This window comes from Peromyscus leucopus, chromosome 6 (assembly GCF_004664715.2).
Source record: "Peromyscus leucopus breed LL Stock chromosome 6, UCI_PerLeu_2.1, whole genome shotgun sequence".
Taxonomy (NCBI): Eukaryota; Metazoa; Chordata; class Mammalia; order Rodentia; family Cricetidae; genus Peromyscus; species Peromyscus leucopus.
This window is the reverse complement of record NC_051068.1, coordinates 73,373,012-73,517,190: the sequence shown is the minus strand read 5'-3', so window position 1 is coordinate 73,517,190 and position 144,179 is coordinate 73,373,012. Positions and strand designations below refer to the sequence as shown.

The 144,179-nt window shown below is 42.5% G+C and overlaps 2 protein-coding genes across 5 annotated transcripts in view; both read right to left on the bottom strand.

Moving 5' to 3' along the window:
- Positions 1–14,555, bottom strand: part of Tbx15 (T-box transcription factor 15) — a 120,714-nt gene extending 106,159 nt beyond the window's left edge. Inside the window, exon 1 of one of the 2 annotated variants that reach the window (XM_037206930.1) lies at positions 14,477–14,555. Coding sequence is in view for 1 of the 2 variants with exons in the window: in XM_028877281.2 (XP_028733114.1) it covers positions 1,435–1,639 (205 nt within the window). In the remaining variant the exon portion in view is untranslated. Of the gene's footprint in view, positions 1–1,434; positions 2,469–14,476 lie in introns of those variants that run through there. The other variant, XM_028877281.2, reaches the window with a different exon arrangement.
- A 25,371-nt stretch (positions 14,556–39,926) lies between these two features.
- On the bottom strand, positions 39,927–121,936 carry Wars2 (tryptophanyl tRNA synthetase 2, mitochondrial). 3 transcript variants are annotated; one of them, XM_037206929.1, is made up of 6 exons: positions 121,796–121,933; positions 68,461–68,718; positions 54,001–54,081; positions 51,335–51,420; positions 42,128–42,246; positions 39,927–40,613 (listed from the first exon to the last, which is right to left on the bottom strand). In XM_037206929.1, exons 1-6 carry the CDS (start codon positions 121,883–121,885, stop codon positions 40,165–40,167), a joined length of 1,083 nt encoding a protein of 360 aa, XP_037062824.1. In that variant the 5' UTR covers positions 121,886–121,933; the 3' UTR covers positions 39,927–40,164. The 3 variants fall into 3 exon arrangements, with proteins under 3 accessions (XP_037062824.1, XP_028733113.2, XP_028733111.1); XM_028877280.2 differs by lacking the exon at positions 54,001–54,081 and having other exon boundaries at positions 121,796–121,936; XM_028877278.2 differs by lacking the exon at positions 68,461–68,718 and having other exon boundaries at positions 121,796–121,936.
- Between the last annotated feature and the right edge of the window lie 22,243 nt (positions 121,937–144,179).

Sequence of the window (144,179 nt, the reverse complement as noted above, 5' to 3'; positions counted from 1 at the left end):
AAGTTGTCAGAAGGCCGGCAAGACGTTTCACTAACTAACTATGCGCTGCCTTAGCGAAATTCTCACAACAGACACATTCAGAGAGGAGCCGGGCTCTCTCAAAAGCAGAGATGCACATTAGCCATGCGTTGCATCCTGGGTTGGCCACGCAGCAGTCCGAGTGGACCTGCCCTCTCTCCCAAACAGAGAAAGTCGTGGATGGACGAAATAAATCTCCTTTTAATTTTCTTTTCATCGACTAATAAAAATAATTCCCCAGCACTAAACCGAAATTCCGTAACGGGCCGCAAGAACACGGAGAATTCATAAAACGCTGTCTCCGCGGGTCTCTGGCTAATCGCGTTATTATTAGCCTCGGGAGCGTGGAAACTGAACTGTCAGTGCCGAAAGAGAAAATGTAAGCGACAGCTGTCTCTCTTCGGGCTTTGGCCAGCTTTTAGGCCAGGATCCCCAAGCTCTTGAGCCTTCTGGCTGCTCCTATCCCGGTGTGGGCGACTGCCGACTCTCCTCCCTCTCCCAAGTCGTAGGACGTGGGGTCTGCTCCTGGATCCTAGCTGGTACGCAGGGACACCTCCTGCACGGCTTTACAATTCTGGACTGAAAATGCTATTTGCTGAAAATACTCTCAAGCGGCTGAACCAAGTTGTGTTTGTGTGCGCGCTTACAGGCTTCTGACAACAGCTGTTCCCCCGGGCTGCTTCGCACTGTTGAAATCTTGGCACTTAATACAAATGTGAGGCTGTTTTCCCCCTCCCAGAGTTCTGTTAAAATACACACATCGACATCCGCCTTGAGTTTTAAGTATTATGTGCCCATTATATGTGTGTAATATGGGTAGAAGCTCCAAGACAAATTAATTGAAACACCCACCCACCCAAATACAGTGATGTGAGCACTGAATAAAGACCTAAGTCTCAGGATACAGTGTCTAATATGTCTTCAGTGGGGGCAGAAATACAGTTACACTCCACCAACTAAGCTTAGATGGGACAGAAACTAAGTGAGAAAAAAACGGAGCATTTCCCATGGCAGCAGCATGGGCTTCACCAGTCAACGTTCAGGAGCTCTCAGATGCAAGTCTCAAATCTACTGGGCTCTTTCCCCAGGGTCTTGACTGCGTTCTTCCGAACCCAGGGGCCCCGCAGCCCTGCAGAGTGGGCGCCTCGAAATGCTGCTTGCTCTCTGCTACAAGAGAACGGAATGAACGCAAGTAGGCCTGCTTGAAATTGGCGATTAAAATGCAAGGCTCGGGCCAGCCCCCCAAATTGGTTCCGGCGAATTTAGGGAGGCTCAAGGCATATTTATGCCAAGAAAAAGAAACCCACGTCGGAGCGAGGCAGGGAGTCAGCGGGCAGGGCCTCTCTCCACACGCGGGGATATCATTTGGTGTTTCCTCGTCCACCCGCCTCCCGTGGTCCGACCCCACACACTCACCCGGGTGGGGCTCCAGGCCGTGTGTCGCCGGGTCGTCTGTGTCTCCGAGTGGGCCTGCGGGACTCAGCGCCTCCATGGACAGGTCCAGCCCCTTCTCCTCCCAGTCTCGCAGCTTCCGCTTTTTATTTGAGCCGATCAAGGCTTCAACGGAGAAGGCATGTGCTCGGGAGCTCAGGGCGACTGCAGATCTTCTCCTTTCACTCATTTTTAGCCGCCCGCACCCGGGTCCCCCTCTCGCCCGCGCTCTACTGAGCTGGCAGCCCCGCGGCCGCACGCTCGGAGCGCCTGCCCGGCCGGGCCCTGAAGAGGCGGCGGCGCGGCAGCCGAAGCTGGGGCGGAGGCTCCGCGGGTGATCTGCGCCCTCCCTCGGTGTCCTCCCCCGCCCTCGACTGCCGGATCAGACCGGTGCCCCCAGCTACCCTAGCCTCTAGGAACGAGCGCCCGGAACGCCGCCCGCTCGCTGCATGGGCGCTGAGTCCAGTTTCCCACCCACCCGGGCAGGCGCTCACAAGCCCTGCAGACAGGACTTCATCTTTCTTTCTTTTTTCCTTTTCTCTCTTTCTTTCTTTCTTTTTTTTATTCTCCCCCTCTCTCTCCTTTCGCTTCCTTTTTCACCTCCCTCTCCCCCCCTTCCCCTCTCGGTCTTCCCGTCCTTCCCCTGATCCAAACTTCTGGGAAACTTTTTCCCCCCTGAATTCCTCCCTTCCCGAGGAACAGGGGGTAGGCAGTGAGCTCCTGTCCGAGGGGTGAGGGAGAAGGGAGGGGGAGGAAGAAAAAGACGGAGAGGAGGGAAAGCCAGCCCCCAACCAATGGCAAGTAGGGAACAAGAGAAACCTCGAGAGCTCCCGCCAATGAGGAGGAGGGAGAGACTGAGGCTAGGGCCAAGGCTCTGCGCTGGCTATCCCGGGGATGCTTCCCTGCCAACTTTAACCCCTGGCTTCCCGGTGCCGGACCGGTTTCTCTGGGGGGAGGAGGGCAGTCGGAACAGCTGAAAGTCAAGCTCTGACCTTTGCCTTTATCGACTCGACTAAACCACAAATCCAGATTACAAATCTGTACGTTTTCCTTCCAAATTCTCTGCGTTCCCTCCCGTAGACCTGGCTACTCGTAGTCAATTTAGATGCAAATCTGGAAACTTGGTGCTGTGACAAAATGCCAACCTGACCCCCTCCCCAACAAAAAGGCAGAGTAGGTTTCTGATCACGACACCATTGCCCCCCCCCACCAGGAGTTTCGAGATCTGCCCAAGTTTGTCAACACAGGTCCCTACTCTGTTCCAGATCAATATTTTCTGAGCGGTTCTAGTTCCGGCAAAACGAAACAAACAAAAAAGTCTTGTTGCCATCCTGAGTCTTATAAGCGAACATTTCAAGACTTGACCCTCCTTCCTGCTCTACCTGATGAAGGGAGGAGAAGGGCCGCTGGGGCGTAAGAGACCAGCTTGGTGCGCTGAGTTGACCGCGGGTTCTGCAAGCTTACACTGCAGGACTGACTGGGCCCGCACCACACAAATAGTAACTTTCCTAGCGCAGCGCACTCGGAGCTGTGCTTCGCCTATTCCGGGCTCTTATTCCAGAGAACTCATAGCGGGTACCGGAAGAGAGCAGCTAAGAATTTTGATGGCTGAGAAAGAAGCCTGATCAAAAGTCTCCTCAGCTCCAGAACTTGGCTCTCGTCGCTTACTGTGTACCTTCGCGCATCCCTCCCCCAACCTTAAATCTTTCAGGACAGTTCATTCACCACAGATAGCTAAGGAGCTTAAAATCCAACGTTCCCCACCCCTCTTACTGTCCACTGCTTCACAGGTTATTATGAATGGCATAGCCCCACACTACCCCCTCCTGCAACACAGACTTACAACGAGAAAGCTCGGGAGTCCTGCCAGGCAAATAAATAAACAAACAAACAAATAAATAAATGTCTCATATTTCGGGGGCAGAGGCCTAAAAGCCTCATTTTCCCATTCCAAAGTACTGGTCAAAACAATTCAATCCTGGGGCTATGGCTGCGGGAAAGGCTGAAAGCTTAGCACTCACTGGGAGGCCCAGCAAGAAGAGTCTAGCCAGGCACTGAGAAAGGTCTGAGGAGTTAAGTTTAGGTGAAGGGGTTGCAGGGCATGTGAGTAGCTCCGAAGAACCACTTCCTGAGGTAAGAAGTGAAGGAAGGCTGTGTCCCTTCTGAAAGGCCACACTCTCCAGCCTGCCACAAGGACCAAGGAAATTTAGTTCTTTCTGTTATCATGGAGAGCCCGCTGCTGCTGCTGCTGCTGCTGCTGCTGCTGCTGCTGCCGCCGCTGCTGCTGCCGCTGCTGCTGGAAGCCACAAGCACGTGGTGAATGTGCATTGGCCTTTTGAGAGGTAAGCTTAAAGTTCACTTTTTGAATTTCCCTCGAATTGCGTTCCAGCCTAGACAAGTGCACAGCACATACAGAGGGGCTGCTGGGTGTGTTCCCACCAGCCCTGTGCTCCAGGACCTCCCTGGAGTCTTCCTCTCTGGCTTCGAAGTTCCGCAGGCAGCAAGGAGAAGAATTTACCATGTCTGGGAAGCCAGGTCCTCCTGTGGTTGTCCCTGCAGATTCCGAGAAGCGAGGGTCAAGGTGCCCTTACCAACCAGCATTTCTTGCAGGAACTGTGGCTGAAAGTGACCAGAGCTAAGGCAAACCAGGAGTCCTGTAAATCCCTTACCCAGCAGCCTATACCTTGCTCTAGGCTTCTGGTCTCCTAGGGCCTCTCAGAACCCCTCATGGTGCCTCTGAGAACCCTATGGCTAGGAGCCAGCCTAGATCAGGCTTAGTGTGAAAGCCATGTGTCATCTTGTGGGCTTTCCCAGCTCTTTCCTCCACTCCATTGTCCCCCATCTCTCTTTGAAAGCCTCTTTCTATTCTTTGAAAGGAAGGCCTGGCTTGGACTGAGAAATGGTTCCACCATACAGGGCAGAGACCCTCTGTGAACTCTCATTAGTGCTGCCATGGCCCCCCTCCCACTACCTTGGGCCAAAAAAAGGGGCCTTGGAGTGATGAGCTGACTCAGTCATTAGGGTGCTGGCCATCATCAGGCCCAACAACCTGTGTTTGATCCCTGTGGCCTACAGGGCGAAAGGAGAGTGCCAACGTCTGCAAAGTTGTCCTCTGACCTCCCTGTGTGCACCATGGCATGTGCATGTGTGAGTACACATGTGTGTGCACACTCACAGAGCCCGCAGAAATGCAATTTTTAAAAATGTAAAGAGGCCTTTTAATCATTCATCAGTCCAAATGTAGGTCCAACAGCATGAGCCCACCCATATGGCAAGCCACAGGGGGAAAAAATGTCCCAGAAACAAAGAAGTAGCAGCAGTTGCCTCCAAGGTATGAATCTACATCCCAGTCCACAGCTTATGCTCAGCAGTCACTGCGCCTCCTCTTCAAGCCACAACAACCCTATCCCATATTCACTCACACTCTAGAGTCACAACTTAAGCCACAAAAACCAATCCCATAAAAGTGAAGACAAGCTGATTTGGAACCAATGAGAAAACTGACGTTTCCCCCAAAGTAACTGGGAGAGTCTGTAACATTCTGTGTTCCCATTGGATTTAATCTAATCTACCCCCTTAGGTGTGCACTCCTTGGTGTAAAAATCAGGTTGATGAGGGGCGTGGGGGGGATTAAACAAGGTGGTTTGATATGCTTGGCTTGGGTACACACTGAAGAGTCAACACACAGGAGAGGAGAGGGAGATGTGGGCTTAACTAATCTGGACATGGGCTGCTGCGTGGTTTTCTCCTATTGATTGTTCAAAGGGCTTCGAAAACCTTCCTTTGTGGCCTTAGTTTCTTTCTCTTTTAACCTTTAGGGATAAGAAGGGGCCCCCAGTTTTGAGGCTCATATCTAGGCATTTTCCAGGCATCCCAGCTGCAGGCTCCACCTTGTGACCTGAGCAGATTCAACAGGCTGTAATTCCAGCTCAGGTCTATTTCAGGCCCAAAACCAAGCCAGAGGGACTAGCCCAGCTCCTGCTTGAGTGCAAGAAAGAAGAAGAAAGGGTGTTAAACCCTGAAAAGCCAGAGGCGCTTCCCTAGGAGTCACTGGACAGCAGAAGGGACAAACGTGGAAATGAGCTCTCTCGGCCTAGCCTTGACAAGGGACACCCCGGGAAGGAAAGGGCACCACAGAGACTGCTCTCCTCAAACTGACCCAGCCCAGTCACCAGAATTTCAGAGGTAAAACCAGAGTTCAGCAGCAACAGGACAAGAATCATAAAGAAAAAACGGGCATCCCCAGAAATGGAGCTCCCACCCCCACCCCACGCACATTCTCCCAGCACATTTCTCTTCTTGTCACAGCACACTAAATACCACCTTAAATCGCTCTCCTCTCTTCCTCCTGTTACAGCACACTAAATACCACCTTAAACGGCTCTCTACTAACGCTTCGGTGCTGAGGTGACCCACCAGCCGGCTTTGATTTCGGGGAACTTTGAGCGAGTAATTGAAAACAAAGTTAAGAACAACTGGCCAGCAGGACAAGTTAGGCTTCCCCTAAACACGTGGGAAGGACATTCTGGGCGGGCAAGGGGATTGTAATGAACTTGGCCATCAGGGGAGGTGTAAAATATTATGAGGCGACTATGGGGTGGGAAAAAATCATGGAGACTCTAAGGTGAGGTATGCCTGGTGATTGGGACCACTTCAACCCCAAACTGTGTGACCTTAGGCAAGTCGATTAACAGGCTAGGACCTCAGTTTCCCTTCTCCAGAGTGCAGAGGTCTAAATGATTTGCAGCTGAGAATATATACTAAGGGGGCAGAAGCCCAGAAAACCTATTCTGGCTGAGATCAAATCTTCTGGAAATCTGCAGCCCATGTTTACCTCTTTTCACTTCTGCTTTCAAACTGGCACCCCAAAGCAATAGGAAAGCACAGAATGGGACAGAATAAGTGCCCCGGAGCCCTAAAGTGCAGCAGGAAGGAGAAGAGTACATTGTGAGAAGCCAAGCTCAAGGCGGCCTGGGCTTTCTCCTGTAGCGAGCACCTCCAATCGCCTGGGCTGGCTTTGGTCCACAGCTAAGACACTGCCTTGAGTCCTTGGCTATCCTGAGATTCTCCCCCCCGCATCCCCCACAACACACAGAGTTTTTAAAAATAAAAGTCCATGGGGGCAAAAGGTCTTTAATGATGTTTTTTTGTTTTCGCGAAATAAAAATCGTCTATTTTTATTTTAACCCAGCAGCGTGCCCACCTCTCGGTCCTTCCAGATGTTTGCAATAAAATCGCAGGTTTTGCCTTTGGGACTTGAAATAAAATTTAACGGCCTTCACCCCGTAATTATTCTCTTAGCTCGCCCTTCATAAATTTATCTGCTTTCTATCGGCGTTGGGGCAAGAGGCGAGCTAAAGGGGGGAAAGCCCCGATTTTATATTTGTGACTATAAAAAAGCGCCACCCGGTTTCCTCGCCTTCGGCCGCCGCAGTGTGGCCCGGCAGGCTGGGCAGGAGGGCCGCAACATTGCTCTATTGTTCCCGGGACTTGGGTCTGCTCAGGAGCTAAGTCCCTCCACAAAGGGGGCCTTGTGTGGCCCTGCCCGCTGTGGCCGCGCCCAAGAGGCGAGGAAATCCTGTTCCCTCAGGCTCAGCTCCTCTATCCCTCCACGGTTGGAGCTACCCGGCAGCCGGGTTTGCGCCTTCCTTGGGCTTCGCAGGAAGCGGAACTTCCATTCGGTGCAAAGCTCTTGACTGAGAGGGAGGAAACTGCCTGAGGATTCCCAGGCAGGCTAGGTAGGGTTGCTTGTCTACAGGAGAACACAGACAAAGCCAAAGTGGAGGGGACCACTGAGGCCCCAAATTGGGGCAGTGTGCACCCCAAATTAAATGTGTACACACAGGAGCTACCATATACTGGCATGTGAAGCTGTCTCGCCACACAAACCCTTGTTTACACCATATACATCTCTGTATCCACTCACATGCCTTTCTAGACTTAAACATAGGCACACGGATAGCGCTTTGGTAGAGTACATAACATCACGCGCACACATATTGGGAAGCGTCCTGACCTCACACTCCTTTGCTTCTAGAGTCTAGAGGCCAATCTGCCTTTGGCATCTCTTTACCCAAACCTCAACCACAAGATCTCCCTGATCTAAAGGTTAATCCATGCGTTGTCTTTTAACCCCTCTTCTCCTTCACCTATGTGAGACACCTTCATGTTCAAATGGTCAGAGCCGGCTGACAAAAGGAAGAAGTGAGCTGTGCATTCTGCCTCCAGGGCTCACTCCTTACAGAAGTCACCAGTTGCCTAGGGAAGACTCTAGCTTTTGGCAAAGCTCCAAGAACCCCACCAAGGACTGGGAAGCAGAAGGAGGAGAAGCTGGAGCTCCAGCTGAGCGCAGCAAAGCTTTCCTTGCTTTCAATCACATGCCATGGGATTCTGGTTTGAGCCAGCAGGCCTGAAGCCAGGAAAGCCAAATCCAGGAGCCACACACTGATGCAGAAAGTTCTTTGGGTGTTCTTTCTGGTCCCAGGACTCCCCGGCTCTCCTAGGTTTACCTCCTAAATGTCACTTCACCTTCTTCCTGGTAGTTTTGCAGGTGCTTGGTCAAACAGCTCCCTTTATGTTTTTGTTGTTGTTTTTGTTTTCTTGTTTGTTCCTTTATATGAAGAGGGTGAACCATCTGAAAGCTTATTGGATGAACAGGTAAAGAAATACCAGGTTTGGCAGCCTAACTCTATAGCAAATTTGAGATATAAAGATGGTGTTCCAGGTTTTTTGGGTGAGGGTGAGATGGTCAGAATGAAGCAAACCAGAGGCACAGCTAATTCATTTAGTATTAAAACCTGTTGGAGCTCAAAGGTCAGCAGCTAAATGTAAACAAACACTTGGAGGTATTAGCATGATGAGCATTGATGCACCCCTCCACCTCACCAAAAGTGGTTGGATTTCATTTGCCATCAATAAAATAGTCAACCAGGAGCAAAATGTCCTCCATGGAACTGTGGGAGTCTACTCCTAGAGATCATCACCCATAGAGGCTGGCTGGTGGATTCTTAACGCCCTTGAGAACTTTTCCCCTTCCCCTGCCAGTGGAGAACGAGCTATCTATCATTCAGGAGTGGACAAAAATTCTCCATAGTGGACAACTGTACTGCTGGATGGTTAGATCATCTTGCCTGTCAAGGTCAGTGAGGCCAGCACCACTGGACTTCCACTTATATTGCTTTTGGAGTCAGGTGGAGTTGCAGGAGCTACTTAAGGTGTGAACTAAGTCACGGGTGAGCTTTGATTTTTTTTTTTTTTTTGTCTCAAATCCATGGACTACTTTGTGGCCTCGAGATCATATTAAAGAAGGTGGGAAGGAACCCAACACTCTAGTATGATATGTATAACATCCTTGGCAATGCAGAAAGTGAATAGATTACTAGCACCAGAAGTCTGGTTGTCCACCTAGAAAAAAAAATGAGCCTTCAAAATGGTTGATATTTTCTTTTACAGCCTGGACAGCCTTTCAGAGCAGAAACACAGATGTAGGTATATATGGAGAGGCATCATTGCCATTGCAGGCCTGCTGCTGGGAAAAGGAAAAACCATTCCATCACTGATGGCATCCCATGAGGCTTTGCTCTCTGGCCCAAAGCATCAGGAGTGAGGAAGGTAGTCTATCTCTAACCAGGTACTTAACACTTAATTCACATTCTTCCCAACTGATCCAGACAGACGAAGGCCTTCTCCAAGTGGAACATGAATGAATTCATATTCCTATTTCTCAACGGTGTCTGCCATGCCAAGTGATAAGGGAGACTGATGACTCTTTGAAGCAAGGATTGGTGGCACTCGTGGGGGCCAGAACCATATCCGCAGTCTATCATCAGTATTCCTGGCTTCTTCACTATTGGAAAGCTCTGACACACCCAGAAAACAAGAAAAAGCAAGGTTATGTATAGACCACAGCTTCAAGGATAGCCATCGAAAGGAAGAAGTGCATCTCCACAGCCTTTCTCTCTCACTACCCACTCTCATCTCTATCTCTTCTTTCTGGTCTACATCACTTATAAAGAACTAAAGCTTATTAAGCCTTTTGGGTCCTGTGCTAAGTGTTTAGCATGGACCAACTCACTCCACCTACTTTGACTTCTATGAGCCAAGAACCGGTATTACCAGCCACATTTTATACACGGGAAACTGTGAATTGAAAAGGAGTTATATAACTTGGCAAGGATCACACAGCTTTTAATGCAGGTAATGCCACTCCAGAGCCAGAATCCTTAACCCCATACACCCTTAGCTTCTCTTCTTGCGTGTGTGCATAAGCAGCTTGCACACCTAGGTTCTCTCTGGCTGTAAGAGACCCAAGCAAAGTTGCTGGAAATTGGGAGGCACCAATGGAATTGTCTTATAAAAGGATGAAGAATGTCCTCCCAGTTATAAATACACACTGGAGCCCTTCCCAGTTTCAGCAGGGCATCTATTTTAACATGGGGTGAAGAGGCAGGCGCTCACTTTGCATCTTTTCCCAATGGGAGGTGCAGCCAGGTGCTAGGCTAAGTGGATGTCATTGTGCAAGTACCCATGGTTCCTTCCAGAAAAGTAACCCAAGGCAGTCCTCTCAGGCTGGGCTCAGTCAAGTAAGATCATGCTGGAAAGCTTGCTTTTGGCTTCTTGGACCCCAGGCAACTCAGTAACTGGGGCCTGGGCTTGGGCAAAGTCTCATTTCCATAGCAGTAACCCTTCAGTGACCCAATCTCAGAACAACTATTCCCTGCCTCCCACCCACCCTACCCTACTAATAAGCAACTTTTGGGGATCCCACCTACACCTGCAGCTGAGAATGGTGATTAGAAAGCAATAAGAACTCTTCTCAGGATCTACCTCAGCTTGAAGAAGTGTGGAGGGCTGTACCTAACCCCCAGCAGACAGGCTATACTGCCAGAGGGGCTGTTTCTTGAGGACAGACGTGCTCATGCAGCTTGAGGGCCACCTTTGAAACTCCATGGTCACCAGAGAGGTGCCTCCACCTTTGGAGGAGCCTTCAGAACTACCAGAGCTCCCCCCTTGCTCACTGACCCTGGCCCTGATACATGGGATTGAACTGGAAAAACCACAGTGTATTTTTGTCTTGTCTACAACCTAGATCCACTTAAAATGTGAATGAAGAGCAAGTCTGGTTGCTCTTGTGAGTGCCAATCATTTATATTTGAGTATCTAAAGCCTCAGGAGTCAGATTTGGTATGGGAGGGAAGACCCAGAGAGAAAAACCCTCTGTTGTTGGTCTCAAGAATAATAATAATAATAATAAAAACTTTGATGAAGGGAGGGGAAGTGGTTTAGTGAGAAGCAGGAGAAAGGCAGAGTCCGATGGTCTGATTGCCAAATGGGCTCTTGGAAAGACGGATCAACCTGGGTAACCCATTCGGGCAGGAGCATCCTCAAGGATGCTGCAGTCTCTTCCTGGTCTCTGGATAGTGATACTTCCCTAGCTGATCATTTGGCCATGTTGCAGCATCCAAGTGCTGCTGGCCTCTGTCCCTTCCAGAGCTTAGTTCTTCTTCCACCTCTAGCCTCTAGCAAGGGGTGGGGGAAGCTGCAAGTGAAATGAAGCCAGTCCCAGAGACAGCCTGGACTCAGTGGCAACCAGCTTTTACCTGTGCTGTCCAGAGAAGAGAGAAGAGAGCAGAATGCAAGAAGAGAGACCCCCTCTCCCCATCTCCCACCTTGTGTTTCTTGGGAGAATGTTGGCAGCCTTACTTGTTGGGATATTATATATATATATATATATATATATATATATATATTATATATTATATATATATCCCCTTGATTGCAAAACCTGTTTCACTGGAGGACCAATTTTGTTCAAAGTGATTAAAACATCACCTCTTGTCAAGGCAAAGTAATGCTGCCCCAGGGGTGAGCTTGGTGCTGACCCTTGACCCTGTGGCATCCTGGTTTGCTCCTGAAGGGAGATATCCTCACCTCAGCAGATGTTATTTCACCCACCCTACCTCTGCACCTGCTTCCTCACTGTCTGGTAATTCTATTTGCCTCTTCATCAAATTTGCTTGCATTTCAATGTGTCACTGTATCATGGTAAGCCCGGCTCCCACATATCTCCTGAGACAAGAAAAAGTGTGTCCTGGGAGAGCCCCTCCTGGGCTCCAGAGGAATTAAAAGCCTCAAATTTGCTTTGCTGGCTTCCCCCGGTGCCCCTTGTGAATTCTGTCCAAGTACAGCAGAGCATGTGAGTAAGCAGGGTCATTAGTAGCTCCCTCAAAGGCAACCCGAAGAAGGTGAGCTGTGGGCTTTTAGGACTAAGGAAGGCATGAGAAAATAAAAGCTAGGGGAACTTTAAAGAGACAGAAGAACTTAATGGAGAAAAAAAAAAGGAAACAGAAGAAAGGAAAATTAACAAAGTAAAAGAAAGAAAGATAAATGAGTTTGGGGATATGACCCCAGCCCAGCATAAAATACATATTTTCAACCTTCACCTACTTTCTCCCAGGAAACTGGGAAAAATAGAAATTTGGGGTGAGTCTATCTGCCCCAAGGGACTAGGAGTCCTGCAAGAGTGCTTGTGGAAAGCAACAAATGTCAAAATGTCAGCTATAGCAAAGCAGGGGTGCCCCGAGGCAGCTGAAAGTGCTCCACCTAGGGTTATTAGCGCTGTAAGACTCCTGCTGTGACATTGCAGACTAGCCTGCACTGTGAGCCTACTGAATGACTGACTGGTAAGGCGGACCTCTTGCTCTCCTTCAAGCATTGATGTGCTGCATCTCTGGAAAGAAAGAGATGGCTGCGGCGGGGAGGCGAGAAAAGAAAGACAGAAGGATTGAGGGTGTCTGGGAAATGGGCGCCACGAAGCCAGGTTTTGCCAATTTGGCCTAGCAGAAAATGGAGAGCCCCTGAGCTTCCCTTGAAGGGGGTGATGGGTAGTAAGAAGTGTTGGAGAGAAATCAGTAGTGTCTGCTGTTTTACTTGTCTGCCCCCCCCCCAATCCTGAATCCAATTTGGGGTTATTAAGTAAAGCGTAGAAAAAGGTTTTACGTTGGTCTAATTCTCTGCAAGTTCTTGGCAGTAATGGAATTGGATGAGAGCTCACTGGAGATGGACCTCCGTAACCCGTGCCCTAACCCTCCCCTCCAAGGAAGAAGTGCTCTGAACTCTGACTGTCCCTCAGCTCTCCTTCAATTCAGGTTTAGCCTTTCTTCAAGTTCCTCACCCCACCCCTCCACACGTGAAGGTCTCCCCGAATGTCACGGTCAAAGACAAATAAAACCTAGCTTCCTGCCTGAGGGTGAATCACACCACCGGTCCTCCTGGAGCGGAGAATAAAAATTCATTCGCAGGGAGGTATGAGCGGCAGTCAAACCCGGGTGAACAGATGTGCCTGGTGCCCTGGACCCTCAGTAAACAGCCTGGGCCTGGAAGCTCTTCTCGGATCTGCACCCACAGAATTACGTTATTTTCCCCCAGCCCAATCATTTTTTAACAGAAAAAAAATTAAAGAAATATAAATTGCTGCTTTGAGGGATCAAAGTGTCTGTTTCTGGTGCATCTGGGAGTGTGTGTGTGTGTGTGTGTGTGTGTGTGTGTGTGTGTGTGTGTAGGGGGGGGTGGTAAGCGGTCATGGTTGCTGGACTTCAAAGTGTTCCATTCAGCGAATTTGGGCCGTAGTATTCAAATTCTATTTCCTTCTAACTTCGTGGGCAGCGCAAAAGAGAAGCCGTTCTCCGCTTTGGTTCTGGGCACTCTAAGAGTCGCCCGAACTCCCGGCGCTAAGCTCAGAGCCCCCGAGGCTCCTGCAGGGCCCTCGGACACTGAGGGCACAGGGGGCGTGGTGAGGGAGAGGAAGAGGGCTGACTGATCTGAAACTGTCCAGTTAACGAAATACTCCAACAAATAGTCGAAAACCCCGGGGTCGCCAAGCCGGGGCCGATCTAGCTGTCAGGGGTTCCAGTCAGCTTTCCGAAGCTCGGCCAAATGCTCCGCCCGAGGGACTAGGGAGAACCAGGTTAGGATTCACGCTATTCGGACCACCCGGGTCAGTTCCGGGCTGAGGGTTACGGGACTCTCCTTAGAGTTTTGTCTCCACGTGACCCAGTCTTCTGGGCGACTGACTACGCGGTACTGATGGGCGGGCGAGGCCAGACTTCCCTGGGACCCGCGGGCAGTCCCTTCCACTCTCAACCCGAAAGCCACACGCAGGGAGGGCAGGTAGTCGGGTCGCCAGAGCTAGAGGCCTCGCGGGCAGCTCAGGCACTTCGCAGGATTAGGGAGTTTGGGCGACCGAATAAGTTGGCCGCAAATCGTACTGAGGGTCCGGGAGAAGTTAGTCACCTCCCGATTTTGCTAGGGAAATTATCTGGGGACCGAGGACCAATGGCACAGAAGAGGATTCTTTACCGCGCGCCCTTCCGGCAGACCTGCCTCGAGGCAAGGCTCGGAGCCAGACCTGCCTCCGAGCAATCCCGTGCACTAGGACCGCTCCATCCCCACCAAGCTCCTAGCGACCTTGGGGCCTCGCCCGCCAGAGAGCCGGGGGGCTAGACCTTGTTTCGCTGATAGCGCATGCCGTGTCCTTTCCGAGAAAGACCGGAGGAGCGATCTCGGTCCCAGTGCGCTTGACCTGAGTGGACTCCTGGGTGGCCGCTTCTGATGTTTTAAATTTCAGAGATGGGTATTCCCCCACACACACCACTAAAATAGGGTAGATTAAAACAACCGAAAGTGCTCCCTATCGTTCGTGTCCAGGAATTCATAACTCCTGAACCTCCCACTGGATCTTTCCTCAGACCAGAGAGACTTGTCGCCCCTTTGGGAGGGAGGGGACTGTAACATGTTATTACTCTCGTTTCTCAGTAAGGAAAACAGTCTCTACAACTTCGTTGACTAGTCCTAAGTTTCAGAGCTTATCGGGGTCACCTAAACCTTCTTGCTTTCCCGCTCCAGTGGTGCATCCTCCCGCCGCTGCCGTCCCTTCTCCCGCCCCGTCACTGGAGGCCATCGGCCCCTGGCAGCCCAGCAGCTGGGCGCTGGCGGGTGAGCACCACCCTCACCATGCCGGGCATCTCACCTCAGCCAGGCAGGTGCAGGGGTGGTGGGCCAGGCAGCCACAGGTCCTCCGGCCGGCCGAGGGGCAGAAGTAGGCTGGGTGCCTGCCTCCTTCTGCTGCCCGGTGGCTGAGGGGCAGGGGAGGGGGGACGGGGCCGGAGAAACCGCCGTCAGCGGGTCCCAGCCCCGCCTCCTGAGCACCACGTCCAGGAAAACTCGGGAACTTTCCATTGTCTTTGGAGCGTCACTGAACAAATTGTCCCCGCAGCTCTAGGGCTGCTGAGAGGAGACGACCAAGGCAAGCCTTTTAGCTCAATACACGTTGTATTGTGACTGGAAGCCCTCTGCTGTCCCCGTACACAGATTGAGGCAGAAGCACAGTCTCACTACCTACTGACTACTGACGCGAGGTCAGGAAGTTGGATTCATGTCATCAAGAACTTGGGTGGAAGGAGGTGGATGTCTGGACTCTTGGGATCAAAAGGAGCAAAAGGTCATAGTCTGTGGCTGGCCCCTGAGGCTAACCCGTCAGCCAGACCCTGGCTAGACAACTGATCCCAAGGCCCAGGTTTCCCCCGCTAGGTTGCAATTGTCACCATACTAGCCCCCAAACCCCATCATCCTAGACCACTTTCTGGTCTGCACAACACGTTCCCCGTCCCCCCACCCCAATACACACTGCAAATCTTTTTACATTTCACTATTCCTAGGACAGGACTTCCCACAATGTGCACCACCCTTAGCCCCAATCCATTCTTAGAGGAACTCTTAGAGGTACACCTAGAGGACTCGCTGAATCCGAAACTTTATTCTTATCACCATCTCGGGTGAGGAACGGGCCATCTTCCGCTGAGAGTGCAGACGGGATTCTCTGTGGCCACCGGGTCGGAGTTGACTTTACACAGGTCTCTTCATAAGTGAGAGTACATTCCTCATTTATGAGGGACAGGGCAGCCCATTCGTTCCCAGAACCTGTCAACTGCAGGCCTGAGTGTCCTCCCGAGCCTGGAGGACCGGTGCGCCTGTCTCTACCTTCGAGTCCCGCCACCTGCACACCTTGCAGACACAGAACTACACAACTCCTTTCCTGCTTGCTGTTTCTGCTCCGTGATTAACGACCCCAGATAGTGTAAGGAATTCGACTTCTCAAGCTCAGCATTTTCAGTTTCTTAATTTGTCCCCAGGTAACCGTTAGCAATCGGGGCTGTAGATCACGTCGGGGCCGGGCCAGGTAGAGTGAGCAGCTGATTCAACACTGTTGAGTTGGGATTTGGTTTCGTTTTTTTTTTTTTAAAGGGGGTATTCTGAAAAGTAGCCCCGGGAGTACTTCTAGAAGGCAGCGGGCTGCAGCCTGTAGAGGTTCCCGCTCCTGGGCTAGATCTTTTCGGGTTGTCGCCACTCTGCTTCATTATAAATAGCAAAGCAGGGGCAAGTCCTGACGCTCCGCTCCTCCGGGTCGGGTCTTAGCCTCCGATGTGGATGGGGCAGGTGCTTGAGGAAGCCCAGCGGAAGAGCTTTCCTGCTTCTGGGCTCATTAGCAGAGCTTCTCTGCGTCCAGCCCATTTTCCAGAGCAGATTCTGGGGTCTTGGGGTCTAACCCGGTAAACAAAGTGGAAGTGAAATGCTCACTTAAGGGCTTCGCCAGTGCTTGCCGCAGCTTGGCATTCTGGTAAGCATTTGGGTCGGGAAGTGAGGCGGCCTCACCCTCTACCTCCTCTCCGCCCCACTGAGTCCTGACCGCCACCCCATTTCATCTGATGAAGGGAAGGACCCCTAAGCTCAGGTGTCACAGAGTCTGAAGCATTCTGTCACTGGCTACAACATTTCCCTTGGCACTTCTGGATCTAAGTGGAGTTTTAAGAACACTTTTTTTTTTCCTGTTCCCGAGCACTCTGCTGATCAAGCAGGCAGATGATCTAGAGGCAAACCCTTTATAGAAGGTTCCTTTAACGAGTCTTTGGATTTCCCAAAATGCTAGGAGGGTGGGAGATTGGGGAAAGGAGAACAGAGTAGAAAGGAAAGGTGGGTATCACTGTTTTTCTGGGTCTTCCTGGCTTCCATAGATGGATTCTGCCCCCAGGAGCAGACATTTGCTTCCTTCCTCTTTCCTGTTACTACACCTTCCAGAAAAGTCTTGGAGAGATGGGTAGAGCTTATCTGTATGCCAGCTGAGGGTGGCAGCAGGCCTGGCTGGGGACTTTCCTGAGAACTTTAACCACTGCATAAACACTGGCTGAGACTGAAGTTCGACCCCAGACAGAGCCAACCTGCCTATCTGCAGGCTGTGGGAAGCCCACGCAGCTACCTCCGACAGGGCTGTGTGTGTACCAAAATGTGGGTGGGTGTGTGTACAGGATGAAATCAGCCGAGGAGCCTTTGGAGAAACATGAGATCTGGAAGGGACGTGGGAATACGTTGAAAGTAAGTCATTTAGTTTTTCTGACCGGTTGACAGGTTTTGGTGGGGGTGTCTAATGGCTCCTAACTGGTTGCAGAGACCCAATCTCCTTGCTGAGACATAGAAAAGTGAAGAGAAAAATAGTTTAAAAAACAACAAACTGTCCCTGTCCTGTGCATATCACCCCCTCCCCACCCCAACACACAGAGGTTTAGTCTTAAAAAAAAAAGTTTTGTTTTGCTTTGTTTTGTTTTTAGCCAGAATAGATATGCATGCAACATCTCTGTTCAGTTGTTATTGGATTCCCACCACTAGAAGAGGGCACTTTACTTCAGTCCCCTATACATTTGTGTGTGTGGAGCAGACTGAGTGAGCAGTTTGCAAGCTGGCCTCTTCCAGGTTTGCAAGAATCCAAACTATTAGAGTTCCAGGGCTCAGATGTGGGAATATTCACACTTTGGGACATGGGTGAAACACAGTAAGAAGGCTGTTGACACCCTGGGAGTTCACACATTTTATTCTGCATTGTGGAAATAGAAAAGGAGCAGCCTTGGGCTCCAACTTCAGGTCCCACCTTTGAGGGTAATGCTGAGCAACCATTTAAATAAACCCCTTTAAATGAATGCTTTCCCTTCCCAAAGGCTGATCCTCTAGGAGTGTGCTAAGGGGCTTGGGGATAATAAACCTAGCAATCAGTGAATTTTTTTTTTAAAAAAAATCTTATGACACAGAGAAGGAAAGATTGATTTAGGGCTGTTTCCACAATTACACACTTCATCAGCATGCATGCACACAGAAACGTGGACAAACTAATGTACATGCAACTCTGCAAATCCACTCACATAACTTAGAAAAGGGATTGAACAAGAGTTCCCCAAATCCAGAAACTCCACAAATACACATAAAATGTCACTTAGGTTTCAAAAAGTTATTGGAAAAATTCTGGGTTTTATGTAGTACTATGAAATACTTATGTGTCATGAAATGGCTTATGTGGCTTTGCCTTATATACTTATTTTTGTGGTGAAAATTTCCTAACAATTTTCAGGACTAAAACTACAGTTGCCACACTGTATTATAGATCTCCTAAACTTACCCAAACTTCAAGTTTTGTATCACCTGACCAAACACTAGATTTTTATTTCCTCTTCTTTCAGGGCTTCCTTCCTTCCTTCCTTCCTTCCTTCCTTCCTTCCTTCCTTCCTTCTAACTTCTTCCTTCCTTTATTTTATTTATTTTTGAGTCAAGATCTTACTACATAGCTCAGGCTGGGCTTGAACTCTTCAGGCTCCTGCCTCAACCTCCAGAATGTTGGAATATCATGTCTGTGGTCAAAACAAAAAAACAAACAAACAAAAGCTAATTTTCACATGCCTTATTGCATTACTGTATAATCATAGCAGCAGACACCAGCCTGGAAAAGCAAAGGAGCTAGTTGTCTTGTGGCTCCGTGGAAAAACCCAATTGATTCTCCCCAGTGAGGAATCCTTGTTTGGACTGCCTAACTGAGCTAGAAGATGAGCCTCAAAGGGTTTTGTGTAGGCATCTGCTAGTTCAAACATATTCCAAGGCTCTAACATTGAATTCTACTATCCCGGCCAAGTAAAGAAGTAGCCAGCCACAACTACCCGTGGAAAACATTGCCGCTGGAAGAGTGGGACGTGGATAGCGGCCTTAATAGGCAAAGGTGATGGTGGAGGTTGAATACCACTGGAGCTCGTTCAGATGCCTGTTTGGTTCAAGCACAGCGGAAGAGCCAGCACCTTGCTAGATAAAGTTCTCCTAAGGCGAAAGCAGTGAAGCATGGGCCATGCTAACGGGAGACTTTCCTTTCACAGATTCAGTGGACCTTCTAAAGCATACACGACCCCCTTGATGGTTCATTTAACCAAGGTTTGTCTAGGGAAATAGGTTCTGGAGAAAACCACCATCCAGCGCAGCCAGGCTGAAAGCAATCTCTTTCACCTTACTGGTGAATCAAGCAGGTTTGCCTTTGCTGAACCTTTGCACCACTTAGTTTAGGTTCGTTTCCACCCGCGGAGGTGGGACGAGCTCATACCCTTTGCAGTGTCGGGTCATTAAAGTTACTTAACCAGGCATCTGCCACTTCGGGAGAGCTCTACCTGCGAGCTTTCTCTCTTGGCCGAACTTCATCAGCAGGACCAAGAGATGCTGGCCAGCGAGGGAGGCCGGTAGTGGGAGTAGTGGGCTTCCGAGCGTTGGACCTAGGTGGGGAGTGGAGTCTAGACTCCCATTGCTTCGGGGTAGGAATCAGGAATGCCCCATGCCGTGACAGCAGAATCAAAGATGCCTTGTGCACAGCGGGCAGCTCAGCTCTCACTGCTGGTTTCCAGGAAGAGCCTAGCCTTCGTTAGAGCCTAGCCTTCAGTTTGCACCCAACGCAGTTGAAAGCGCAGACCGCAGACCGTGCAACTCTTGAGAGTCCTTGAGATTCAGAAAGGAATTGCTTTTGTTCCAGGCGGGCTGCAGCTGCTTGGAGCTCCGGTGGGGGTGTGAGAGAGGGGGAGAAAAAAAAAATGTTGCGGGGCTGAGTTTCTAGCCAGGCCCTGCTGAAGCCTGAAGCAAGCTTTAGCGTGCGGCTGAGTTTCCAGGCTCCTACAAGTCTGAGGCTTCAAGGCGGGCCGGCCCAGAGGCCCGCAACCGGTTCCTCAGTACGGATATGCTCGCCTCTCCAGCACCAAGGGAGCCATTATCTTGTTTACAGACACAGAAGGGCTGAGTCTCTTGGCTCCTCTATCTCACTTGGTGTTGCATTCTTCTCAATTTTCTGGAGGGGGGAAAAGTATCACATTCAACGTTAACTATTCTCTTTTATTACATTTCCCCCAGACAATTGCCCTTTCCTTTCTAGAAGGGCCTAAGCCTACAGCACAAGGGCCGGGCTGGACCGAAGGGGAGCTCTAAAGCAGTTGTCCCTGAATGGACCTCGAAGGCGGGAGCAGACTGGAGGTGGCCTTGGTGAGGAGTGTGTGCTGAAGACTGAGGCCAGACCAACAGCAGAGCTAAGTTCTCACCCTGACCTTTCCCATCTTCCTGACTGTTGAGGGTGCACCCTATCTTGCGTGATAGGTCTGTGGGAGAAGACACGGGGCCGTTTTTTCCTTCACGTATCAGCGCTGGGATAGTCTCCATCACGGTTTTGGGAAGCGAGGGTCTGTCTGTTTGCTCTTAGGGCTCTCGGGTTTTACTTTGCTCTTAGCTCTTCTGCAATGTCCCAACACCCAAGTACACAAACAGGCAACTTCTCTCCGGTCTTAGGGTTCTGGGCCAGCACTCCCATCTCATGGGCAAGGGAGAGGCCACATGTTGCCTCTTTGATGGATTTTAATCTCCCGGGTACACAGAGATCTAAGACATTAACTCCTTCGGATGTGAAACAAAACCAGAAAGAAAAGTATGGATACCCGTAGTGTCTTGGACTGTTTTGAGGTGTGTGGTCTAAGAGCTGGAGTCAGCTTCGCGCTCCTCACACCACCGCCACTGGCCACCTGGTCCTGCAACAAGGGAGGCCAGCTAGGCTCCGGAATGTCCGGGAGGCCAGGATGCTCAGATTTAGTCTGGGAAACCATTGCCAGACTTCAGCGAGTTAGTGAGCAGCGTCCTAGGATCCACACTGTCTCTGTGAGTCTCTTCACAACCAGGTCTGTTAGGTCATGAGAGTCACAGATTAGGCCCCGCAGCGCAGGGCTGGGAGCCTAAGGGATGCAGGTCCAACCCGGACCCCTTAACCCTGTGGGGTCCGTGCTCTGTGGTCCCCACTCTGCCGGCCTCCTCAGCTTTGGAAAATTCCCGTTTCCAAGACCCAAAGAGAAACTGAAGTGACTGTTCACCCGTCTGAGCAGCCCAGTGACATCACCTGGCTGACGCAGTAGCGTGTAAAGCCTATTTCCCAAGCCGCCTTTCCCTTTGCCCCCCACCCACCTGTCAACCTCAGATAAAGAAACCGATTACAAGGAGAAAGAGTAGTAAAATCTACTGTGGTAACACAGGAAATTTAACAGTCACAAGACTGCCCCCAAGTGATTGTTTCCAGAATGACATCCCCGGGCTACTTCGGGTTGCTTTATCTTTGGAGCTAATGATATCAGTGGCAGGACAATTATGAATCCACTTGCTTTCATTAATCCCATAAGGAAAGGAGGAACGGCGGAGAAACCCGCTGTCCGAAGACTCGGATAATTCGTTCAGATTGTCTTTCAGCTTTCCCACCGTTAGCCTTTTTAACGGCACTTTCAAAATTTAACTCCTCCCCAAGAGGCAGCATTCCCCGACCCATCCACTTTCTCCCCCATCTTCTTCCTGGTTTCCTCCTTTTTGAAACAATAGCACGGGCTTCTGGAGTCAGTCTGATGATATAATCCTTAAGGCATTCACAAGCAGACCGGGGGCCAAGTTATCAAAGCCTGAGCTTTTTCTTCTGCTTTTTAAAAAAGCTGTTTACTATTCAGGAAATTTGGTAATTATTTTTTTTTTCTCTCCATGGAGTGGTATTGGCCTCTTCCTTTTGATATTAGATCCTCTATGGGCCCCTAGCTTCATGCCGTAGAAAGAGGAGAAAGATGAAGGGACTGAATTCATTTTCCTTTATGTCATCATTGCTGCTAAGGACCAGCTGAGGGCTTCCGAGGCACAGGAAGCCCGAGCTTGAGGGCACAGCTCCCAGGGCCTTTGTTCTTCAGCCCATCAGGTACTTTCTTATACTAGGATTGAAAAGACGCGTCATGAGGGGGAAAGGGACATTGATAGGTAATTTTAAAAACTTTTTTTTGTCTGGAATGTTCCACACAGAGACATCTGAGGGATGTCGACCCCCAAGAGAGCGTGGGGTGTGAAGGTTACTGATCAGTTTTAATATCCTGGGTAGCTCACCATGTTTACTGTGGGGTGGGTTCCCTGCGACAGACAGATACAGTGTCCTACTCATCACAGGTGACACACAGTCAATATTTGCCTGTGGAATTTGGGGGAAGAGAAAAAGCAAAGGAGCTCTCAAAGAACTGGATGTTCAATTCAACTCAGTTTTTAAAAAATAATCTTTCCATGATACATTTCTTGAGCTAATATGTTTTTCTTTTTTCTTTTTTTGGTTTTTCGAGACAGGGTTTCTCTGTGTAGCTTTGTGCCTTTCCTGGGACTCACTTGGTAGCGCAGGCTGGCCTTGAACTCACAGAGATCTGCTTGGCTCTGCTCCTGAGTGCTGGGATTAAAGGCGTGCGCCTCCACTTCCCGGCTTAATACTTTTTTCAAAGCAAGATTAACTTACGCTGGATAGTGAGTGACTGATTACATTTAATGAGTTCAAGTTTTGTCTTCCCCATTAAATTGTAATATAGAGATCAGAGACTCACTGTTAATACTTTTATTGTAAACAACATCTTACATATTATTGGGCAGCTGGTCATGTTGGAGAATGACACTCAGCTTAAAATGGAGCATATTCAGTGAAATTTAATGTTCAGGCTTCCTCTTGGAATGTCAGGTATCCTAGGAGATGAGCTTGCTTGAGGATATTATCCCTATTTGGAGGTTTCCCAGATGTTCTGGGATGATCTCAGAATTGAACCAAACTGAAAGTGACTTCCTCTTTCCAAATTCCTCACACAAATAAAAATAACAAAAAGAAAACCAGGACAAATATATTAAAATAGGAATCAGACTAGTAGAGACATATAGTAAGTTTACCAAAGCTTGCTCATGAATTAAATGATGTCAGAAGATCTATAGGTTAAGAATTAGTTTCCCAATAGCCAATTACAGGTTTAGGAGTGCCCTTACCCAAATCTTCCAAGATACAGACCAAAGAAAGGCTCTATCCATACTCATGAGCCAGCCCAGGCCCACTACCTAGGCGGTGCCAGATGTGAGGCAATCATCTGCTGGAGTCTAGCCCAGTCATTGGTAGTTGCTTTTAGAGGTGTCTCCTTTATTATCATTGAGTCTTCATTTCATTATCCCCCTTTCCCCTAAAATCTCATGAACTGAGGACACACACTATGAGCCTATGATCTAGCAAGACCACTTTCCCTCACCTCCTGAAGACCTTATTTCTGGCTCACACGGATGGCCTTCAGAGAGTCTCCTGGCATACTTTCTGTGGCTTCACATTGAAGCAAAAGATCTCCTAGCCTTTGACCCTCTTTTTTCTAGACATATAGTGTTTTCTTTACTATATCAATGATTACTTTTTGCCACAACCAAACTTTGTCATGAGCAACTGTTTTTGCCTACAATTTTGATTCCAAGCTCTGATTGACATCACTCATTGCCCCCAGTTGGTAGAAATTTGGTCTCACCATTTGCCCAAACTATTCTAATCAAGTTTTCCAGTGACTCCCACATCATTGAATTTACAGCTCTTCCCTACTTATTTTGGACTAGTTTTCTGCCTGAAAACAGATTTCCCACTTGGTTTTTGGGGTGGCAGTCTCCCTTTATTCTCCTTTGGTCACAGTAGCTTTATTTTACATGTATATTTTCTGTGTTCTTTCTAATTTCCTATACTTCTAAGTATACTTTTAGTCCTTTGGCTTCATTTTTCTCTGTCCACACATCCACTTAGAGATTTCATTAACATCTCCAGGCTTAAATGTTATTAATGATTTACAAATTACTGTCTCTGACCTGGATCACTTCCTGATTTCTGACTTCAAATGCTCCCTTGTCCACTCAACATCTCCAAATAGCTCAACTTGAAGTCTCAGTCTTTGTAGATATATTCCTCTTATAATCTCCTCCTACTTCAATAGTTGGCAGTTCCATCTAACTTCTCAAAGCCAAACCTTTAAATTATCATGAGCTCTCTCTCTCTCTCTCTCTCTCTCTCTCTCTCTCTCTCTCTCTCTCTCTCTCATATCACAACCAAACCTATCAGCAAATCTTTTCTGTTCTACGTTAAAAGCATTTTGTAAATTTGACTTTATCTGTTGACCACTTCATTCTTGCACTGATGATTAAAATTAAAGTAGCATATCTGGTCTCCCTGCTTCCATCTTTGACCTTTACAATCTATTTCCCAACAACGGCCAGCATGAACCTTTCATAACTTTGGCCAGCCACAGTTTCTCAATTCCATATGCTATACAACAAAGCCGGACATCCTTCCAATGGCCCACACAGCCTTAGCCTCGCTACTTTTCTCCTCTGACCTCACCCCCCGGCCCCCGTCACATTCCTTCTCTTTTGCTCTCTTCTAACCACAGCAGCTTCCTTCTCTCTCTGTAGATAAGTCAAGTGTGCTTCTACTTCAAGGCCCTGTGTTTGCTGTTCTGCTGGCTGGCAGCATTTTCTCCCAGATATTACACTCCTGTCTTCCTCACCCCATTTAACCTTCTCCATACATTTTAAAACAATGTTTGCACATCTCTTTTTTATCTTTTATTTCCTTTTTAAGAAGCAAAATAGATTTTCCCATACAATATATTCTAATTATGATTTTCCCTCTCCCAACTCTTCCCAGATCCTTCCCACTTCCTCACTTACCCAAATTCATCATACCCTTTCTTTTTTTCTCTCCCATTAGAAAACAAATAGGCATTTAAAAATAAGAACAAACAGAAAAAAAGAGTAAAAAAAAAAGCGCAAGAAAGACACATTTGCAGACACAGAAATCCCATAAAAATACAAAACCACCAAGCATAAAAAAAGATCTGTAAGGTAAAAAACATAACAAAACAACACAGCCTCTAAAACCACTGTTGAGTTCATTTGGTGTTGGCCATCTACTGCTGGCCATGATCTGTCTATCTAGTGAGACTCCATAGGAGAAAACTAAGTTGTTGAGGAATAATTTCTATGTACCCTGAGAAGATGTGTCTTTGCCGAGGTGCCTTCTGATTGGTTTAATAAAGAACTGAATGGCCAATAATAGCTAGGCAGGAAGAGGTTAGGCAGGACTTCCAGGCAGAGAGAAGAGGAGATGAATTGAGGAGAGAGAGACGCCAGAGGACACAGAGAGGAAACAGGAGGTGAAAGATGAAAGAGAGGCAAAACAGAGATTAATATAAATGGGTTAAATTAAGTTAGAAGAGTTAGTGGGACAAGCCTAAGCTACAGATCAAGCTTTCATAATTAATAATAAGTCTCCATATCATTTTTTTGTGAGCTAGTTCCCCCCCCCCCAAAAAAAAAGCTCCTCTGCCCTAAGTTTTCCTTTTTGAGTGCTTATCAGTTGAAAATGGCTTCTCAGTTAGGGATGGGGCTTTGTGTCCATTTCCCCTCTCAGTGTTGGGACCCCATCTTGCTCAGATCTATGCAGGCTCTGTGCATGCTGTCACTGTCTCCTTGAGTTTATGTGTGCTAGTCCTGTTGTGTCTATGAGGCATGCTCCCTTGCTATCTTCCATCCCTCTGGCTCTCACAGTCTTTCTCCCTCCTTTTCTGCAGAGTTCCCTAAGCCCTGAAGGTAGGGATTTGATAGAGACATTCCATTTAAGACTGAGTGTTCCAAAGTCTCTCACTCTTTGCACATTGCCCAGTTGTGGGTGTCTGTATTTGTGTCCATCTACTGCAGGAGGAAGCTGATGATGGCTGAACAAGACACTGATCTATGGGGATAGAGAACATGCTTGGAGTCACTTTATTTGCAACTCTACCTTTTAAAAAAGCACACTCTGTATTAGTTTGCCAGGGCTCCCATAACAAAATATTATAGGCTGGGTGGTTTGACATTGTTTCACAGTTGTGGAGGCTAGAAGTCTGAGATTAATTTATAGGCAGGTCTGACTTTCTCTGAGGATGACTTCTGCCTGTGTTCTCATGTTCCCCTTTTCCATGTGCACACCCCTGGTGACTTTCTGAGCATCCCACTTTACTCTTCTTATGAAGAAAGTTAATGTATATATGTATGTATGTATACACACACACACAAATTTTGTGTGTGGGGGTATTCTGCTTGCATTTATGTCTGTGCACCAGGTGTGTGTCTGGTGCCCTTGGAGGCCAGAAGAGGGTGTTAGGTCCCCTGGAACTAGAGTTATAAAAGGGGTTATTAGCTGCCATGTGGGTTCTGGGAATCAAATCCAGGTCTCCTAGTAGAGCAACCAATGCTCTTAATCACTGACCCATCTCTCCAGCTCCCCTCACCCCAACTCAGCAAACTCATTTTAAACGTAATTTTCTCTTTAGAGGGTCAATCTCCCCCAAATAGTCTCAGTATAAGGGTAAGACTTTGGTCTCTTTTTTTTCTCATTGCTGTACAGTCAGTGCCTAGTATAGTGGCCAGCACACATAGCAGGCACTGAACAAACATTTGTAAAATGATGTAATACATGTGCACACTTCTCTGCCCCCTGGAACCATTTGACTTGGCAACTTCTAACCTCTCTCCAGTCAGGGTTATTTTCAGTCAATAAGCCTCACTTTTGCATCGATCCTACGTGCTGTGGTGTGCTTCATATTGCAATGTTCTAACAAACAAAAACAAAAATAAAGAGAAACTAACTTTTTTTTTGCAATAATTTATGCCCAAAGGTACTTAAAGTAAGTACATACAAAAGTGGCAGAAAGAATAGTAGCATGTAGTGCAAACTTAAACTGCAATAAACAGGGTAGCTGGCAACACAGCAATCAGGGAAAGATTATCTATAAGGAGAGGATAATGATTCTGATATAACGAACAAAAGAGAAAATCAAACATCAGGATTGTATTTGAAAGTTATGAGAAGACAGATATCTCTGGAAGCCTGATGAGGCCTCCTATGGATGGTTTTGAGGCTCAGGAAGGAGTTAATCTGCCTGGTAGTGCCCAAGGCATGATGGTCCTGGGCAGAGATATAATTCTTGTAACATGAGTGCTTGTTGGGGTGCAACAGGGGGGCATGGCAGAGCCTTATAGAGGAGCCCCTCTCTAGTCTGCCCACAAAGTTCAACTCACTCTCCATAAAAATGCAATAAAAATCTCACTTGCCTCCAGACTGTGGAATACTTTTGACTCCAAATTATTTGGAATAGAGATTGCAATTAACAATATTTTTGAAAAGAACTTAGGTGAAGTTCTTGAAAAGAAAAAGAAGTAGAGGAAGGAGACAAAACAGCATGATTTTACCAGAATGGATAGTAGTTTAATGACACTGCAAGACTTAAAAAAAAAAAAAGTCAGGGCTAAAATGATTTGTAGCAGCAAATAGCAGACACACACAGCAAGTTTTGAGTTCCTAATAGTGGGTGGGAGAATTTAACATATGTGTAGTTCAGAAGGAAGCCAGGCAATGTTATCTGCCACCTTGTCATTATCACAGCTTAGATTCAAGGACTGTCCCTTGCTTGGCTAGTTTTTGATGCACAGAACACTTCTTATGCACTGAGCCATCTCTCCAGCCCCTCTTCACTGAACACTTCTATATGTTACTCTATCTTTACTAAGTGTAAAGCTCTCATGCTAAAGACAGAAAATTATTTTGCTTTGTACTATACTAATAATAGCACTTTTTGTTTTGTTTTTGTTTTTCCAGACAGGGTTTCTTTGTGTAGCCGTCTTGGCTGCCCTGGAATTTTGCTTTGTAGACTAGACTAGCCTCCAACTCACAGAGATCCTCCTGCCTCTGCCTCCTGAGTGCTGGCATTAAAGGCATGAGCCACCACCGCTGCCTGGCTAATAACAACATTAAAAATATTAATTAATTAATTAATTAATTAATTAATTAATGTTTTATGTATGAGTGCTCTGCATGTATACCTGCATGTCAGAAGAGGGCATAAGATCCTATTATAAATGGCTGTGAGTCACCACTCAGGAACTCTGAAAGAGCAGCCAGTGGTCTTAATTGCTGAGCCATCTCTCTACTCCTAATAAAGGCATTTTATTAGGTTTTGAGTTTGTTACTTTTCTGTTACTGTAAGAAAACATCTGACATAATCAATGAATAAGGAGGAAAAGTTTATTTTGGATCTCAGCTTTGCAAATTTCAGTCCATGGTCAGTTGGACCCATCAGCATTAGATCTATAGCAAGTCAATTCAACATGGCAGAAATATGGAGAAAAGGTGTTCACTTCATGGCTGGGACACAAAAGCAGAGAAAGAGGAAGAGATTGGGCTCTTGTCATTCTATTCAAGAACATGCTCCCAATGACTAGAAGACCACTGCCCCCCCCCAAGCTCTACCTCTTACATAAATACCACAACAATACCATGGGCTGGGACCAACAAGTTTTGGGGGGACAGTTATCCAAACCAAAGCAGAGTTACTTAATAATTTCAATTATCTAGTTGTTTCTTGCTAATGAGAACAATGACATTAGAATAACTTTATTCTCAAAACACCATTATTTTATGAATTGCATTTACTGTATTCCTTCCATTAAATCATCTGTCGAATCTAAAATGTGAAGAGATTTTACATGAAATATGCTAAGCACAAGAGTCTTTACTCTTACACAGTCTACTTTCCAGATCATTACCTGCACATTAATCTAGTCTGGTCTAGAGTTCTGAACACTGAATGGTATAGAAGTTTCCTTCTGTGATGTTCATGTCAGTCACTTTCAGAAATAATGCAAACATTCCCAATTTGTGCTTAATACAATTTTATGACTTTCTCACTCATAAATTTAATCCATGCTCAACTGTTTTTATTTCTAGACCATATAACTCTTTACAGGCTAATAAGTACTGTAATTTTACTACCCACTGTGTAAATAACTACCTCTTCTTATTTGTCTCTCTTGGCTTCAGGAACTCTTCATTAATTCCAGTATTGGGGATCGAGGGTCTGTTCACTCTATCTACAACTGTAACCAATTATTTCCCCTTTTATGATTTGCATACACTCAAATGACCCTAGGTTTTAAAATGTCTGTAATCACATTTATAAACAAAAACAATCTAAGATAAATTGTTCTGAATGAATCTGATTTTTCTAAAAGGAAAAGACAGGAAATAGCAGAGAGTCAAGATAACAAGTGTTTTTATGACTGATTAACTCTCACCAATGTAAACATGTTGAAGACAGAAACTGGCTTTTATTAATTTTTTTTTTGGGGGGGGGACTTCATCCTCAGTACAGTGATTCTTAAATGTTTATATATCCATTTCACCTCAAGTTAAAAACTCATAGCTAAGCTTCATTGCCAGTTTCTCATTCGGTAGCTTCTAGGTGGAGACAGGATTTGAATAGTTAACAAGTATGTGCCCAGGAGACCTTGGCACATCTGGTCTGGGGATCATAGTTGCTGGACCTCTGCCTTAGCACAAGAAATGTTACCTGCACAAGGTTAAACAAAACAAGCTGTAGAGGGGTCATTACGCAAGAAACTAGCATGGTTAGCGCCCAGCATACTGTAGCACAGAGAGCCCAAGAGGAAGCTGCTTAAATGTGACAAAGGTTATTAATCATATAGTGGAGCCAGCGTGGTGGTAAGACAGGCACAGAGGCAGCAGGGCTGACTGAGTCTAGGCACCGAGGCTGCAGGGCTGACTCCTTCCATCTTTCTTTTCTGCTTTCTATCAGTAAGTCAAATGTGCTGCTCTAGAAAGAAAAGCAGTTTCCTTTGTAAAAGATTAGACCCGGAAGTTGCTCGTCACCTTTAATTTTCTTGGCTATTGGCTAGAACAAATTCGTTGTGTTGGATAGTTTTATGTCAACTTGACACGAGCAAAAGCCATTTGAGAGGAGGGAGCCTCAATTAAGAAAATGCCTCTGACAGAACTTGTGGGAGTAGCCAACCAACGACTGGTCTAATTTGGGCCTACTGCCATGAAAGGGAGCCCATGTCTGACACTCACTGCCTGGATGACCAGGACCCAGAACGTGGATAGCCCAGAAACCTAGGATAGAAACAAAAATCAATAAAATGTTATTCCTAATGCTATTCTGCTAGAGTCACAGGTCGGTGCCTAGCTCAGTCATCATCAGAGAAGTTCCCACCATCAACTGATTGAAGCAGATGTAGAGACCTATAAAGAGTATTTTTCTCTTCCACCAACCAGCTCCTAAATAATGATAGAGACACTTACTATTAATTGTGAAAGCTTGGTCTTAGCTTAGGCTTGTCTTTAACCAGTTCTTATAACTTAAATTAACCCATTTCTATTAATCTATATTCTGTCACATACCACCCATCCTGCTTCTTCTGTGTCTCTTGGCATCTGTCTTTCTTCTTCTCAGAGTCTTCTCTGTCATTGGAAGTCCTGCCTAACTGCTTCCTGTCTAGCTATTGGCCATTCAGCTCTTTATTACACCAATCACAGCAAATACATCTTCACACAGTGTACAAATATCCCACAACAGAGACCCACAGCCAAACATTAGGCAGAGAGAGAGAGCCAAAATTAGATATCACCATTGGGTTCCTCCCCTTGGAGACTGGAGAAACTCACAGAAGAGGGTTCAGGAGAAGAATTGTAAGAGGCAGAGAGATGGATGATGCCAGGAAACAGGGCCCATGGAATCAACTAAGCAGGGCTCATGGGGGCTCACAGAGACTGAAGTGGTAATCATGGAGCCTGCATGGGTCTGTGCTTGGTTCTCTCTCTCTTTCTCTCTCTCTCTATATATATATATATATATATATATATATACACACACACACACACACACACACACACACATATATTATGGTTGTTTAGCTTGGTGTTTTTGTGAGACTTCTAACAGTGGGGTGGAAAGGGGTGTCTCTGACTCTTTTGCATGATCTTGTGATCATTTTCCTCCTACTGGGTTGCTTCACCCAGCCCTTGCATGAGGGTTTTTGCCTAGTCTTATTGTAACTGGTTATGCTGTGTTGGGTTGATATCCCTAGGAGGCCTGCTCTTTTCTGAGGGGAAACAGAGGAAGAGTGGATGTGAAGGAGAGGAGAGAAGGTGGGGCAAGCCTGGGAGGCGTGGAGGGAGGGGAAACTGCAGTTGGTATGTATTGCATGAGAGAAGAATTTTAAAAAATTGCTTCCATAAGATTGGGCTGTAGGCAAGCCTTTAGGGTATTTTCTTAATTAGTGACTGATGAGGGGAGGACCCCTGCACATTGTGGGTGGTTTCATCCATGGGCTGGAGGTCCTGAATTCTATAAGCAGGCAGAGTAAGCCAGTAAGCAACAAAACCTTCCTTCTTCCATGTCCTTACATCTGTTTCCAGCAGAAGATGTGGCCCAGATTAGAGATAAGTCTTTCCACCCCAAAAATTCTGGATTAAAGGCTTGTCTTCCCACCTCAAAGATCTGGGTTAGAAATAGACCTTCCCACTTCAAATTATGCACAAATCCCTCACAGGCGTTTCCCTCTATTTTGGGGTTTTAGTTAATTTCAGATGCAATCAATTGATAACCAAGAACAGCCATCACACTTACCTCACTGCAAGTTGGGAAATGGAGGGCCTACCTGGGGCTGAGAGCTCTGCTGAAATTCAGAGAGATGGTCCCATTACTAACAAGAAAGAAGGGAAGGGTGAATGCTCGAAGAGAGTTAGCAGTTACTAAAAACCTATGATAAATCTCTGAATGAAGTAGCGAAAACCTGAGCAGTAAATACAATAAGGCTTTTTGTGTACATGTATGTATTCTTTCTAGAAGGAGAAAAGAAAAAAAAATATGCTTAATACTACTCAGTACTGAGGTTGTTAATTTGGTGTTGATACAGATCAAACAATACAGTCTTCTCTGTTGACTTTAATGTGGCCAGCACATCACAGTGCATCTGAAAACTCTCTTCTTAATAGATGGACATGGGACAACAGATGGTTTGATGGTTATCCAGTTGTAGACTATGGCATGGAAGTCATGACAGTGGCTGGCACAGAAATGACCATAGGTCTGAGAGTAGGTGAGGTACATGGGGATAGTTGCTATAGAATGGTGGGAAGGGCACAGGAGTTCAGACATACCATGACCACACAGAGGTCACGCATGTTTGATTTCAGTAGCATCAAGTATCAGGGGAGTAATAATAAGACAGCAATAATCTACGGAAATTTCACAAAAAAACTTCCCTTCGGTGACAAGTGGCAGTGTGTGAGTTATAACGTGCTCAGCTAGAATGGTTTCTTGGCCTTGGGGATGTATCTGTTTGGTTTGCTTGTTAAAGAGAAGCAGGGCGGTAGCCTGGTCTGGCATCATCTTAGATGTGGGGAAGAGAAGCGAGTGTGAGAAGCTCCAGGGGCAGATGTTCATGACCATGCTGCACATGTATCAGAGAACTGTTGCTGAGCTGAGCTTGCAGATGAGCAGGATTGAGGCTGAATGAACACCAGCAAGCAAAGAGGGCAGGGATAACAAAGAAGAATCTGCCAAAAGGTCAACAACTTTTGGAATCTCATTATTCATTCATTTTCTCTGTAGAGACCCAGTGAAGAAACCATCCTAAAGCATGAGTAGACCTCCTTTCCAGTACAAACATTTTCTTCTGGAATAGTGCTTAGGAACAGTGCTCACTGACTGTACACGACCAGAGCACTTCTGTCCCCAGGGCTAACTCCCATTGCCATGTCTCGAAAACTCACAAAGTTTAATTTAAAAAATCATCACATAACCCCCTCTTATTGGGAGCAGGTTTTGAAAATTCAAGGCACTCTCGGGATAGCCCATTTATTTGAATTGACAATGCTCGTAGGGCTTTACTGTGGGACACCCTAATGTGGTGAGACCCTGTAGAAAGAGCCAGCACACAGCATTTATTCTTCACAGCATCCATGTACCTAAAACAGGACATGGCTTTCTTCCAAGGTAGAGCCTGTATCTTTAAATATTACTCAAAAAAGTGAAATCTGTTAAATCAGAGTTCAAAATAGAATCATAAGTCACATCATCTGCTTTTTAGAAATACCTTTTGAAAATAATTGTAGGCCTGATGTATATGTTGGTTAGGGTGGAGAGCTTATAGGGAAGAGTGTATTCTACAGAACCGACACAGTTGTATTATATGAAATATTTTATTTATGTGAAGACCACTGAGTGTGACATTTTGCATGGTTTGAATGTGGTTTAGCTCTGAAGCTTATGGTGGAATGTAGAAACACAGGCTGGAGAGATAGCTTACAGAGGATCTGGGTTGGATTCCTAGCACCCACATGGTGGTTCACAACCATCTATAACTCCAGTTCCAGTGGATCTAATGCCATCTTCTGACCTCTGTGGTCATCAAGCATTTAAGTAGTGGACACATACACATGAAGGAAAAGCACTCACACAAAAAATAAAATAATAACAAACAAACAACAAAAAAAGAAAAGAAAATCCTTTCTCCTATCCCTGGTAAGTGGCATCTTTCCCCCTGAGCATCTGTGTTAACTGCTCACTCCCAAGTTGATCCAGCATTTGCTAACTTGCATTCTCTGTGTGTCTTCTGCTAAATAATAGGTGTATTACATTTTCCTCGTTGCTCTCACAAGGTAGAACCATCATAAACTTGATCACAGTGTTGGACTGCATATCTGAGGACAAATTTGCAATGAACTGGACTCCAGTCTCCTTCCTAGAGAAAGAAACAATCCCTACAGTAATCAACAAAACAGGATTGTTGAGAGTTAACATATGAGAGCTTAAAATGATAAGCAGTAAAGCCTCCAGGCTGTTGTGCCCCAGGGTGCTGGAAAATCCTAATTGCTAATGATAGGCAATCTGTTTTCAGATCAGTTTCAGGCAGAAACTGACTCTTCCTGTGCAAAAAATTTCAAAAGAGCCACCAAGTTGACAGAATGAAAAAAAGTGATCACACAGGGGTAGCACATAGTTAATGACGACATAGATGAATCCTCATGTTAAGGAGACCAAGAACTGCCACATGGCACAGGCGTTCCTTTTAACTCTGAACAGATACAGGCCACTTGGCTGGGAACAAAGGCTAAGGGCTGTATTGTGTGTATGAATGAAGTTTTTGGGAGTAATTATAAGAACAGTGAAACAAGCAGGAAGAACAGGAGAAGCAGAGGGGGCAGAACAGGAAAATATAAGGACTGAGAATATAATGGAGTACAGGAGAGAAGACTGTGGACTAGCATGGTCAACCCACTGCTTAGGGCTTGCTAGTCAGGGTATATATACCTCAGACTCCCAATGAGGAGAAACTTGAAGCTTATAATAAGCATGTGGTTTTTGTACAAATCCCTGAGTAGGCTTTCTCACTTTTAATAGTGGAATTAAGAATTTCTATCTTTAGGGTTGATATAAATGCGATATTGCATTGAAATATACTTAATTCCCAGTGTATGGCAATACATAATGCTTGATAGTGTATTATGTTTTTTTTTAAACTATATGGAGAAACTATACTGTCCTCAGGAGGACCCCTCCAGGAAGAGTCCCATTCCATGTTTTTGATCTATTTCAATCACAAGTAAACTCCATGCCTCACAGCAGCATTGTCCAATAAGCAGGTCCATGATGGGCAAGTCCTCTGTCTGCACTGTCTGGCACCCACTAGCCATATGGAATTTGAAAACACTGACATGGAAGCGATTTTTAAATTTAATTTTAATTAATTTAAATTTACATGGAAATATCCAACAGTGTTGTCTTTAGGACACACAGTAGTCATGTGTACCAGAACATGTTGTGCAAGGGGACCTAGTGGCTTTGCAAGACTCTGGATCCTAGTTCTACCCCTTAGAAGTTGTGTTGGAATCCTGTCTCTACCATTATCAGGAACTGAACAATGCTGGGTGCACTTCCCAACCATGACAGATAGCTTACTGTCAGCCTTAGTCATATGTAGTCTGGATGCACTGTCCTGAGGCAAGCACAGAAGAAAATGGACCAACCAATCATGGACTAAAACCTCAAAACTGAAAGAAAACAAAAGTAAATGATTTTCAACAACCAGAGAGCCTGCATGGGACTGACCTAGGTCCTCTGCATATGTGTGACAGTTGTGTACCTTGGTCTATTTGTGGGACTGCTGGCAATGGGAGCAGGACTGTCCCTGGTGCTTTGGTTGGTTCTTGGGATCCTATTCCTCATGCTGGATTACCTTGCCCAGCCTGAATACAGGGGGAGGTGCTTGGTTTTATATGCCATGCTTTGCAGATGCCCATAGAAAGCCTGCCCCTTTCTGAGTGAATATGAAAGAGTGGTGGACTTAGAGGGGAGAAGGAGAGAAAGAGAGGGGGAGAGAGTGGGAAGGAACGAGAGAGGGGAGTCTGCTGCGGTGGGGATGTAAAGTAAGTAAGTAAGTAAAGTTTTCTTTATATAATTACAGTGATGGAATGTCTTATCATCTTAAGAAGACATTTAGTACAGTGCCTAATAGACAGTGAGAACCCAACAGTGTTGGTAGTTGTGCTGTGATAACCATGCTTATGGTGAGCATCAAGAAGGATTGGGGGGTGGGGAGGACAGAAATCACACTTCTTTAGAAGTCTCTAGCCTATTTTCTGACATTACTCTGATAACTGTTTATGAAGTGCCTATGAAGATAAACCTACTCATTGTGTTTGTCAGTAGGCAGAGTTACAGAGCACCAAGATGCCTGACCACTACTATCTGAAACATTTTACCATTCCCATTCTCCATAAAGAAATAAGAAAAAAAAACCACCAAAATTACCTTTGGAAGTCAACCATATTTGTATTTATTTCCAATTCTTCATTTATATTAAAAAAGATCTCTGGACCAGCATGGTGGTACAAGTCATTAATCCCAGCATCCAAGAAGCAGAGGTAGGTGAATTTCTGTGAGTTCAAGGCCAGCCTGGTCTACATAGTGGACCAGGGCAGTCAAGGCTATGTAGAGACCCTGTCTCAAAAAAAAAAAAATTTTTTTTTTCTGGGCCTGTAAATGAAATGGGAAGAGATGTGAAAAACATATTCAGGTTGTAGCCTTTGTTCTTTGATCGACTTTTTGAGGTGACTGGGTACAACAGTTGACATTATGTGTCAGCTTGCGTTGCATAGATAGCTAGTAAAACTTCCTATTTTCCTTTTTGGTGTATTTAAGGTTATTTCTAGAAAAGATTGGAAGCTGAGTCAGTAAACAAAGACTTATCATTGTCAATGTGGCCAGGCACCAGCCAATCCATTGAGGGATCACTTCAAAACTTGGGAAAGGCCAACTTGTTCTTTCCTTGAGCTGGTCCATTTTGAAATGCTAAAGTTTGTTCCCAGGCCTTCAGACTCTGGGACTTACACAGGAGCTCCCATCCCAGTCTCTAGGTTCTGAAAGCCTTGGACTGAGTGTACCACTGATTATTTAGCCTTTAAATCTGGACTGGATCACACTACTATCTCAGTAGATACCTACGATTGAAGATAACAAACATACTATGATTTTGACTTTTTTCTCCAGTTTTTTTTTTTTACCAATCTATACAACAATTTTTTTAAGGATATATATATATGTGTGTGTGTGTGTGTGTGTGTGTGTGTGTGTGTGTGTGTGTGTGTACATATAGTATAGGTGCATGCTAAGTCCAGAGATATCAGATTCCCTTAGAGCTAGAGTTACAGGCAGTTGTGAGCTGCCCAGCATGGGTACTGGGAACCAAACCGAATGTCCTTGGCAAGAAGAGTATATGCCATTAACCACTGAACCATTCTCCAGCCCCCAATAAACTGTTTTTTTTTTTTTTTTCTGTTTCTATGTGTCCTATTTGATTTTTCCCCTGGAGAACTCTAATGCATTAAGCAAGAATCTTAATTATTATGGCAAATTTAGACTTTATGCAGTAAGAGTATTAAATAACAGGATGCAGTCAATTCCAGTCTACCAGTGCACTGACTTTGCTCCTCAGAGAGGTTATCCTGTTCTAATGCTTCCTCCCACCCCCACTTTTGGAGATCTTTTCCATGTTGTCTTTAATTCTTGGTAGACGGAAGTGTTGCCAGGGGGTAAAAACCACACAGATAAACATGCAACTGGTTTGACAGATACAATTTCCAGTTTTCCTAACAGGCTTCCTTTACAGGGCAAGTGAAAGGTGCTCGTGAGATGCTTCAGCAGGTAGAGGTGCCTGCTGCCAAGCCTGACAGTTTGACCCCTGGAGCCCACGGAATAAAACCAGCTCCAGCACATTGTCTTCTGACGTCACACATGTATTGTGGTATGTATACGCACATGAGCATGTGCTCATGTACCCATGTGTGCATGCACATGCACATGCACATACACACACACACACACACACACACACACACACACACAAATGTAAACAAAATTAAAATAAAATGAAAGTAAAAAGATCCTTGGAAGAAACTTATCCAGTGATATGCCCTCAGATTACAGACATCTCTGACAAAGATCTAAAAGATAAAATGTAGGGGCCAGTAAAAGGCTCAACAGGGAAACATACCTGATGCTAAGCCTTATGACCTGACTTTGATCCCTGGAACCCCCATGAAGGATGGAGAGAACTGGTCCCATACATCATCCTCCAACTCTGACAGATATCGAAGGGAGCAGGCAAAAGCACCTTGGCTAAAGCACTGCCTTTTTGACTTTAGACTTCATACTTTACCCTATAGGGTGAAATAAAGTTCAGATTCCTAAACGAACTGAGAACTTTCCAATGGCTGATCAACTTCCTCCCTAAACCATACAAATAGTTGTTAAGCATCTTTAGTTCTCTAGAAACATAATGGCTATTCTTAACCACTAAAAGAACAAATGAATCTGATTGGTTGGACTGAAAGGCTTGCATTGTATAAAGGTTGACGATGATGGAACATTCAAGTAAGCCCCTAATCTCTACATCCTGATTGGTGAAAATTATAATCGTAACTTGGCAACAAGTATTTGTAATTTTCCATGCTTATAAACCTGTTTTGCCCTTCCTTGGGCTGTCAGGAGAAACAAGGCTCTCGAGTCCCTGTCCTGCACCCCTGATTGATTTGTGATCCACTTATGTGGTGATTTAATAAAATCTTTGATACCCATGTGTTGTCTCTCTCCTTCCTCATGGCACATAACGGGCTAGGTGTAGCATGCCTTGGCATGAGCCTGCCCACACAAATACACACACTAATAAATAAACAATTAAGAAAACAACATGCCACCCCAACAACAACAACACAAAAGGTAAAATGTATCTTTCTCCTGAGTCAAGTTTGTGTTTTAATCCTGACAATGGGATGCCATGTCTCCTAGTCCCAGTTGTCTAAGTGACAAAGGTGTGTCCTGTGAAATAAATCTTAAAATTAAAAAAACAAACATTTATTTGTATGTGGACAGGCTTGTATATGCCATTGTGGTGTCTCTCTCTCTGTCTCGTCTCTGTCTCTGTCTCTCTCTCTCTCTCTGTGTGTGTGTGTGTGTGTGTGTGTGTGTGTGTGTGTAAGTCAAAGCATGCTTTGGGGAGCCAGTTCTCTCCATTTACTCTGTGAATCTCAGGGACTGAACTCAGGCAGTCAGGCTTGGTTGGCATCAACCGCCCTTTTCTGCTGAACCACCTTGCTGGTCCTTGCGAAATCAATCTTGATGTGAGGCCTCAGTGTGCAAGCCAGGACTGCCATTTCTGTCTTCAGGTGTGAACATGGAAGTGCAGATCTATGTCTGGGTGGTTTGTTATTTCCTAGAGACTGGGGCAGACATAAGATGAGAAGCTTCCCTTCACTGGTAATATCGGGGGCTTCAGTCCTCACTTCCACTGGAGTCCGGCAGAGACAAGCAGGTGTCTCTGCCATCTAGAAGCGAGGTCTTGGGACCCACTTCTGAGGTTTTGTTTGTATCAACTAGCTGAGTTGATACAAACAAAATCACTAGCTGAGTTAATAGAAACAAAATCACTATTTCAGGCTTTGTCTTTCTAGTTAGTACCCATCTCCATCGGGCCTCTGGGGAGAAAGCACTCGTTGTGGGAGTAGGGAGAAAGGTCTTCACTCTTGGGTCTGCTTCTTACTTAGTGACGCTGTACGAGCTAATTCTACCTTCTGCCCCCTGGTTCCACTATGTGTAAAATATAACTCCTCTCCAACGTGTGCCAGAGGGAGGGGTTGGTGAGACTATACTGAGATGAGTATAAAAATAAAAGTGCTTATTAAGAACATGATCCAGCCAGGCGGTGATGGCACATGCCTTTAATCCCAGCACTTGGGAGGCAGAGGCAGGAGGATCTCTATGAGTTCCAGGCCAGCCTGGTCGACAGAAAGAGATCCAGGACAGCCAAGGCTACACAAAGAAACCCTGTCTCAAAAAACAAAAAACAAACAAAAAAAGGGGGGAGGGGGGGGGGACGGGACAACATGGCTCTGCATGATAAGCAAATGAAACTGAGGCCATACAATGCTCTCAGATGCTGACCTCCTGAATCTCCGAATTTAAGGACCGACATTTGCTGGAATAAGCCTGCATGGCTTCTTGGGAAACAAGCGGAAGTTAAGTAGATTATTGTATTAGATTATTATATTTTTATTTATTTATTTGTTGTTGTTGGTGGTGGTGGTGGTGGTGTGTGTGTGTGTGTGTGTGTGTATGTGTGTGTGTATACCAAGGTGCACAATGGAGGTCAGAGGACAACTTGCGGGTCAATTCTCTCTTTCCACCACACTGGTCTTGAGGATGAACTCAGGCTGTCAGACTTGGCAGCAGGTGCCTTGAGCCTGAGCCACCTTGCTGGCCCAAGTTAAGTCGCTCAAATACTTGAGGACAAACATCATCTCAGTGACACATAAACTGTAAGAATCAACCTGTTTTGAAGAACTCCCAAACTACCAGATTCATGATTACAGCAGAGGACCTCTGTGTGCAGCTTTAAAAAGGGTTTAGAGATAGACAAAGTGCACCTGTCACAGTAAAGATGGCACAAATAAGCACACATCATTGCTATGGATATTGCTCTATATGTTGTAAATGTGTTGCTCTGATTGGTTGATAAATAAAATGCTGATTGGCCAGTAGTCAGGCAGAAAGTAAAGATGGGATAAACAGACAAGGAGAATTGTGGGAAGGCTGGAAGGCTGAGTCAGGAGATGCCAGCTTGCCATCCAGGGAGCAGCATGTAATGGCACACAGGTAAAGCCACAAAAACGTGGCGACATATAGATGAACAGAAATGGGTTAGTTTAAATGTAAGAACTAGTCAGTGGCAGGCCTGAGCTAATGGCCAAGCAGTTTTAATTAATATAAGCTTCTGAGTGATTATTTTATAAGTGGCTTGTGGGGTCTGTGGGGCTGGGCAGGACCGGAAAAAACTTCAGCGACACATCATAGCTCAGTTATTGTTTAGCTGTCAAGTATGTGGGAATACTTAAGATCCCCCAAAACGGTGCCTCAGTTAACCGGGGTGCAGAGAGCTGTGCCTGCTTCAGCTCTCCTGATAACAGTATTTGCTGATGGAAATTGGAACATCGACTGGAAGCACGCATCAAACCAAATATGTACAGACTGAAATCTGCCAGAGGAAAGTTGTCTTGACTGGAGTGCAGGTGACTGGCTGGCTTTCCTACAGAATCCCCACCAATTTCTTCACCTCCTCCAACACAGGATAGGCTAATTCTTTGGCTTTTGCAGATCCAACACGTAAAACCTTCTTTAAATAGTCCTTATCCATTTTCAGTCTCTCAATTTCTCTCCTGATTGGAGCAAACTTCTCGATCACAGCATCCGCCACCAGCAGCTTATAGCGCGCCGTGTCCAGGCCCGCGCTCCTGCGCACCACCTCCTCCACAGAGAGACCTGACACCGCGGCATGGATCTCCACCATGTTGGAGACGCCAGCTCTGCTGTCCGGCTCGTAGGTGACCTCCGATGTGAAGTCTGTCATAGCCTTGCGGAATTTCTTCACGATCTCCTCCGGGCTGTCTGTTATTCCAACAGTTGCCAGTTTGTCGGGGTCCGATTTTGACATCTTGGCAGAGGGATCACGGAGGGATTTCACTTTCTTCATGGATGCTAGTGAAAAGAAGACAAGTCATCAAGAATGTTACAGTCTAGATCTCGAAGACACCAACAACACCAGAGATATTATCTGATCGCACAAATGGCACATCTTCATCTTGGAGAGTCTGAGCAGTTTATCAAATGTGGAAGTAAAGACACCAGAAACAGGTCTTGATAATGCAATGTCCACATCATGCATTGGTAGTGATTCATCCAGTGTGTAACTGGCACAAATGGAATTATGCTGGTTATATATACTGCCTATGCTGTGCACACTTGTGGGCTCCAGGGATGGAACCCAGGTCACCAGACTTGCACGGCGAGTGCCAAGATGGCTCTGTGAACACAATCTATATTTTTAAAAACTTGTGTGGTGTGTGTGTGTGGATGTGTGCACAGATACATAGGTGCCATGGAGAATTTAAGGCCAGGGGGCGACTTCTGGGAATCTGTTTTTGTCATCCACTTAGTTTTGAGGCAGGTTATCTCTTTTTTTCCGCCACTATGCAGCATCCCCTAGGCTAGCTGGCCATTCTCCTGCCTCCACTTCCCACCTTGCTGTAGGAATGCTGCATTTAACCATCTGTGACAATCCTTCCACATCTCTACACAGAATTATATATTTACAGGCACATGCACACACACATACACACAGTCATAGAAACACACACACACAGAGGGGGGTGTTAAGCTATGTTCCATACACCAGTGTTATTGATACCTGCTTTGTTTATGGCTATTAAAGATAAGACTGAAGTGGGTAAAACAGCAACAGAAATCCTGTTTGCTAAAAAGGAGGCTGACTTCAACGCGTGAGACACCCTAGCAGAGCCGAGGCTGGCATTTCAGATGCACTGCCCCATCCCTTCTGCTCATCTCGGAAAACCACCTTTGGGGATCATCCGTTCTTCCTCATTTTGTCTGGACTAGGACTGAGCACTTCTCATTCTCCTGACATTTGTCTGACTGTGAATGTTAAGGAAGGGTGAGGCTTTGGGATCAACTGGACATGTGACTTGAACACAGAGTGAGCTTTGCTGAGCCTTAGTTGGCCAATGTGTAAAATAGGGCATGTAATTTGCTCTATCAAATCAAATCTTGTTTTATATAATCTATTGACATATATTTTAGAAACTAAAATTATGATTTTTTTTTAAAAGTTTCTCCCATATTTTACAATTCTGTTTTTCCTTTTTGAGACAGGGTTTCTCTGTGTAGCTTTGGAGCCTGTCCTGGAACTCACTCTGTAGACCTGGCTGGCCTGGAACTCACAGAGATCCACCTGCCTCTGCCTCTGCCTCCTTAGCGCTGGAATTAAAGGTGTGTGCCGCCACAGCCCATCTCATCATTTTTTTTTTTTTTTAATGTTTTCTAGACTCCAATATCATCTCCTAGTCCCACATAACCCCAAACAACAAGGATTCCAGTTAAGAATCCCAAATTTAGTCCCATCGAAGTTCCAGGTCTCCAGTCCACTGACTCTTCAGTGTGTGCCCAGATGTCATAACCACCCACTTGTCACTTACTGAGAATGGACTTGGGCAATGGAAACAACTCCCCATACTTCTGGTTGAAACTTCGAGCTAGATCCTGAACAAGTTCCATGTGCTGGACTTGATCCTCCCCGACAGGAACGTGTGTGGACCTTTAATAAAACACAGACAGAAAAACTCACCAAGGCTCCTTCTTAGCCGGAAACAGTATTGCAAGCAGCTGCATGTCCTGTGTCTGCTTCACTATTGGTGTTCCACAAATGTTCACCAACTACAGAGGGAGCACCGAGACCCGAGTCTTTATCTGTGTGTCAGACAAATGCTGGAGAGATGTTTGTCTACTCTGGTTCTGTTTCGCCCATCGCAGAGGAGCGCAGCCATCAACACCAGCATGACGGGATCTTGCCGGGAGGGAGCCGTGGCATCTTCCATAGCACATGCGCTGTGCATAATTGTGTTTAAAAGCCTCTCCTCATCCCTCACCCAGCCAGCACAGATTACTCCAGCCTAGACCAGATGCTTTCACCTCAGAGCTGCGGCTCACACTTGAAAGATACCCCCACCCAGCCTTCAAATTAGAGATGGCAGACAGCTCTTCCGGCCAGAGGTTTCCCTCCTCATCAAACAAGAAATGATTTGAGATCTTTGGGCAATATGCTTCTTCATTTTCAAGTCACTGTAACGGGAGGGCAGTTAATAGGCCCTGGGAACTTAAATGAAAATCTCAAAGTATAACATAGATGGATCTTAAAGTCGACGTGGCCCAAAGAAAGCAAACTGCAGAGCATGTGAGGACTACACTGACATTTATGTAAACTATGAAAGTATACATTCAAATGCAAAAACCTATTTTCATAGATGCACAGGTCTGTAACGATTAGAGCAACCTGGTAAAGGCTGAAGCTGTGGTTCAGTGATTCAGCACTTGCCTCATACGTTTAAGGAACATGGCTGAATCTCCAGGACTGAAAGACAGATAGCAATGATGATCATGATGATAAGAAAGAAGGGGAAAAACAAGACATACCCAAACCCCCTTTATCGCTGTAGCTGCTTTTAGAGGGAAGAAAATGATTTGAGAAAAAGAACTAAGGAAACTTGACTTTTATCTAAAAATGTGTCTTCATTAAGAAATGAGAATGTGAAAAAACCCCACTCAGAACGTAGAGAAATCTATTTATGATGTTCTCATTCCTGCACGTGCACTTCAAAGCATGGAATCCTGGGGTGGAATCTGGGAAGCATGCCCGTGAGTGGAGACAGGTGATTTCAATGTTAAATGCTTGGCTGTGGGGTTAGGTTTGCTAGCAGAGCTACAGCTTCCGATTTAATTTGGAAGAAGCAGTGAGTTACCATCTCGAGTTTCTCCCTCTTCCCAAGCCTTCAATCCGTCTGTAAACTGAGATAATGATGGAACTATCCTCTTCCAGCTGTTTCTATGGTTACCAAGGGGGAGCTCCTGATAATAAAGGCTCAATATATGGACGCAAATGATATGATAACTACCCGCTAATGTTTGATACGATGAAGGACAGAATGTCAAGAGAGAGACGTATATGGCCTTATGGGAGTCATACTGATTTCTCAAATAAGGTCATCTTTATTTTAATGGCCAACTGACCCATTGAGAAAACAGAAATCCCAATGCTCAACCCAGGGTGGCCATAGACCCAGTGACAATCCAGACTCGGGTACAAAGTATACGTGAGACCGACAGGCGACTCCCAAATATAATCTATTTTATAGGACTTCTGAGAACTCCGCCATAGGAAAAACAGAAAGTGAGTGACAAGGTGAAGGCGTGAATCAGGAAGTGCTTCCTCCATTTCTGAGGTCAGCAAAAGTAGATCGGGGAAGCTGCAGAGGGCCGGGAGAGCTAAAGGCACCGGAGCCGGAGCCGAAGGCCAGTGGCTGAGTGAGTGGCATGGCTACTCGGTCCCCTCTGCTCAGCATGGGCTCCTCTCTGGGGTACACAAGCACATGGCCTGCCTTTGTCGATTTCTCTTCGGCTGGTCTCCGCTGCTACTCTTACCTAGTAATTATAGTGAGGCCCATATGCAGAGGTCACCTTGGCTCCCCCAGCCCAAATTAGCCAACAGAGCAGGTTAAAAAGCAATTACAGTAGCCCATAGGAAATCACAATGGACTGCAACTAACACAGAAAAAACAATTACCATAATCAATACACTTTAAGCACATCAAAATGAATATTTCCACATGTCAAAATGGTTCCAGACTCACAAAGCCACCCCACTAAACAGAAAACACATTTAGTTTCCACAATGACGCTGTGTGCGTCTTGCCTCATGTCGGATCCCCGACTCTTTTCTTACGGTTCTGTGGGGTTTTGATTTTTTTTTTTTTAATGAGAGGATTAAAAACATTTTAATTTTTTTCACCTGGTCTTGTTGCTCCACGTGGCATTTGCATCTGACTTTGGTTTGTTTGTTTCTGGTCCCTCTTCCCTCTGCGGCCGCTGCCGCTTTCACCTCCTGTAATTTATCTTGGCCTTTGCTTCTCATCCCTTGAGTTCACACTTTACATTATTCAGTCTGTCTTTGATTCCACTCACTTATGGGGCTTATTCTCTTCACGTTTTCAACCTCTCTCCTCACAGTTTGCCTTTCACTTCAAATAATTTAGGGCTGTCCTTTTAAAATTTATATCCGACATAATGATATCCATATTAATACGTCCACTCTTTCTCCCCTTCCTTTTATTCCCTCTCACCCTGGCTGTGCTTTCTCAGACACAACATAAAACAAAAGTCTTTCATAATTTTGATTGTTATAACTTCTGTCACATAATAATGCCTCTGATCTTCTTCTTTGGTGACTGAACCGTTTTTTTTTCTTTTGCTTCGATCCTTATTGCCTCGAAGTTTTCTGGGGCTCCGTCCCACCCCTTTGTCAGCATTAGTGTCCAGATGAATGATCGTTGCCTATGTGGAACCTGCTTTTCCCTCCTTGCTTGGCTGTGCCTGTGAGGTTTCAGAACTGTTGCCTTTACTCAGCGGGCTGGGGAAGGGGCTTGGGGTTGTCTGTACTGTCAAGAAGGGTCGGTTCCCCCTCACTGATTGTTACTGGACACGCTGCATTGACTCTTCATTACAGCAATTACTTTTAGATACTGACACTCGTTAGAAACTGAGTGGAACTGTCACTTCTCACTAGTCCTCTCCCAGCACTGCCCACCTTAAGCAGGGCAACACCACAGTAAACGTGTGGTTACCCCCGACACATCACTCGTACATATTTGATCTACTGTGAAGTCGTAGGTCTTTTTCTTTCCGTCACTATCATGCTCTAGGCTGGAGAAATGGCCTCTGGACAGACTTCCCAGCTGCTGTTCTCCTTAAATCCATCCTCGAATTTAAGGTTTCCTTTAGAAAGCACTGGTGACACCCACTTCACTTGGTCCTTAAAATACATAGACAGCTTCTTACTCTTGGTGGAGCACATACTGGCTTGTTTGTTGTCAATCACGGTTCACTCCGCTCTCTTCGAGCTCCCAGTTTCCGGGGCCCAGACTGCCTCCCGAGGGAGTTTGGTTTGATGGAGCACTATGCCCTCTAGCTATTCCAGAAAGACAGAGAAGAACTGCCTGTGTGGGCAGTAGGCTGGAACACCATGGGGCAGCAGCTTTCATGACCTCGGAAGACCCCAGGACAGACATCCTGGGCTCACTCGAAGTTTAGGAACCCTATGATTTTGAGACCTGCTCTAGAAACGCTTACTCCCAGGAGCGACACTTCCACCCTCAGACAGCAGCAGGACGACTCTCCTGGAAGCGGAAACCACTGAACTGAAATCCCAGGCCACTTATTCTTCCGTCTACATTTTTTTTGTTTGTTTGTTTCTTGGCTTCCTTTGTACTTTAAATGTCCCCCAGAGACCACGTGCTAAAGGCTTAGTCCCAGTCTTTGGTGCTACTGGGAGATGTGGAACCACTCAGGAGCTGGGCCTGCTTAGAAAGAAATCAGGTCACTGGGGTGTGGCCCTTGAAGGGGATTTGGGGACCCTGGTCTGCCTCCCTATACCTGTTTTTGGTCACCATGAAATAAAGCAGCTTTGTCCCACCATATGTTTCCACTATGACATCCTGCCTCACTCCAGACCCAAAGCAATGAAGCCAACCAATCATGGGCCGAGATCCCTGACACCTGAGCCAACACTGACTTACCACAGGTATTTTGTCACCGCAAAAGAAAGCTGGCTGACAGTTTGGTTTTCTACTTACAGTTTTTAAAGGCCCACCTCCTCATTCTCCTGTGTCATTACAGACTTCTCTCTCTCTCTTTTTTAAAACATTTATTTTCTCTCTCTCTCTCTCTCTCTCTCTCTCTCTCTCTCTCTCTCTCTCTCTCTCTCTCTCTGTGTGTGTGTGTGTGTGTATGCATAGCATGCTTGTGGTCAGAAAACAGCTTGTGGGAGTCAATGCTCTCCTTCTATGTGGGCTCTTAGGCTTGTCCTTAGGTTGTCAGGCTTGGAGGTGAGTGCCCTGCCCTGCTGAGCATGTTCACTAGGCCCATCTTATCTTCCGATTTACAGTCTTGGCCGTTTCTCCTGTTTCTCAGCTCAAATTCTTGGGAAGCATACATAACCTGATTAGTGAGGTGATCACTCTGTCTATGCAAAATTATCATATTTCCCCTGAGAGTTACTTCTCTCTTTTTAAAATTTAACAATTATTTATTGTTACTATTTATTAGTAGTGTTGGTGGTACTTCACACACACTAGGGAAGTGCTCAGACACTACACTACCTCGACCTGAAAGCTAATTTTTTCATGTGGAAAATGGGGAGGGATATCACCCACCCATCTTATAGATGGGGACATTGCTTACCTATCTTTTTTTTTTTTTCTTGGTTTTCGAGACAGGGTTTCTCTGTGTAGCTTTGCACCTTTCCTGGATCTCACTCTATAGACCAGGCTGGCCTTGAACTCACAAAGATAAACCTGCCTCTAGCTCCCGAGTGCTGGGATCAAAGGCGTGTGCCACCACTGCCCAGCTCGCCCACCTATCTTATAGATGGGGATATCACCCACCTGTCTTATAAATAGAGATATCACCCACCTATCTTAGAGAGCCGCCATGAGAATTTGGATGCCACGTATCTATCAGTTATTAGAATGCTCTAGGAAAACACTGCTCAAACCTTGTCAGTCTTCCCTTCAAGGGCATGTAAAGTGGCACACCTAGAATTGTTGCATTGCATATATACCTGCTGAATATAATAAATACACTGTGTGTATCTCTATATATATGTATATGTATATAGGAGGAGAAACAAAAATAAAGAAAAATAAATATTTACTTAATGTGTGGCTAGCTATTTATGTTTCTGAGAATTTCATTGAGTATTATATTTACATCATTTCTACTCTTCCTTCTCCCCCAACTCTTCCCATGTCCACCTCAGCTCTCTCATAAACTCATGACCTCTTCTTCTATAATTATTGTTACACACACACACACACATACAGACAGACAGACAGACAGACACACACACACCCTCCCTCCCAACTGATTCCATTTAGTGTTGCTACTATGTATATGTGTTTAGGACTGACCAGCTGGGATTGGAAACTATCAGGGGGCATGTCCACGGGAAGACTGATTCCGCCTCCCTGAGAAGCCATTAACTGGCTAGAGCTCTTCACCTGCGGTTGAAGCCATCTAGGATTTCTCCCATTCACATTGGTATGTCATCTGGTGTCGTCATTATGCAGGTCCTGTTTAGGTGACCATATTGTTGAGATGTCATGGGTAAAACTTCCCTGTCATGTCTAGAAGACATTATCTAGCAGCAGGCGTTCTGGTCCTCTGATGGCTAGCTAAATAAAATTAGGCATTCAGATAATTAAGGAATGTATAAATAAAAATTAAGAACTTCCGCTATTTTTGAGTGTTCTGTCTTCATGTATCTTCTATTATTATCATTATTATTTTGGTGGTGCTAGAGACTGAACCTAGGGCTTCATACACACTAGGTAAGCTCTCTACTACTGAGCTACATCACCTACTCTCTTTTTACTTTTATTTTGGGACAGGGTCTCACTAAGTCACTCAGGCTAGCCTTGAACTTGTGACCTTCCTGCCCAGACTGATAAACAGCTGGAATCACAGACCTGCACCTCCAGGCTTGACTTAAATTTCTGTTATTTATCATGCTCTCTGAGTAAGATAATCTCAGCTCTCCATTCCTGAGTTCCTTAAACAACTCCTATGGAAACAATTACACATGTCTTTTATAAGCCTATCTGAAGCTGCTTCTCCATTCCTTTCCTAGTGGTGTTCTCTGGCTCACTATACCACGCATTCTAATGCTGACCTTGACAAAAGCAAATACAAAGCCTGTATTTAACTTAACACCAGCCTTTTATGCAAAGGCCACACAGACTTTCTGGGGGATAGAAAACACAGATATTTTACCCATCCTTCAATCTATCAACCTACCTATGTTTATAATATAAATATTCCTAGACATTCTGGCCATGACTTTTTCCCAAATACAGAAGTACGTGAAACAAAACAAAAACAAACAGAAAATACTCCCAACTGCACAGGCGGTCTAGCCTGAGACTAGACAGAAGAGAACACTGGGCTGTTTTTCTTAGAAAAGGGAGCATGCAGATGTCCACATCTGTAACCCAATCCTGGCATTAGATCTGGCAGGTAATTTCCAGGCTAAGGAAGGAGACCATCAACTTGAAGACAGAAATGCCTATTTTGGACTAAACACTAAATACTTTTATAAGCGAATCCTGCTGATGTTGGAGGTAGACTGAGACAGAGAGGAAGCCAGTAGAAAACTTTTATGTTTACCTGCCACATGTGAACCACTTACAGTTTCATGTACAATATGAGGACATTCCCAACCTCAGACTTGACTCTAAAAATGGCAACATGCGAAACATGCTTTGAGATCTTAGGAAGCTGCTTCACTAATGCCAGTTTTCTAACAGTGTCCTCCTATATCTACAAACCAGAGTCTGTATCAGGTGCTATCAATCCTATACAATTTGCTCAATAACTCTCAGAGGTGTCCTTGTTCTTCTAATTTGTAAATAAAAAGACTGCAATATCATTTTGCCAATGGATTTTGGACAACTGATAAGAATATATATCAGTTGCCTCTTGCCACACTTTTAATTTTTTTGTTTTTTGTTTTTGTTTTTTCCAAGACAGGGTCTCTCTATGTAGCCTTGGCTGTCCTGGAACTCACTCTGTAGACTATGCTGGCTTTGCACTCACAGAGATCCACCTGCCTCTGCCTCCCGAGTGATGGGATTAAAGGAGTGTGCTACCATCACCCAGTTAACAGTTTTAATTTTTGCAGCATCAGTTACCTAAAATCAACTGAAGCCCAAAAACATACATGAAAAATCCCAGAAATAAGCATTGAGTTCTAATATGCATGTCACTGTAAGCAACACACTGTCCTCAATCATCAGTCAGCACTTCCATGAAGACTATGCACCTTGATAGCTACATGAGCTCTCCCATCAATGGGCACAGCTCCACAATGACGACGTTACATCATTACCGGTCCCAGAGTGCACAGATAGTGCTGCTGGCAAATCAGATACATGGAAGGGAAGTGGTGAGAAGATGAACTTTCTCAACTTAAGGAAAAGAAACCAATTATGTATTAAGATTGCTCGAATCTATAATAGAGACTAATCTGTCTGAGAAACCACAGAGTTGGAAAAATTAAGCCTGTGTTAGTTTCACCAAACTAAGGAGCATGCTAACCACTTAACACCACCCCTTCCCGCCTCCCCACTCCTTCAGCTCGCTGATGTCACCAAACAGCATGAGAAGCACGCAGGAAACAGCAGCACAGAGAAATAAACTCAGAGCGGGACCTGGACACAGGCTGTGTCCAGCTACCCAGGGGCTGAGGCAAGAGGAACACACATTTGAAGCCTGTGTGAACTCAAGGCCAGTCTGAACAACTGGGCCAAACCCTGCGTCAGAAGCCAAACACAAAAATGGGACTGTGGTAGGGTGCCTGTCTAGCAGGCATGAGGCCCTAAGTTCAGTTCCCACTAGAAAAAAACAAAACAAAACAGACGTAGGCAGAGAGCCCACACTCCACCATTAGAGATTCTTATTATTATGTATTAGTATCACCTTTACAGATTAGCCACTAGAGATTAGTGTTCTGCCTGTTCTTGCCCACCGTCCTCCCTTCCTCCTTCTATCTCATCGTCTTCTCCCTTCCCCTCCCCTTCCCTTCTCCTCTCCTCTTTTGCTTCCTGGCCACACGATGAGCAGTTCGAGTGACTACCTACTTCTGGTCCCTGCCATCTAGCATGCCACCGGAGACTCAAAGCAACAAGCCTGCCTGATCTTAGCCTGGGAACACCCCCAGGACTCGGATCCTGGCTCCACATCTTACTAGCTCCTGTGACTCTGGATTTGCTGCTGACCACTCTGTGTCTTGGCTTCCTCTTCTGAAGAATAGGGGCAACGGTGATCAGTTTTACAAGGCTGTTAGGGTTCACACACAGAGATGACTTAGAAAGGTCCCCAGCACATAGTAGGCACTCTGCACTAGATCCAAATAGCACTAGCATTACAGATTTAGTATGCCGTGCTGACTGGTATATCTGATCCCTTTTGTAGCTCCTTCTCCACAAGTCCAACCTTCTCCTGAAGAGTTAAAGAAACTATTGTGTGGCACATGCCTGCAATTTCTGCACACATTCACATGGAGCCTGGGCTACGCAGTGATGGGAATGTCGTGCTGTATGCTGTGAATGTGTGTTGCTCTGATTTGGTTGATAAATAAAATGCTGATTGGCCAGTAGCCAGGCAGGAAGTATAGTATAGGAGGGATAAGCAGAGAGGAGAATTCTGGGATCAGGAAGGCTGAGTCAGGAGTCTCCAGCCAGACACAGAGGAAGCAAGATGTGAAGGCAAAGCTGAGAAAAGGTACCAAGCCACATGGCTAAACATAAATAAGAATTATGGGTTAATTTAAGTGTAAGAGCTAGTCAGCAATAAGCCCGAGCTAATGGCTGAGCAGTTTTAATTAATATAAGCTTCTGAATGATTATTTTATAAGCTGCTGCAGTATCTGTAGGGCTGGGCAGGACCAGAGAAAAATTCAACTACAACACAGTGAGATCTTGCCATGAACAAACAAAGGACATTCACACACACACAGCCCCTCTCTTCTCAGGGTGAGAGTACATAAGCACAAGACCAAGGCTGGCCTCCCTCCTTACTTGTAGCACAGAATGTCTGCCGCCTGCAGTACTGGGTATGTGAGTAGGCCTACTGTCCCATCATGCTTCTGCTTCGCAGCCTTAGTCTGTAGAAACAAGGAGAGGAGAGAAAGAAATCTTATTTGAACCTGATTATATTGCTCAATTAGGAAACCTTTAAAGGAAGCAAAGTGTGATCTGGAGCCACCTGTAATAACATCTATTTCAGTCCCTTTTTAGCAACTCCAGCATCATCTGGCTGCTTATCATGTTCATGCTCCAGGCTCCAGGAGAACTAAGAGGGACTTTTTACCATTTGTATGTTATTTTATTTTTGGAGCTGGGGCAAAGCCCACCCAAGCTTTACCACTGAGTTGCACACATGGTCTCTTGCCCCAGGAGGGATCCTGTATCAACCACCTCTGTTTCACTGAGGACAAAGGGATTTTCTAGATTCTAAATCAGCTAAGTTCAGAAATCATTACAAAATTATATTTCTCAAAGTTAACAGGACTCAACTCTGCCCCTTATCACAAATGTTACTGGGTGAAGTTCATAGAAGATTAATTTAGAGAAGAGTAATTTGTGAAAAGAAACAAAATAACCCAAATTTTGAAAAGCTGCTACCAGGGCAGGCAAAACAGCTCAGTGGTTAAAGGTGCTTGCTGTAAAGCCTGACAATCCAAGTTCTATCCCCAGGACCATATTCTGGAAACAGAAATTTCCAGCAAGTTGTCCTCTGGCCTCCACATGCCACTGCTCACCCTGCTCCCACACAGGATAAATAAAAATGTTAAAAAAAGATTAAAAAATGAAAGCTGTGTTGCATTAAATTTACAGATAAATGTTTACTTATTTATTTACTTACTTACTTACTTACTTACTTACTTACTTACTTACTCATTCAGTGTGTGTGCTCTTGTACCTGTGCATGCTGGCATGACTGAAGGCACATGCCGAAGCTTGCATGTAGAGGTCAGAGGATAACTTTTGAAGAGTCCGTTCTCTCCTTCTGCCGTGGGTTTTAGGAATTGAACCAGGCTAGTGCTGAGTTGTCTTGCTGCCCAATTTGTGGATATATTATCACTATTATCTTTATTTATATTTACTTATATGTGTATGTGTGTGTCTGTGTATGTGCATGCCACATGTGTGTAGGTGCCCACATAGGCCAGAAAGAGGGTGTAGGATCTCCTAAAGTTGGAGTCACAGGCTGCTGTGAGCCACCTAATGTGGGTGCTGGAAGACTCAAGACTCCTGAGCCAATTCTCCAGCCTTGAAGTTTTTATATTAGCATATTGGTCCTTGTAATCACAAAGGAAGTGATGTAGAGAACACTAGTATTTACTAGAGTGCTGTTAATGTGCCATAGATGCTTTACCCATCAACGCTCCAGGTAACCCTGACCTCAGCAACCCTGACCTTCACACAATGCTTCTCCTGTGCTCACTGACCTGATCAGAATTGCCCTTAGCATATCTTCCCAGGATACTGAAATTCTGTCTCAGAGAACTTTTTACCCTTAATTACTAGGTTCAGTCAGAAATTAGTGGTATAGTGTTGTACTAAAACAGCAAAGCCTTGCCTAAAATTAAAGTATGTTAGTGAACCCTATAAAACCTTTGTTTCCAATTGTCGGCATGTGGTCAATCTGCAGCATCGTCGTTAGTGTCTTATTTAATACTGGTTCTTTGAACATCCACAAGACATCAGTTTCTGTTGTAAACAACAGGACAGAAGTTTGTTTTTTCCTAGTTCTGGATGCCAGGAAGTACAGGATTAAAAACAAAGACTAGAGCTAGAAAAGAGACCCCCTTACCACAACCACCTCCAAGACCGATCGGTTGTGCCTTCTTTTGTGTCCTTATTTCCTTGCTATGGGAGAGAGGTGAAGGGGCTTGCTTTAAAACAACAATCCCACTCATGACTGACCCACCCTTCCCATCTGACCACCTCCCAAATTCCCAGCTGCTGGGAGTTGGGCTTCAAGGTGAGGCTTTGGGAGAGAGGCACCCATGCACCCAGACCACGAGGTCCAGGCACTGGCACTGTAGGAGGGCCTCTCTCTGTAGTTTAGGGAATGACTTTTGAGGAAACCAATGGCCCAGAAGATATGCTCAAAAGTAGCTGAAACTAAAATTAGTGTTGACATAGTTAGAGCTATCTACTTCGAGTTATCCAGTAGCAAAAGTAAATGTCAGTAAAGCACTATGAATTATCTAACTTATCTTTCTTAGTGGCACTTCTTACAACAACAGTCTTAATTTTCTTCTGTGGATTTGAACTAGGCTCAACTTGTTTAAATATTAAAAGTGTTATCTCTTCTCCCCACAATGAAAACCTTCTTTCTGGGATGCTTGTTAGTTCCAGTGGAGATGGAAAGTAACATCAGGGAACAGTATTCCAGAGATTCTGATTGTTCATTAATTATAATGCAGTAGGTCACAGTCATCACCAAGTCTATCCAAATATAGATAAAACAAGTAGCAAATAGAGTTCTGAAGGCAGAAGGAGTCTTGGTGAACCCTTTTATATTTTGCTTAACACTGTGATGTAGAGAGGTGAATGATGCTGGTCCAGCCAATAGTGAGTGGCAGAGCAAGGTAACGAGTGAACTCAGGACTCCTAGGTCCTGGCACAGCAACACACAGAAGCCTTCCTTTCCATTAATATGTCCTGGCATTTACCTTCCACTGGTGTAAATGCTGCAATCGAGGCAGTCTGACCATGCAGGTGAGGATCCAACTTAATTGAGTGTGTTCAGACACCTAAGGCGGGGAAATAATGAAGGAGGTCAATATCTTCTTGCACAGAAGCAGAACTATCAGACAAGACGCACTGGCTGAAATAGTTGAGAATGACCCAAGTCAACATTATTAAAAGGAAACAGGTAAAGGGCTGGGCTGTGATTTCTGACATATAGACCCTTCTTCTTCAAGGAGAAGAAGTTATAAAAAACAAAACAAAACTGTGGGAGCCCACAAAGGTTTCCTAGTGAGATCTGAGCTTGCTTTACACAGCAGGGCTGCATTAGGGGATGGCTTGACCACGTGCATGGTCACCAGGTGTTTGAGATGGCCTGCACTTGGCTGTGCTGGGAGGGAGGTCTTTTACTCCACCCCTTGGCATTCCTTTAAAAGCCCTTTAGCAGAGACAGAAGGGGCTGGTGGGTTTTGACCCAGGCCCTCCCAAGGCTATCCTATGTTTCTAACTGTCTCTCCCCTCTATATTTCTATCTACATATTCCTCATTTCTCCCTGCTCAAGAGCACCCCAGGAGAAAAAGTAGGGGTACCACCCCACAAAACAAAAAACCCAAACCAACTAATACAAATACCAGTCTTTTGTTTAAGTCCTTAACATACTTAGCAAGGAGGTAACCATGGATGTTACAGTATCTTCAATATGGATTCCACTACATCTTACGGTATCCATCCCCATGAAATGCCAGGCTTGTCAATAAATTCTCCTCTCCTCTCCTCTCCTCTCCTCTGCTCTCCTCTCTCTCCTCTCCTCTCCTCTCCTCTCCTCTCCTCTCCCTTCCCTCTCCTTTCCCCTCCCCTCCCTCTCCCTCTGCTCTCCTCCCCTTCTTTCTCCTCCCCATTTGAAGTCCTCTCTGACCCTCTTTAAATCCATGAAGATAGCTACACTACTTATCACATAGATGGTAAGGAAAGGCACCTAACTCTAATGAAAAGCTTGACCTGTTCAGATGGGCAGCGATGAGAAAGTGGTTTGGCTGCCTCACCTGTCTTCCAAAGGGGAGTCTTAAAGATCCTAGTTGCTCCCATTCTGACTCCTTCTCCATCTTCCACCTTCATTTCATTTTTTTTTTTGTTTTGTTTTCCTGGCCCCCACCACTAATCAACAAGAAAATAAAAACTCTCCTCAACCTAGTTTGAATCAAGTTTAATCAAGTAAGCAAAACCTGGCAACAATTGGGATGATTCTTGGGTCCAGGCCACATTCTAACTGATGACCTAGAATGTGAGTCCTAAGCATCCCATTTCTGGGCCCTGGGGATTCCGAGTCTATTGATTGTGGCATTCTGTGTCCATATGATTCCCTTAAAATGCAGAGACTCTTGCCAACTCTGCAAAGTGGCCCCAAATGTGTTCTCTGTGGGTTTTGCAAAGGGAAGACAAAGGAATGGGGATGAACTAGCTCAGGCCTGTTTCACTAGCAAGGAACCAACATCTGGAGTAAGACAGTCTCTCTCTTTTTCCCTTCAAGTTAGAGAGAAGGAAGAGTTGTTTTTCACGTGTTTGACAAGGCACTGCTTTTCAAGTTTTGCAAGTGGCTGGGTGGAATCTGTCATCTTTCTTCTAAGAGGCATTTGAGTTTCAGTGAAGGCAATGGCCATGACAGCCCAGCTCGAGAAAGTCGCTGATGGCTGCTGTAAACAGACAGTGATGGGACACAAACAGTAACCAAAGATGTAGCCAATAGGATTTGAGTTGCTTCCAGTCACCAGAGGAAACACATTCCCATTCGAGCACGGCTAACACGCACTAGTTTCTCTAGGCATGAAGAAGACTGAGAGAATCCTTTTTCCTCTTTATTGAATGGAGGAAAGGAATGAAAACACAGCAAGTGACTGCGGGCGACATGTGGAAAGAGGCAAGAAATGCTTTCCCCTCAACGCTGGTTCCAATGCTTAGCCTTGGCAACATGATAAAAAGCCTACAACTGTGTCTCCATGAATGAAAGCATTTTGCTTGGAGTAGCTTTCTGTTTGGCCATATGGAATGAAAATTATTTAATATTCTGCAGAGATTTTGATGTTTCCAAATTAGCATTAAATTAACTCAAATGGATACTAGTAGAGAAAACAGGTAAAAGGTCAAAGGCAATGAACTTTTTGCCATTCATCTTCAATGATTATATGAGAAATAATATGAGAAATAATTGGCACAGTCAAGACAATCACATGGAGAGATACAGATTTCTATTTGGAAAAAACAATCAAATGTGGTAAATACTTAAATATATTATTTTCCTATGTTGGGAAGCCACAAACAAAACAACTACATGATCTGTTTTAGCCACAGACAAACAAAGGTATGGGACAGCGAACCGGTCTATTAACCATCCACAAAAAAGTCTGCAGACATCAACAGAACAAGACACAAGCATTCTTCAGCTACTGCAGTTTGCCTGCCTTGTTCATCCCTATAAAACACAGGCTGGTGCACTGTACGTACTAGGTACTGGCTGCAAGCATGAACTTCAGCAGAAGCTGCAGAAAGAATGGAGTTGCAAACCAACTTGTTGATGCAATTTCAAGTTGAGTAGCTGCAATGGGAGCTGAATTATAGTAGGTGAAGGGTAAGGCTCAGGCAAGATATGAAGATGGACACCCAAGGATGGCAGTGTGGTTTAAAGCTTTGTCTTGAGAACTTGAAGGTCCTGCTGGGGAGCACAGGTACTTTTATACCCTTGACAGAAGCATGGTCCTCTTCTAGGGGGGAAGGCTGTCTCCTTGGATTGTGTAGTTTCAGGAGGAACTTGCAGGAGGTAGGAAGGGGACCCTTGCCTAGCCAGCCAGATCACCTCAGACCCAAGAGCTTTGTCTTTGAATGAGACCTGGGTCTGTATCCTACTTCTGCTATTTAGCTAGGTTATTCTGGGTAAACAGATACTCTAGTATCTAAGTAAGTTCTTTGTACTTCAGTTTCACTACCTATAAAATAAGGTTAACAGCAGTATCGACCTAAGAGTGCTTAGAACAATACCTGCACAAAGTCAGTTACTATTACTATAGATATTAAAAAAATACTGCCTCCCCATTCCACGTAGTCACCTCAGAAGGAGGCCAGTTCTCTTCCTCTCCCTCTTTGCTCTTGTTCTCTGGGAAGCTGCCCTTTCCATGTTCCCTCAAATCACAGACACACTCCCACCTCAGTGACTTTTACTCTTTTCTCTGAAGGAATTCTCTAACGCCTTCACGTTAACTCCTTTCTGCTCAACCATTACCAGATCCCATCCTCGGAAAGAGCAACCTGTTACCCTGAATCACATTGCAGATTGCAGCTGATTCTTTTTTCACATCATTTATCACCTAATATGATGGTTTGAATGAAAATGGCCTCCATAGGCTCATACGGATTAGGACAAGTGGCCTTGTTGGAGAAAGTTTGTCAGTGGGGGGTGGGGGCGCACTTTGAAGTTTCAAAAGACTCTTCCAAGTCCCAGTGTGCTTGTGGATCAAGATGTGAGCTCTCAACTGTTCCTGCCACCATGCCTTTGTTCTACCATCATGGACTCTATCCCTCTGAAAACGTAAACCCAATTAAACACCTTCTTTTATAAGTTGCCTTGGACATGGTGCTTTGTCACAGCAACAGGAAAGCAACTGACACCTTCTAATATAATTTACTGCAGGCTTATGTACTATTGTTATTATTTACTTTGCTAATCCACCAGAAATTAAAGATTTTTATTTGAATTATTCACTGGCACAGCATGAGTACTTAGCACAGCACTTAGGATATATGCATATTCATCAAATATTTGCAAAATTTATGAACAAGATTAAAGGTTAATTAATAGAGAAATGACAAAATAAGCATGCTAATGCAATGACACATATGGCTGTTACAGTTCACTAAGGCATCAATGAGGTAGAGTAACAGGTATGTTTATGAGCAGTTTTCCAATGATGACTGAGGAGGAAAGACTCACTGTGAATGTGGGCAGCATTATCTCAATGATAAAAATGGAACAAGTCAGCCGGGCGGTGGTGGCGCAAGCCTTTAATCCCAGCACTCGGGAGGCAGAGCCAGGTGGATCTCTGTGAGTTCGAGGTCAGCCTGGGCTACCAAGTGAGTTCCAGGAAAGGTGCAAAGCTACACAGAGAAACCCTGTCTCGAAAAACAAAACAAACAAACAAACAAAAATGGAACAAGTGGAGTACTCACATTGTCCTTTATGCTTCCAGACCCACCAAGATGTGAGCAAGAAGCCTCATGTCCCAGCTGTCCCGGCTGCAAACCATCCTGCCACCATGCTTTCCCAGCTACGATGCACCATACTCTTAAACTGTGAGCCATACTAATCCCTTCCTTCCTTAAGTTGCTTCTTTTCAAGCATTTGGTCACAGCAACAAGGAATGGACTGAATGCAGTGGTGTAATGACATTCTGCACAATAGAAGAGACCAGCTAGATTTGACTCTCCACACGGACCATGGAAATACACTGTTCTGCCAGGTATGGTGGTGCACGCCTTTAATTCCAGCTCTTGGGAGGCAGAGGCAGCAAGATCTCTGGGAGTTCCAGGCTAGACAATGCTACAGAGTGAGACCCGGTCACAAACAACTTTTCCAAATCCAAATCACTCCAGGCCAAAAACACATATGACTCTGTGAAAAAAGAAAACTGTGAAAGGTATTACAATATATTACTTTTGTAAAAGTCTTTAAGCCACAAAACCAAAAAGCATTAAATATTCCCAATGAAATTATAGGTACAAAAATATGAGCTTGTGGGAAAATTAAGTATCAATCATGAGCTACACTGATCACATGAAGCTCAAGACTGTGGTTGTCTATGGTGAAAGGAAAAGGATGTGAAGGGGAGAGATGAAAGGGCTGTACAAGGGAAGGACTTAAAAAAAGTTCAACTTTATCTACAATTGTAAAAGTTTATGGGGCTGGAAAGATGAAGCACTGGCTGCTTGCTCTTCCAGGGGACCTGGGTTCAATTCCCAGGACCCACATGGTGACTAAAATTCATCTGTAACTCTAGTTCTAGGAAATTCTACATCTTCTTCTGGCACCAGACACACAAGTGGTACCCAGACACATGCAGGCTAAGTACACATACACATAAAATAGTTTATGAGGTGTGTGTGTGTGTGTGTGTGTGTGTGTGTGTGAAAGAGAGACAGACAGACAGAGACAGAGAGACAGAGACAGAGACTGTGGAAACCAGAGAGGCTGACACTGGGTATCTTTCTTCTATTGTTTCTTTTTTGAGACAGGGTCTCTCACTGAATCTGGAACTCACTGGTTTGGCTAGCCTGACTGGTCAGTGAGCCCTTGTATGGGTCCATCTGTGAGTGACAAGGACCTGAATCTGGGTCCTCAAGCTTATAGGGTAGGCATCCTACCAAATCATCTCACCAGCCTCATAATCTATAATTTACAAACTAAAAGGAGCTGAAAGGAACTATGAGAAGATATTAACAACATTCATCATTGTGCTGAGAATGTGAATGTTCCTTATGTCATTATCTATATTTTGCTGTATTTTTAAAATAAAAAAAAATAGCACAGGGAAGCTGATTCCAAGCATATGTACTTGCTAGATATCAATCATACTTAGTCAATCACCCAGTTCAGTGATTCCTGGGTCAGATCTCCAACACACCCTCAGGGTCCCTCAGGATTCCCTATTTCCCACGCAAAAGTTACCTTCCCACGAATCAGGTCCTGGACATTTCAGTTAGGACACTTGGAAGACTATTCTGACTCACAAATTCCCATTTATTGCTTCCTCTCGGAAACGTGCAATTTCATGCTGAGTTATTTTTATTAGACTCTTATCATCCCCATGACAAATCCCTTTAACAAGAACCTTGTTTGGAGATCTGATTTTAATTAAAAGAACGCTGTATCAGTGATACACTCTGACTCTCCTCAATTGGATTGCCTCCTGTCAGTCTGCCAGTGACTATTGGTCTGTACATATCATGAGTTCACTCACTTTTTCCTTGTCCAATATTTCCCAAGCTAAACATGCTGATTCTATCTGCCTGCTTCTAACTCAAAAGTCACCTCCATCTTAGTCCTGTGGCTTATTGTGTACATATGTTCCTCTGTGCATACTTTTTCTTAATCTGAAGGATTTTGTTTATCAGCTTTTACAGGACAAACTGGGTAACAAATTGCTCTTGAATTTAAGTGCCTTGCAGACATTATCTCTTATTTACATGCTGATGCCTAGAGATTATCCTTAACTTTGTATCTTTTCATTTCAGAGTCTAACCTGAAGGAGTAGTCTCCTCTCTGGAACTCCCCATTCTCATGTCAGAGGAAAAAAACCAAAAAAAACAAAAAAAAAAGACAAGAGAGCCAGGGCAAGTGCCCTGCAATGCTGCAAGATTCTTGGGATAAAGACAGGGGATCAAAGCTCGACATCACACACAGGTGGTCAAGAGAGGAAGCAAGGCTTAAGTGGCTGCAAAACAACCATAAAAAACAAGATCCAGCCATATGCTGTCAATAGGAACCTGAGGAAACACATATGCTAACAGTGAGAGATTTTCCATACAGACAACAACCTAAGGTGGCTTTGCTTATGTCTGACAAAACAGCCTTCAAGCACCACTCTTGCTTGGACAAGGTGTGCACTCGGCTCCCCACTCACCAGTGGCTAAGGCAAATCAGATGACAGTCCCACTTCAAGGAAAAACAGAGGGCGTGGCTTGTGACAGCATTTCTGCTTTCCAGTGAAAATCTCAATTTTAGGAGACATGTACCCTTCATTCCCCAATACTTAAAGCTCCCTTGAAGAGGTCTGTGATGAAATTAACAACATGGCTCTTTAATACTGTAAATAAAATGTGCAGAAATTCCTAGGTTTTGTATAACTCAGTCTTAAGTTTGAAAAATAAAACTTAAAAAGCACTTTAGAGATAATAAAGAATAGTTCTCCAATGTTAAGCCAGCCAGGAATTACTGAAAACACACATGAGAACTCAACCACAGGAAAACAAGGGCTTTTTTTCTATGGCTGTATTAGCTACTCGTCTTGTTCCTGTGACAAAACACCCTGGAAGAGCAATTTAAGGAAAGGCTTATTTTGGCTCTAGGTTCTAGGGTATCACAGCTGGGAAGATGTGGCAAAAGGAAGCGGGCCACACTGAATCCAGTCGGGATGCTGAATGCAATGAACGCCTGTGTTCAGCTGCGTTCCTCCTTTTCTTAGGCTCAGGACCACAGCACATGGAATGGTACTACTCACACTCAGAATGGGTCTCCCCACTTCAATCAACCCAATTAAAAAGACAAACCACACACACTGAGAAAAGTTAGCACATAACAAAGGGTTAGTATTCAGAAGATGTAAAAGACTTCTTCAAATCAATAAGAAAATACAATTTAAAAAATGCACCAAAAAAGAAATACAAATCACAGATGAAAACAGAAGGGTTAAGAGAAAAAAAAAATTAACTTCAATCAGAAATGTAAATTACAGCAAGACAGCACAGTTTATAATGAAAAGGAAAACCATCTAACAACACTAATATTGCTGAGGACGTAGAACAACACAAAGAGTGTCCGGGGTGGGAATGTAAATTAGAATCAGTGTGGTGAGCGATCTGGCCGCATGAGTAAGGCTCACAGAGCATGCATCCTCATAATGCTACTCTTGGTACACGCACTTAGAATCTCCCAGTGCCAAGAGGGCTCAGAGGTAAGGGCACTTGCCACCAAACTTGACTGTTGAGTTCGATTCCTAGGACCCACATGGTGCAAGGAGAGAGCCAACTCCTGCCAGTCATCCTCTGACCTCCACATGCAGGTCACGGTGTGTGCACGGTCCCCCTCCCACACAAATAAATAAACATTAAAAAAAAACCTTCCTCAAGTGACACAAAGGACATTTTTAAGCAGGACCACAGCACTGTTGTCTGTAGTTCAAAAAAAAAAAATTGCAAAAAAAGTCTAAATATTCTTGCCAAGAGACATGGGTAAATAGATTGTGGCAGAGCTAGGAGACTATAAAACAATAAAAAAATTGAACAAATCTCAGAAGTGAAACAAGGGCCAGAATAATAGATGCAGAAAGATATGCAGCAGGATACCATTCACATAGTTTGAAAATGTGCAAAGAAATAATACAGATTATTTATGGCCATATCACATGCAATAAAAATATAGACACATATGTGGGAATGATAAATATCAAATAGATATTGGGGCCGCCTCTAGGGAGTCAGAGCATGGAATGGAATTTGAGTGAGATAAAAAGTTCCTGTTATATTTGCAATGTTTTATTTTGAAAATAAAAACCTATATGAAAGAAATTAATATTTCAAAAGACAGCCATTTATCTTCATACTTTTTGGAGTGGTTGAAACATTTCTTTAATATCTAATAGTCTTGGATATCTAAAATATTCCTTGCAATGAAAAAGTAAGCAAAAAGTTTCTGAACATATTTTATTAAAGAAGATAAAAAAGACAGCCATTAGCTGGATGGCCATCTGTTAATCCACTTTATACAAAACCTTTGCGACATCAAGGAGCCTGGGGGCAACAACAGGCACACAATGGCTGGTGACAGAAAGTTAGATTTTGCCAAATGTGATACATCATTTTCTTTAAACCCTATCATGGACATTAAAAAGGTTTCAGAAAATAATAGTTATGTATCAATTAATTATGCCACAAATAAGAAGAAGTGACAGTAACATTCAGGCCAATGAAAGAGCATCTACTTTTCTACTCTTGCCCTGAGTGTGACGGAATACCTCTTCCTGTAGACACGCCTGTTCTGGTGACCATTCAAGCTATGGCCTGTTCTGAAGCTGTCCTGTTCCTTCTCATCAAGTCAGACAGAGCCAGATGTAGACCAGAAAGGGGCACCCGTGGTTCAGGTGAGAACTTTGTAGAGAAGAAAACACATGCAGAGTCTGGATATATAATAATTTCTTCAACTTATGGTTTATTCCATAGGCCCAGAGTCTCATCTCCCCCAGGAACTCTAGAGGTATTGCCAATTTTACAAATACGTTACAAAAGCCCGTTAGTCTACACAGATGTTTGTTCCTTTTCTATTACACACTCCTTGTTGGTAGCTAACAACCTGGAGAGTTCCACAATCATGAGTACATGTTCAAATGTGCTTGCAAAAGACCAGGGTACATAGAGCTCATGGGGACTCTGCATCATTTTAGGATCTGGCTTTCTATTTCTCAGGACAGAGAGAGGGAATCAGGTATAACTTTGTGTGCATAGTCTAGGCCAAGATCCATCTAGCCAGTTCCTTTGGCCTTCGTTCAGAAACTGATTCCCCCATAGTACCTTTTAATTTATTATTATTATTGATTTTCGTTTCCTGGGAAACAAAATAGAACTCTAATTGGAGAAAGAGGCTACATTCCAAAGCTTCAGATTCCATCTTGCTCCCCTGACTTTTCCTGGACTGTTCTGGACCTTCAGTAAGTTGATATCTGATACCTCAAGCCCTCCTTTTGTCCTGACCTCTGCTGGGAGTCAGCGCCGAAGGCTGAGTCTTTTGGTTTTTATCTTCCATCTGCGGGGTGATTATAATGCAGGGGAAGTGTTAAGGAGAGATGTGGAGACCTGTCCCTCACAGACATCTGCAAGACTCAGACTGGATCTGTGCTCAGCTCAGCCAAAAACAAAGGACAGTGGCTTTGGCTTTGAGATGGAGACCTCTGCCAAATACACACATAGGTGTTCTCTCCCACCTCACCCCTCTCTCAACCAAAATACGCTTGTGAGCGTATTAATGTGCACATACACACTCATGTACACACTTTTGGATGAGGAGGTCTGAAAACTCCCCACATATGGCAAACATATTTAGGAGAAGCACTATGACTATAGGCCAGTGGGAGAGGAAGAAAAAGAAAATAATGGGGAAAATCTTCAATATGCCTAAACTGTTCCAGTCAGGCTGCTGAGAAAGAATGCAAAGGATTGCAGATGAAAATTATTGTTAAAATCAGCATTATAACACAGCCAAATTCCTTTGCCATTTTAAATGATTACTAGGGCTTTTTCTAATGTACAATCAGGGCACATGGGAAAATCATCGTTTAACCCAATGGCTATACCCAAGAACACCTTATATGGTAGGAAAAAATATTCTTACATAACTCACAATTTCAAAAACTATTAATTCTATTTGTGAATAACTGTATGGAGTTATCAGGTATACATGATCTTAACTGGCCTCAGTTCCCAAATCTTGATAATTATTTAATAAATTTATGTCATCTCTGTTATATATTTATCAACCAAATGCTCACATGCTACAAAACTGCCAAAATAAAGGAATCAATAGCAGAGAAAAAAAAACATTCAATAATGTAGATAAATGATCTGTATATTACCTGTCTCCTATATTAGGACCTGATTTATCAAAATGTCTCAAAATTAAAAATGAAAAATTTTTTTTCATTATGTGCTTCTAAAAGTCATTGATGAAAGTTAAGCAGATCATGAACACAAAATAAACTGGTGCTAAGTTTCCGTCACCCTGGTAGTGTGGCAGCAAGGCTAGCTTGCTGTCCTCTGGGGCCTCGAGTTGGAAGTCTTAGCTAAATTAAGGTAGAGCTTGGCCTCAGGGCAGGCAAAAGGCTCCCTTCACATCTAGTAGAAAGAGGCCTGCAGCTACCACACAGGGGGTGGACTGACACTCTGTGAGGTGAATCTCCCACTGGCCCTTGGCCTAAAGCTTCTGGGGAAAGAGCACAGGGAGGGTCAGCAGGCACGGGCAGGGGAGGGTCCTGCCCCATCGCTTTATAAACACGACCACACACTCTTCTCGCAGATCTAACAAGATGACTCTTTTCTGTCCTCACTTACTTTAGACTTCACAGGTTCATTGCCTCATATCTCTTTAACTGCTACTTTTAAAAAGTCAAAAGATTACACATGTTGGCAAAGTGTGAGAAAAGGAACCTCCTGCCAATGATGGTGGGCATGGAAAGCACAGCCATCTTGGAAAAGGGTGTGGAGTTACCTAAAGGAGATCAAATAAAACACCCACATGATCCTACATTGGGTCCGTACTTCAAGACTGCGAAATCAGTATGTCAGAGGTATCTGCCTTCCTGTGCTTATTACAGCATCTTTCACAAGCTGCAGTCTCACAAGTCAACAAACTTGCTTAGATGTCCATCAACAGACTAATAAACAGCTACTACTGAATACTATTCTGTCTTTAAAAATAAGGAATACTGTCATTTGCAACAATAAAGTGGGAGGGTATATGCTAAGCAGAATAATCCAGGTATAGAAGGATAAATGCCTGTGGATCAAATATAGGACGGAAAGACACTGAACTCAGAAGGAGGAAGTAGAGTGGTAGTTATCAGGGGGCGGTGGAGGGAGAATGGGGAGATGCCAGTCAAAGAGTACAGGCTGCAAAAGGACAGTTAGACATGAAGGATAACTTCAAGAGACCTATGATGGGGTGGGGGGTGAGACGGCTCGGTAAAGGCATTCAGCATACAAGCCTTACAGCCTGAGTTCCATCCCCAGAACCCACAATGCAAGGAGAGATTTGACGGCACACTCCAAAACAAACCCAAACTAAAGACCCAACATGTGGACCTGGGTAGATCACTCAAAAATAATTTTGAGACTAGATGGCAATGTGTATTTGTCATCAACTTCATTAGGTATAATGACAACATGGTGTTTATATACAACATTTTCTTAAGTTATAGAAAGACACACTGAAATAGTTAAGGACAGAAATGCTATTGTATGTAATATTTACGTTATTTCACTAAAAACAATGCTGGTGAGGCAAATGAGAAACTGTTAACGGTGTGAGAGTACAGCACACTGCCCTGTTCTAACAAATGTCTCAATGTTTTCTTTGTGAATATGAAAAAAGGAGAAGGAGCCTGGGCTATCTAGTCCATCTGCAGAGTTGGAACAATTTGACTAAGTTAAAACAGAAGGGAATGGCCAAGACCAGGTATGTCTGTGGCTACAGACACACCTGAGAAACTTTCATATTGGTTTTGAGGGAAGAAGTGTGGAATGTAGAGAAGATGAGTGTGTTCCTCAAAGTTGACAGTCAAACTATCAAGACAGAGCTGAAGTCAAGGATGGCAGCAGAGAAACCTGGCAAGTTAGAGGATGGAAGCTGAGGGGCAGGCAGACCCCACTCTGCATCATTCACCTCTCCCTGACCCAGAACACCAGACACCTGGGGACCAACGAGTTCCAGGGGCAGCATCCAAGAGAAGGTGAGTGTTCTTATCCCTCATCTATGAGACAGTTACACAAAGTCTCTTACACTATGAGTTACTCTTTCTTAAGTTTTATAGGCTAAAGAAAATATCTCGACGATTGCACATTTTATATGCTTATAGAGGTCACTGCCAAAAGTCTGTTATAAAGAAAGCAATATTTATAACATGCTAATGAGATATTAAAATATTATCATATGGAAATTATCTTTGGAGAAATGAACCTAAAGCACAGTTGTTGAATGTGGCTTTAAAATAGCCATTAATTTAAAGATTACTTAAAAAAGCAACTTGGCAAGAGGTTATTTTGGGGAGATTAGACATATTCACCTCTAAGAAATATGGAAATAGGAACTCATGTCTGAGAATGCAATTTTTAGAAATAACATCAAATAAGGATCGAAGGAGAGCTGTATCAAAACCAGTTTAGAGGGAATGAAGCTGACGTGCTTGGCATTAGGTGACTCAAAAGGTGGTTTGAGGATGAGCAGCTCTGCAGTGCCCGAGGCAGGTGCAAGGGCTGGAATAAGCGGGAGTCTTGAACTACAAGCATCACAGTCCTTCAGAAAGAAGGTGAAGTGCTTCCAAGGCAGGATGACTGACAAGGCGAGAGGACTAGGGACCAGCAGCCTCAAGCGAATAAGACTAGGGCAGGAGAGCTGACTCAGTGGCTAAGAGCACTGTCTGCTCTTGCAGAGGACAAAGCTTCAGTTTCCAGCAACCATGCAGCAGCTCACAACATCTGTAACTCCAGCTCCAGGGGATCTAGTCCCCTCTTCTAGCCTCCATGGCCACTGCATGCACATGGTACACATATACGTGCAGACAAAACACCCATATACAGAAAATAAAAATAAATAAATCTTTTTAAAAAGTAAAACTATAGGATAAAGATGGCATAATAAATGTGTGTAAGTATTTGATAAGCAGGTTTGTGGGAGATACAGCTGATTTATTGCTGCTTTTTAGAAAGCAGAAGTTAATAAATGCATGGAAATTATCAAGAAGTCCATATTTGCCCAATATAGATAAATACTTTAGATCTGTCCAACATTAAACTTGAAAAGTCACAAGAAAAAGTTTCCTGATCAACTGTAAATCTAGGTAAGTTGTTTGTATGATCCATTTAAAGATGACATCATTTCACATATGCATATGAATGGCAAGCTTACATTGATGACTTTATTTTTTAAAGATATTCTTCATTTAGTGTGTGTGTGTGTGTGTGTGTGTGTGTGTGTGTGTGTGTGTGTGTGTGTTCATGTATGTCTGTGTGTACTTGTGTGTTTTGCCATACTGGGGATACAACTCACGACTTTGGGCATACTACACAGACATCCTATCATCGAGTGATAAGCCCCTAGGCCCTTATTGTATCTTTTCAGTTGGTTACTCTGTGTGATTCATTGCAGTAAATCTGGGTTAATAAAAACATATATTAAAACTTATACTCAGTAGAAGTGCGTGATCAAGAAAGGGGACCCCTTGACTGAGTGAGGCTATGTTGCAGGTTAAAGCAGGTATGTAGTAAGGGTGTGACCCAGAAGGAGTTCTTTTCTTCTTTGCTAGCATGTGTCTAAATTGCTGTCTCTGGGCAGGATCTCTTCCTGTCTAAAGATAAGCTGACTCATCCATAGTAAAGGTATGAGTCAAATATTTTGGCTTTATTTATTTTGGCTTTCTGAAGACTTTCTTGGCTTACACACAAGACATTGGGACTTTGTCTTCAAATTTCCTGGCTTGTTCCATCAAATCCTTTCAAAAGATATTATACAAAGAATGAACAATGAAAATTATCCAATAGGCCTTCCAAATTCAATATCCCATAAACCACCATTGGAATTACAAAAAATCATTGGTCACAAAATTCAATCCTAATCACAGGGAGATTAGTCAACAGTGGGAGGTCACTGGACTGAATGTATCCAGCACAGAAAAACAATCCCAAGGTCCAAAGAACTAATAACTTTGGGGTGGATGAAAGACTATAAAATAAAGTAGGAGAAAGTTCAAAGATAATACTGAAATAGAAGGATACTTAATGATATGAATGAATGTAAATATTAAACTGGAAACATCACATTAGATGATGTCATCCTTGAATAATTAAAACAAGATTGTGAACAGGAGTTCCAAATGATGTAAAAACCCAAGTCTTCTGAGTTCTGGTCTGAGAAGCTGACCTGAGACTGCTGGAAAAGGATACTCTTCTCTGGGTTTATGCCGCAGGCAAGAAGAACAGCAGTCATGTCCAGGATGCTCTGCTGGAGGATGGTGGGGTCTTGTGGGACGGTGATAGAGTGGAGGTCAACGACACTGTATAACACTGTGTCATATTCCTCCTGTAACTTCACCCAGCTCTCAATGGCTCCAAGGTAATTTCCCAGGTGGGGGATTCCTGTAGGCTGGATGCCAGAAAACACTCGCTCCACACTGTCCTTCTGTAGCAAGGAAAAGACAAAAAAAATAGTTGCTTTGGAGGCAGGATCCATGAATTCTATGCACCTATTACCACACAGTCCTATTCCTATGAACTGCAGCCTGATGGCCATTGCCATGCATTGTTTTGCATGCACTCTATGTAACTCACTATGGTGGTTGCTAATAGAGACAAACGGATGTTAAAAATGCTTTTTCTTACTTCCAAATCACACAAAGATGCTTAGGAAGAAGTCTCCTTGGCCAAAAGACAGCAAGCCTAGTTGACGATAGAGACTGTATTTATGCAAAGATGAGGTATAAGGCGGCAATATAATCATGAACAGAATGAACCAGAAACAGGGTAAATGGACAGTGTTCATAAGAGGAAAAACTTGGCTTTGGTCCCAGTGGGCACCCTGAATGCTTGTGCATGTAGATGTCATCTCATTAGAGATTAAAGGAACCTTAGGATTTTGCATGTGATTTTGTTTTTTTGTAGTTAAAAAAATGAAGACCACAACATTTGGCAAATGTGATTTTGTTTTTTGTAGTTAAAAAAATGAAGGCCACAACATTTGGCAAAAATTCACTGTTAGTCATTTCTTATTGTTGATATTATAATTTAATGGGTATGATCCTGGGCTAGAACTAGAGAATATGTACTTCATTGTAATATTTTAAAGATAAAGTTATTTTCATGTTTATTTATTATTATTAATAATCATATTTAGGTTTTAATTTATTAAGAGAATTTTAAAATTCTTCATAATTTTATAAATTATACAAATATTTTTTTGTCTTAGTCATGTCTTCCCTTTGAGTTACATTTTCTAGTATTGTTATAAAAAATGAGAAGGAAAATAAGTTAGAGTAAAATGATTTTTCCTGAGTGACTTAGTATTATATAGTGATGACTTCACAGTTTTGAGTATGTATCAGTAAATGTACTGACTAAAGGTTCTAAAGATCAAATTTGTTGTTTTAGACAGCATCGCAAAATCTTAACAGTCCCCATAACTTACTGGACAGTTATGCTGCTAACATTTATGCTCAGTTCTTTACGTACAAGAACATGTTTAATTGAGTACCTAACATAGTAGGGTTCTTTCTCCTTCCAATTTGCAGATGAGAAACAAAAGCTCACAGATATCAATAGATTGCCTATGCCCACAGAGCAAGGAAATGGCAGGTGTGGCATTTCAAAGCCAACATGTGGCTGCTCTACTCTGTGGTGGTTGAATGAAAAAATCCCACATATGCTGGTGTAGTATTTGAACAGCACTGTTTGGGGAAGGCATCTGAGGTGCAGCCATGCTGGAGGAAGTACGTCACTGGGGGTGGGCTTTGAGATCACATAGCTCCTTCTGCTGTGGATATCACTCTATATAAATAAACACTGGTGGCCAGTGACCAGGCAGGAAGTATAGGCGGGACAAAGAGAGAGGAGAATTGGGGAAACAGGAAGAAGGAGAGAGAGAGACTGCAGCCACCGCCAGGAGAAGAGCATGTAGAGACGCCGGTAAGCCACCAGCCACGTGGCAAGCTATAGATTTATAAAAATGGGTTAATTTAAGATAAAAGAACAGTTAGCAAGAAGCCTGCCACGGCCATACAGTTTATAAGTGATATAAGCGTCTGAGTGATTATTTTATAAGTGGATTGTGGGACTGCGGGGCTTGGGGAACCTGGAGAGAAGCCCTCCAGCAACATCCTTCCACTTACAGTTCATTCTCTCTGCTTTGTGCATGTGGTGGAGAAGTGATCTCTCAGCTTCCTGCTCCTGCTGCTGCCTCTTGCTGCTATGCCCTCCTGCCACAAGGGACTCTTAACCCTCTGAAACAGCAAACCATAAAAAGACTCTCTCTTCTTAAGTTGCCTTGGTCATGCTGTTTTAGCATAGCATCAGAAAAGTAACCAATACAACTAGCTACCCATGTTCTGTTCAGCATCGTTGATTAAGAATTTATTGCTTTTGGTAAAATAACTTGGTCATTTTTCTGTAGGTCTAAAAATTTGTAAGATGGTTACAGAGGAATAAAGACACTGTGATGCATATATCTATGTGTGCCACTTGCCAAGTTTCTCTATATGTAGGGTGGAATTGTAAAATCATAAGGTACATACATGCATCTTTAACCATACTACAACCTGGTGAACTCTTCCCAAGTATGTAACAAATTGCACTCTCTCCCACCACTTCCCGTGGTTCCAGATTCCCATCAGCACTTAGTCCTGCTTATTCTAGTCTTCTTAGCTAAGAGAACAGACACCAGGTAGAATCTCACAACAGCTTAACTTCATCTCCTTGATTATTAAAGAAGTTGAAAGTCTGTTATGATTATTGTCTAGTTTTACTTCTATTGTGAATACCCTGTTCAAGTTATTCTGTGCTTTATTTAGGTAAGTTGTCTTTCATTATTTAAGAATTTATATATGTTGTTACTGTAGTTAATTATAGGTTGAGGAAATATATTCTAAGACCGTGTGCTTACTTCTTCCCATTATCTTTTGATGAAGGGAAGTTCTTTGCTAGTTCAATAAATATAATGCACTTGACTACAGACTTTTGTGTCATAGAAGGAATCTTTTAATACTATAAGGTCCTGAAGACATATGCACATACACACATACATTCATATCAATTGTATGTATGCACTTTAATGCTTTATTTATCTTTCACATTTGGGTCTGCATCCATTTGGAGTGTTTTTGTTTGTTTGTTTGTTTTGCATAAAGTGTGAAGTAGGCATTCAATTTTCTTTTTATGAATAGCTAATTATTCCAGCACTGTTTGGAAAAAGGCTGTATTTCCTTGCTCTGGAATATCATTCTGTCACACAAGAGTGTGAAGAATCTGGTTAGAACCTGAAATGAGACCATTTGAGGCAGATTGGACATCTTTATGACACTACACTCTCCAAAATGGGAACCATACAACATACTATAGCTGGATCTTTTTACCTAGCAATAGCTCCTGAGAGCTAATCCACTTTAAATAAGTGTCAAGGCTACTTAAGTTTTTCTGCTCTCTTTCTCTAAGAACTCCAAATTTTACAAATATAATTTGTGATTTTTTTCAGCTAATAATATGACAGTGCCAAAATAGAATGTTACATCATATCTCTATGGTCCAGCATTGAATCTGATCCAAGCAGTCAGGAGGGGATCCAAAAGATTCGTAGCTCTGAGGATATAAAAAATGCCATTCAAGGAACTATGAGCAAATATAATCAAACCACTCACAATCTCATCCCCCCTTCCCACACATTTACCCCCTTCAATGAAATCTTCAAATCATAATTAATAAACAGTACTTTAAAAGTACTTTCCAGTTGAGAATTGAGGGAAGTGAAGAGGGTTTTAAAAGGAAGAGATTGGGAGAAGGGAAGAGAGGGAAGAAGGGAAGAATGAGGTCAGAGAGACAGAGAGGGGAGAGAAAGGGAAGAAGGGAAGAATGAAAAGAGGGAGGGAGGGAGAGAAAATGAACACATATCAGAAAGGCTTCCTTCAGCACCCAGGGACCGTAAGTAGCTCTGATATGGGAATGAGCAAAGGGTTTTCAGTGCACTGAGAAATGATTAATGGGCATCAGGACTGATTGATGAAGAGGGAAAGTAAAGCAGAAAAACAAACTCTGAACTTAGTAAATGGAAGCGAAAATACCATCCAGAAATACTTGACCAGGAAGAAGAGCGGCTGTTTATGGTTATAGAAAGGTTTATGGAGACCAGGAATATTAAGCTAAAAAAAAGAATATGAATAATTCCATATAAATTCCTTCATGGTCAAACTCAGAAACTGTGCCCCAGGAGAACTGGAGAAAATAAATTCTTGAGAAGACTAGAAGAGAAAAGCACAAGAGGATCGACTGTGGGAAAACGGCATCATGAGCAGTGGGAACGGATTAGCCATGAGCTAATGCATCTTTTCCATTCTCTGCTTTCCGAGATTCTGTACACCAGCGCTGAGGGAATGATGTTACCAAAAAGTAAGAGCAACAAGAAATGTTTTGTTCAGTTTTCAAGGAGCTATTAAACAAATACAGCCTCTGAATGGATCTGGATCCCTGGTCTTAAAAATATACAGAGAGCGTCCTGCTCTTCTGCGCTGAGTTTATGTTGCAGTCTGTTCCTCAGCAAGAGCCAGCAGGCGGTCTGACGGCATGGCAGGGGAGATACGCTTGGTACCATGAGATCACGGAGTTGGAATGTGGAGTTTGGGTGGTGGGAGGATGGGGGTTCTGTGTTCAAAAGCACTGTAGTCAGAGAAGAATGAAAATGAAAGGAGCATTGGCTCCCCAGTGGACAGCAGGCAAGCCACAAAGAAAACAGCTTCAGGACTAGCCCACAGGCATGCACTCACTCGAGGGGTGGATTCCACTGTGGTGGACAGAGTAAAGGGACTGTTCTATGATACCTCCTCATTTTTATTTCAGGCATATTTCCTTAACTGAAGCCACCTCCAAGCAATTAACTGGCTTACTTTAGAACCAAATGATGCAGTCCAGACAAGAGGGTGGGGGAATCCAAACAAAGGTGGTACAGGTTCACCAATTTCAGAGCTGAAACTCTTCTTGCGTAAGGTCCTAAACATATCCCAAACCTACCATTTTATTAATGTGAATGACTGCACTCAGAAATTGACAAATCCCGAACTGTTAATTATTGCAAAAGACAATTCTTGAGACCACTCAAGAGAAGTTCTGCTGTGAACCCCAAGTGAGCAAGTTACATCAAAAGGGTTCAGGCTACCTACTAGCCATGAAATGGTTTCTTCTTCTGTTTTTTGTTTTTACCTTTACTTATTTATTGGGGGACACGTGCATGTGGAAGTCAGAGGACACCTTTTTGGAGTCAATTCTCTCCTTCCAACATGTCCCTTTGGGTCCTGGGGATCAAATTCAAGTCATCAGGTTTGGCAGCTAGTATCTTCGCCTGATGAGTCACAGCACCAGCACTGTGAAACACATTAACTTGAAAATAGTGGTGGGAAATAAAGACTCAGCAGTTCCTACAAAATCCTGCCATGTCTCTCTAGAGCATCAAATGCTCAATAATCAGACTTCTTTTTACTATGGTCAAAAGAGGCAAACACAGAAACTCGCTGAACAATTCCATGTCTAACTGGTTATCAGAACAGCAGTGAAAGGTCAGTATGGTAACACACTCCAGGCCAGCCAGGGCTACATAGTAAGACCATGCTTCTAAAAACTGTTTAAAAAAGAATGGCATTAAAAATATTATTTATTCTTTTAGTGTGTGTGTGTGTGTGTGTGTGTGTGTGTGTGTGTGTATGTGTGCATGTTTGTGTATGTGCATATGTGTGCATGTGTGTAGGCAGAAGTTTCTCTCTGGCCTGCCTATTCCAGCATATACTTCAGCATATGTCTCCACTAAAATGAAACAGTTTTTTTTGCATTATTTTATAATATAATATAATGTAATATTATATTATATTATATAGCATATTACAGGTATACCACACAATCCTACAAGACAAGTGGTTATTGAAAGATCTAATCGCACCTTAAAAGAAATGCTTAATAAACAGAAAGGGAGAACTAAAACCTCCAAAGATAGATTGCACAATGTCTTATTAACCTTGAATTTTCTTAATGCTAATTAGAAAGGAACAACAGTTTCAGAGAGACATTGGACAATAGAAAAAAAAAAATACTGAGTTAAATCAGCCTGTGTACTGATGTGACAATTCTACAACTTGTAAGGAAAACTCACCAAACAAGGGTTGGAACAGGGGTTTGTTTTTGTCTTTACAGGAAAATAGAAATACCCATCTTCAGAAAGTCAAGACTTTGGACATTTGGATGTGTAAAGTAGAAGGGAAGGCTATCCAGAAAAAAATTCACAAGCAAAGAAAAACCAGACCTAATGGTACCAATATTCTCTACAAGATAAAATCGCACTACCTAAACATCTATATCTCTTTACTTTTCAGAAAAGTTGTAGTCCCAATTCAGTTGTAAATCAAAGCTGGCTTTGGAGTTGGTGTGTGACTCTCTCCTTCTCCTTCTTGAAATCCAAGCATGTTGTTAAAAGAAAATATTAAGAGTTTCTGTCTCATATCAGAAGGGCCACCTGGTGTGGGACAGAAGGTAACCAAAAATCTAGAGACTATTGTTGTCAAAATTCTATTTCTCCCCATATTTATTCTTGACTCTTTGGAACCTTTCTTTAGATACAGTGCTATCCTAAAATTTAAACTTTCCATTTTGATTTTAATAATGTTTAAGTTTTCCACAGTGAACAATAAATTGTTCTAACAGCTATTTCTGAAGTCTACAGAAGGAAGATGGGGCCCCCACAACAACAATTCTACCTGGTTCATAATGATGCCATTGAGCTGATAATACCACTCAAAAATCAGCTTTGGACTAAAAACTGCTCAAGACAATTACAAGGTGGCTGGCTGAGATGGTCTATCATCTTATATCTCTAGACACAACTTCAGATAGGCCTTGTCCATTACTCTAAAACTGGCTACAAATGTTACAGCTAGTCTTAATGAGATGTAACCATTGTTTTAGTTTTCTTACAGGGTCCCACAGAGATACCATTGCCCCCTAGACATCAGGAAGCAATCTAAGAAAACAAGACCTCCTCTCCCAACAGGTTTTGTTCTCTCAGGGTTATAGATAATTGTCATCTGTTAGGGGTTGGTTGTAATTGTATAGGTTTGGGGGTGGATCAATAAAGTTTAGACTCAGGAATCTCTTTGGAAAAGAAAAAAAGGATAAATAGGATAGGATAATGTAGATTATTGTATCTACTTGTAAACTAATTTAGCAAACTATCAGCTTTAGATAATTTGCATTGGCATGGATTCTTGTATATTGATACAAACATAAAATTATATTTCTATTCCTGTTTAAGATAATTTGTATATTGATACAAATTCAAAAGTATATTTGTCATTTTGTATATATGTTCCTACTCCTGTTTAAAATATTTTCGTATATTGATTAAAAAAGGAAAATTATATTTGTCATACTGTATGTCTGTTCTACCTCTGTTTAGGATATCTTGTATACTGATACATATTAAGGATATTGTTGTCATATTGCACTATACATTTCTACCTCTGAGATGTTTTGTATATTGTCACAAATTTGTATATTGTCTTTATACTGTGCATCTGTTTATGGATTGTTTATTTTTATAATGTGAAGCTTTAGTCTTTAGGCTATTTAGGTTGATAATAATTATAGGTTAATATTCACCCATGCTTGTCATAGTTATGTTAGTTAGGGTTCTCAGATATACAGAAATATATGTCAGATAGATAGGCAATCTTCAAACACTTTGTAGACCTGGAGAATATGGCATTTAAATGTTTTAATAACTTAGACACGACTGCTCCTGATAGCACCAATGTACTCCGAGAAGATGTTGAGCATCGAAGACACTCCATATAGAATTTGTCTTCTTCTTGGCAATACGGTCTGTTGGACACAGAACTGCCTTTGCCTTGGCTGCTGACAGTAAGCACACTGTCCAATCTGGATGAGCAGGACACAAGGAAAAATGACTGCTGAACTTTGCCAAGATAGGGAAAGACAGTCTTTCAAAACTTTCCTGCTTCTGAAAATGGTCTATCAGATATTCTAGGCCTATAGTCAAAAGTGGATGCTCCAACATTGCAGAGAAACCTTCGGTGACTGTCCAGGCAGCCAGCTGTCTCTGTCATTCCTTGTATTTTTTTGGAAGTCACTTGCTTGCACTTCCTGCTTACCCTGGTAATATTATTTTCCTTCTCAGGTCTTTGATGGGGTTGAAGACAAGATGGTTACAGTTACAATCCTCTCATATCTTAGCTAAGAACATATCAGGTACTAGAGTTAGATTCCTCAGGATGGGACAGCTATTGGAGTGATCTCTGCACTTTGCCATTTACCTGTATTCTGGACAGCTAGCATGTGTTTCTTGCCTGATGTTGTTCTTGTTGGTTGTAGTTCCATTTTTGTTTATGTTATTACCCTTTCTTTCTCTTGGACACTACTTGATAATTGTTCTTATTGTATATATAATTTTGTATTAGGTTCAGAACCTTCTTATTTAGACAAAAAGGGGAAATGTAGTGGGAATTCGTTCCACCAATTAGCTTTGAGGTATAAATCTTAGGGCATGGCTTCTGATCTATGTATGTGATCACTTAAAAGGAGGGGGGGTCATGCCCCTTCTTCTTGGGGTGGATTCAGATGGCTGGACCTATTCTCTCAGGGGCAGAGTTGATGGCAGCTGTTCCCTTGTTACCCCCTTAAACAGACTCATGTGGATTTCTCATAATACGTGTGTGTGTGTGTGTGTGTGTGTGTGTGTGTGCACACTCATGAGTGTGCATATGTGAGGGCACACTTGTATCACAGTGTACAGTTTCATGGTAGTACATCAGAGGACACTTCCAAGAGTTGGTTCTCTTCTACCATATGGATTTTGGGAAATGAATTCAGGTCTTTAGTTTTCATGGCATGTTGTGTGATGGTCTTTCTGTATGCTGTGAATATGTGTTGCTACCATTGGTTAATAAAGAAGCTGTTTTGGCCTATGGTAAGGCAGGATAAGAACCAGGTGGGAAGTCGAAGCAGAGAGAGAAGGAGAAGGGAAGCAGAGTCAGGAGAAGCCCGGAAGAGCAAGATATAATAGGATACAGGTAAATACACATAAGATATGTGGCAATACATAGATTAATAGAAATGGGTTAATTTACAATGTAATAGCTAGCTAGCAATAAGTCTCAGTCATAGACCAAACAATTTGTAATTGATATAAGCCTCTGTGTGTTTACTTGGGACTGAGTGGCTGTGGGACACAGAAAAACTTCCAGCTACAGTGACATGTACCTTTACCCATGGAGCCATTTCACTGGTCCAATAATGACATTTTTCACAGACTGCAATAAAGTAATTATTAACATTTGCAGCTAATGTGGATGGAAATATTTTTCTATAAGTCTGTTTACTATTCTGACTGTATACAAGTTAAAAAAATCTGTTTAAAACACGCTCCCCCCTTAGCACTCTGCTAGTTTCTCATTTTGTAATTTGTAATGTGCTGCTATTGTAGCTCTAGACTCTTGAAATACATATGCAGCCCTTCCTAAACATCTCTCTACTGCCAGTTAAAGACTTCAGCGTTGAAACAGAGGAGACCCTGAGGAAGACATCAGGTGGCTCTTGGGAAGAGACAGTTGCTTCCTGGAAAGCTTTGACCGTGGCCCAACACTGTTTGGTTACAGTCAACTTCAATTTCTACAAAGTATTAGAACCTTGGTCTTGTTGAGGAATGCTCACTCAGCACCAAGCAAAGTGGGTTCATTTCTGCCTAGAAACAGAGCCAGATGCACAGAGCTGGGAATCAACATAGTAAATGCCCAATTAGCACAAAACAGAGCAGGTCTTCTGCCCCTGCCACCCATCCTCCTCAAGAAACAATACACAGGCAACAACTAACACTTAAGGAAAACAAGAAAGAAAAAGGAGTGACTAACCCATTAGCCAGTAAGTTCATTACAAACATCTATGGTAAGTGCTTACATATGTAACTAATCTGGGAAAGGGATAAACTTAGATCATCAAGTAGTTTTCTACAGGCTTATTTAAACCTCTGATCTCTCTCTCTCTCTCTCTCTCTCTCTCTCTCTCTCTCTCTCTCTCTCTCTCTCTCTCTCTCTCTCTCTCTCTCTCAGTGTGCACTGTGTCACCATCATCTTGGGACAGAATCATTTCCCAGAGAAGGACTAAAGAACCTGCAGAGAGCCAAGTGAGAGGGTCGTCCGCTCTTACCCCTGGGCTTGGGTTCTGTGCTCCTTCTCAAACTGCACTGCATTCAACTTGGCCTTTCCTGACTCAAGATTGGCTGGCCTTTGAATTCCTCCACTCTCACCACCTTCTGTCCCATTCTGCTTCTCAGAGGAGGAAAGCATCCTTCAGTAATGTTCAAAACAAAGTCAAGGGCACATCTCAGCAGGGACCAGAACTCTAGCACCCTTGGCCAAGCAATGGCTCATTCTGAAGACACTTGGTGTCTCCCTCTTGCTGCGTAAGCACTGGTCACCCTGTTGAAGGCTTCTAGGGATTACAGTGGGTTTAACTCAAGGCAAAGCTGCTGCTTTTTAATTCTTAAATCAACGCTTACAGTACTGGGCTTCATTACTGCATGGGCAAACAAAACTTGTTTTCATTAGTTCTGCTCTCTCCTTCATTCCCCAAGTCCCCAATTCCCCTTGTGCCCTTCACCCTGCCACCAGCCTCCTTCCCCTTTCATGTCACATGTCCCCTCGCCCTTCCCACATCCTTCCTCAACGCTTTCTTCTCTTGTAGTTTCCTTTCTCACCTCATCACCTATACCTATCCTGACACACACACACACACACACACACACACACACACACACACACACACCCCTCCATAGCAGGATCCACATATGAAAGAGTATGTAATTTCTGTCTGAGTCTGGGCTACCTTGATTAATCTAGTATTTTCCATCTCTATCCTTTTTCCTGCAAATTCTTTTAAGTATTTCATGATGCTTTCTCGCCAATGGTACCCACATGGGAATTCCCAGGAAGAAGCAGAGCTACTTAATGTAGCTTCCCCAAATGAAACAGCATATGATATAGACATATGAATTTTGACTGTGAGTATTTGTATACTTGGGATTTCTCAGAGGTGGATAATCAGCCAGCCCTGGAAATTCCAATGAGTAAGCCTGACCTAGCAGTTATGGACCAGATCTACATGAAAGATGATGTTATGGCAAAGGATGCCACTTGTGAGGGTGGAATTCATGATCAGAAGCCAGGTTCCATCACTGATGCTATATTGTTATGTCCTTGTGGATATTCCGCTGATGGGAAAAAAAAAATCATATGGCACTCACTGGACTGTTCACACCATTCTAGAACCAGAATTTATGATTTTAGCTTTGAAACAAACTCAAGTAAGAATGCCTACAATAACCTGATCAGGAAAGCTGGGAAGTCCTCCAGCCAGTATACCTGTGACCACCTTGTTTGCTATCAGGGTTCGAAATGTTGCAGTGCGGTCTCTACCCCAGAAGATTTAAGTTTTAAATCCTGACAGCCAGAGTGCATTGAGTACAATTTTCTGAAATCATTTTTTTTAATAGCAGAATAATGAAAAATGAAAGAAGAGGAGACACACGGGGCGGCCACTCTCTGGCTATTGGTACTGAGTGTGGTGCTTTCCACGTCCACTTCCTCGTAGTTGCCAAACGTGCTAGGTCCAAAGAGGACAGCCATTTAGAAGTGCATGAATTATTACCTCAAGGGGTCAGATATCTGGCAAGAACTCTGTGTTTATGCACTTCATGCCCCCTTGCTGGAGAGCAGAAGTACTCACAGGGAGAGTCTTTACTGTATGATGAAGACTGTTGAGTTTGTTTATGCACACTATAGCACTTCTAAGCCTCTTCCCAAACTCCCCACAGACAAGGCTTTGGACCTTACTAGGCGTTGGCCTTTGCTATCTATCGGGGGACTGTTCTATGAAACTGCTTCCAGAATTCCACATCTCTACTTTGTAGAACACATCCTCTACTACTAAGATGACTGGAAACTAATTTCAAGTTCATACAGAGGTTTTTGTTTTGTTTTGTTTTCCCCTACCCTTAATAGCAATTAAATTTTTTTCTTCCACACACATACAAGAAGAGGGTCTTTGGTAATGTGAGTAGCATTAATGTCCCTGTAAAAGAGACTTCAGAGGAAGCTCAGTCTCGTTTGTCCTTCCATCCCTTCTATCATGTGAGGATGATGTGCTCACCCCCTCTGGAGGGGGAACCACAGAGTGCTATTTGGAAGCAGAGAGCAGCCCTCTCTAGCTACCAGAGAGGATCTTGGACTACAAGTCTCTAGAATGGAGAAAACATTTGTTCTTTATAAATGAGTCTAGAGTATTTTGTTAAAGACACAGTTTAAAAAGCAGGTTTACACATTTATAAAATGTTATCCTGTAGCTATTTCTTTGAGAATTTAAATATCTCTTTGGGCTATTTTCTTCGGGTCTTTTTCTCTTCCAGTCATGTGGCACCTCAGTAAGATCTCCTTCCCATCAGACAAAAATAATGAAATGGGAGGGCCAGCAAGATGATCTAGCAGATAAAGGCACTTACTATCGAGACGCATGACCTGAATTCAGTTCCTAGAAATCGACTAATGGAGGGAGAAAATAGACTCATGAAGTTGTCCTCTGGTCTCCACCCACATGAGGTGGCATGCATATGTCCACACACATAAATAACATAAAGAATAAAATAAAGTTAGGGAGTTTAGCTTCCAGGAAAGATTACTGTGGGGGCTAAACTACATTAAATGCAAAGACTATATGAAGTACAGAAAGAAAAAAAAGGAAGCCCTTTTGGCTTTTATTAGAAAGGTGGTTATAAAGCTAAATTAATATATTATCTAAACATGATATACATAAAGATTTTTAATATCTAAAATTACTGCTTTCTACACCAATCATGCCATGCACATCCTAATCACTACTACATGATTTATTAGTATATCCAAAGTGGTGCAGTGATGGTTCAGTGGTTAATGTAGCCAGAAGGTTTTCTCAGGTCCTGCCTGGCCCAGTGGTCCTGTGTTCTGCCAGTACCACCTGGTCCCCAGTCTCTCAGCCACTTATAAAATAATCATTCAGAGGCTTAATATTAATTATTAACTGTATGGCCTATGGCAGGCCTCTTGCTAGCTAGCTCTTATAGTTTAACTCAACCTATAACTATTAATCTATATATCATATTAATCTATATTAATATATTAATCTATATAATATTTTAATCTATATTAATCTATATATCACATTTTGCGGCTTTACCTGCATCCCATTACATGTTGCTCCTAGGATGGCAGTCTGGTGTCTCTCCTACTCCATCTTTCTCTTTCCTGTCTCTCTCCTTGGATTTCCTGCCTGCCTCTAAGCTGCCTTGCCATAGGCCAAAGCAGCTTATTTATTAACCAATGGAAACAACATATATTCACAGCATACAGAAAGACATCCTCCAGCAAGTTAAGGAGTTTTCTGCTCTTGCAAAGGATGTGGGTTCAATTCCCAGCACCCACACAGCTGCTCACATTTGACTACAAATACAGTTCCATTGGATTTGATGCACTCTTCTGGATTCTGCAGGCTCCTGAATGCCCTGGTGCATATAAATTCACACAGACAAACATATATACACATAAAATCAATCAATCAATCAATCAATCAATCAAGCTTTTAAAAACAACATCAAAAAGGAATAGTAAAGACAGACAACAGACAAATAATAGAAAGTTTTAAAGTATAAAGAATAATTCAAATGCTTAAGGTTACTTTTTTCTCATAAGAAAGTTCTCAAGTGGCCTTATGTATTCACTCTAGAAAGATACAATTTTATTGTTACCTCTGGTGGCCAATGAAAGGCTTAGCCCATGAATTGAAACCATTTTTCAGACATCCCCATCAATGTCTGCCTGAATCCCTTCTTCAACTACTTGTCTGAGAACATTTACTCTTTTGCCAGTATCAAGAGTTGTCTACTTATAACCCTTTTGGGGGGTGGAATGACCCTTTCACAGGGGTCACCTAAGAGCACTGGAAAACAGATATTTACATTACTATTCATAACAGCAGTAAAATTATAGTTATGGAGTAGCAACGCAAATAATTTTATGGTTGGGATCATTACAACATACGGAACTGTATTAAAAGGTCACAGCATTAGGAAAGTTGAGAACCACTAACTAATATGAAAGCCCTTAGACTTAATATGTGAAGATTAGATTACACTGATTTGCTTAAGTTTTTTCCTTTTTCTTTCTACCTTTTTATGGTACTGGGGATCAAACCCAAAATGGTGCTTATGCTAGGCAGGCAAGCAAGTACTCTACCACTGAGGCAGATCATCAGCTCTAAACTGCAATGGTTTTACAGATGTTTTCAAAAAAGTTGTTGTTATATATCATTTTTTAATGTGTCCAATACATAGAAGAGTACAAGGAAGAGCATGGTATGTGACTGGATAATGGGAGAGAGTCGAGGAGCCTGTTCATTGTGCTTGTCCCAGCCAACATCGGAGATCACTCATAAAGAAACCTGAATCTATGTGACTCAAGGCGTTTCCTAAGCATTCATTTATATTTTTTATGTTATTGACAAATAGACAGTAGCACAAAGCTCTTCAAAAAGAAAGGCTGGGATAAAAATGGAAATACTACACACTGAGTTAGCAAAAGTTTTCACTTCTTCTCTAGGATGAGGTTCCAACACAAAGGGCCGTTCATACAATCTGATTACCATGCAAGGAGGATCCCTGCACAAGCTCCTCAATGCACACTCTATTCACCACTATAGAACGCAGCCTTCCTTTTCTGCTAGGAGAACACACCCTGAACACCAACCAATAATAAACTCTCCTCAATTCTATACCCACTAAATACACCCACACCAAGATACAGGTACATACACACACACACACACACACACACACACACACACACACACACACACACAACTTTATCAGCCACAGTATCCCTACCACAAGCAGAACAGATCTCTCCATCAGTTTTCATTATTGCACCTATCACAACAGAAACTTGGTAATATTTTCTTATTTGCTTAGTAAATATTTTCTCACCTAGGTTACAAGTTCCTCTAGGGCTGGGGCTGTCTTTTTCATCTTTAAATCCCTAGTAAATAGCACAGTGCCAGGAGCATTATGGGCACCTAATAAATGTTAGTTACATGCATGACAAATGGTTTCTTTACCTCTCCGGCTTTAAATGAAAAGGACAAGACAACAACAACAACAACAAAAATGAACCAAATGATTCCATTGCAAGGCTACAGAAGTTTAGTTGTAAGAGTTTGTGTAAAAGTTGCTTTTCTGAAACTCTGCAACTTAATTCTCTAACTGGTGGCTAAGTTCCTGGAGGTAACTCACCATAGGCCCTTGAGCCCACATTATTCCTGAAGGATGGTTTTAACAGCATAATCTTGGCTATACTCAAACATTCACAAAATTATTTTTGTGGAAAAATGAAATCCAAGTCCTACATTGGGACATCAAAACCCATCTGGTGTTGTCTCCAAGTGTGTAGTAAAAGGGACTTAGGGGAACAGTGTTGTATAAAGCAATTTTGCATAGTCAATTGTTTCTAATTAGATTGGCTGATTATTGGAGTGACAGATTGTGCCTCCTCTAGAATCCAGGATTTTTATAACACTGATAACTTAAATATGGACTACTTAAGGCAGTTGCCCTGAGCATCTCTGGTAGAAAAAAAGAAAGGTGGGAGGAAGAGGTCAGATCAGAGGCTCTCAAAATAAAGTGTATTCCCAGTACCAGGAATGTCATTTGAGCACATATTAGAATCTCCTAGATCTACTCATGAAAAGTCTAACAGGCTTACCACTGAAGAGAAAATGGAGAAAGCTGCAAGGCCTGGGCTTTAATTTGTCTCTAAGTCAATTGCAATGCATGCTAAAGTTTGAAAGGAGCTTTTGAGCACTGTGATGTCTAGTGTTCAACAGAACACCTAAGAAGCAAGCCTCTGGGCATACTTGTGAGGGATTATCTAGATCCTGGAGAATGCCTTTGAGGGGTTGCCCTGATTACCTAACTTGACATGGGAAGACTCGTCTTAATTGTGGGAAGATCCATTTCCTAGGCAGGGAATCATGCACCCTCTAAAGCTGAGTACAGCACACACATATTCATTGCTCTCTGTTTCAGGTTATGGATTCCATGGGACCATAATTTCTAGTTCCCCCCACTGTGACTCCCCACCATTATGGGCTGTAACCTGAAACTGTGAGTTAAAATAAACCCTTTCTCTCTTAAGTAGCTTCTGTCAGAGTATTTATCAGAGCAGCATGAAAACTAAGACATACACCAGTGGTTTACTCTTTATCTTCCTTTCAACTTTACCAAAGTATAGAAGGAAACACTATATATGAATGAAAAGGAGACAATTCCTTCTAAGCTCCCCATTCTCAGTCTTACCTGGGAGCTTTAAACGACATTAATGCCTGGGTTCCACAGAGGTTCCGATTTAATCAGTTTGAGATTTGGCATTAGCATCTTAAGTTTTAAGAGCTCTCCAGGTGATTCTAATGTGAGATCAATATGGAACAAACAATACTTTGACAACTAGTACATAATTATTCTTCAAAGCTGCCAACTTGATCAGAAATACACACACACACACACACACACACACACACACACACACACACACGGTTAAATTATGAAGAGCAAATTCATTTGTTTATAATTTACATCATAATACAGTAATTATTCTTCAAAGCTGCCAACCTGATCAGAAACACACACACACACACACACACACACACACACACACACACACACACACGGCTAAAGTGGAAGAGTACATTGATTTGTTTACAATTTACATCACAGAGTAAAACTTCTGAAACAATTCATCACTAAGGGATGGTCAGAAGCAGCCGTGTGGCAGCCACAAAGGTTAGCAGAGTAGGATGGTGCTTTTTCTGGTCTTAGAACGGAGGGAAAAGATGCCCTGACAAGCAAGTGCACCATCTTCAGTAGCTGGCAAGTCTTACTTGGCAACGTCCAGTTCTATAAATCTTACATGGCTTGGGGATTCAGAAAGCATGAACAGCCTGGACTTCACAAAGAGATCTTTAAAACGTGCCAACTATAAGCAGACAACAAAGATTCTCTATGGCTAGCACGCTCTGTTCTATCCATGTCTCTGCCTGGCAATCCTCCTTGGCTCCTAATCTCTCACCAGAGTCTAATTCAACACTCAAGCTCTTTTATAATTAAGTGATGATGTCGCACTAGATATCCTGTGTGCTTTAGAAGTATTATAAAAATAAAACACTTGTATTTCTGATCCCCATAGATGGTTATGTAAGTTCTGTAGGGTATGGGGTTGGGTCTTATGAGCAGCAGTTCAGTTGGGTGACCCAAGCCTGAACTAGTAACAGGTGGCTTTAATCAAGTGAAGCTGAGAGGCCAAAACTTCTTACACAAAATGTATGAATCCTAGAAGGAGGGAGGCAGAGGCAGGCAGATCCTCCCTTGGAGGCCAATTGGTCTACAGAGTTAATTTCAGGACAGCCAGGGCTACCCAGAGAAACCCTGTCTCAAACGAACAACCCCCCCCACACACACACCAAAAAAAAACCAAAAAAACCTATGAATTGATTCACAACTATTTCAAGGGTCCTGAACCTTTAGAAGAGACATAGGTGAATTTCATACATGGAAACAAAGAGTACAGAAAAAACAGGTCTCATGATTAAAAAGTGAGAAACAGTGCCAGACTACCTAGATTCAAATCCCTGCTCAACTGCTTGAATAGTCATGAACATCCACAAATGAAGAAACAGAACCTACTTCACAGGGCTGGGAGGCTTTTGAGGGTTTTGCAATAGTAAGCTCTCTTCATAAGTTACCTAACCACCTATGGGACCAGAAGTATGAGTGTTTATTTTCATTCAATTGCTCACTTAACATAAGGATATCTGTCCTACAGAAGTATTCATGCATTGAATACAGGATAGCTAGTGTATGCCATCACTTAATTATAAAAGAACTCCAAGCAACTACTATCTACCAGCAGGGAAAGCTTTAAAGAAATTATAGTTTTCATTTTGTGTAATACAAAGAGATTATATAACAGAACAGATAAGAATACAGATACTATATGTATTGGTCATGGAGAGAAGCCCAATTCTGCAACCAGAAGACAGGAGTCCAATACCAGCTCTGCTGGGCACTTGCTGTACTTCCTTGTACAGCACTGCATCTCTTCATGTCTAAGGGGCCAACGACACTGTACAGTCATTCTGTACACACGTGGGTTAAATAGGTGAATGCTGATAAGGAAGCTAGAATCATATATAGCTTATTAGTGGCTAGGAGGGGAAGGTGGTAACTTACAACTTACTTTCTGATACTTCATATTAGTTTTCTAAGGGAAAAATCATTTTCTGTCACCAAATTAAAAAAAAATAGTTTTTTAATTTATAGCTTGAGTGATTGGTTTGTAACTATAAGAGTATCATACCAACATGAATATCAGCAATAACCATGTTCATTTTAATGTCGTGGGAAATAAAGTTATCATATCTAATGATTTATGCAGCTTGCATATTTAAGTTATTAATATCTGAAAACTGGAACTAGACTGGAAACAATGTAGCACAATCTAAAAACCATGAGTTTTGGGGATCAGGGAGTGCTAGGGTCAAATCCCTTCTATGCCCACTAATATCATACTTGTATCACTGAATGTGTCTGATGCTACTTTTTTATTTGAGCAAGGAGGCCCAACACTAGCTAAGCAGCTTCAATGGGTAGCATAACAAGAGCTATGAATGTTGTCTCAATCCTTGGAAAAGCTCCTCCGTAGCCAGAACAAGACTGAGCTTCAGGAGGACTGGATGAGTAGTGACTGTACCAGTCAATAGACAGGCTGTGAATCAGGTATCAGCTCTGGCTGCAAACAGCTCCGCAAAGATGGTGCTCAACAAAATTATTTGCTTTTACCTCTTCGAGCCACTAATATTATTTCTACCTTCTAAAATAGATGACCTAAATCCTGCTTGAATTTTATGTCATGAAAATCGTCAAAGGGGACGTGTGACTCTCTCTCCTCCCCTGTTCAAACTAGAGATAACTGCTTGATGTACTTGTTTCCATTGAGGAGTGGTGGCCCGTACCCGGGCAGGTGACAAGGACAGTGGCTCTTATTCATGTGGGCAGCAGCTTCGATGCTAATTCTAAACACAGGTGGTGAGAGAGACAGCCAACAGGAAGGGGGAAGGACTCGCCGCTGACATGAGCAACTGGGAAGATTGATGGCTTCCCTCTCTCCTTTTCCCCAGTGCGTCAGCCTGGGGGCAGAGATGGAGGAGCCGCTGTGCTGGGGACAGTAAAATACACAGCACAGTGTCTGCCCTGCTGCACTGCTGATTAATGAGACCAAAATGACACAGAAAACAGGCAGCGCTTCGGGAGGAGAATTCACAGGCATTTCTTTCTTTAACGATTTTGACAAAGCGGTTCCCACAAACCATCAGGTTTGAAGTGGAATAACCTGTGGTTAGAGGGATGCAGGGGGATGTTTGTAGGAAAGTGGGGAGCACAGGGTGAGAGCAGGGAGTTTGTGCCGAAGTACGTTCACTTCTTAGCCAGCTGGCCCCAAGTGTGCCACAGATTCCTCTTCTCTATCTATTTGGCTGAACAATCCCACAAAGTTCTAAATATGGTGTCTACTCACCTAAGTTAAAAAGGACCCTAGGATATACAATTGCAAACAATTCACCCTGTTTAAATTACTATGCTTTTTAGAAGACAGTATTATTTTTCATGTTTCACTGCAGCTACGTAAGATATAGAATCAAACACGATTATACTATTCAGAGCAGATGAATGTTAACAGTAAATACTATTGCCAACCTTTTACAGTCACCAACGTGGCATATTCATTTGCATTTCCAACCAGCTGCCCATCAAACATAACACTGTTTCCCAAACTCATGACCTGGCCACCTCCTTCCAAACCTGCTCAGTCTAGGAATGACATAAAATCACTCCAAATCCCTTCTTCTTCCTCACTAAGTCCTATGGATTCAATCCCCGGCTCCTCTCATCACTACCTGTGTGATCTTTAGTATTTGCGAATCGTTTTCTTCTACTTCACGGGATTTTTACATGAATTAAACAGAGGAGTATATTAAAAGTGCTTAGGGAGCACTCAGTAATATTAGCTAGCACCATTATCAGCTAATCAACTGCAAAAGCAACAGGAATCACGGTCACTTCCCCATCTCTCCTCCAATGTCTGAATTGCTTTGGACTTTGTAGGACCCATACCATCAGCTGAACTGTCTTTTCAAAATAGTGACTCTCCATTGTTCTTTTCCCAGATTATGCCCAAACCCTTTGCTTTAGTGTAGGGATCCTTCCGAGTATGACTTTACACACCACCAAAGCATGGCAGAGGCAAGTGTCTCTGTGAACTGGTCTTAATTAAGCAAATGAAATAGCTCATGAGAAATTCTGAGTTGGTGATTTTCCTTTAACACTTCATTTTTAAATTAAGCATCCTTGCTAGAGTCAATGTTACATTCAACTAGCATTGTAAGAATAGTCAGTGTTCTTCAGGGTCTGTAGTCTAACGTCCATAATGGAAGAAATGTTTATATAACAACTGACATGGTTTCTGGGTAAAATTGAATTTACAGTATTGCTATTGCTTAAATATGTTCCCCTGCCAATTCATGTCTATGTGGATCTCCACAATATGACCTTATTTGGAAGATGAGTCTTTGCGGATATAAATAGAATGAGGCCAGACTTGATTGGAGTGAGCCCTAATCAGTTTCCTTATAAGAGAGGATGCAGTGATAAAAAGGAAAGGCAGCCATGTTTGATGGAGAGGTTGGAGTGATACAGCCCCATGGTAAGGAAAGCACCCTGAAAATGCTGCTTCTATCTGCCTTTGATGCCGGAGCTGTGAGAGACGCTGCTGTTGCACTGAGGGCTGAGGCACGTTTTTTTTTTTTTTTTTTTTTTTTTTTTTTTTTTTTTTTTTTTTTTTTTTTTTTAACAGCAGTCTTAGGAAACAAGCAAGCTCAGCTAGTGCAGCAAACAGATGCACAGTGAGCCTGGCCACTGGCCCTCCTTTCCAGAGCTGCAAGGGCCAGTGCTGTGGGCAAGGCAGAGCAGGATAAAAACACTGCACTGCCTATGGTGATTGGCCAAACCACAACTGTATATAGGTAGTGGTGCTGTGTTGCAAGCAGCATTATTGGACAGACCACATCAAATAAACAGCACAGATCAACTAAGAGGGTGTAATCATAGATGAAGTTACTGTTATTTTGTTCTGGGATCAGTTCAAAGTTCTAGGGTCATATTTGCATTGATTCCTTAAAATTATTGCACATGGTTTTGGCTTTGACTCCACTTACTGCTTCCATTTTAAACAGCACCCCTGGAATTTTCATTATGGGTAATCACTTGGAAAAATGTAAATGTGAATTTAGCAAATGACATATTTTTTTTTCTGGTGCAAAGTACTCATTGTATACCTACCATCTTTCCAATGGAGTATCAGGACACACACCACTTGAATGACCACAATCCTACTTCTGTTCTTTAAAATAACTTTTGTTTCCTTTGAATTTTTTTCATAACCACTATAGCACAAATGGTTTTGAGATATGGGCTTCTTTTAAAGAAAACAAACAGTGAACTGTTTCTTTAACTTTTGAAAAACCAAGTACACATGTCTGATTTTTCTTTGAAGCTCTTTATAAAGAGTTCATAAAACTCTGTGTATATAATTAATAAACTTTGGGGGAAGGGAATTCAAATTTGCAAACCAGTGTCAGCTGATCATTAATCCTCCATCCCTCTTTATGTTCAAAAGCGCATGTCAATAATCTCTGGAATCTCTCAGTGACAGCCCATAATGTTAGAGAACAAATAGCCCAATATATTTTTGACATGCCACATTGCTTCCTGCAGGTCCTATCTTTGGGTCTCTTATAAAAGCTCGGAATAAAGCTGGTAACATGCATCCAGACACAGAAAGGATGTTATCAAAGAGTTCCCGGCATCGAAAGCATTTCAGAGTTTTCAGTTTCTCAGACTCACTAATCAACGTTAGTTTTGCATGTGTGAGTACTTACTCTTCCTCTGAAACTCTGCCATCAAGGTCAGTTTCCTACTCATGTCCATTGGGAACATCCTGATCATGATTAGCACTCACTCTGTGTGTTTGTACGGATATAAAATAACTCGATAGCCCTAGCTGTCTTTAAGCCTGACCAAATTCAACATCCCCTAATCAAGAAAGCCTCTCCTTTCTTGATGGTTTATACTTTTTTTCATTCTGTTAAGCTGGACCATCACATATTAGTGAATAAAACTGAAGCAAGCCAAGCCCTCACTTGTAAAAGGACAGCACCATGGTCTCCTGCTCTCATTCTGACAATTCATTTGGAACTGTGCATTCTCGTAGTCATCAAGGCATGAGCATATAAGCCAAGACGGCTCACCTCTCTCCTGCTTTCTCTTGCTTTTCTAACTCCAGAAGGCTGACTCTATTCACCAATGGGGTATTTATCACATTACCTTTGTGAGATATGCTTTTATTCCAGTAGAGCTTCTACACAAATTTTATTTTTTACCTATCTACTTTATGTTGCTTTTGTATGTAGTCACGTCCTATTTTTGAAAATATACTTTGAGTCAAAACTGATTTCTTCATGACAGCTTCACTGCAAACTCAGAATTCTCAAACCATAACGTTTTAAATGTAATTGATGTATGAGTTTCTACGATTTCTTTCCAATTAGAATTTTTACATTGTTCATAATTCCCTACAAGTACATTTTAGTAGGTATGATGACCAGCATAAATAACGTAACACCGTTCTTATTCGTCACAACGCCACTTGTCTGGTTTGAAAGCGTAGCTTGCAGGCGAGAAGCGACTATGTGCTGGGCAGACACTCAGGGTAAAATACCTGGTGTCACAAGTGATGGCACTGCTTGCCCCAGTCTCCAAAACACAGGCAATGTTTGTAAAAACCACCAGATTCTTGTTCTGATACGACTGTTTCAAAATCACAATTCCACAAAGGGAACTGTAAATTCCCTTACATGGAGCAGTTAGCAGGGAGGGAGAGTGAGACATGTGACCACCGAGTGGAACAGAGCTGTTCCATGTGTACAGGCCCAGAGACGGCTGGGTAAAGACCTGCAACATCATGATCTGAATTGTAAAGAAGTGATTTTCTCTATTTTTCTATCCTGAGAAAGCCATAATTCACACACACACACACACACACACACACACACACACACACACACACACACCCAGTGACCTGCCAGATGATTTGTGTAACTGTGTAACTGAGCATTTCTCACATCCCTGTGTTTCCAACAGTTTCAGCTTCCTCGCTGATGTCCCACCCAGGGGCACTGCCATGTTAATAAGACTCTGGCTGCTTCCTTAGCCTTTTCCTCCTAACCCTGACAGTTGTCTGCTTACTTCCTTGGGAAAGCCACACCCTTTCTTTCTAAACACTAGGCTTTTACACACACAGTGCCTTCTGCGTGGCCTCCCCTCCCCCATCTAATGAATTCCAAGTTACTTCTTAAGGTATTACCCTATCCTGGCATCCTCTAAATGTTCCAGACAGAACAAGCTACCTACTCACTTCCATAATCACTTTCTCTCTCTCTCTCTCTCTCTCTCTCTCTCTCTCTCTCTCTCTCTCTCTCTCTCTCTCTCTCTCTCTCCCTCTTTCTCCCTCTCTTCCCTCTGTTTCATATGTAACCACACTGTAACTTAACCATGGAGCTCTTACTCTGTCCCATAGGTAATACACTGTAACCTCCATGTCTCACCAAGCAGTGAAACTCTGGTCCCTAACATCATCAGAATGGGTGAATTCAACATATGCAAATGAATAAAGTAAATGGAGCAGAAACTAAGACTCCATGAGGCTTACAGGATGTAGCAGTCAGAAATCTGGTCCTGGGTTTTGAGGCACTCAGGGGTCCTAGTGTAGAGGAAGATGAACAGAAGACATACCCTGAGATCAGCATAGGAGATTTTCAAAGAATCGCTTTCAGGCTGTCTACGAAAGTAACAATATCAACAACTACTAGAACATCATCTTCCTATAGTCTCAATGCAATACAATTTTAATTGAATTTATAGTAAAATATTCTTAGAATAATATGCACCGAATAACTACTCTCACAAGCCTTTATAAACTACTCAACTCGCCTTTTAGGGCAAGGATGGTTCAGAATGGATTTCATGTGATACTTCCATATTTATTTTATCAGTGTGCTGTTAAACGGGTATTCAAAGGGATACAGGATGCTCTGGTGTGAATTCAGCCTGATTTGATGAGTTCTACATTTAGATTGAGTATGTATCTAGTCTAAAACACAGGACACTTCTGCTGTTCTGGAGACAAGCACTGTGTGTGTCCAGCAGGCACCCAGGGGCAGTCCAGTCCTAACCCACCAATGGAAGGGACACAGCAGGGGGCCGGAGGAGCAGGATGCTTTCAGTTGAGTTATGGGATGGGGTTCATGGGAAAACTGAGTGGAAATGTGTTTATGTTTTTAAAATCTGAATCTTTAAAAAGAACAAATTAAGAATCTCAAAATCAGAATCAGATGTTGGATGATGATGTCGACACAAGTAACATCTGAAAACAAAACATTTTGGAATCTGGTTGGTTCTTTGTTCGTCTGCCGCTGCGGTGGTTCAAGGGGTCAGGGCTTCTGCTGTGGTGGCTCCTAACAACCTAGGGACAGGGAGAAAAGGTGAAGTCCTTTCAGCATCCCCAAACAGCAAATATCGAATGCTGGCTGCTACAGAGAGGAACGTTTGTTCAAGCTTTGTCATCATTTCAACTTTCTGTTTTGGAAGTAACCAATTTGGAGTATTATGTTAAATCAAATCAAAACAAGACACGTATTTCTTTGTGAAGAATATTAAAAATGCAAACAAGCCATAGTTTAATAGCCTTACATTATAAAAATATCCTTTGCATACTATAGTTGTTCAATATATAATTACTATTTTTTTAAATTAACATTTTTTTTGTATCTGTGTGTTTATTATTTCAGTTGAGTTTTATCATTACTGTCTCTATAGTTGGTAACTGAATCCAGAACTTTGCGCATGCTTAGCACATCCTGAAGCCCTCACTGTAGAATTACTGGATAAACAAGTAAATAAATGATAATCACTTTCCCTTTTATTATGATAGAGAAATTATTTTCTTTTTGCAAACACCGTCTCTGGGTTGGAGAGATGGCTCGGAAGTTAAAAGCATTTGCTGCTCTTCCCGGAGACCCAGGCTTGGTTCCCAGCACTTACACTGTGGCTTACAACCCTCTCTAAGTCCAGGTCCACAGGATCCAATTCCCTCTTCTGGCCTCCATGGGCACCAGGAATGTACATGGTATACAGACATACATATAGGCAAAATACTCAGATACATAAAATAAATGAGTCAATAAAAACCTCATTACCCATCTCTGTCCTTTCATGTCAAAGTCTTTCCCTATGAAAAGGCACATGCCATTACATCAGGAACCCTGATGTCCACTTGTCTAATCCAAAACTGCAGAAAGCAGACCTCCTAACACACGGGCCAGAGCTTGGTTCAGTTTTAAACAGGGAGATGTGAGTTATCTCAAGGACTCTAGGACATTCTGATGAGGAGGCAAGGGCCAGAAGGTGCAGGTTCCTCAGGGGTCATAGAAACTCCCAGTACTGACCTGTATCTGACATTCCAACCAGGGCAGCTCGGAGCAACAAGAAGGACGAATGCTAGACCTAACTGCCCTAGCTTTTTATTTAGGACTGCTCAAATGAGCTTTTTTTCTCACCTTCTTAATTTTAATTAACCAATTCATTTTTGAGACAAAGTCTTACACTGTAGCTCAAGCTGACCTTATAGTCCAGCCTGGCCTTAAACTTACGACAATCCTCTTGCCTCTGACCCGAGTGGTGGGATTACAGGTTCGTGCCACCATGTCTGGCTTCTTTCCCCCACCTGTTTCCCAGGTACTCTGAGGGTTTCTTACTCTGTGGAAGCATAAGGAGGCATGCCCTGACCTTGGGTTACTTCTCCCTCTCACACTATTTAAACACTTCTAGGAGAGCCCCATATTGGCCGTCCACCTTAACTTTGCCTACAATTTGGTTTCTCATCCACAGAATTACTAAAACTCTTAATTAAATAATTAATTTTGAGGCGGGACCTCACTACATAATCCAGGTTGTCCTCAAACCCTCAACCCCCTGCCTCAGTCTCCTGAGCGCTGGATTAGTTACAGGTGTGCCACGACATTCAGCTCTTCCTACAGCATTTCTGGACCCACACAGGACTCCTCACCCTGGTCCAAGCCCTCCTTGTCCTGCTGCTGTTTTCTTCACAGATCTCTTGGAATCTCTCCACTGACACAGTTGTCATCCTTTTAAAACTCCACAAAAACGCCACGATAAAATCCATTATTTTATATAACTAACAAGCAATATGGATAAAAAGAATTGAAACAAATCATAAAAAGACTGTTTTCATTTCCATGAAGCTCCATTGTAGGATTTATATTTTGGGACCCTTCATTTCTCCAAGTTTGTCTCTGTTGTTGGCTCCTGATTTGTTTATTGTCACTAGTCTAGTGGGGGGCTCCCCTATATTGCTCTCCAACTTCCTCCTGTTCTGGCAGCTGATGTTCATGGAAAGAGAACCTTCTCTCTTTATCTGCTCTTGTTCTGGGCTTGGATGGAAGCATGCTGTGTAGAACTGATCCACTTCCAGACCCACCGTGGCTGGGCCACATGCTTACCAGGGAGCTTAGCCTAGAAGTCAGCTCTCTGTCTCTCTCCTCAACCAGGAACTCAGCCTGGTCTCTTGCACCCTCTATCTAAGGTAGCCGGTAATTCACACTCCAGAATTTGGTTTAAGTTTTGGGTAGAGAGGCTTGGGCAAATCAAGTTCATCAGAGCCACACAGTGTGATGTCAGACCCAGGCCTGATGGGTCCCGGGGTAGTATTTGGATTTCCACATGCTACTGTTGCTGTGCATGCATCTCCATTGGGACTTTCTGGGGAAGCAAACTGGTAGTTAAGGAACATCCCCAGAGCTTCAGTCAGACTGTCTGCATTTTTTCCCTCCTCTTTGCAACATTAAATTAAAATAGAGCTATACTACTTGCTTCTAATAACAAGCTAGATACAGAACCACAAAAAGGGGCTTAAAAATGCCTTTTTTCCTTCTTTATATTAGACCTGGCTAAAGCCATCAACATTAAGACCCAGAAGTAATGGTCATCCACATCTTTACCAAAACGCATGTAACAAAGGTACACCAGCAAAACTGCACTCAAGCATTGGCTTCTACTTGTGCTGACAACATGCCAGAGGCCTCCTTCCAGATCAGTACATGGACATGTAGCAAGTCTTTTCAGCCACCTAATGTCCACACTATTAGGACCCTTTCCCTCTCTGATCTAAAGTCTTTCTGCTAATCTTGCTTCCACTCTCTTCCTTCTGAGGATCAGATGGCACAGAATTATTTAAAGTTATAAACTCAAATAGCAACAAAGCTCTGATTACTACAGCCTTCTTGAGTATAAAGCCCTCATATTATGGAACTTAAATTCCAGGAAAAGACCTAGGGAAAAAAAAAAAGAAAAAAAGAAATATAAGAAATGAAGAATGTGATTAGGAGCAGGAAGGAAAGAGAGAGAGAGAGAGAGAGAGAGAGAGAGAGAGAGAGAGAGAGAGAGAGAGAGAGAGAGAGATGGCAGCACAGTGATGGAGCAACTCCTTCAGACAGAGCACGGGAGAAGAGTCCTGGAGCACACAACACCTGAACTTCTGCCTAAAGAGGAGGAGAAAAGCGAGGCAGGGTCGTAGAGGCCTGTAATTCTAGAACTCAGAATGCAGAGGCAGAAGGATTGAGTTCTTGCCTTAAAACTTTTAAAATTAAAAAAAAGGGAGAAAATATTTTAAGAAGTGAAAGGCAAAAATAAAGTCAGCAAGAGCAAGACAGAGAGCAGCGTCTCTGGAGTGCAGTGATCAAGGGGAGGTGAGACCTGGGAAGGGAGGCTGAAGAACAGGGAGCAGCAGTGATTGAAGGTCTTGCAGGTTATGACAAGGAGCCAGATTGGGAACTGATTCAAGGATCATAAGTCAGGAGTGATCTGATCATATTTTGCATCATTGAAGGATTACTCTGGTCTCTAGATCAAGAGAAAAAATGGAAGGCCATCAAGACAAGCAAAGAGGCTGAGCGAGACATTCCACCATATGGAATTTCTAAAATGCTAGCTCATGCACCAGGTACAGATCCTGGTCCCACTGCTAAGGGCCCCACAAACAGACCAAGCTATACAACTGTCACCCACATGCAGAGGGCCTAGGTCAGTTCCATGGGGGCTCCCTAGCTTAGCTGTTGGTCTAGAGTCTAGAGTCTGTGAGCTCCCAAGAGCTCTGGTCAACTGTTTCTATGGGTTTCCTCATCAGGATCTTGACCCCCACTTGCTTATATAATCCCTCCTCCCTCTCTTCAGCTGGACTCTTGGAGCTCGGCCCAGTGCTTGGCTGTGGATTTTAAATTACGTGTGTGTGTGTTAGTGTATGTCACATATGTGTGGTAATAGAGAGCATCAGAAGCCCTGGATTTGGAGTCACAGGCAGTTGTGAGCTAGCCTATGGGTGCTGAACCTTTGAAGAGCAGCAAGTGCTCTTAACCACCGAGCTCTCTCTCCAGCCCAAGACTCTGGCATTTAAGGCAACGAAAGCAGATATGATCACTTAGGGAAGCAATGTGGTGAATAACGCAGGGGGTATCAGAGGAACCCTTTAACAGGTTTCTGTGTGTACATGCTTTCATCTCACTTAGGTCCATAGCAACGGAATGGATATAAGTGCTGGAGGTATGGTAAGAATATGCTAAGTCTTGTAAGAAGCTAACTTTCAAAGTGTCTCCACTTTATCCAACAATAGTAGATTATAGTCTCTTCTCAAATTCATGTGGAAAATCCACGAAGATAGACAACATTCTGAGACATGAAACACCTTGACAAGTTTAAAGATCAGAATCATACAACACCTGACCTTACAGCACAATGGAATCAAGTTAGAAATCAGTAATAGAAAGACTTTGAAAAAACTCCAGGTACATGGAGGTAAACAACACTCTTCTAAATAACACAGTGGTCAGGCGAAAACACTCAAGAGAAATTTTAAAGTATTTTGAATCGGCTGGGCACGGTGGTACCACCTGTAGTCCTAGTACTCAGGAGGTAGAGACAAGAAGATTACAAGTTCAAGGCCATCTTGGGCAACACATCAAATTCTAGACCAGCTTGGGCTTCATAGTGAGTTTCTCTCTCAAAATAACAAAAGAACATTGAGTTAGGGAAAATTAAAAATGTAGTTGATCAAAGCTTGCAATAGGCAACAAAAACAGGGATTAAAGTGAAGCTTATAGTAGTGTACGCTTATGTTAGAAAAGAAAAAAAAATTAAATCAATAATATAAGATTCAACCTTAGGAAACCAGAAAAAAAAAATCAAGTAAAGTAAGCAGAAAACAGACATGCAGTCAAAGTGCCTTAAAATACTCTTGCCTGTTTGGACAGACTGACGATGCTCTTGGCTTTGATCAGAGAAGCTTCTGACTGCACAGGGCAACAGCAAATGCACAGCCTCATAACTGGTCCAGAGGACTCAGGACAGTGACTGATGAGTCTTTAGGCCTGAACAGGACGTTTATAAGATCCCTTCCAGACGCGAGGGAACATGGAAGAAGAGGAGGTGGGAAGACTGTAAGAGTTGGCAGTTGGGGAGGAGTCCTGTGGAATGCTGGTTTCGGGATGTAGCAATCATGAACACACAGTAGCAGCAGCTACCTGCATAAGGCCCGCTGAGATAAAAACCTGAAAGGAGGAGGGGAATGGCCTGGGAGGAAGGAGGGGGTCAATAGAATTCAGGGAGAAATGAACGGGGAGGAATGGAGATGATTATTATCACAGTGTATCACAATCATACAAATCACAATTCGTAAATGTATGAAACGGACAAAATGATGAACTCTTAGGGAAGTAAGCAGAAGAGAATAAATAATGCAAATTAGATAAAATACCCATGTTATTAGACTATGAGCAGAACTGTCAGTAGCAGAGAACTCGCTTAGTGTCCACAAGAACCTGTCTCCTTCAATTCGCAGCACTACAAAAAGGAAGGAAAAAAGCCAACGAACTTGAAATTAGAAATTAGTGAGTAGACAAAACTTAACAAAATCAGAAGCTGATATTTTGAAATGATCTTTTAAAAGGATCACCCTTATTAAGATCAACTAAGAAAAAAAGAGGTCAATTTTATTGTAAAAGTCTCTATAAAAAAATCAAACATGCAAAGAAGGGGGAGGTAATGAAAATAATGAAAAGGTTAGGTTTCTGGTCCTCTAAGGATGTCAATCATACGATATCTGGATCTCTGCCAGCTTTTCTTTCTCTGGCCTCACTATGTGCCACCGGAAAACTCACTATGTGCAGGGAAAATGCTCCAGTAAGGCCGCCTCAGGGGACCAGCTTCCAAGCCAGCATAGGGTTTGAAAGAAATCCACAGTGTTGGCATGAACTATGACATTTTTATCTGAGGGGGTTTGGAAAAAGACACTCACACATTCTCTTGATCATTTCCTTCTTTATTCATCAGCTTCTTCTGATGGACTGACTGGGCTGGATTCTGCTGGCTTGGGTTTGGCACGCTTTAGGGGCAAACGGCCATGCAAGAACGTATTTATAGATTGTCACATAAAGTGTTTCCTCATACCAAGGTCCCTAATCTTAATTTACACGTCTTACTGAAGGGGAGCATCACATGCCTCCATGACTCTAGTTCTTCATTATTCATTGTGTGCAATGCACAATAATACAAGAGCCCCAGGTATGCCTGAGGTGTCTTATGACCAAAGTCATGGGATGGTTGCAAGGCCCCTCAGGAAAACAATCATTGTTTTCCACAAGGAATCTTTAAGGTCAAGGTACTTCTAAAAAAACATATGTTTATTCTAATCTCTATCTCATACAGTGATTTTACTAAATTCCTATGGAGTTCAGATAACATGTCTTTCATTTCCCTACATGATTAAAAACAAGGTCATCCCAATAGCCTACATACATTTATGTCTGTAACTTATTGCAGATTAGCAGAACATGAGCAGACAGAAAGCATTTTTCATAGCCAGCTCCCTTACTGGCAGGCTGCATACTGCAGGTACAGTGAAAGAATTAACCATTCTACTGTCTATCTTAAAAGTCAATCCTACAAGGAGTCCTAAACCTAAACTTTTATACATAAAAGACAGTTGTACTTTAGATCTTTAGGGTGTATACCCATCTATCAATAGTTTCTTATATCAGGAGATTGAGGGCAAGAATGGGTACAAGGAGTCAATCATTACCTTTGATCATCAACCAACCTTAACAGTTGGGCTGCTTTGCATTCTTGACCTCAGCTTTGTGTCCTTGTGGACATCAGACTGTTGTCTGTGGTTTTTCATCTTAAAGCTGATGTCAAAATATCTGGTCTAACCTAAAGTTATTACAAGGCTTTGTTTCAGCCAAATAATGCACACCAAAAACTTGTGACTGTATCTTTTCAAGCATTAAGAGAATTAGGGCCAGAATTCCTGGAGAATTCAATTATTCTTAATCATCAATCCAAGCTGTGATCTGAAGCAGATCCTTAGGTGGAACTCATGGACCCTACCTGTGAAACATACTCTTGTATTTACTTTTATTCATCAAAGTTCTATATAAGCTAACATTATCATCAATTAGATGGTGCAGCTTAGGGAGGAAGTCATCTTCATAATAATTTGCAGGTAAAAATGTCCAGTAGAACAGGAAGAGGTTTCTATGAGACAAACACATTACCTTATAGGCAATGGGGAATTTCCCCACACCCAGTTCACCATGCCAGATATCAGAGAAAGACAGTAATAGCAAACATGCAAAGGCACAACAGAATCAAAAGATGTTCTGAGGTCTGTGGTCTTGGGGGCCTTGCCTACCTAAGAATTATCCACCGGGGGTTGCCTCCAGGTGGGCTGACAGCCTGAACCTCAGTTGTCATCTGTTGCCCCTCTAGTCTCAAGGCACTGGAAATGACTGTCCAGTTAGGACTCCAGCAGCTCAGGCAGTGAGAGCAAGAATGACACATGGGACTATACCAACTCAGAAAGCCTCTGCTTAACCTCATCACAGATGAATAAATGAATAGAGACCTCTAGACACTGGGAAGGGAGGGAGGAGCAGGGACTGGCAGGGATTAGGAAACACATGTGAGATACAATTAGACAGAAAAAAAAACCAGTTCTGATATTTTATAACACAGAATGACAATGATAGCCTACAATGTTTTATGATACATTTCAAAAGAACTGGAAGAGTCTAATTGGAAGAGCACACAGAAAGGATGTCTGATAAGATGCAAATGTTAATTATCCAGATGTCAATACATATTGTAACATTCCTAAAATCACCATGTAGCTCCATCTATATACGTATAAATATTATGTATTAATTTAAGTACATAAAAAAAAACCTTTTTGTACACCTACAGAAAAAGAAACACTGAGTGAAGAGACAGTGTACAGAACAGGAAGAATGTTTGTTCTAGATGGTCACCTGATAGGAGATTATTCCTCAGAACATAAAGAACTCAAAGCTTTAAGTAACAAAAGAACAAACAATCCTATCAGTAAATGGACAATGGAATTGAACAGACATTGTTCAAAGGAATAGGTAGAGTTGATCAATAAATACACAAAAAGTGAAAAAGTGAGTTCAGCATCCTTAGCCATCAGGGAACTGCTAATCAACACTCCACGGAAATCCCATCTTTGCCTCAGTTAGAATGGCCATTATTAAGAACATATACAATAAAAGCTGGTGAGGGTGCAGGGGGAAAGAGCCTACACACACACACACACACACACACACACACACACACACACACACACACTGGAGTTTTACAAAGAATACAATCATGTCACTTTCAGGGAAATGGATGGAACTGAAGATCCTCATACTAAGGGAAATAAACCAGTCCCTCAAAGACAAAGATCACAAGTTTTCTCTCATGTGTGCAGCTGAGGGGTGAGAAAAAGAACATGAAGGTAAATGGAGGATTCCTACAGATGTGGCAAGGCAAGGGGAAAGAAGGTGGAGACAGAAATGAGAAAGAATAAGTAATAGAGAAGTGAATATCAGCAAAGTGTAATATATGCATGGGCAGAGATGTATAGAAATGTCATAAATAAAGAAAAAGATACTAATCAGTAATATTAAAAAGAAAAAGAAAATCACAATAATGGACACTAAAAGGCTAAAAAAGGAATCATGTGAACACAGAGTTCTATATCCACAAATTTAATAATTTAGATTAAATGGATCAATTCCTTGAAATGCACATTTTGTCAAAATTTATACAATAGGAAATTAACAATTTGAATTGGACCACAACAATTAATGACCTAATAAGTATCTAAGGACTATATCAATTTTCTACAGAATTCTTCTACAGAAGCTGAGGAAATAATCTTTGACTCATTCTGTAAGTCTAGCATTACTCTATACCAAACATAAATATAAAAATACAAGAAAACATTAGATAAGTATACCTTATGAGCATGAATGCAAGAGTCCTCAATAAAAACATTAGCAAGTTGAACCCAACGTTACATAAAAAGGTTCACACACAAGGAACAATAATTTACCATATACCTATTTGTTAGAAGAAAATCCCCTCTAAAATCAGGAACGAAAGAAAAATGCCAACTCTCACCACCCATTTTCAATAATACTGCAAATCCTAAATAATTAGATCAAGAAAATATTCTAATTTGAAAAAAACTTGCCTTTGTTCCCAAATAACATGACTGTCTACACAGAACATCCGAAAGAACTAATAATAATAAATAATAATAAAAACTGTCTCCTAGAGTAAGTGATTACAGACAGGTGGCAGGACACAAGTTTAACTTGCGAAGGAAAATGGCCTCACTACAGGCAGCAAGAGCAAGTGAGAGCTGAGACTAAAATAAAACATGGGACCAGCAAGACAGCCCAGCAGGCGCACTTGCTGTGACTGTCTGAAAACCTGAGTCTGAGTCCTGGGAAAGAGCCAGATACTGTGGCACACAATCTGCAATCCAGCATTTCAACCATGAGACAGAGGCAGAAACAGGAGAATCACCTAGAAGCTCTTAGGTCAGTCAGCCTGGAGTATGCAATGCAGCAGAAACAAGAGAGTCCTGCCTCAACAAGGCTGAAAGCAAAAGCCGACTCCCAAGAGTTATCCTTGACCCCTCCATACACATATATGTGCATGCTCTTTCTCCCACCTCATCATATTTTAAAATAAAAATATGCATTACTGCTTATATTAGCACCTTCCAAAAATGCCTATATAGAATTTTAAGAAGATATATACATGATCTACAAGAGGAAAATAACAAACCTCTCATAAAAGATATCAAAGAACTAAAAAGATGAAGAGATGGTCCATGTTCATGGATAAGTATTAAAGAGTCAACTCAACTCTAGTTCAAATTCCAGCAAATTATCTTGTCTATTTCTACAAATGGACTGTAAAGTTTACATGGAGAAACAGGAGAGCCCATTCAGTTGAAAAAAAAAAAAAATAAGAGAGAGAGAGTTGAAGTGCTAACACTGCCCAAGTTTAAGACATTAAATTGCTACAGCAAACAAGACACTGGATTGTAAAAACAAAACAAACAAACAAAGAAACCCCCCTCCCCCCAGGATCAGAGGACTGGCACTCCCATGTTTAAAGCACCCTATACTAATCCCGACAGCACAGACTGGTTAAGGACAGAATTGGGAGGGATAACACTACCTGTGTTTAACACAGTATAATATTACAGTCATCAAGACAGTGTGCATTGGTAGAAGAACAGATAAACAGATTCATGGAGCAGAATAGAGTGTATAGTGTCAACTGATCTTTCTCATGTAGAAAGAGACAATCAGCAAAGGAAAGAGTCTTTTCAGCAACTAGGCCTCATGCGGAAAAACAGACACAGATATTAAACTTTTGACAAGAATTAACTCAAAATGAATCCTACATCTAAATATAAAATACAAAACCATGAGACTCCTATAGGGCAGGAAAACCTTACTAAGACAGTGGACATGGTGATGACTTTTTGGCACCAAAGGCATAATCCATTGAGGAAATAATTGATAAACTGGATACAATTAAAATTATAAACTTCAGTTCTACTACAAGAATGAACATGATAATAGGAAGACAAGCTACAGATCTGGAGAAAATATTTGTAATAGTGTAGGGAAGGGTTGGAGGGAGAAAAGGGAAAGGGGGAAATGATGTAATTTTAATTTCAAAAACTAAGAAGTTATTTAAAAAATAAAAATAAGGTGAAGAACAACAGAGGAGGACAACCAAAGTCCTGGTCAGTCCTGTGCACGCACGCGTGCACACACACACATACGCACGCACCCACTTAACAGAACAATGCTACCTACTATCTTAGTGAGGGTTTCTATTGATGTGAAGAGACACCATGACCATGGCAACTCTTATAAAGGAAAACATTTAATTGTGGTGGTTCACTTACAGTTCAGAGGCTCAGTCCATTATCATCATGGTGGGACACGGTGGTGTGCAGGCTGACATGGTGCTAGAGAGGTAGCTGAGAGTTCTACATCTTGCAGGCAACAGGAAATGAACTGCCTCACTGGGCATGGCCTGAGCATAAATGAGACCTCAAAGCCCACCTCCACAGTGACACACTTCCTCCAATGGACCACACCTACTCCAAAAGGCCACACCTCCCATTAGTGCTGCTCCCTTGGGGGGCCATTTTCTTTCAAACCACCATGCTTGACACCATTCATGTCAATAATGAATTAAACCTCTAAACCTGTAACCCAGCTCCAGTTAAATGTTTTCCTTTATAAGATATGCTGTGGTCATGGCATCTAGGCATAGCAATAAAACCCAAACTAAGACACCAGCATAGAGAATTCAAAAGAAAGAGAAGCACAGAGGATTCTGAGAGGAAACTAGTCCATGATGAGTAGATGGAGGCGGTGCACCTCCTGGGGAACAAGAGCAGGGTGCAAAACCCAGCAGCACCACACGTGCCTTCTGATGACAGCTGGAATTCAGAGACAGCCCAGCTGCCTGGGTCAGACCAGGAATCTAGGACCTGCCATTTTGTTTGAGATGCAGGCTGAGGATCATCCTTGACACAGGAAAGTAATTTTTATTCTTAGGGTTTCGAATTCTTCCTGCAATCTCTTCTCACTGTAAGGGACAAAATGACAACTCCCTATAGCTTTTTGGTTTTTTGTTTGTTTGTTTGTTTTTGTTTTGTTTTTTTCTACTCCAGCTATAAATTTATGGGTGAGCACATCCTGCAAAGATCCAAAGCAAAGCTGCTGTATCAAAGCCTAGCATTAGCTGGCTTCCAGCTACCTTAAAATGCAGCCATATGCTCTCTGGTATCACAGTCTCCTCTATCTAAGGGAAGACACAGGACATGCTGCTGTCATTGCTTCCTATCCACATTTAATAATAATAATAATAATAATAATAATAGTAATAATCATAATAATCATAATAAACAATCCAGCCATAATTGGCTCCAGTTGGTGTGAATAATGAGATGTGGTTGTCAGATTCCTGGATAACTGCCAGCAGTGTCATTAGCTGGCCAGATACTAGACTCCCTCATAAAGACGATGATGAAGACCAATTTAAATGAGGTCAATTTTAAGCAGATTTTTAAATTGGGGGCTTGGGTATGGAATCAAACAGTCTATGCGTTAGAATCCTTCCTGTAGTAAGTAACAGCTGTCCATGAGAAAGAAGGCAGATTGGAATGGAGGGAAAGGGGCTTTGGAAATCAAGCTTTGCCCAATTAAAACACAGTCCTTTGTGGGGGAACGTCTGTGATAGAGGAATCTTAGCTTTGACAAGCTGGCAGTAATCCTTGTGATCTATTTTACTGGGATATAAATTGTCACTGCAAAAATGAAACATACTACAAAACTGGAGTGCAGACCCTGCCTGTGATCATTAGGCAGAATGGACCAAGAACCCCAAGCCTTTGATGCCCTGACATATTATTTTCTGGATGGTGTCCAGCAACCCAATGCAGAATAGCTTTTTCTCTACTGTATCCAGATGGTAAATGGAAGAGATCAAATTCAACAGTTTCAGGGTTGACCTTAATGGATGTGAAGGCTGGCTCCTCCACTAGCTTTCCAGGGATCGACGATACAAAAAGGCCTTTGAACAAAGAGACAAATAATTGCCTCCCCCACCCCACCCCTCTTTCTTCAAAACTAAATCATAGAAGTGGTAATCTGGTTCAAATCCATCTTCTGGGTGAAAAAGACAGCCAAATATCTGATCCTTTCTAATCACACATTCTCATGATAGTTTCTGCGAGGCTCAGATGGATGTTACTGTTAATATTCTGTAACGCTTTTTCACTCCTGTCAGGGAAATATTTTCACTCTTATTGCCATCAAAACTGTAACCAAATGTGTGTGTGTGTGTGTGTGTGTGTGTGTGTGTGTGTGTGTGTGTGTGTAGGTTCCTAAATGTTTAGGCAGCATCATTTTATGTTACAGGTTCGCTTACTAAAGGTTGAATTTCTGAATCAGCTAGCAACCTTAGACATCTGTGCTACCATATAAGCAGATTCTACTGAAAGTCATGTGTAGAAGGCATAAAGGTCTTGCTCCCGAGCCCAGAGGATTTACTTACTGAAGTATCAAACACCTCGTCGTTTACATAAAGTCCTCATGGTGTGGTTCATAAGACTAGCTTCTTGGTAAGCAATGAGGAAAATCAAAGAAAGCAACAGTGAGGAAGAGGGTCCAGTCCTTGAAAAGGGGCTGTTCACCTTTTGTGTGTTATTCCACGAGACAGGAAAATGTCAACATGAAGGTGTATGTGTATGTATGTGATGCTGAGATTGAAGGTGTGTGTGTGTGTGTGTGTGTGTGTGTGTGTGTGTGTGTGTGTGTGTGTGTGTCTGTGTGACTACATGAGTATGAGCTTGTAAATGTATGTGTGCACACATGTGTGACAGTGTGTCATGTGTGAGTGTGAGTGTGCATGCATGTATATGTGCAAGTGTATGAGTATGAGATTATATAAGTATATTGTGTGAGTGATGAGTGTGTGCATGTGTGGTTATGGGCAAGCACATGCACATATTAATCTATAAAACATTTTCCTTGGCTTCCAGGATGTCTGTTTCTTCTTTTTTGCTTTGCTTCTGTTTATTCGTTTTTTTTGTAACAAGGTCTCACTACATAGCTCTGTCTGGACTGGAACTCTATGCATCTGACAGTGGCCTCAAATGAAGGTTTTCCTGCTGCAGCCTCCCAAATGCTGGGATTGCATCTCTGTAGCACCATGTCTGTCTGGCATCTTCCACTTTATCTTTTACCTGTCTGACTACTACTATCTTGCTTGGTTTTTCTCATCATCCCAACATCTTTTATTTTTTTTTAAAAAATTACCTCCCTCCCTCCCTCCCTCCCCCCTCCTCTCCTCTCTCTCTCTCTCTCTCTCTCTCTCTCTCTCTCTCTCTCTCTCTCTCTCTCTCTCGTGTGTGTGTGTGTGTGTGTGTGTGTGTGTGTGTGTGTGTGTGTACACCCACCACCACGTGGAAAGGTCAGAGAAACTTGAAGGAGTTGCTTCTCTCCGTCCACCATGTGCACCCAGTCACACTCAGGTCTTCAGGCTTGGTTGAGTTCACAGATCGAGGATCTGGCTTGCTTTTTTCCTCTCTGCTCTATCCCTTCCGGCTCCCATCTCTCTCTTCCCATATACTGTGACTGCACACTCAACCTCATGGTAACTTTATGCATACTCTACTAAGAACTCCTAAATGTCTATCTCCACCTATGCCTCTCTCCTGAGCTTTAGCTGAGGTATTTGGTTGCCTGCCTGACAGTTCCATGGAAGCACTCACCAGGCATTTCCAGTCAGCATACCTAAGTGAAATCCAGATCTTCTCCCCACATCGTGCTTCTGTCGCACACAGTGTTACCGTTTCAGGAAGTGTGAGTTCCTTCTGTTCACTTAGTTGTTCTGGCTAGAGTCCTTAGACCCACAGCTGATTCTTTCATTCTATTCCCAATTAGTCAGGAAGTCTTGTTAATTCTACTTCCATTTAAACTATCCAAAATCTTATCATTCCATCTCTACCACCCTGATCAGCTCAAGGCATTGTTATTGTTTACTTGAATCTCACAGTTGCCTCATAACTGGTCTCCTTGCTTGTATTTTTTCCTTTTCTACATTAAACTCTTTATCAAAGCACCCAGTGAGGCTGTAGTACTGATATCAGCTGTTACCAGGCTAAAGCCTTCTAATGACTTCCCAACTCGATCTCAGTAAAGGCCTCTGTAACAGCCCTGGCTGTCCTGGAACTCACTCTGTACACCAGGCTGGCCTCAAACTTACAGAGATCTGCCTGTCTCTGCCTTCCGAGTGCTGGGATTACAGGTGTGTGCCAACATTCCTGGCAAGTCTTTTATTTTTTAAAGACTCATTTATTTTTATTTTATGTGTATGGGTGTTTTGCCTGCATGTATGGTACATGCATGGTGACTGTGGAGCTCAGAAGAGGGTTCTGGTTGCCCTGGAATTGGAGTTACAGATATTTAGGAGATACCATGTAGGTGCTTAGAACTGAATCTTGATCCTCCCTAAGAACAGCAAGTGCTCTTAGCCCCAGAACCACTTCTCCAACCACAAGGCTACCCTTTTTAAGTCCTTTGATTTCATGCCCTGCTACTAAAACAAGGCATCACAATCCAAAGCCATCTAAGGGCCCATAAAGACTCTCAGAGGTGTGAGAGCAGAAAACTGGCCCTGCCCTTTTCTGCCTGTAGCATTGGGTGAGCTAGCCAGGGACAGTGCAGCAGAGCTAAACCTGGTGGTGAAAATCCAGGAGAGCGGGCAGGCTGACCAACTCAGCTACCACCCATGTCCAGATCCAGGGATATGAGTTGGCCCATCCCAACATCCATCCCATCTGTGATCTGCTACAGCATGTGAAGGAGCCAAACCTGCAGATCCAAAGCTGCAGAATCACCACAATATAGAGCAACAATAGATATCTATCCAAGAGGAGTCCCATTGAGGATCCAGTATTGATAGGGTAGCAGAAGCCAGAGGCCTCGAGTCAGACCAATCACTCATTGCAATGAACATTTGCAAGTAAAGATTTATGGACTAAAGAGTGTACTGTTTGACTCACTATGACACACTACAACTTCCATGATGAGATTTTTTGTTTTTGTCTTTTTATTTTATTTTGGAAAAGGAGATTGTAAGGGCAGAGGACAGATATGAAGGGATGGGGAGATGAGTGGCAATGAGGTACACTCTTAAATTTACTGCAGATTTGGGAATCTGGTTCTTGTTAAGCTCTACTATCCAAGGTAGTTCAATTATCAGACATATGAGCTATTGGGCACACTAGTTTTTGATACATTTGTTTGATTTCAACTCTGTCTAGTCCATACTGTAACTGAGGTCTTAATATCATTCTGCCATTTAACATCATAAATGTCAATATTTTTCACTTGAACTGTATATCCATGAGCAATCTCAGCTCCCCTTGCCATTATGTTCAACAGCCAGGCGAGACTCCATCATGGATTAAGGTTAGTAAGTTCTTTAGATACTTAAATGCTAAATAATTTTAGCAACAGTAAAAATGTCAAAACTCTGTAGACTCATGTATAAAACCAATTTCTAGTTTTAATTTCAGCTATGGTCTCAACAATAACATTTAAAAAAACTTAAGTCTGTACAATGTACCTGGTGCTGCCCTAGATCTCTATAAACACTAACCCATGTGGTCCTCACAGCAACCATCACAGGTAGATATTAATATCTTCATTTTACAGATTACAAAAGAAGAAGACAGCCATGGAGAACACGAGACCCAAACACTGGCAGCCTGGCTGTAGAGGTCATGCTGTTAACTCTGATCCTGTTCATCTTACAGATGAAGATAACAGTGAGCTCTAGATTCTAGTGCTTGCCGCCCCAGAACCCCAGCTTCCATTATCTAATTATCAAATGGAAGAATTTGGACCAGACCAGTGTCCCATTACAGACACCATACATTAACCCATTAATCTACACTGTCTCCTCAAATCTCATACATTAACCCATTAATCCACACTGTCTCCTCAAATCTCACCCCTGGGAAGAGCTAATGCCCAATACCTTTGGAGTCCCTTCATTGATCGTGCCCTTCCAGAAAACCATCTAGACCTACGCCCATCTCCAACTTCTCCAGAGACAACTTTCTCTCCTGCTGTCCACAGTTACTCTGGACGGCATTTATTCCTTCTTCCCTTTATCTCCAGCCTCTCCACCTTTATACTTGATTTTCTAATCATGCTCAAGTTTCCTCAATCCTAAAGATTACCCCAAAAGTTGACTTAGGATGTCATGTTTACAGCTCCCTTTACCCTCCAGGACAGTTTGTGCTCAAGCAGGCTATTTATAAGGGCAATCCTTGCTTTCTCATCTCTTGTCTCTGATTAATTTTCAGCCTCAATAGCCATTCTACAATTAGTGATGCTACCATCCCTGGGTATAAACCAATTGTAAATGCTATTTGGTAACCTCCAGTCTTTATGTACTATATCAATAACCTTACCCTTCAGCAGACCTTTGAAGTCCCCTTGGAGCTCCTAGATTGACCCTTGAATGATTCCTCTACCTATTTTCCTTTTACATCCTCCAACTTTCACCTCTTACTCCGGGTTTTTAACATTTTTTCTACTTTATATACTCACCCCCTCCTTTCGTTCCTTCCTTTTTTCCTTTCCTGTGTGTGGTGTACACATGTGCAGTGTATGTAAGCATGAACACCTGTACCTGTCTGTGGAGGTCGGAAGCTGGCATCAGGTGTCTTTCTCCATCACTCTGTGTCTTATTTCTGAGAAAGGGTCTCTCACTGATTGGCTAGGCTGGCTGTCCAGCAAGCGCCCGGGATCTTCTCATCTCTGCCTCCCAGAACTGGAATTACAGGCACACAGCCATGTCACCTTTTTACGTGGGTGCTGGGAATCTGTCTTAGCTTCTACTGCTTACATTATTGACTGAGCCATCTCTCCATCCCCATATGACTTTCTTGCTGTAGAAAACCAAAATTTAAGTGCTATTCAAATGATAGTAACTTCGTTAGTGACCATGGCTTTTAACATACTTTTTGAAGAACCAGCCACTTCTTTCTCTCCCCATTCTCTCTAGCATGTGAGCCAATGGAAATGGCTGACCCTGTATCCCACATCCACATGATCTAAAGTGAACATGTAACTTCCAAAATGAAAAATAACTGAAACCTGATCAAAAGGCTCACTAGTTAGAAAAAAATAAAACCAGAGAACAAGCTATGCCTCTATTTAAGTCATAAATATGTTAATATATTCCCAATCAAAATTAAGGACACATGGTCAGTTACAGAATTTCTGTTCCATTTTAGAATGTGAAAAACAGCTGCTAGATGTTATGTCAATGCTGAAACACTGGAACGTCCAACACATTTTAAAGAGTTTTGAGAACTAGTCCTGGTTTTACAAGATGTTTGGCCATTGAAATCACATACTAAAAGAGACAATGTCTTTGAACCCCAAAACTTAGTTACCAGTGTGAAGGTACTGGAAAATGCAGCAGGGCGGTGATTAGGTCATGAGGGGGTAATTTTCACAGATCACTGTCCTTATGAGAAATCCTAGAGAGGCCTCTTGCCCCTCTCACCAGTGAGATGCCAGCTCCCTGTGAACTAGAAAGGAGGCCCTCACCAGAAATGGAACTCACCAGCACCTAGATACTGGACTCCTCAGCCTCCAAAGTATGAGAAATGTATGGCTGTTGTTTAAGCTACCAAATCTATGGTACTACTGTAGCAGCCCAAATAGACTAAGGCACAGGAACTGCTACAGCAATCCTATCCTCCCAGGCAACATGATATTCCATAACTATTCCATGATTACACTGTGTTGATTTAAGATTAAAGACGTACATGACAAATTATGCAAGTACAGCAACAAAGTTTCTCTGACCAGATGTCAAAGTGCCATTAGCCACTTTGAAAGAACACATGCATTATTTGCAGTACTTGGTCACATAAAATCTTGCATTACACTAGTCCACTCTTACATGGTGCAACTAAAAGCAAGGCACATTACATTAGATGTTTAAGCCTGGCCTTACCATGTCTATCACATGAGTGCAGTGAGAGTCAGGATTGCTTACTGTGTAGAGTACACCAACATCAATAGAGCAGAAAGTGCTAGGTATGGTCCAACAAGCTGCCTTAACAAGACTTCAAATGTATGACTGAATGAGAAAAAAACCCCACAATTAATAAATGAGTTCTCATCCCTTTCATGAAAGGCAAAAAACAAACCCTTAATTATAATAGCAAAAATGTAATAGTAATTATTGTATAGGTAACACAGCATATTTATTGAATTAGACAGCCCCTGGAGGCAGAATTGTTTTAAGAATAAGAATTTTTCATCTTAATTGTGAATAGGTTCACACTTCCCTGTATATAGAGATAGCAAACTTAAGCATAACAAAAAACCCACTGTAATTAGCAGCACCATGAAAACTAAGACTACAGCTGGCAAAGCAAAATTCAGCCACAGCAAGAGGTTAGAAACTGACAGCCTACTTGGAAAAGCACTGACATAAAATTGCCATCACCTTCCAGTAATAAAAGTGCCTAGATACACCGGGAAATAACAACACTCACTACCTGTGATAAACACTTAACATCAGATGTAATCAACTAAACACAAAATATATTAAAATGTATGGTTTCTATTCAACAACATGTTTGATATCAATGCTACAGATTTTCTTAGTATCACTGCACTGATTTGTTTTTCACTGACTTCATTCAATAAATAATTACTGGGGGCTTCTATGGTAGGAATCATAATACCAAGGATTTAAGTAATACCTCATTTAACACACATATATGTATCGTAGCTACAATTCAACAGGAAGGGCCCATCTTCATTTTTCAGGACATGTAGAGATCTCCAGGAAGATAATGCCTTGGGAGCTCTATATGCTAAGTGAAGCTTATAGGTCACTTGTGAAACAATGTATATGGAACTGCTTCTAGCTGGAGTGCCCAAAAATAGTCTACCGAACAAAGCGAACAAAGGCGTGTACTTCCATCTGTCTCGAGCAAATGTTTTTAGACACAGGCCGATTATAAAGAGGTGTGTGCACATTTCTATAGACAGGGATGAAGTCTCGTATAGTTTCAAAATGGGAGATATAATTTCAAAGCGGAAGTGATTACCTCCAGCTTCAGTAACAAAGTTTTCTAGATTGTTTTAGTAGCCTTTTTTTTTTTTTTTTTTTTTTTTTTTTTGCTGCTGTTTGTTTTAAGCCACTCTATGACTGATGTAAAAGCTGGACAAAGTTTTTGCAACTGGTGAAATAGCTAGGCAGCACGATGCATGCCTATAATCCTAGCACTTGGTAAACAGAGGCAGAAGATTGGAAGTTTGAGCCTAGCAACAGCCACAAAGTAAGACCCTGCCGTAAATCAAGTGAAATGAAATGAAAAAGAATGGGAGAATACAGAAAGATACAGATGGGAAGAAAGGCCTTTAAAAAAAGATTATTATTAAGTAAAAGAGGTGGCTCTAAGCAAAGGGGAATTTTATGCAACTGCGGGTCAAGGATCCATCTCAACAGCAATGGCCTGCATAAGATTTTAAATGTCATGAAGAGTACAGACTTTATGAAAGGTTACAAGTCTGCTTCTGCTTTTGGGAAATTAATCTAGTTGGGTGTCAGGAAGGAAGGACTGTGTGGCATTGGGGAAAATACTATTAAGGTTGATAAGAGTGGGAACAGTCCTTATCAAAAGGGAAAGATCTACTGAGTACTAAACATTAGCCAAGGGACTTTATATATGTGGTAGATTCTCAAATCCACATAAAATTCCTACAATGCGAGCATTACTGACACTTTTGCAAATGAGAAAAGCAAGTTTGATGAGTTCAGGTAAATTACACGACATCACACAGACATGCCTGTGGGATCAAACAGTCACATGGATGCTGTGATATCACAGTTCCTTGTAAGGAACAGCCCAACAGAACACAAGGGACCAAGTGTTCATTTAACTTTCCGATGTCAAGAGTAACATTCATGTGAATGTCTAACTTTTACAAACTTTCTTCACAGTTACTAACCTTGCATGCTCCAATTAGTGGCATGTGATGGCTAGAGAATTGCTAGACATTGGAAGTCAAAGTTGTCTGCGTAGGTTTTTTTCTTTTCAACCAAAAATTAGTTATGCGGCAGAGTGCAGCCGCACAATAGTCTAGTCCTTACTATTTCCTTGAAACTCTATCTCTTTACTGTATATTTGTCCCTAACCAAAGGGATCTTTTTCTCTTGTCGTATTTTTTTAAACTACCTGTTAAAACCAAATCAAGGATTTAAACAAACTTATCCACTTCCTCCACTACTGTATTTTCATGTGTCCCAAAAAGACTCCTGAGTGAGGATAAATGAATATGAATAGAATGTCCACAGACTCCACTGGTGGAGAATATAAGAAAAAGTTAACAAGGAGGCTTTTGCTTAGGGTATAGTCAATGCTGTTCAACAGTGCTAGTTTTAAAGCCTCATCTCATCCTGACGAGTGTACTGGCTGGTAATCATTCAAATCCATACTCTATAATTAGTGAATTGTAGACCTCTTTAAGAGTTCCATTAACAGGTTAGAATCCTTTAAAAAGGAATTCCTTATCCTCTGCAGATAGTGCTCTACCAACAGCACTAACTACTTCCACCTCTCATGTCTTGCCACCATGTGCTTCTACTCCTTGAAGAAAGTATTCTAGCCATAAATCACAACTACAAGCCAGACAGAGATCCCCAATCCGTCTCTGATTTAGCCCTCTCCACCTCCATTCTGCTGGCAGGGCTGTCCAGGTTGATCTTTCAGCTACAGGCAATACATAAATATAACTTCCTACATGCACCTTGGGACTCATGTTTTAAGAGCTTTGTTTTATCAAAGGTAATCTTAGTAGCAGTGGCCAATGGAAACAAAGATAAATCTACAAGACAGCTTTGCTCTGTTGATATAATTCATGCAGCCAAACAAGACCACAAGAACAACAATAACAAAAGTTGATTCAGAATGTCTACCCAGTATGTCAACATGACAAGAAAAGTAGTTTTCATGGAATACTTACAAGTTTTCAAAGAGGTTATCAGCAAATTAACATGCACGATTTCTTTTAGATATTCCTGTCATCTCAGAGTTCATGTATAGGGTCTGGAATCAGAATAAATGGGCTCACATGTTGGCTCTTACACTTGCACATTACATGACCTCAAGTGACTTATTAAACTCTCCCAGAATTCTTATCTGTGGACCCAGCTGAGTTGGGAGGTTGATGAGCTAATATGTATTTGATACCTTTAAAAACTATCCTGGGAACAAGGCAGGCATTCAATGAATGTTTGCTAGCACTACATTCTCCCCATTATCATTACCCTTAGCAATAAGAATAGGGCCCCCAAATGAATTAAGTATTAAACTGATTTAATAGAAATAGGAAAATACTCACTAAATTAAAACTTGAAAGAACACTGATATTTTCTTAGATTGCTATTATCATTGAATTGGGTTTTTTTTTTTTTTTTTTAAAGAGTAGGAGAAGGCATAATGGAAATATTATCAGGGAGTTGAAATTTTGGACAGCTAGATAATGAAATTCTATATTTTTGTATTCAAGATTAGATGAGAATATGTGAAATATTTTGGACAATACAGAGTGTTATATTAGAATATGATATTATTATTAAAGAGAATAGATTCTATTTGAAAATGTATACAAGGTAAGAGTTGTTAAAAACAATCTACAGTTAACATCCCAATAACTGAGATCAGGGAGGGTTGTATTTGACCATACAGGGCTGCACTCCCACTGAAGCTGTCTCACCAATGAGTCAACTTGAACAGGAGACAGGGGAGAAGGAGTGGACATCCTGAATGCTGGTTGCTGCCCTGGCATAGGGATAGAAGCAGAACTATCAAGAACTCTCATGGTTGGATATCCCATTGACTTGACTCCAACTCCAGAGGCAAGGAAGCAGTCAAACGACAGTTTGCTAGCCAATCAGAAGTAAACTCAACTGGTAATGGAGGGGCAGCATTCAAGAGAAAAACAAACAAACAAAAATGGCTGTGTCAAGAGAAAAGAGAGCTATAGATGAATTTCAGTGAATGATTAGAGGACCAAGAAAACTCACATGAGGGGCAGTACAATGACCGAGATATGATCTTGCTCTGCTCAGTCAACTCCAAATGGCAATAAACTCGGGTCTTAGTAAGAAATAATATAGAGAAATCTGCAAATGCCCAGGCCAGGAGTCAGTGTGTCATCTCTGTCTATAAATCATCTCTGTACCTACCATGTTATACCAGGGCATAGCTTCAATCCCCAAAGAGTAAATCTTTCCTGAGAAAAATCTAGAAGGAAGACTTGGGCTTGGACTATGGTGTTCAGAAGAAAAAGCTCCCCAACACTAGGGTGCACTACCGTCAAGAACACAACCAGGAAAAGTATTCTTTGTGAGAAGGCTGGGGGTCACACCAGGCAGAGACCCAAGATGAAACTGTGTCATTGCCTTTTGCCTAAGGACAAGCATTTCATGGAGAGTAAGCCCTGAGAAAGCAAGATAGGTAAGAAAGAACAAAAAGATGGAAAGACCCAGGGAAGGAAAACAGTACTTGATGACTACCCTATACTCATAGGGCGTTGGTAAACAGAACAAATACTATATTCTCCTTATAAAGTACTAATGTTCAATTTCAGGTCAGCTTCCTAAATAATAATCTATCCATCAAATATGGTCCTGATCAACAAACTCTTTTTTATATTAAAGGAAGCTTCAGCCTGAACTGGTCATCTCCAGTAACCTGGCAAGACTTCCAAGAGAGGGATTGGAACCCTAACCCAGACTCAAACCCTCTGACCTACAATTTACCCTGCCTACAAGATACACTGGGACAAAGGGGGTGCAGAAATTATGGGAGTGGCCAACCAATGACTGGTCCAGCTTGAGACTCATAATATGAGAAGGAGCTCATACCTGACACTGCCTGGAGGTCCAAGACCCAGAGGCCAAATGACCCAGAGACCTAGGATTGAACCAAACAGGACTGGCAAAAAAGAAAAAAAAAAAGTCAGTGAAATGATTCCTTGTGATATTCTGCTCTATTCATAGATGGATGCCTAGCCTAATTGTCATCAGAGAGGGTTCACCCAGTAACTGATGGAAACAGATGCAGAAACCCAGAGCCTAACATTAGACAGAGCTCAGGGAATCCTGTGGAAGAGGGGGAGGAAGGATTATGAGAACCAGCCAGGCCAAAGACAACACAAGAAAACCTATAGAATCAACTAACCTGGCATGGGGGCTTATAGACAGAGAACTTGCATGGCACTGACCTAGGCCCTCTGCACGTATGTTACAGTTGTGTAGCTTGTTCTTCCTGTGGGACTCCTAACAGCCAGGGAGCAGGGGCTGTCCCTAACCCTGTTACCTTCTTTTGGGACCTTTTCCTCCTACTGGGTTACCTTATCTAGCCTAAATAGGAGAGGAAGTACCTACTCTTACTGCAACTTGATACACCATGGCTGGCTAACATACATAGGAGACCCGGACTTTTCTGAAGAGAAAGGAGGAGTGAATGAGGAGAGGTTGGGGGAGGGACTGGGAGAAGAGGAGGAAGGGAGGGGAAAATGTTGGGGCTGGTGCTGTGGGATGGTCTGTATGTCAAATTACTCCGATTGGTTAATAAATAAAACACTGATTGGCCAGTGGCTAGGCAGGAAGTATAGGTGGGACTAACAGAGAGGAGAAAAGAAAGAACAGGAAGGCGGAAGGAGTCACTGCCAGCTGCCACCATGACAAGCAGCATGTGAAGACGCCAGTAAGCCACGAGCCACGTGGCAAGATATAGATTTATGGAAATGGATTAATTTAAGATATAAGAACAGTTAGCAAGAAGCCTGCCACGGCCATACAGTTTGTAAGCAATGTAAGTCTCTGTGTTTACTTGGTTGGGTCTGAGCGGCTGTGGGACTGGCGGGTAATAGAGATTTGTCCTGACTGGACAAGGCAGGAAAACTCTAGCTACAGGCTGGAGAAAAATTAATGAATTAATTATTAATAAAAATGAAAAAAAAAAAAGGCCGGGTGGTGGTGGTGGTGGTGGTGGTGGTGGTGGTGGTGGTGCACGCCTTTAATCCTAGCACTCAGGAGGCAGAGCCAGGCGGATCTCTGTGAGTTCGAGGTCAGCCTGGTCTCCAAAGCGAGATCCAGGAAAGGCGCAAAGCTACACAGAGAAACCCTGTCTCAAAAAACAAAAAAAAAAAAAAAAAAAAAAAAAAAAAAAAAAAAAAAAAAAAAAAAAAAAAAAAAAGAAAAGAAAGAAATTCAATATTGCACCTCAGAGGCCCTGGGTTGTGTGGGATTGGGGAGGAGGACTCAGACAAGAAGGGCTATGGGTATTCCTCTACTCCCTAAACTATTTCACTGATAAGAGGTAATTCCTGATCAAGTAAAAAACCAGAGGCAATTCAGGGTTGCATCCCAGCACTGTTCTTTACTAGTTCTGTGTCTTGGGAAAGTCAACTATTCTCCCTGAGTTTAGTGTCTTCTTTCATAATATGCATAAAACAAGAGTTACAAAAACTATTGGAAAGAGTAAGATAAGGTTTGCATGGCATAGATCATGATGCTTTAGCACACAGCGTGTGCTGACCAAATATATTTTCTTTTCTAAAAGATGTAAATATATGTATGTGCAGGCATATATACATTAATATATCTATATATACATATGTACATATCTATACAAATATGTCTATCTATGTTTCTATGTATGTATGTATGTGTGTGTGTATGTATGTATGTATGTATGTATCTATCTATCTATCTATCTATCTACACAAACACAAACATACACACACATACCAGCTCCTTTGTATAGACAGTTCTGCACATGCAGGTATGAAAATAATAAACTCAGAAGAAATCTGCAGGGCAGCCGTATTCTCTCTTCAGCACTCCTTGCTTGTGGCATCCCTAAGGATTATCTACAGTTCTTCTGTGTTTCCAGCAGAAACCTTCAGTGGTTTTTATTGGCTGTCCAGAGTTATTTTCAAAGACCTGAGATATTTATATTTATAGCAACTCAGTCCACATAGACCACTAACCTAAAGGGCATTTTCAACAAATGTATTTACTTCTTGAGATGAAAAGAAGCCGTAGGGTGGATCCACAGAGCGCCCTCTTGCCCTGCTTAAGAAAGCAGAACTGATCAAACAGTCTGATCAAACTGACACATTTTGACCATCAGCAGGAAAAAGAATAGGACAGTGTTGGCCAAACCTAGGATGAGGAGGGGTTAAAAAAAAAAAGAAAGAAAGAAAAAGGACTTTTTATATGTGAAGTGAATGATTACAAATAGTCTTGCAAAAATCTTCTAACCAAGATTATTTCATTGTTTCCAAAATACAATCCTGAATGGGTGCTTAAAGAAGGACAGATTTTGTGTTTGGTCAGTAATGACAGGCTTAACTGTACCTAATACCATCAGCCTTTAAACATCACGTCAGATTTTCATTTCTCTGACTTCGTGATTACTCTCATCTCGTCAGATTTCAACAGTTTCCTGTCAAGCAACACCTGACAAAATAAACCATTTTCACATAAATTGTAGACATCCACGATGAATATGGTATGATGTGCTCTAATTCAGATTTTCTTCCCCTGCTCCCCTCCGGAAAATACCGAGACTAAACCCAGAACCTCTCCCATACTAGACAAGCACTAGCCACACCTCTAGCCCCTTTCTTGCTACTTTATGTTTGAGTGTACGTGTCGCTTTGAGGAGTAAATATGCCACACTTCTCACAAATAACACATTTCTTATCCAAGATATTGCTTAAAAAAATTCCCAAAACATTGAAAGAACTTAGGATTCACAGTACGTTCAGCACAGCTTCTAACAAAGCACCCTAATAGCTCATTTGTGTCAGCTCCCACCTCAGGGGGCAAGTGCACAGCCTAAACCAACAACCAAGTAACTTAACCATTCTTGGTTTGATTAAAAAAAAAAAAAAAAAAAAAAAAAAAAACCTCCTATGTGATAAATATGCAATTCCTTCTATTATAATATGCTCTTACAAAAATTTTTTTTTTTGTTTTCTACAAAGGTTATGAGATGTCATAAAAATGTCCAGTGCATCTGGTTTGAGAATCCAAGTCTTCCTTCACATATTTGTGCATCTGCTCACAAAATCCCTTGGACTTCAAAGGAAGCTTTTCAATAGAAAAAGAAGACACACACAGGAAAAAGTGGCCATAAATTTTTAGGAGTCGTTTTCCAAGGCCACTTTAATAATGGCAATATAGGACAGGTATCTCTTTCAGAAACCTAAAATGCCAAAACAGCACCAGTGACTACAGTTTTGTATGGAGATTTATGCTTTCAAATTTTTCTGGTTATAAAAGTGATATATCTGCAATTTGAAACACATGAGGCAAATGCTTAAAGCACACTTAAATTACTTTTAATCCACTATTTAGGGTGAACAAAACACAACAAAAATGTTAAAGAAGGTTGTTTCCTTCCAGTCTTTTTTCCTAAGTGCAAACACTTATGTACAAACACTATTGCAATCATATTGTAAGTACAATGTTTAATCCCTTTCATCAGTCTTTCAGGAGGACTTCATTAGTGTTTTTACACCTCGGTCATCATGTGCACTGCCCCTTAGCTGTATCCCCAGCCATCATCTTACTTTTTATTTTGAGATTAAAAAAAAAAAATCTCACTTAATTACCAGACTGACTTTGAACTTACTTTGTAGCCCTGTCTGGTCTTGAACTTGTGATCCTCTTGCCTCCACTTTACCCTCCAGAATAGTGGGGGTTACAGGCCTCTGCCATCAGGCAGGGCTTGCCCTCGTCTTTCATGCCATCATTTTTAAGTGATAGGTATTATGACACTGCAGAAACAGTACTTTAACATTTAATTCTTTTTATTTAAAGCTAAAGTAAGGGTTTTAAAATAGCAATCTGTCCTAGAAATTCTTGGTTGCATACACATTAATATGCCTATCAAATTTCTATTCTAAAGAATCAAATTCCCAAACCTCAAGGAAAACAGCATTTGATGGTTAAAGCTGGAATCAATTCTTACCTAACACTGTTTCTTAAAACTTGAAGTAACATTTGAATAGCTGTTTGCTGAGTCTCCAGTATATTATGTTTTTTATTCTTACAGAATCTTGTGAGGTTTATATTAATGAAGAAAAGAGAAGTTCAGAGAACAAGTAACTTATGGGATGATTAGAAACACAATCTTACATGTTGGTTTTCATCTACACTCACTGGCTATACTTTATCTTTATAGTCATGAACCCACAGGATTTCCAGCCTTGGAAACATTAACATGCCAATCAGTTCAACTCTTCCTCTATCCCATCTGCTAAAGAAAATAAGCCCAGAGGATTGAGACTCGATCTATAACACAGCTAGCAAATGTCAGAAAAAGCCAGGGACTTTTGGGATGTTTTCCTAACTTCCAGGCTGGCTTGCTTTTCAGTACATCAGTTATGATATGACATCCTCATGTCACATCTGTGCATTAACGGCGATGAAGGAGCTTCATCACAGAAGCTCAGACTTCCTTCCCTCTCTCAGACCTTACTTCCTTGATAATCTAAATCAAAAAGCCATATTCTGGGATGTATGGTGCCTATCTGAACGAGTGGAAGCAGACCTCCAGCCACTGTTTGGTTTTGAGGGTAAAATGCAAATATGGTGGGTCTCAACCCAAAGTATCAAGATCAGCAGCAGTCGTGGTAACCTCAGTGCTGTCAGGCAAGCAACAGCAAAGCACCTCTGGGTTGTTGTCGGTTACAGGGCCTGGTGAATACAGGCCTAAGGATCAAGGTGTTCCACGCTGCTAGCTGCAGAACCAACCTAAAGACCAATCCTAAGGCACCTTTTCCGCTTTCTCCGCTGCACCCGGGGTAGCTGTTTGGAAAGGAAATATTAAAACAAAACACGACAGAACAGTGCATAGAAAGGCCTCAGAGCAACTAGGTTTCTGACAACAGTCGCGCTCTTTCAAGAGATGGCTTCCTGCGTTGCCTGGCAACGGTGGCCACGTGGCCGGGGGCGCGAGCCTTCCAGCCGCATCGCCTTATTCTGTCACGTGGGTTTGCGACGTCGCCACGCTCCGGGTCGGGGACACTCATAGGCTAGGAGGACCTCGGAGAGAAAGGGCAGGGGACTCTTTACAGGAAGCAAGGAGGGAGAAATCAGTGCCGGAGGTTACCTGGGAAGCAGGGGTAGCTGCGGGTCCCTTGTGAAGTGCCCGGATGAAGCTCCAACACTCACGCGCCTTCCGTACGGAGCACAGCGCCATCTTGAGAAGGGCGGAGCCGCCTGGCCCGGAGTGACGTTTGCGGGCAAGCCCGAGTTGTGCTTACTGCGCATGCGCTCGTCCTCTAGGTGGCTCTTGGTCGAGCTAGGGAAGTTTCCTGGGTTTACAGGGCAGGTGCGTCCGGGAGTGAGGTGGGACTAGGCTTTAGTGTTTTCCCTGCAGCCTTCCTCTTTGTGCCGGCTTCCCTGAGGGAGACTCTCTCCCCTCGGGAATAAGTTGTACTTTAAACATGGAAGTGAAAGAGATCACCCACCCTAAACCAGGGCCGTCAAACAGACCCAAGGCTCCTGGGAACCTGCGGCCCATGGATTACCATGGACACCAAAGGTGGCAAAAATAGGCATTCTCCCACCCTGCAGTTTTGAAAATAAGTCACTGACTCTAGCGAAGCTATCCCCCCCCCGCCCCCCCCCCGCCTCTGCCCCATCCATTTCTACTACAAAAATTTGTCAGACCCTACATGGCTTGCTCTTCTGTACTCATGGATACTGAACCAAAGGGCACTACCCTCCAAGACCAAAAAAAAAAATCTGCTCTCATGGTTTTTTTGTTTGTTTGTTTGTGTTTGTTTTTGTTTTTTTTCATTTTGATGAGATTCTATTAGTTGCTTACACTAATTTATTTTTTAATTTTTTTATTTTATAATTTTACAAATCAGCCACAGATTCCCCTGTCCTCCCTCCTCTGATCCCCCAGCTCACCCCCCATTCCCATCTCCTCCAGGGCAAAGACTCCCCTGGGGATTTAGTTCATTCTGGTAGATTCAGTCCAGGCAGGTCCAGTCCCCTCCTCCCAGGCTGAGCAAAGTGTCCCTGCATAAGCCCCAGGTTCCAAACAGCCAGCTCATGCACTGAGGACAGGTCCAGGTCCCACTGCCTGGATGCCTCCCAAACAGTTGAAGCTAATCAACTGTCTCACTTATCCAGAGGGCCTGATCCAGTTGGGGGCCCCTCAGCTATTGGTTCATAGTTCATGTGTTTCCATTAGTTTGGCTGTTTGTCCCTGTGCTTTTTCCAATCTTGGTCTCAACAATTCTCACTCATACAATCCCTCCTCTCTCACACTGAATGGACTCCTGGAGCTCCACCTGGGGCCTGACCATGGTGGCTCTTTGCATCTGCTTCCCTCAGTCATCGGATGAGATTTCTAGCACAACAGTTAGGGGTGTTTGGCCATCCTATCACCAGAGTAGGTCAGTTCGGGCTTTCTCTCGACCATTGCCAGTAGTCTATTGTGGAGGTTGCTCTCACGGTTTTGAGGTCAAACTAAATCTATTTCATTTTCCCTCCACTGACTTATTTTTTACAGGAAAAAAAAAAGTCAAGTGGGTCGTTTTTCTGACCTAGCTACCAGACACAGCTTTCTATTCGTGTCTCTTAAGAACAAAGCCTGCTTCTCCTAGGGGACCATAAGTGGCTTTTTGAGACCTATGTGGTGGTCATAGGGGCTCCAACTTTACTTTAGTGCCCTGAGTGAAATACCTGGTGCTACCTGGTGATTTAGTAACAGCTTAGTAAACCAATGATGCTCGGTGGAAGAAAGTGATTTGTATTAAGATAGTTGACTTCTATCAGTGGACCTGAAAACTCAGATTAAGAATCAGTAAAAATGTAACTGGGGCAGATTTGGCACAATCCTATTGTATTTCTTATATTAGTCGTATGAAACATATACTGGAAATTACCAAGGGGTCATGGGAGGTTAGGTTGTATATGAGGTGCCTGTACTCCTAAGAAGTTCAAATCTAAGGATAAGATGAAACTCAAATCATATAATAAAATCTCCTAAGTGTGCAATTGACCTTGAAGTTCAAGCACCATCGTTGTAACTGGAAGTGAGCAGGGAAGGAATTACAGGTATGAGGTCTTAGTTCGTCCCTTAACAGAACATATCAATGTGATTTTGGTTTTGACAGTTAAATTCAAGGTGCATGTACTGTGTACCTGAATGTGGACCTTAGGAGAGACTTGAGCTACAAAACATGGTATTAGGAGCCAAAACAAACAAACAAACAAACAAATCCAAGACAACCAGGGAAGGAGGGAATGATATTATTTCAAAAAATAAAAAAGAGAGAGGGAATAATGTAATAATTAATCTTGCTTGCCTTGGATTTTCCATGTAATAACCTAAGCTAATGAATAGCTGTAATGTTAAGATAAATACTCTTCCATGCCTCTGACCCAGAGCATGTGGCTGTTTTTGTGTTATATGGTAGTCATTTGTTGAAAGCAACAAATAGGTTGAATGCAACCCTACAAACAAATCCACCACAAATGCTGGAAGTAGCAGTTAGATACTGCTTGATAGCTTTTGTTTATTATCAGGGTCAGTTCAAGTCAGTAAAGTTTCATTCTTTGTAAAATTCTGTTAAAGATATCTGTAAAGTATCCATCCCTTCCCCACATCATGCTTTCTTTGCTGTTCAATAAATGCAGAATAAAAGCCCGTTGCTAGGGACACACAGACACAAGGACAGATTTACATGACGTCGTTCCGGCAGCACCGACTGAGACTCATACAAGGCAGATTGCAAGCATGAAGCAATGGAAGACACATGGGGAGACCTGGGCTCACTCTTGGGAAAAGATTATTTATGTTAATGTATCATCAATGCATTTTCAGCACTTTGAGGTAATTATTTGTAAACTGTAAGATGTCATTGGAGATTTAATAACTAGTTGTTGCCTGGACAAGGCCTATATAATATCTATTATACTATAAAAACTTCATAAATATTAACATTTCTCCAATCACTTAGGTAAGTGCCTTACACAGAGCAGTCATATGTTTTAAATCTAAATTTTATTTTAACAAGTTATATGACTTATGGTTTTAAAAAAAATTGGGATACTTTTAACAACTTTTAATCAACAACTGACATAAAAGGACACAAGACCCATTAGAGCCAGTTCTATTCAGCATTGTACTTTTTACAATAGTGTTTAGTGTTTACAATAGTGTTTAGTATTTACAATAGTATTTAGTATTTACAATAGTGTTTTCGTATTTAGTACTGAAAGAACGACCAAAGAGCTGCCGCCTTCTAAACCATCTTCCAAAGGAACAGTATACAGGTGTTGCTTAATTTAACAAATATCTTTAATAATAGTAACTGTGAATCTTTAAAAATCCTTTAAAAGTGTTTCCATACAAAATGATTAATGCTTTAAATAGGTTACAATGCTAAACTTGTTCATACAAAAATTTATCCAAGAGTATTGTTTAAATGACACACCCTGTTTAATGACAGCATTTTACTTCTGGAATCATTTGAGTAAGATGAAGTATTTTCTCAAAATGAGATATAAATTAGTTACTAGAGCAGTCTTCAAACATTCTTAAAATATTAAACTTTCGTATTCTTAAACTTGTAGCACACACCATGTGTGTCTACATGTGTTCGTGTTTAGGAGTTTGAGCACTTGTTTAAAATTTGATTTCTCATCAACACTTTTTATTTTATAGTAAGGTCTGGTAATTTTGCTCTCTTCTTAACATTCCCTGAAAATCCTCCCTTGCTAGAAACAACAGATTAAAACCAGACTGGCAGTTGAGGAGCTGTGTCTATTGCAACCATGTGTGTCAGAAAGGAGGATTGGGTTTCCTTGTCCGAGAACATCAAGGGAACCTCCACCTCGGCAGACACACCTCCACTCCTCAGTAATGGAGAGTTTATACCTAGTTAGATTTAAATGGGATAAGGGAAGAGTTTAAACCCACTCTTAGCTCCTGTAGTATAATCAACCCCCAAGTCTCAAAGTATCCAGTTTTGTTTCTTTAACTTAATTCTAAGTGTCACGTTGGTATGAGGTGCTGATCAAGGTAATGGAGAGTTGCCCTACACATTTATTCACTTAAAGGAGAATTTTACAGACTGCAAAAATTAGATGGCAATTGTATTCAAAACTTACTTTAAGCATAACCCATTCACCTGACCCTTCATATTGCGTATGCTTTTTTTTTTAATGTGGAGTAAAAGATTCCATAATAGAAGAAAAATTGATAATTATGGGAGTACAGCAACAGTTCTCTGACCATGCTGTCTTAGTCTGGACCCATTATACAAACAGAAATAAAAGTGATTTGTGGACTCCTACCCTTCTGTGAGATAACTGCCATGCACATCAAAGCATGTGTGAAGCTGAAATAATGACTTGGTGACTGTTCTTTTTCAGCTTTGGATGAAACTGGTCCATAGATAGTACTTGTCACAAACCATCCCACAAACAGGAGAAAGAACACACACACACACACACACACACACACACACACACACACACACACAAATTCCATTTCCATATTAGTGCCTTGCTAAGAACAGCAAGTATCTGGTTTTTAGAAAGGTGATGCTGTTCTCTTCATCTCTATATTAGAAGATACTTTTTCTCTAGTATTTTTTTTCCTGTGTGTGTGTGTGAAAATTATCTCATTGTGAAAATTATCAGAAGACTCATTTTGTACTTCGAAAGACCACTTAGCAGTTTTAAGGTAGACATCACTGTCTCTTTTAGACTGTGCAGTCTAATAAGACCAAGTGAGAAAGCAAGGGATGTGAATAGCAAGAATCTCAAGGGTTCTTGACTCCTACTCCACAGTGTTTTCATTGGAGCTAAAAAGAATGTGTGTGGAGGGGAGGCTGGAAAGAGATGGAGCATGCCCAGTAGACAATTTAGATGCAGCGATCTTCAGAATACAGACTCCTGTGGTCTTTAGTGTGTAGCAGCAGGAGAACTAATTGCATGGAGAGAGATGCAGGCCAAAGGGTGCCTGCTAGTTTTTATTTGTTGCATCTTCACCAGATGAAAAGGCTCTAGTGGAAGCTGCAGCAAGAGCTGGTACCAACCTTCCAGCCTTCCCATAATTCTCCTTGTCTGCTTATCCCGGCTATACTTCTTGCCTGGCTACTGGCCAATCAGCGTTTTATTAAACCAGTGTACAAAAAGCAGTATCCTACAGCAAATACTCTCTCCATACCCTTTCTGAAGCTGTAGTTTTAGCCCAAGAGAATGGCTGGAAAGAAGGTAGAGAATGCAGATCCTTAAATGTGGATCTTAGAGAGAATCCAAAGAGACTGTTTCAGTGTTTCCTACCTGCACCGTTCATCTTCCATGGAGGACATGGAACTTTAAAATCAGTAAAATTAAACTTTTGAAAAAGTATTTTACTTTGTTAACTGTCTTTGAACGCCATATTTTTTTCCAGATGGCATGGTCCCGAAGATAAGATCTATATGCTCTCTGTAACATGTATTTTTAAACCATCTTTGGCTCTCACTTACTTCATAACTGGGATGGACAGGTTTCCTACTTCCAAATTGAGCTTCCACACAGTAAACTTCAGCAAGGCACCCCCAAAAATGTTTCTGTAGCTGGAAGTTTTCCTGTGTCCTGGCTGGTTGGTGGTTGGGACAAATCTCTTCCACTTGCATCCCCCAAGTAAACACACAGAGGCTTATATTAATTATAATTGCTCAGCCATTAGCTCAGGCTTATTGCTGACTAGCTCTTATACTTAATTTAACACATAATTCTTATTTATGTTTAGCCATGTGGCTTGGTACCTTTTCTCAGTTCTGCCTTGTCATCTTGGTTCCTCTGTGTTTGGCTGGTGACTCCTTACTCAGCCCTTCCTCCTCCCAGAATTCTCCTGCTTACCCCACCTATACTTCCTGCCTGGGTACTGGCCAAATCAGCTTTTTATTTATCAACCAATCAGAGCAACACATATTCACAGCATACAGAACGATATCCCACAGCATGTTTTCTGGAAGCCAAGCATAGAAGGCTGAGTCATGAAGATGACTGTAAATTTGAGGCCAGCCTGTCCTATGGTGAGATCATGTCATAAGAAAAAAACAAAAGCAAAAAACCCTACAACCATCTTCTTGAATGGTTTTAGATGGGATCTTTTCTGGTTTGTTTAATCAAACTTTATCTTGCTTCTCTCCTCTCTTTCTACAACAGTGGTTCTAAACCTTCCTAGTGCTGTCACCCCTTAATACAGTTCCCCATGTTGTGGTGACCCCAATCATAAATTATTTTTGCTGCTACTTCATAACTCTAACTTTACTACTGTTATGAATCATAATTTAAATATCTGTGTTTTCTGATGGTTTTAGGTGACCTCTATGAAAGGGTCATTCCACTTAAAAGAGGTCACATGCCACAGGTTGAGAACCACTGATTTAGAGTCTTCACTGTGACTACAAAAACTCACACAAAATGTTTTTATCTTCATCTTCCTGAAGTTAAAATCAAGAGATTTTGATCCATGAGTTATTTAAACCTACATGCCTTTTTTTCTTAAATGTAGACTAAGTAGAGAAAAATGGATTGTTAGAAGATACACATTATAACATGTCTGTCTAGACAACTGGTTTCTGATGTTCTAAAATGGAGTTATTTAGAAAGGATTCAGGATTTACACTGAGCCCTTATCTGTTGACTCTATGCTCATGGGCAATAGGAGACAGACAACTGAGAAGGACTTTTCGAGTCTGATTCAGACAGGTAGGCCCAACTCAATAAAACTGCCCTACCTGTCATCCCAGCACGGCAGGTCACAGATAGGGAAAAATAAACTTCTCAGCCAACATGAACATGGAGTGGTGTTTTCACAAGCCTCAAAGGGTTGATAGAACATCCTGGCTTAACTTTCCGCTCCAGCTACTCTAGGAAGACGTTCCCTTAGCTTTCAACTGTTTTGTTGTTTTTCTTTCTGTTTGAAATGTTCTTAAGATTTTCTTTTCGGCAATCACAAGGGCTTATATGACAACTGCTAGCCAGAGAGAGAGAGAGAGAGAGAGAGAGAGAGAGAGAGAGAGCGTGAGAGTGAGAAAGAGAGTGAGAGAGAGAGAAAGACAGAGAAAAAGTTCTTGGGGAAGGCATCTAGGAGGGAACTGGAGTCACAATCCAGCATCAGTTTGGTGTATGTGAGTGTATGCCTGTTCTGACGCTGCTTCTGTCTCCTCTCACTGGCCCCACCCACCATCTGATGTTTTTGTTTCTTCCATTTGTTTAACCTCACAGAATAACAATAAAAAAAAAAAAGATTTATCTAGGCTACAAAAGTCCCCCTGCCAAGCCCAGAAATAGAGACCAGAATGGTGGTGGTGGATGGTGCATCTGGAGGGGCTAATGGAAAGCCTCAGTACAGACCTGCTGTCTACTGACAGAATTACAAAACTGGGGGGAACCCTAAATCTTAGGTTAACTTTTATTGTGACATCAAAACTTCTGGAAATAAGACTTTTACTGTATCAGACTTATTTGGCAGTGTTTGGTACATCCAAGAAAGGATCAGTAAATATGGTCAGGTTGATTAAATGAACAAATGAGTAAGCTCTGTGCTGGGATATTTTAAAGATAAACAGTTTAGGGAGTTAAAGCAGAAAGGATTGTAATGGCGTGTGTGTGTGTGTGTGTGTGTGTGTGTGTGTGTGTGTGTGTGTGTGTGTAGGCTAAACCCTGGAAGCACTTTAAAATTCTATGATATATGCTTACTTTCTTGTGGTTTGCTCTTTTGGCTAAATCAGCGTACATGAAATATTCTGATTACTTGAGGGATATCACTTAGGTTCCAGCTAATGTTTTCTATATAAATCTAAATCACGGTTCTTCCTCCATTTTGTTCCTCTTTTTTGTTTGGTCAAATCCCTGCGGGAAGAAATAGCATTCCTGTGGGTAAAATAATTTCTGTGGAAATTATTCAAAATCCAGTTTAAGTAAATACTCCGTGAAGATGTGATGTATTTCTGGACCCGGTCCTTCAGCTTGCATCATCTCCCTGCTTACTGAGAAGTCCTGTTGGCCAGCATTTCATTTTAAACACACAGCAGTTGTACATACACAGCGGGTAAATGTCCCTTGGGAGAGCTAAGGCAATTGGAATCCAGAAATAATGTTCCTGGAGAGAGTGAATGCATATAAATAAATAAATAAATAAATAAATAAATAAATAATAAATAAATAAGAGAAAACGAGAAAGAAAGAAAGAAAGAAAGAAAGAGAAAGAAAGAAAGAAAGAAAGAAAGAAAAGAAAGAAAGAAAGAAAGAAAGAAAGAAAGAAAGAAAGAAAGAAAGAAAGAAAGAAAGAAATAGTGGACTTTATTTCCACAGGGCTGTGCCATCACCAGAAAAGGCCTTTTCTTCTAAGCCTGATTTGTTATTTGAATAACTGAAGTGATTGAACCAAATGACTCTTACACTTCCTTTCAGACTTTAGCTGTGTCAGCTTATGTTCATGTAGGCATTGCATTTGTAACCCAGTGATCCCTATGCTTTGGAAATAACACCCAGGGATGTCTAGCCAAAACCTGTCTCCAATTTTGATAAATATTTCCACTGCAACATGAATAATTCTTTTATTATTGAATTATAATTATTAGAGTTAGCAGGAATCTATCTCCCGACACACAAGGCTTTGGGATCTATGTGGAAGAAAGGGTGGAAAAATGACAAGATCTAGAGGTGGTGGATGACTCTGTGGAAATAGTATTTTTCCAGTCAACAGGGCAGGTGTCCTGTCATAGCCACAAGGTCTTTAATACGCTATCACATGTATCACCATCTTGCCTTGGCCTTCATTGCCTATTTTACACGTTTCCTCCATTCTTCCTTCCTCACAACCATTCTTCCCAAAGTTATCAGCTATGGTGGTATTTTATTTGTACTGAAATGAGATTTTAATTGTATGTTAATAAATAAAGTTGTCCGGGAGTCAGAGCTATTAGAGTCATAGCAAGAGTGTGGCGGTGGTGGCACATGCCTTTAATCCCAGCACTTGGTAGGCAGAGCTAGGTAGATCTCTGTGTGTTCAAGGATACAGCCAGCATTGGAGACACAGGCCTTTAATCTCAATACCATAGAAGACCTGGAGGACTGTACATACAGGCAGTGACGAGGCAGTTATGTGTTTGGATTTACAACCAATGAGAAGGCAGAACAGAAAGACTATATAAAGACAGACAGGAAGTAGGTCTCTTTTGAGGAGAGGTCTCTTGGCTGAAGAGGTTAGCTGCAGCAGGCGGTAAGGCTCTTAGTTCTGATCTTTTGGCTTTCTTCTTTGCATTGGTTCTGTGTTTCTTATTTAATAAGACGGTTGGTTACATCTACAATCAGCCACATGTTATTAACATTCTTCTGTCTAAGGCACTGATGTTATATGGAAAACCAAGAAACAATACCCCTACATCAAGCATCACAAGGTTTGCTAGTCGGTAGTGGTGCACACCTTTGATCCCAGCACTAGGGAGGCAGATCTCTGTGAGTTGGAGGCCAGCCTGGTCTACAGAGTGAGTTCCAGAATAGGCTCCAAAGCTACACAGAGAAATCCTGTCTCAAAAAATGACAACAAAAAACAACAAGGAAGAGTTCTTGTAAACTTACAAAAAATATAACAAGACAGAGGCTTTCTAGAGCTCAGATATGGTAATCCAAGTCTCCCACTCAGTTATTAAAAATAACTTCAAGCCAGAAACTCCATGAGCCTGAAAGTTTACTGGTGTGATAAAGATGCACCCCTAGGTGTCTGCTGTGGTTTGGGTATGGTTTGTCCCCCAAGGTTCATTTATTGAAAGGTGACAGAATCATTAAGAGGTAAAGCCTAGTGGGGGAGTTCTTCAGGTAGGACACTGGGGCCATTAGACCCCAAAGGAATTACGGTAACCACTTCTGCCTCTCTAGCTTCCTGTTTAGCCGTGTGATCTCTGCCTCCTATAGGTGTCCCTGCCACCAGGAAGATGCTCACCAGAGCTGAGCCTATGCCAGATTCCTACCTATGAATTTTCAGAACTGTAAGTTAAAACCCTCTTTTCTTTTTAAAGAGGTTTTCTTTCTAAATATAGAAAGAAATTCATTCTTGTAGCATGAATTCTAATTGGTCTTAATAATAAAAACCTGAAGTCAGATATCAGGGTGAAAGCTGAAAGATCAGAGAAGCAGAGCAGCCAGCCACTAGAAAGACTTCTTACCTCCAGGAATCCTTACTTAGACTCAAAGAGCCAAGCTCTTGTCTCCACCCTGCTTTATCATTTCCTCTCTCCACCCAGCCATATCACTTCCTGTTTCCTTCTCTCAAGTGCTGGGATTAAAGGTGTGTGCCTCCATTGCCTGGCCTCTAGTGGCTAGCTCCACACTCTGATCTTCAGGCAAACTTTATTTGTGAGAGCACACACAAAATATCACCACATTATCTTTTTAGATATATTGGCCTCTGGCATATTATTGTAGTAATGACACTCAGATTGGAAGATAAGAAAGGGTCTTGAGACAAGGAATGCAGGTAGAGAGGAAAAGACAGGGTTGCCTCTTGAATTCTCAGAAAGAACACAATCCTGCTAACACCTTGACTTCAGGATTGCTTACTGTAAAAGCTATAAGTTAATACACTGTATCTCAAAAATTATTTTTTATGTTTTGTGTATGGGTGTTTTGCCTGCATGTATGTCTGTGCACCATGTGCCTGTTTGGTGACCACAGGGGCCAGAAGAGGGTGCTTGATACTTTGGAACTAGAGTTGCAGATGGTTGTGAGACACCATGTGGATGCTAGGAATCAAACCATAAACCTGGGCCCTCTGGAAGAGCCAACAGTATTCTTTTTTTATTTGCTTTGGTTTGTTTTGCTTTTGGTTTTTCATTAGTTTGTTTTCCCTGGAACTCCCTCTGAAGACCAGGCTAGCCTTGAACTCAAGAGATCTGCCTGCCTCTGCCTCCTGAGTGCTGTGATTAAAGGCATGGACCATCACACTCAGGCAACCAGTGATCTTAACTACTGAGCCATCTCTTTCTAGCACCTGGACTGTTGTTTTAAGCTACTGTATACTGTATTTGTTGTATCTTAACAGAATAGCTGGTGAGCAAGACAGGGCCAGTTTGCTAATTCATTATCCCATAACTAACAACTGAGTACCCTTTCTCCCTGATCCAGATACTGACTGTATTTGCTCAGATGAGATAAAGAACCCAGTTTTTGCCCTCAACGAGCTTGCAAACTAGCAGAGGTAACCCAAATTGCTACAGTAAGCAATCCTGAAGTCAAGGTGTTAGCAGGTGAATGCCAAATCCTGAATTCAAGGGGGTGGGATTTCTGCCTGGCTGGAACCTGATGCTTATGTTCCTGGGCAGAGCTGTGAAGCATCCTCCTTGTGGGTATTTCCTGTCCCTGTATCTGCCACCCAAGCAGCCACATACTGGGTACAGCGGGTGTGTGTGTGTGTGTGTGTGTGTGTGTGTGTGTGTGTGTGCGTGTGCGCACAGGGAGGGCAAGGAAGCTTCTAAGCATGGCTCACTGAGAATGTCTCTCAATCAAGTAAGGGGTTTTAAAAGTCAGCTCAGCTGAGGCTGTGACTTTTGCTAACACACACACACACACACACACACACACACACACACACACATACACATTTTCAAAGTCTTTAAAATGGAGAAACATTTTTGAGTTACTTGGCGGCAAGCTTTGTGGTTGACTTGCACATAAGACAGAGGCCTTGCGGTACACTCTCGTAGACATACTATCCAGATTCCATAGAGTAGTCTGGTTGTTATAGGTTGGGGCCACCTCATGTGCCTTGCCTACCCATGTTCTTAACTTTTTGCTAACCAGTGCCAGCTGTGGGTTCTTTTTCCTGGGACCTGGTGTCCCCGCTTGGCTCCATTACCCCTTGCCTCCCACGCCCTGGTATGACACAGGCCGTTGCAGTGTTCTTCCCAGGAATCTATTTAGAGCCAGTATCCTGTGCAGCTCATGAGGACTCACAAAACCATGATGAGATTTGAAGGAATTTGGAAGAAAACATTGAGCTTCCTGGACAAAGCCAAGGGGGAAATCTGGGTGTTCTCATTTGCTTTTTTAAACAGGATCCAAACAACATGTTCTTCTTCAGCAGACTGAAGATGTAAAGCCACACAAGATACATTCTTCTCCCAAGATGTAGATAGTACCCCTCCTGATGTCCCCTTAGTGCCTTGTTCTCCACATTTTACAGGCTTTCTCATACCTTCTCATACCATGTCTGTATTCTCCATAGAGCCTTAATATCTTCTGGAGAAGTGCCTAGCTTTGCTCAGTGTCATAGAGCATAAAAAACACTTAAACAACACTGCACAGCAGACACCCAGTAAACAGATGTTAAATTGAGTTGAATGAGATAAAAACATGTTGGTGGTGATTCGGACAAACTTTTTCTTCCCAACTGCCATTTGGAAAAACTAGAAAATCATTCTCCATTAAACTGAGTGTATCTAGAAAATATAACAATATTCACACCATTCTCAAATAAGTATTCATCAATGACACTTTCAGCCTGGTTTGCTGAAGGGGCGTGAAGGCAAAGTGTATCATAAAAACACTGTATCAATCACCCATTAGCTCATGTTTGTGTATGAAGAAGGGACATAGAACATGTAAAAGAAAAACACGTTTTGCAGGGTCTAAGGTGGGAGACAGAAGCCAATTTGTTTTCACATACCCGACACAGACACTGGTCATGCTTTTGGTCAGCTGGAGACCTAGGCAGATATCCATGTTCAGGTGGGACAGAGGAGTCCTAGGAGGGCTGTCAGCTGCTACTGCATGGAATGGCAGGTGTTCTCAGGCAGGGTGGGGAGATGTTCCCACAGGGGAAGTAGCCAGGGTGGTGTCAGAAGTTCTTGAGCTTTCTTTTCACTTGATCACGATCAGAGGATGCTAAGAACTTTGCAACAGCAGCACGCTTTGAGAGACAGCTCCTTTGAAAAAACTCGAGTAATTCATCGTGCTGTGGGTTGGTGTTTTGTACCACACCCGGCTCTTGTAAGCAGGTGAGGCTGACTTCTCTGGAAGCAACAACTGATCTTTACTTTATAACAAACAAGGAGCCTCCTGTCCTCTGGGGACAGTGACATACTAATAAATGTTCTGTAGGGGGAAGTTTATGTCCCTCTAGCAACTCCCAAATACCTGGCAGCCGATTCCCAAATAATTGACTCAGAGGCTTAATATTACTTTTAAATGTTTGGCCAATGGCACACACTCATTACTAGGTAGCTCTTACATCTTAAATTAACCTATTTCTATTAATCTGTGTATTGCCATGTGTCTTGTGGCTTTGCCTTTGTTCTAATACATCTTGCTCCTCTGGCGGCTGACTGGCACCTGCTAGACTCCACCCTTCTTCTCCTGTATTTCTGCTTGGATTTCCCACCTGCCTCTATCCTGCCTTGCCATAGGCCAAAGCAGCTTTATTTATTAACTAATAGGAGCAACACATATTCACAGTTTATAGAAAGACATTCCACAGCAATATTCCAAATTGTACATTGAGTTTTTAAAAATTACATGGGCCACCTGATAGTTTAAGAAGACGCCAGTGCTGTGGAAATGATTGGCAAGCACCATGCTGCAGCCTCTCAGGATGCTGATGGCTTTGTGTAGTTTCACCCTGGCCTGCCTGTGCAGGTTAGTCTGGCCTATCACTGTGTGGCTATATAATTTGGGGGTTCAAGACAGTCTGCTAATTTCTAAAAATTCCTAGTACTCAAATAAATTGAGCAAATATTCCCTGATAATGAAGCAATTATGTGGCCATGTTTTTTTAACACCAATATTATTTTGATGGAGAACTATTTTACAATCCCCAGTATCTAGAAAGTAAACCATTGACAATGCTAAGTGTGTATTGGTGGCGGTGGGGGGTGGGGGAGTTAGATGTTCTGTGCACCTCTATTCTAAGCTTTCTACAACTTTCAGATTTCTTAGTAGGTTTCCTGGGAGCCTAGGTGGGTCCTTCAAGTTGAGCAGAAGAGAATTGTAGGAAACAAAGACCTGCTATATCCTAAGCAATTTATGCTGATTTTTGTTTTGAGGACAGCTATTGAAAAGTAATGATATGGGAAGTAATTGTTTTCTGAGAATAGTTCTGCACACCAAACATCTCAGGAGGGAAGGGAAGAAGATCAGGAGGAAGGAAAGAAGGAAGGAAGGAGTGAAGAGAGGCACAGGAGAAAAGGAAGGGAAGGAGGAAATGATGGAAGGGAGAGAGGTGAATGGAGGGAGAGAGGAAAGAAAGAAGGATTGAGGGAAACAAGGAAGGAGGGAGGTGGGGGAAGAAGAAAGAAAGGAAGAAGGAAAGAGAAGGAGGGAAGATATAGCAGGTCTTTCTTTGGACCGTCAACTCCCAAATAATGACAAGGAGACTTCTTATTAATTATGAAAGCTTGGCCTTAGCTTAGGCTTGTTTCCAACTAGCTCTTAAAACTTAAATCAACCCATTCACATTCATCAACATTCTGCCACATGGCTTATCACCTCTCCTCAGTACTCCAAGTCTGACTTCCTCTGCTTCTCACTGGCAAATTTCCTGCCTCTTAGATTCTTCCCCGAGTTCCTCTCTCTACCCAGTAGTCCTGCCTATCCTCTCCTGCCTGCCTTTTGGCCATTCAGCTCTTTATTAAACCAATCAGGAGGTGCCTTAGGCAAGTAAAGTAAAACAGAGACATCTTCACACAGTGTGATCAAATATCCAGCAACAGGAAGGGAGAGAAAAAAGGAGAGAAGGAAGAAATGTAGGAAGAGAAGAATGGGAGGAAGGAATGGAGGGCATAGAAAAGAAGGGAAGAAGGATAAATAGAAGATTGCTTATTGAAAACATTCTTAATGTTAAGAGGAATACATTCACAGGAAAATTTAAATAGTAGGGCCAGCATGACCGTTCAGCACATGAAGGCACTTGCCTCCAAGCCTGACAACCTGAGTTCAATCCTCAGTACCTACATTGTAGAAACAGAAATAACTCCTGTAAGTTGTCCTCAGATGGCCACATGTACACCATGGCATGTGCACACCCCAGCACACACACCACACCTCTTCATACCCACACAAGATAAATAAATAAAATCATCAAATTGCAAAAGAAAGGACAAAACAAGACCTCAGGATTCTCTTTCCAATATCTTTCCCTCAACCTGAATCCCATTGCCATGAGAAACACTGCTAGTCTCTGGTGGTGCATTTTTGTTTGTTTGTTTGTTTTTTCGAGACAGGGTTTCTCTGTGTAGTTTTGGTGCCTGTCCTGGAACTCACTCTGTAGTCCTGAGATCCGCCTGCCTTTGCCTCCTGAGGGCTGGGATTAAAGGTGTGCACCACCACCGCCCTGCCTGGTGGTGCATTTTACAGAAGTATCCTATGTAGGTTCTAGAGAGAACGACATACTCTAGTGCAGTGGTTCTCAGCCTACCGGTTGTGACCCCTTTGTGGTCCAAAGTTCTTTTCACAGGGGTCACCTAAGACCACTGGAAAGCACAGAAATTGACAATACGATTTGTAACAGTAGCAACATTACAGTTATGAAGTAGCAGCAAAAATAATTTTATGTTTGGGGAGGGGGTCACCACCCCATGATGAACTGTATTAAAGGGTCACAGCATTGGGAAGGTGGAGACCCACTGTGCTAGTGTTTTCTTCCCTGTAGAGTTTTACAGCTTGAGCACCCCCCAGCCTGGTGGATCTTCATCTGTGTACAACTCAGGCTTTAAAGGGATAAGTGGCAGAGGTAATCCGTTGAGTGCTGACATCACTGTTCATACGGTCATCTTCCAGTAGCATCTGGATCTGTTGTTGCTCTTATTTGTTTCCTCTCTTCTTGGGACCAAATCCTGGCTTTGTGTGTGCCATGCAGGTGCTAGAACCACTGAGACACATGCCCCATTCTCATTATCTTTAGATGGCTATATACTTCAATGAAGGTTTGTAAATGCTGTAAATGTAATAACATTTGTCTGCATTTCAGAGTCAATGTCTAGAAATGAAATCACTGTGAGATTATATGCTTTCATATCTTAATAAAGACTCCTTAATTTATCTCCAAAAATGTTAATAGTGCATGAGGACACATTTTCAATTTCTCCCATCGCTGAGAATTTGTTGGATTGATTTTTAAGAAGAACCTTTGTGTTTTATTTTCATGGACGTCTGTGTTAGTCAGCTCTCTGTTTCTGTGACAATTTACCTAAGAGAATCCATTTAAAAGGGAGAAAATCTGGGTATGCTGGCACACACCTGAAATCTCATTCACTCAGGATGGAAATGCAGGCAGTGGAATCTTGAATCTATGTAGAAAGACCCTATTTTACAAAAAAAGTGTGGAAGGATAGGGAAGGGATGTAGCTGGAGTTTTCTCCAGTCCTGCAGTCTCAGGCCCGCAGCTGCTCAAACCTAAGTAAACACACAGAGTCTTATATCACTTATAAACTGTATGGCCATGGCAGGCTTCTTACTGTCTAGTTCTTATATCTTAAATTAACCCATTTCTATTAATCTATAAGTTGCCATATAACTTGTGGCTTACCAGTACTTTGCATCTTACTTCTCATGACAGAAGTGGTTGGCAGCGTCCCCTGACTCAACCTTCCATTTCCCAGAATTCTCTTCTCTGCTTATCCTGCCTACACTATACTTCCTGCCTGGCTACTGGCTAATCAGCGTTTTATTTATTAATCAATCAGAGCAACACATTCACAGCATATAGAAAGACATCCCCAGCAAAGGGAGGAAAAGTTGGCAGCTGGGATGTAGAAAGAACTAGAGGTGGGTCTAGGATCCCAGTATCCTTTGAAAGACCATGCCTCTGATGTCCTAACTTCCTTCTGCTAGATAACAGCTCCTGAAGGTTCCACAGCTGTCAATAGTATATGCTCACATGCTGTGGACCTGGCTTTCAATATGTGAGACCAGGCTGAACAGTTAAGATTCAAATTATATCAACAGTAATGCCATGTAAACTTGATACAGAAAGAATACAGAAAGAAGTGGGGTTTTTTTGTAATTAAAATTAGGAGATTCAGAACATTTATATACAATAGTTTTTAGAATATATTTTTAAAAAGTATTTATTATGTATGCAGTGTTCTGCCTGTAGGCCAGAAGAGGGCACCAGATCTCATCACAGGTGGTTGTGAGCCACCATGTGGTTGCTGGGAATTGAACTCAAGACCTCTGGAAGAACAGTCAGTGCTCTTAACTGCTGACCCATCTCTCCAGCCCCCAGAATACATTTTCACTTGCAAAATAAAAACCCAGAATGTCAGACCATTTATCACAAAGAGACCATGGGAGGGAGTCACTAGAGCTAATGCTGGGCAGTGCACAAAGCTGATGGGGCTGGAGGGTGCTCGCCCATGATAACTACAGATCACACTGTGTGCTATCCAAATCCAGCGGGCCACAAGTAGCTGTAGCAGCAGCTAGTGTTGCTGCCTCCCTAGGCATGCAGTCCCTAGAATGAGAGTGTACTGTAATGGACATTGGTCAGGAAGAAACATACTTAGTTCTTATTTCCTGTGCCTTAGACACCTGTGCCTTTCATTTCAAGGTCTAGAATGAAGCGCGTTCAATCCTTCTCTCATCTCATAGCCTTGGAGACCTGGCTCCCTTGGGACTCATCAACGTGTTTACACATTTACACTTTTTTCCTTAGTTCAGAAAACTCACCCACGCACCCTCCAGAATCAAATCTGTGGCAGAGGAGATGCACAGGGCAAGGAATCTGTACATCAGCATCCAAATGGAGGGAAAATATTTGAGTCTCAATGGTGTGTGTTCTGGCTGGCTTCAGAACTGTTTCTGTTAGGTTTTGTATAAGCAGTTGGTGGAAAGGAAAAACATGCCAGTGTAAATGGGATCTGTGGAAATGGAGCATGAGTTTCTCATCAAGGAGTCCTGGAATAAAAATAGAACCATACCCTTCGCTGTGAGAGGAAAAACTCAGTGAGGCTTCTGATAAGCAATGCTTCTGAAAGAACTGTATTTTAAGAAAATGAAAAATAAGTGTGTGGTTACTGGTGCCAGTGCAAAATCACACAAAAACTTAGTGAAGTGGAATTGGATAATACCGAGAGCTTATACCTTGTTGTAGATGGAACTGCCAATTTCTTACATCAAAGCCCTATTCTCAGCAAAATGAAACAATTGTTTGGACACAGAACTTTTAGAGAGTTACTTAAGGTAAAAAAATGTTATCTGTGTTGGCTCTCATCCAATGACTGATTCTCTTTTAAGAGGAGGTTAAGAAAAAAATACTTTACAAAGGCCAGGTGAAGACACAGGGAGAGATTGCCATCTGAAAGCTAAGAAGACAGATCAGCCTTGATGGCAACTTGCTCTTGGCCCTTGGCTCTTCTCCAAAACTCTGGGAAAATATATTTCTGTTACTGAAGACAATGCAGTCTGGGGTATTTTTGTTATTCAGCCAAAGCAAATGAATACAATCAGGGATACAAAACACTAAGGTACACTTCCACAAAAAGGAAACACTATACAATGAAAACCATTCACTATGATAACACAATCCTTAATTTAAAAAAAGGAAAAGAACTGGAAACAACTTGATGTCCTCTCATAGGTGCCTGGAAAATTAGGGTGCATTGCTCCAACAGCAGAGTGTCCCACAGCCAGGAAACCAGTACAAAGGCTGTCATGACCTGTTAGAAAATGACTTCCAAAAGATGCTTGTGATTAAAAACAAAAATCAAGATGACACAGAACATAGATAACGTTTCCCTTGTGGTGGACGAGAGGGGTGAAACCATGTACATATATTTCCACGTATCTTCTGATACCAGTTGAGCTTTTGACTCCTAAGCACTTTAAGATTCAAAACTGGACAAAGGGCCAGTCAGATGGTTCACTTGTTTAAGGTACTTGTAGCCAAATCTGGCGACCTGAGTTTGATCGGTGGCATCCACATGGTAGAAAGAGAGAACTGACTCATTGACCTTCATATGAGTGCACCATGGTACACACAGAGTAAATAAATAAATGTAATAAAATTAAAAAATGAACCAAATTCAAAATGTAAAGGAAGCAATCATTGACTGTATGTAACCACAAATGAGAAAACTCACACATATCACATTGATAATATAACCATGTAGATGAGAAGAATCAAATCAGCTCAAGCAGAATCCAAGTGACATTGAGTCTAAGAACTAAATGGTCTGTCATACACAATCTAGAACTTAGTAGGGGTGCTGCTAGAACAGGCACCGGAGTACTGGAGTTCTATTTGTCTTCAAAATAAAATGGGATTTAAAAATGCATTTTGTAGTTGGACACTCATACTTAAAAAGAGAAACATAGCTGTGGAGTGGGAAATGGTGAGAAAACCCTGAAATGGGAGGAGAATGCATGCCCTCCCATGAGACCTAGGGGCACCTGGAAGCTGGCTTTCTTTTTTCTAAATAAATGTGTTTATTTGTTTATTTTGCATCCCAGCCACAGTTTCCACTCCCTCCTCTCCTCCCAGTCCCTTTCCCCAACCCCTTCTCTTCCCATTCCCCAATACAGTCCTCCCTTTCTGTTCAGGAAAGGGCTGGTCTCCCATGAGTATCAACAAAACATGGCATATCAAGTTTCAGTAAGACTAAGCATCTCCCCATATATTAAAGTTGGGCAAGGAAACCCATGATGAAGAGTAGAGTTCCAAAAGCCAGTAAAAGAGTTGTAGACAGCACCTGCTCCCACTGTTAGGAGTCCCACAAGAGGACCAAGCTACACAGTGTAACATGTGCAGAGAGAGCGTGTAGGTCCGTCCCATGCAGGCTCCTTGGTTGTCAGTTCAGTCTCTGTGAGCCCATATGAGTCCAGGTTAGTTGATTCTGTGAGTTTTCTTGTGGTGCCCTTGACCCCTCTGACTTCTACAACCCTTTCTCCTCCTCGTCTGCAGGATTCCCTGAGCTCTGCCTAATGTTGGCCTGTGGGTCTCTGCATCTGTTTCCATCAGTTGCTGGATGAAGCCTCTCTGATGACTACTGGACTAGACACCAATCTATGTGTATAGCAGCATATCGTTAGGCATCGTAACATTGACATTTCCCCCCTCCAGTCATATTTGGTTCTATCCTTGGTTTCTCAGTCATCCAGCCTGTGAGTCCTGGTGCTCCAGGCAGTATCAGGGGTGGGCTTACTCTCCTAGCATGGGTTTTAGGCTAGACTGGTCATTGGTTGTCCTTCACAAAGACAAGAAAGCTTCAGGTGCAAACATCTAGTTGTAACTTTGATGGAGCAGAAGAACAAGGTGGCTGCAGACATCACGAAGGTGCTCCCAGCCTGTTAAGACAGGTTGACAGTAGGCTAGATGCAGGCCTGCAAGTGCCTTTAAAAATATTGTTGTCATGTTTTTAATTATTTGTAAAATTTCACACGGTGTATTTTGATTGTATTCTTTTCCTTTCCTCAGGTTTTCTTAGATCCTCCCACCTCCCTACTCACCCAACTTCATGGTCTTTCTCCCTCCCTCCTCCACTGGAGAAAACTAATTCCCCCGCTGTCCAGTAGGTATCAGTTGCAAATAGCTTCTTGGTTAGGGGTGGGACGTCGTGCCCACTTCCTCTTCTCTGTGCTGGGATTTTCTGGCTTGACTTTGTGCAGCTCTTGTGTGTGCTGTCATGGTCTCTGTGAGTTCATATGTGCATCAGCCCTGCTGTGTCTGGGCTGTGTGTGCAGGCCTTCCAGGGTCACATTTGGGGCAGGCTGACAATCCCAAAGAGTAGCATGGAACACACTAATGACATATAACTACGCTACGGGTAGTAATTCATTAAGGTAAAACACTTATTTTTAAGATCTGTGCACTCATACTGATACCAGAAAAGAAAATAGCTCTCCTTTATAGGAGAATGCCAACTGTTTTATGTAAAGTGAATGTTAAAATCACAAATTTAGCATTTTTTAACACCAGTGAAATCACTGGTTCCAGTAAAGCACATCCCCGGTACACTGCCTGGGAATGACAGAACTCGCAGACTGGGACGGCCTATCAAAGAGGGAAAGAGGCCTTTTCACAATGGAGACAGACGATGCCCCACCACTAAGTGTCTCAGCTGCATTGCCGGTGGGTCTGACACTGGGAATATCTGCTATGACACAATGGGGGTGGTGGTGGACACTATCACTTAAGCAGCATACACGAAATATTTAACCTGCCTCCGAAGATGAGAAATTAATTAGATACATATTGTTAGTTGTCCTTCAATACAACTAGCATGGGCTTTTGAAAAATATTAAGGCCATAAAGTGAAAACTTTGGTTGGGGATGGGGTGGGGGGCTGTTCTAGATTATAGGAACTAAAGATATACAAAACTGAATATAGTACACATCCCTGGACTTGTTTCTGTATTGAAATAATTAGGAAGAAAATGATATTAGTGGGTCAATTTAAAAAAACGGACTTGAGATTATGTGTTATGGGATGTTGTCCTACCAAGTCTCCACAATATTGGTGTGAGATCATTAACAAACAGTGAGCATTTCATTTTTCAGGCACTTTCAGAAGTACTTAGGGTTGCAATACCACGATGCCTGTAACTCAGGTCAAGTGATCCAGCAAACAACATCTTCAAGTTTTATAATTTTAGGTTTTACGTTTAGATGTATACTCCATTTTGGGGTAATTTTTAGCACATGCTGCATTATGGATTGAGGTACATCTTTTAAATGAATGGAAATTGTTAACATATCATTGACCGAAAGACTGTTCTTTCTCTATTTAATTGTCTTTGCCTCTTTTTCCAAACCAGTTCACCACATGTGCAGGTTTCTTTTGGGGCTGTCTTCTGTCCTGTGAATCTTTGTCTTTCCCAACATCAGTACCACAGCCTCTTTGCTTTATGTCTTGAAGTCAAGTGGTGTGAGCGCTTCAATTTTGTTTTGTTTTTCCAAAGTGCTAAGGAGTATTCCTAAGGCTTTTTCCTTTTCCTATAAAGTTTATGACTAGTTCATTGATTTCACCAATGAAGCCCATAGGATTTGGGCTGGAGATGTCATTTAATCACAGTTTAGCTTTGGAAGGACTGACATATAAATTATTTAATCTTTCAACCCTTGAACCAAATTCAAGTCTTAATATTTTGTAGTTTATGGTACACAAATATCAACCCTTCATTGGCAGGTTAACCCATGTTTCCTGTGATGCTACTATAAACGGCACTTTACATTTCAGTTTCTAATTGTTTCTAGTGTACAAAAAAGCAATTAATTTTTGTGTATTGATTTTGTATTCTGTAGCAATACTAAACCCATCAATTAGCTCTAATGATTTCTCTGTAGCTTCCTTGGGATTTGCAGTGTATACAATCTTGTCATTTGTGAATAAAGACATTTTACTTCTTCTCAATATGGATACATTTGTTTCTTTTCCTTCCCTTATTATGCTATTACTGCCAGTATAATTTGGAATATATGTATGGAGCAGGGGTCATGATGCTGATGATCAGCTACTTGATGCTGATTTCAGAGGAAA

Excerpts from the sequence above, each read along its gene's own strand:
- Wars2 (XM_037206929.1), bottom strand. The coding sequence starts at position 121,885 with ATGGCGCTGTGCTCCGTACGGAAGGCGCGTGAGTGTTGGAGCTTCATC. Across the intron at positions 51,421-54,000 it reads AGCATTTACACCAGTGGAAG|ACTAAGGCTGCGAAGCAGAA; the intron begins GTAAATGCCAGG and ends TTGTTTCTACAG. Across the intron at positions 40,614-42,127 it reads ATTGCCCAAGTCCATTCTCA|CATCCATGAAGAAAGTGAAA; the intron begins GTAAGTGACAAG and ends TCTTTTCACTAG.